The sequence below is a fragment of the Lynx rufus genome, unplaced genomic scaffold (genome assembly GCF_022079265.1).
Source record: "Lynx rufus isolate CCGP_SWC_20201006 ecotype Redwood Valley unplaced genomic scaffold, mLynRuf1.p SCAF_27, whole genome shotgun sequence".
Lineage (NCBI taxonomy): Eukaryota > Metazoa > Chordata > Mammalia > Carnivora > Felidae > Lynx > Lynx rufus.
In genome coordinates, this window is record NW_025814842.1 from 6869210 (window position 1) to 7012931 (window position 143722).

General features: G+C 43.6%; 5 protein-coding genes and 1 non-coding gene across 7 annotated transcripts; 3 read left to right on the forward strand and 3 right to left on the reverse strand.

Annotated features, from left to right (window-relative positions):
• Positions 1–6437: 6437 nt before the first annotated feature.
• On the reverse strand, positions 6438–7397 carry LOC124519172 (olfactory receptor 2AE1). Its single transcript, XM_047089224.1, has one exon. The coding sequence runs from the start codon at positions 7395–7397 to the stop codon at positions 6438–6440; it is 960 nt and encodes a 319-aa protein (XP_046945180.1).
• A 19879-nt stretch (positions 7398–27276) lies between these two features.
• TRIM4 (tripartite motif containing 4) lies at positions 27277–44499 on the reverse strand. The gene is made up of 6 exons (XM_047089390.1): positions 43939–44499; positions 38871–38966; positions 37973–38203; positions 33608–33630; positions 33247–33344; positions 27277–29882 (listed from the first exon to the last, which is right to left on the reverse strand). Exons 1-6 carry the CDS (start codon positions 44329–44331, stop codon positions 29296–29298), a joined length of 1428 nt encoding a protein of 475 aa, XP_046945346.1. The 5' UTR covers positions 44332–44499; the 3' UTR covers positions 27277–29295.
• Positions 44500–44630: 131 nt separating this feature from the next.
• AZGP1 (alpha-2-glycoprotein 1, zinc-binding) lies at positions 44631–81678 on the forward strand. Its single transcript, XM_047089468.1, has 4 exons — positions 44631–44691; positions 77229–77377; positions 79899–80174; positions 80791–81678. The coding sequence occupies exons 2-4, from the start codon at positions 77269–77271 to the stop codon at positions 81054–81056; spliced, it is 651 nt and encodes a 216-aa protein (XP_046945424.1). The 5' UTR covers positions 44631–44691; positions 77229–77268; the 3' UTR covers positions 81057–81678.
• Positions 49333–50168, reverse strand: GJC3 (gap junction protein gamma 3). Its single transcript, XM_047089467.1, is given in 2 exon segments — positions 49333–49355; positions 49358–50168. Coding segments are annotated over 2 exon segments (819 nt in total). The 5' UTR covers positions 50154–50168.
• Positions 81679–119431: 37753 nt separating the features above from the next.
• On the forward strand, positions 119432–137031 carry ZKSCAN1 (zinc finger with KRAB and SCAN domains 1). 2 transcript variants are annotated; one of them, XM_047089161.1, is made up of 6 exons: positions 119432–119547; positions 129462–129974; positions 130219–130372; positions 132343–132434; positions 132711–132837; positions 135300–137031. In XM_047089161.1, exons 2-6 carry the CDS (start codon positions 129549–129551, stop codon positions 136190–136192), a joined length of 1692 nt encoding a protein of 563 aa, XP_046945117.1. In that variant the 5' UTR covers positions 119432–119547; positions 129462–129548; the 3' UTR covers positions 136193–137031. The 2 variants fall into 2 exon arrangements, with proteins under 2 accessions (XP_046945117.1, XP_046945118.1); XM_047089162.1 differs by lacking the exons at positions 132343–132434; positions 132711–132837.
• LOC124519422 (U6 spliceosomal RNA) lies at positions 125935–126036 on the forward strand. The gene has a single exon (XR_006964103.1). It is a non-coding gene; the product is annotated as a U6 spliceosomal RNA (small nuclear RNA).
• Positions 137032–143722: the final 6691 nt, after the last annotated feature.

A 143722-nucleotide genomic window follows, 5' to 3' on the forward strand; every position in this document is an offset into this window, starting at 1 on the left:
CTGTGTCACTGTAGGTTATCAATAAATGCTTGTTTCTGAGTGACTGAATCCAGGATATGTCCTACTCTCCCTATATTTAAGTGATATAGTTGGGTGTGATTTTTCTTTGTAAGAAAAAAACTTGTTTCCTTGCATATGGGAGATGAACAAAAGAGGAGATTTAGGGCTGCTTGGTCCTTGATATACCAAGAAAAAATAGACATCGCTAACCTGGAGTTTTTCTTTCTGAAACACTCCTTTATTTGGTGTATAATTATAACAGTTTGGCCAAATACGAATATGTGGGAAGCTCATAAGATACACTGAATCCAAGATTATGGCACGTTGTTTTTATTGGCAGATATGAAGCAATATATAGTGTCCAAACAATCAATACCCAAATAGTGGTCAAGATCATTGCCTCTCAGAGATTGTGACTTTCTTGTGCTATGAAGATCTTATGAGGATGATACTTGCCTGTGCAGCCCTTTGTCTGTCTGTCCTTACAGCTGTGGTTCTTGGGATTTTTATGAAATATAGAGAAACTCTCATAGTCAAAGCTAATAACTGAGCTCTTAGCTACATCCTATTCATCTCCCTCATCTTGTGCTTCTCTGCTCCTTACTCTACATTGGCCATCCCAACACTGCCAGCTGCATCCTCCAACAGATGATATTTGGAGTCATATTCACTGTGGCTATTTCCACCATTTTGGTAAACCATCACTGTAGTTCTGGCTTTCAAGATCACAATACCAGGGAGAAATGTGAGGCAGTAGTTACTATATGGGGCACCTGATTCTATCATCCCCATCTGCTTGGTGATTCAAGTGACTTTCTGTGTAGTCTGGTTGGGAACCTCTCCCCCTTTCGTTGACCTAGGTGCACATTCGAAGCCTACCTTCCTTATTGCGTGCACTAGGGCTCTATCATTATGTTCTACTTTTCCTTAGGTTATTTGGGTTCCTTGGCCCTTGCAAGCTTCACCTTGGTTTTCCTGGCCAGGAGGCTGCCTGACACTTTCAATGAAGCCAACTTCCTGACATTCAGCATGTTGGTGTTCTGTAGTGTCTGGATCACATTCTGCCCTGTGTATAATAGCACCAAAGGGAAGGTGATGGCAGCCGTGGAGATCTTTTCTATCTTGGCTCCCATTGCTGGGTTACTAGGATGCATCTTTGCCCCAAAATGCCATAATATTCTTCTAAAGCTAGATAGGAATACCTTGCCAGAATTAAGGGGTAAAAACAAACTCTAGGGGAACACAAATTTTCTAAGGCTCTACTTCATGGATTTCATAAAACATTTAGAAAGGTCGAAAATTAAGCAATACTATAGAGTCCTCTCCCCGCACCTTGCCATGGATACATAAATGTTCTAACATCATTTTCCCCTGATTTGAGACACTGTGGTTGTTATAAACTAAATTTCTGTATATAAATCTGTGTGTTTTGGGTTCACTATTCTTTCACTGATTCTTTCCCTGAATGAATACCACACTAATTTCTGGATTTCGTAGCATGTTCTGACAGCTGATAGCACCTGCTCTTCATTGTTGCTCTTTTTTTAGTTATTTTGTGCTTATTATTGCAGATTTTCTCTTTGACCTAACTTTTTGAATTGTCTTGCCAAATTTCACAATGCATACTAAGAAATTTAGATTATAATAATTTTTAATTTAAAGATTACTTTGTAAAGAACTGACCCCTTTGCAATAAAGTTTCCCACGTAGGAATGTGCTTTATCTCCATTTTCATTTTCATTTTATTTATTAATGTTTTGTTATATTTTTTGACTTGTTCTTTGAGCTAAGTAATGTATTGTTTTTTGTACATTTCTTGAGCTTACTTGTTGGTTCCAATTAATTGTAAGTTGATTCTCTTGGATGTCTGTGGTATGAAAATTAATATAATAAAATGTTTCTGCTCATTTTATTATTTCTTATTATATTGGCAAGATTATATAATGCTTAATAGTAGTAGCAATTATGGGCTTTGTATTGTTCTTGGCTTTAGTGGGAATGTTTCTGGTATTTTTTAGATTAAAATTTACATTGTGGTAGGTTTTAGGATCATACTTTTTAAAATCCAAATAAATATTTCATTAATGATGAAAGTGCTCTGTATTCAACCTAACCTAATTTTTTACATAATTTTTAAAAATTATATGGAAATGCACATAACAGAATTTACTACCTTAACCATTTTTAAATGTTCAGTTCAATGGTGTTAAGTATCTTCATATTGTGTGCAATGTATCTCCATAATTAATGGACATAATGCCGGCCAGGTCCAACCACATTGCTGCAAATGGCAGGGTTTCCTTCTTTTTATGGCTGAATACTATTCCATTGTGTGTGTGTGTGTGTGTGTGTGTGTGTGTGTACGTGTGTACATTTTCTTGATCCATTAATCCATGGATGGACTTTTAGGTTTTTTCTATGTCTTGGCTATTATAAATAATCTGCAATGAACATGGGGATACAGATATCTTTTTGTGATAGTGATTTCACTTCCTTTGGATATATACCCAGAAGTGGAATTGCTGGATTATATTGTAGTTCTATTTTTAAGTTTTTTAGGAAACTCCATACTGTTTTCAATTGTAGCTATTCCACTTTACGTTCCCACCAACAGTGCACAAGTGTTCCCTTTTCTCATTTTCTCCACATCCTCACCAGCACTTATCTCTTATCTTTTTGGTAACAGCCATTGTAACAGTATGAGGGAGTATCTCATTGTGGTTTTGATTTGCGTTTACCTGATGCTTAAGGATGTTGAGCACCTTTTCATGTACCTGTTGGTCATTCATATATCTTCTTTGGAAACTGTTTAGTTCTTCTGCCCATTTTTATTTTCATTTATTTTTTTAACTTACATCCAAGTTAGTTAGCATATAGTGCAACAATGATTTCAGGAGTAGATTCACTAATGCCCCGTACCCATTTAGCCCATCCCCCCTCCCACAATCCTCCTCTGCCCATTTTTAAATCAGATTGTTTGTTTTCTTGCTATTGACTTATAGGAGTTCCTTACAAATTTTGGATGTTAACCTCTTATCAGATATATGATTTCCAAATATTTCCTCCCACTCTGTAGGTTGCCTTTTCATTTTGTTGATAATTTTCCTTGCTGTGCAGAAGTTTTCTGGTTTAATATAGTCCCACTTGTTTGTTTTGCTTCTGTTGCCTTTACTTTTGTTACCAAATCCAAAAACCCATTACCAAAACTGATGTCAAGGAGACCACCCCCTATGTTTTCTTCTAGTAGTTTTATGGTTTCAGGTCTGACTTCCAAGTCTTTAATCCAATTTGTGTTGATTTCTTTCCTAATCATATCCCTAATGATTAGTGATGTTGAGCATCTTTTCATGTGCTTATTGTCTATTTGCATAACTTGTTTGGAGAAATGTCTATCCAAGTCCTTTACTCATTTTTTAACCTGGTTATTTTGTTGTTGTTGTTGTTGTTGTTGTTGTTGTTGTTGAGTTGTAGTCATTCTTTATACATTCTGAATATTAACTCCCTTCAGATGTATGGTTTATAAATATTTTCCCTTATTTCATAGGTTGCCTTTTCACTCTGTTGATTGTGTCCTTAGGTGAATAGAAGTTTTAAATTTTGGTGTAGTCCCATTTACCTATGTTTACTTTTGTTGTTTGTGCTTCTTGTGTCATATCCAAAATATCATTGGTAAATCCAATGCCATGAAGCTTTCCCCCTATGTCTATTCTACGAGTTTTATAATTTTAACTCTTAGATTAGGTTTTTGATACATTTTTAGTTAATTTTTGTATACGGTGTAACTTAAAGGTCCAACTTCATTCTGATTACAATAGCAATCAAAAATAATACTTCAGAATGGACTTAAACAAGAAAATGAAAGATTTGTACACTGAAAAATACAAACCACTCCTGAAAGAAATTAAAAAGACAAATAAATAAAAAGATACCTTGTGTTCATGAATTTGAAGACTTGATATTTTAAGACATCCATACTACCCAAAATGATCTACAGAGTCAATGTCATCGGTATCAAAATCCTAATGACATTTTTTTTCAGAAATAGAAAAATCTATCCTAAAATTCATATGGAATCAAGGGACCCCAAATAGCCAAAACAATCCTGAAAAGGAATAAAACTGGAGAAATCACACTTCCTGATTTCAAAAGTTACTACAAAGTTATAGTTATCACAAAAGTGTGATACTGGCATAAAGATAGACATATAGACCAATGGGACAGAATACAGAGCACAAGAAGCAACCCTCAGATACATGGCCAAATGATTTTCAACAAGGATGCCAAGATCCTTCAATGGTGAAAAGACAGTCTTTTCAATAAGTGATGCCAGGAAAACTGATATTCACATGCAAAAGAATGAAGTTGAACCTTTACCTTACACCATATACAAAATTTAACTGAAAATGTATCAAAATTCTAATGTAGAGACTTAAGACAATAAACATAAGGGGAAAGCTTCATGATATTTGCCAATAATTTCTTGGATATTACACACAAAGTACATGCAACAAAGGTAAAAATAGGTAAGTTGGAATACCTCAAAATTTAAAACTTCCGTTCATCAAAGGACACAATTAACAGAGTGAAAATGCAACCTATGGAATGAGAGAAAATATTTATAAGCCACATATCTGAAAAGGGGTTAATATCTGGAATATATAGTGATGATAATAATGTAGTGTTAAATCTCTTCTCAAGGGGAACCTATATAAAACTATGTTATTTACTTTTGACAGGTGCTAGCATTGCATGAATACCCTCCATAGAGTTGGCCTAAATTGTTTCATTCCCAAATAATCTTACAGCATCCCTGACAAGGCCATAGTTGTATGTGTAGAAAGAGAGGTAGCAGAACAACCACCTCTATCTAATTGGGATTGTGAACTCACTGTTTGTGCAAAACCCTTGAGCCTTCAGAAACAACCCAGGCACGGTTTCTATAAAAATGAATTCCACTTGGGGTGCCTGGGTGGCTCAGTCGGTTAAGCATCCAACTCTTGGTTTCAGCTCAGGTCATGATCTCATGGATCGTGAGTTCGAGCCCCATGTCAGGCTCTGTCCTGACAGTACAGAAACTGCTTGAGATCCTCTCTCTCTCTCTCTCTCTCTCTCTCTCTCTCTCTCTCTGCCTCTTCCCTGCTCTTTCTTTCTCTCAAAATAAATAAATAAACTTAAAAAAATCATTTCCACTTGATACTGGAATGTTACAAAGTAAATCCAGTCTTAGGGCTAGATGGATAAGAAGGCACCCAACTGGTGGCTCATCTTATAGAATGCCAAAAAGCTGTTTCTGAAAAGGAAAATACTTTCTTGTGAAAAAAAGGCATAACTTTGCTCTCAAAGTGTTATTCTTCTTGAAGATGGTCCCAGGGCTTCACGACTTTTTTTTAACTAATAGGGAAGTAAGATATAGAAATTTTCCTCACTTTGGAATCCCTCAGATCATTAGATCTCAGAAAAATTCACTGAGATGTCAGATCTCTTTGCATTTGCATGAGATTAACATCTGGCTGTCTGAAACAAATGAGTCTTGCCAAGCCATCTACTGTATTATTCATTTTTATAATCTCTTCCCCTTTCTGAGTTAAATATCATTAATGTCATGTGAGATAGTTAAAACAATCTACATTCTTTTCATTTATTAATTTATGCAACAAATAGCTGTTGCACACTTACTTCATGTCAGGCTCTTTTCTTGGCTCTACTGAGACAATAGTAAACAAAGTAGAGTCCTTGCCCTTGGTTTCTCATGTTCTAGTAAGAAAAACAATAAGTATAATATAATATAATATGCAAAATTATGCAAAGTAGTGTTATAAAGTTGAAGCAGGGGACAGAGGATGCAGAGTGCTGTTTTAGATATGGTAGTCAGGGAAGCACATTTTGGCAAGGCTATATTTTTAAAGAAATCAAAAGGAAATGAGGGAGCATCTAGTAATTTCAAGAGTTGATCTTGGATTTCTTAGCCTCCAGAACAATGAGAAAATAAAATGCTTGTTGTCTAAGCTGCCTAGTGTATGGTATTTTTGTTATAGCAGCCCAAATGGGCCAAGATAGTGCTCTACAGTGCTTAGGTGCCTGAGACCACAAGAATACTGGAATTATATGCTAACCACTTGATTTTGGCAATAGTCATCAGGTATCTGGAGCCTTGAAAAGTCTTAGAGGTTTACACAGATCGGCTAAGGAGTTTATCCCATTCCACTCTTTTTTTTAACATTTTATTTATATTTTAAAGCTTATTTATTTATTTTGAGAGAAAGTGTGAGAAAGAGCAAGAAGGGAGAAGGATAGAAAGAATCCCAAGCAGAGTCTGTGCTCTCTGCCCCAACACAGGGCTCAATCTCATGAACCGTGAGTTCGTGACCTAAACTGAAATCAAGAGTCAGAGGCTTAACTGACTGAGCCGCCCAGCACCCCCTATTCCACTCTTATACTCAGGATAACTGCAATTGCCATCTCTGAGTGAGAATCTCCCTCCCCATCACTCCTCTCAGAGCCTTGGCTACATCCTTATTCCGGAGAGTATAAATCAAAGGATTCAGGGTAGGAGTAATGATGCTATAGAACACAGAACCAACTTTGTCTTGCAGTGGAGTTCTCTGGGATCTGGGCCTCATATATGAGAAGATGCAGGCACCAAACCAAAAGGAAACCACAATGAGGTGAGAGCTACAAGTGGCAAAAGCATTTCTCTTACTCCCAGCTGAATGCATCTGAATGACACTGTGGAGAATGAAGGCATACGATGTAGAAATGAAGAGGATGGGGAGGAGGAGAAGTACAATGCTGATGATGTACACTATGGTCTCATATACAGTGATGTCTCCACACACCAACTTCAAAATAGCTGGAAACTCACAATAGAAGTGGTGGATTTTTCGAGACCCACAGAAAGGTAAGTGCATCAAGATCACTGTGTGAATTAGAGAGTTTATGGATGCTCCCAACCACGACATGACCACCATCATCAGTCCCACCTTTCTGTTCATGAGAACAGTATAGCGAAGTGGATGACAGATGGCAACATAGCGATCATAAGACATGAGAGCTAAGAGAAGACACTCAGCACCACCCAGAGACAAATACAGGAAGTGCTGGGTTGCACAGCCCACAAAAGAGATGGTCTTCTTGCCAGATAGGTAGTTGGTAGCCATCTTGGGGATGGTTGTGGAGACATGCATCAGATCCATGAGGGAGAGCTGGCTGAGCAGGAAGTACATGGGTGTATGAAGCCGAGCATCAGCACAGATGAGGAGAATAGTGAGCATGTTGCCACTCACCGCAATAAGGAAGACCACTATGGTTAAAGAGAAAAGGAAAAGATGGGTGAGAGAGTCATCAAAGAGCCCTTCAAGGATGAAGTCTGCCAGAGAGGTCTGATTCCTCTGCCACATGTCCCCTTTCTCAGTCCTGGGGAAAGAGGAAAGAGATGAGTGTGATATCAGAAATACCGGGGTTCAGCACACCTGACAGTAAGCACCTTTTAATCTAGCAAAGAATTTGAGAAGAGAATTTTTTTCTATTTCTGATTATTCAACAGCTCTAATTATTGAAATAAACTTTTAGAAAAAGAACTCAAATCTCTCTTCACAAACGTGATTAACTCTGAAAATCCAGAATATCTACATTCTGTTAAGTGCCATTCTTCAAAACAAGAGTCTCTCCTCATTAAGGAAGAAGTGTGTGTGTGTGTGTGTGTGTGTGTGTGTGTATACACATAAGGAAGAAATATATATATACACATACATGTGTATATACACATATATTTTTATACACATATATGATGTATATTTTATATATTTTTATATACCTCATATACGTGTATTTTTATACACATTATATATGTGTATATCTTTACACACATATGCTTTTATATGTGTATATATACTTTATGTGCACTAAATTTTATATACTTTATATAGATACTTATAAGTATGTGTACTTTTTTATAAGTATAAATATAAACATATACGTTTAGTGGATTGTACAAAAATTTGGGGGCGCCTGGGTGGCTCAGTCGGTTAAGCGTCCGACTTTGGCTCAGGTCATGATCTCGCGGTTGGTGAGTTCAAGCCCTGCGTCGGGCCCTGTGCTGACAGCTCGGAGCCTGGAGCCTGTTTCAGATTCTGTGTCTCCCTCTCTCTGACCCTCCCCCGTTCATGCTCTGTCTCTCTCCGTCTCAAAAATAAATAAACATTAAAAAAAAAATTTGGCCTTACACAGTTGTGAAAGCTGGTTAAGCTGTCTATATAAGGTTGTCACCTTTGTGTCTGATCGTGGAACTTGAGGTCTGTAGGGCAAGTGGTAAGGAAGGGAAAATGGATATAAAGGGTGGTAGATCAAGGGCAGACTGGAATATACAAGCCTAAGCTACAACCCCACAAGGGCAGACTGAAACCCATGTCAGTTCTTGTTGCCTCTGGAATTGGGGGATGTGGTTATTTGGAAGAAGCAGGGGCTCTTCCTAATGAGGCTAAACATGCACACCTGGCCCAGAAATCAGAGAGGATAAGTTAGGAGGATCCAGGGAAACGTAGAGCAATCGCGGGCCCAACAGCTGCTTTCACACCAAGAGATTAAGTCAGCAGATCAGCAACCACATATGTAAACTACAAAATGGCTACTTCCTTTATGCCCTCTAAATCTCCCTTAGAATCTCTCCTATGGCCCATCTTCACCAGAAAAGCACAAAAATGGGAATTCTGGGAAGTATAATTCACCCTAGCAAAGAGGACATATTACAAAACCACCAGAGTCCATCCTCTGTTGGCTGGACATTCATACACATTTCCTTAAAGCCAGTGAACACAACAAAGTCATTCTTCTGCCTAACATAACTATCCTGCATACAACTAAAAATGTGCAAAATATTTGTATAAAAATAGGGAAGAAATACCCATTACTATCATCCACAAAATAAGTCATCCTCTCCAAGCACCAATGCATTCTGTGGACCACAGTTAGCACTTTCAGTCACTCCTGTTCATGTCAATGGACTCACAAGCAAAGTAGCCATGGCAACAGGGATGGTGGTTACACATGGGCTCAGCAACATGGACCTCTACTCACTGAAGCTGGTCTAGCTACAACCACTGCTGGGTGCCCAGTCGGCCAACAGCAGAGACCACCACGGAGTCTCTGATAAGGCAGCATTCACCAAAGGAATCAGCCAGCTACCTGTTGGCACACTGATTATGTTGGACTGCTTCCAATGCGGAAGGGACAATACTGTGTTCTTACCGGAAGAGACAATTACTCTGGATATGGTTTCACCTTTCTTGCCTATAGTGCTACCGGCACAACTACCACCTGCAGACTTATAGAATACTTTATTCAACATGACGGTATTCCAAGAAGCATGGCTTCTGAATAAGAAATTTATTTCACAATAAATGAAGTGTGGGATTGGGGCCATGCTCATGGAATCTACTGGGCTTACCACAGTTTCCACCATCCTCAAACAACTGGCTTGATAGAATGGTAGAACAGCCTTTTGAAAACTCAGTAACAACACAATGGAGCGATGTCCTCCAGAATGTGGTATGTGCTCTAAGTCTGCATCCAGCTTAGAGTGCTGTTTCTCTTATTGCAAGGGTTCACTGGACCAGGAATCAAGAGGTAGAAATGGGAGTGAGTCCTCTTACTATAATGTCTGTAACTGTTGTCCCCCAGCAAAATGCTTGCTTCCTGTCCTTGCACTTTTAGACTTTGCTGGTTTAGAGGTCTTAGTTCCAAGGGGAAGTATTCTTCCACCAGGTGACACAACAATGATTCCATTTACTCAGAGTTGAGACTGTCACCCTGTCACTTTGGGATCCTCATATCACTGAATCAACAAGCAAAGGAGGTTACTCTACTGGCTTGGTGTGATTGATCCTGACTAGCAAGGAAAAACTGAGTTGCTACTATACCATGGGGATAAGAAGGAGCACATCAGGGATGTAGGGCATTTTCTATGGTGTCTCTCTATAGTCAAATGTCCTGTGATAACAGTCAGTGGAAAACTACAACAACCCAATTCAGACAGGACTGCTAATGGCCCAGATCCTTCAAGAATGAAGGTTTGGGTCACTCCACAGGCAAGGAAAAATGACCCTGTGGAAAAAGGAAATATGGAATGGGTAGTGAAAGAAATAGTTATAAACACCAGCATGACCATGTGACCAGCTGTAGAAACCAAAAGTGTAATAGTCATAGGCATTTCTTCCTTATTTTAATATGAACATTTTGTACATGTATATTACCCAAATATTTTTGTTTTCTTCCCCTTGGCCATCCCTTTTTCTAACAAAAGATATATTAATATAATTAATTTCATATCTCAGTATGAATTTAACTAGATTAATATAGTTAAATATTAAATATCTCAGCATTTAAGCTATAGGACATAAAAGCAGGAGTATAATCAGATAGGAGTATAATGAATTTTACCTAAAGACAAAAAGAGGATTTTGTATCCTCTTATGGGGAAATGCTTGATGTGTTTTATATTCGCCTCTTGGAAAAAGGATAACATGTTTTTTCGTTATACATGGGATAGTTGTATCATGTTAGGTGGAAGGGTAACTTGGTATTGTCTTTATTGGGAAGTTAAGTATAGTTTAAAGAGTTGTGTATAGGTGCCCAGTGAACACATAACAAAGCCACCATATTTATGTACCTGAACACAAAAAAAGATATGTTCTGGGTAGACCTGAGAGCCTTCAAATTGGGCTGATAAAACTAGGATTATGAAATTTAATCATCCACATTTCCCAATCAGCCCTTTATCTAATTTTTATGTGAATACTGACCAGAATGATAGTTTGGTCTCCATGGGAAAGCTCAACTCAGCAGAATAATAGTCCAAATTGATCCCCAGCCATCCCTCTTTATGTTTTTCCTCCTGAACATTTCCTTAGATCTTTATACATTCCAGATTATCTACTTACTTTTTAAAGCAAATAACTCAGAATTCAATGTATTCTTCAAAAGATAATTTGACCACTAAGAAAGAGGTCACATTTTCTCTCTCCAAATTAATGCAGTCTGGGATTATCTATCTGGCCATCCCCCTCACATTGCCATTTCAAACTCGCCTCTTGTGGATTAAGAGCCCAACCTTCCCCATGCTCCTTCCAGTCACTCCAACCCAGTCAAAACATCCACATATTTCCCTTTTACTTAGATATCCATACTCTTCCCCATCTCCTTCCTTCTTGGTTTCCATCTTTCTCTGTAAGTCTCCACAGTGTAAATTTTTCCATCACCTGATTCATGTCCCTTCCTCTCTTAGGCAACTTTCCTAATAATTTCGCATTTTGATTTGTGGCCCTCAAGTGACTTTTTCTTCTGCCATTTCTGGCAACTTTGTTCACAAACTGTCCAAATATCACCCTTTGACTAAAGAGATGGGGAAATAAGCTGACAATACCAGAGGATACCCTAACTTCTAATAAAGATGTCCTAGATACCTCAAGCCCCAGCATTACCTTACCCGGAATTCCTTCTGCAGAGACTTGTGGGCAGAACAAATACAGAAGTGGAATAGAGAGGGCTGGATAGGTCCACACTGACTCACACAGCGGCTACTGATCACTCAGGTCTTTTCTGAGGTACTCATCACACTTCCTTGTCTAATCCTGGAAATCGCCATTTAAATTCCAGTGGAATGGCATAAAAGATATTGTCCTACACAGTTACCATTGTTGACACTAATTATCCTAGTGACAGAGTATCATCAGGAACAACAGTAACTGTAATTCTGTAATGCTCTTGCAATCTGTCCTCAGATTTTGAACTCGGCAGTACACATCATGACAGATTAGGTAACTGAACTTCTTTAACCTCTACTAGTGGGGCCTTTGAATCATGCATATATTTCCTCTGCCTCTAAACATGTATCTGAGCCACTGCTCTATCCCAAAATGGAAATGCAAGCTTGGACAATAAAAATTTCCATTAATGTGACCTGATTAAGAAGCTGCATTTAATATTAGATTAATCTTCAATGAGTCCAGAGTCAAAAGAACATCTGTTTTGGATTTTCCCCTATTTTGAATCACCCAAGGCACTCTCTTCTTAGCTTTATACTTCCTTTTCTGCTTAACTAGAATTTTTTTTCTAGCACTGGTGTTTTTAGAATAAGCCCCTTCCTAACTGCATGAATCTTTTGTCAACAGCAATCATAGGGGTGAGAATGAGGATAGACTTGTCCTGACATGAACCAATCTTGAGGACAGAGGAGCAGCATCTGTGAGAAATAGCTAATTCAGAAGACCTATGATGTCATCTGAAGCAAACTGAGGACACTAAATATATGGCATCAGGGATCCCAACCCAGGGGACATATCCTGAATCTTTTCTGGAAACCATTACTCAAGATGCCAATTAGACTTGCCATATGAATTGAGATAAGCATTCCCAAAGGGCTTTGCTTAAAGTTTACTTGTAGGGGTCAGGGGAATGAGATATTTTGAAGAGTGTAGATCTGAAGATACATGGGAGTATCTTCTCCAAGGACCAATTAACTATGGAGACAAACAATCCCGAGAGTCCCTAGCTTGTTTTTCATCTTAGAACTAAGATCACCCTAGCCCCTTTCCATCCAACCCTTTTGAGAGCACAATCTGAGAAAGATCTAATCCCTATTGCCCACAACACACTTTAGAAGGTTTCCTCATGTGCCATATCATAGAAAAGAAGTCAAGGAATGGAGGCAGGTAATTAACCACTAAACTTTCCCACCCTGACTATGGGTCAAACTCCAATTTTACAGACTACATTAATATAATATGTGAAAAGATTTCAGATACAAAAGTTAAAAAAGAAAATGGCATATCTCTTTATCTTCTTTGTATTTACTACCATCTCATCCTCATATCCTACTCTTCCTCTCCATTATAGGGATACGTTGAACTATTCTTTGTTTCTCTATCTCAACTCAAATACTAAAATGTCTTACTTCACTGAACTTATCTTGTTTATTCTTTGAGTAGATTGAATGTATCATTACTTTCTTCAAAACCTACTGTCTAATACTTTAAGCTGGTGCTCTCTTTCTCACCAGAATATAATCTTTCTCTAATTAAAGCATATATGGTACTTATATAACTCACTAACTTATTTGACAAATATATGATAAGCATCTGCTATATCCCAAGCACAATACTGGGTGCCATGTGTACACTGATTAACATGCAAGCATAGTGTCTTCCCTCATGGGATTTACAGATACAACAAACAAACAAATATAACATATCATGTTAGGCTAAAAGTTTGTATTGATCAGTGCTCTTGTGACAATACTCAAGTGATATAAAAGAAAACTTATACTATCTTAAGGGAAAGGTGTGAAATCTCAGCAATGAATATGGTTGAACGGATCTCAGAATCAGCTAGATTCAGTAGCATGAATAATGTGTCTTCTTTTCCCATCTTTCATCTTGGCTTGGGTCTCTGTGTTGATCTTATTCTCTCAGGCATTTTTTTTTCTTTTCCAATTTTTATTTAAATTCCAGTTAGTTAACATACAGTGCAATATTGGTCCTAGGAGTACAATTGAATGATTCATCGCTTACATACAACACCCAGTGTTCATCATAACAAGAACCCACCTTAATACCCATCACCCATCTACCCCATCCTGCACCCACCTCCCTCCATCAACCCTATTGTTAAGGGTCTCTTATGGTTGGGGAGCCTGGGTGGCTCAGTCAGTTAAGGATCCAACTCTTGATTTTAGCTCAGGTCATGATCTCACTATTCATGAGTTCAAGCCCCAAGTCAGGCTCTGCACTGGCAGTGCAGAGATTCTGCTTGGGATTCTCTCTCTCACTCTCTCTGCCCCGCCTCTGCTTGCCTGCTTTCTCTCTCTCTCTCTCAAGATAAATAAATAAACTCTTTTTTAAAAAGTCTCTTATGATTTGTTTCCCTCTCTCTTTTTCCCTCTCTGATATGTTTATCTGTTTTGTTTCTTAAATTCCACATATGAGTGAAATCATATGGTATTTGTCTTTCTCTGACTGACTTATTTCACTTGGCGTAATACATTCTAGCTCCAACCATGCCATGGCAGATGTCAAGATTTCATTCTTTTTTATGGCTGAGTAATAGTCCATTGTGTGTGTGTGTGTGTGTGTGTGTGTGTGTGTGTATACCACAATCTTCTTTGTCCAGTCATCAGTCAGTGGACATTTGGGCTCTCCCATAGTTTGGCTATTGTTGATGATGCTGCTATAAACATGAGGGTGCATGTCTCCCATGGAATCTGTATTTTTGAATCCTTTGCATAAATACCTAGTAGTGAAATTTCTGGGTCATAGGTTAGTTCTATTTTTAACTTTTTGAGGAACCTCCATACTGTTCTCCAGAATGACTGCACCAGGTTGCATTCCCAGCAACAGTGCAAGAGAGTTCCCCTTTCTCCACATCCTTGCTAACACTTGTTGTTTCTTATGTTGTTAATTTTAGCCATTCAGACAGGTGTGAGGTGATATCTCACCATGGTTTTCATTTGTATTTCCTTGATGATGAGTGATGTTGAGCATCTTTTCATGTGTCTGTTAGCCATCTGAATGTCTTCTTTTTTTTTAATTTTTTAATGTTTAATTTTGAGAAAGAGAGAAACAGCATGAGCAGGGGAGGGACAGAAAGAGAGGAAGACACAGAATCTGAAGCAGGCTCCAGGCTCTGAGCTGTCAGCACAGAGCCCAATGCGGGGCTTGAACTCATGAACCACGAGATCATGACCTGAGCCAAAGTCAGACGTCTAACTGATGGAGCCACCCAGGCGCCACCATCTGGATGTCTTCTTTGGGAAAGCATCTATTCATATCTTCTGCCCATTTCTTCCCTGGATGATTTGTTTTTGGTGTTGAGTTTGATAAGTTCTTTATAGATTTTGGACACTAGCCCTTCATCAGATATGTCATTTGCAAATATCTTCTCCCATTCCATAGGCTGCCTTTTAGTTTTGTTTCTTCCTTCACTGTGCAGAAGCTTTTTATCTTGATGAAGTCTCAATAGTTCATTTTTGCTTTTGTTTCCCTTGCCTCTGGTAATGTGTCTAGTATAAAGTTGCTATGGCCAAGGTCAAAGAGGTTGCTGCCTGTGTTCTCCTGTAGGATTTTGATGGTTTTCTGTCTTACAATTAGGTCTTTCATCCATTTTGAATTTATGTTTGTATATGGTGCAAGAAAGTAGTCCATTTTCATTCTTCTGCGTGTTGCTGTCCAGTTTCCCCAGTACCATTTGTTGAAGAGACTATCTTTTTCCCATTGGATATTCTTTCCTGCTTTGTCAAAGGTGAGTTGACCATATAGTTGTGGATCCCTTCCTGGATTTTCTATTCTGTTCCAATGATCTATGTTTCTGTTTTGGGGCCAGTACCATCTTGTCTTGATGACTACAGCTTTGTGATATAGCTTGAAATCCAGAATCATGATGCCTCCAGTTTTCTCTTTTTCAGGATTGCTTTGGCTATTTGGGGTCTTTTGTGAATCCATACAAACTTTAGGATTGTTTGCTCTACATCTGTGAAAATTGCTGGTGGTTTTTTTTTAAAGTTTATTTATTTATTTTGAGAGACAGAGCATGAGCATAACATGAGTCGAGTGGTGTGTGCAGAGAGAGGGAGGAAGAGAATCCCAAGCAGGCAATGTGCTGTCAGGACGCGGGACTCTATCTCACCAACCAATATGTGATCATGACCTGAGCCAAGATCCAGTCTGAGGCTTAACTTATTGAGCAACCTGGGCGCCCCCTGGTGGCATTTTTATAGGAATTGCATTAAATGTGTACATTGCTTTGGGTAGTACAGACATTTTAACAATTTGTTCTTCCAGTACATGAGCATGGAATGTTTTTCCATTTCTTTGTGTCCTCTCAATTTCTTTCATAAGTGTTCTATAGCTTTCAGAATACAGCTCTTTTTTACCTCTTTGCTTAGATTTATTCCTAGGTATCTAATTGTCTTTGGTGTGATTACAAATAGCATCAATTCCTTGATTTCTTTTTCTGCTGCTTTGTTATTGGTGTATAGAAATGCAACAGGTTTCTGTACATTGGTTTTATATCCTTCAAACTTGCTTCCGCATTTTTTTAAGTTTATTTATCTATTTTGATAGAGAGAGAGAAAGGTAGAGAGAGGGGGAGAGAGAGAATCCCAAGCAGCTCTATGCTCAGCACAGAGCCCATCACAAGGCTCGATCTCACAACTGTGAGATCACGACCTGAGCCAAAATCAGGATCTGGCCACTCAACCAGCTGAGCTACCCATGTCCCCCTGCTCTCAGGCATTTTTATATAGAGGGTACACATACAGCTGGAAACTTTGGTGCCATATTTATGGCTTAACATCTAATACTCCATCACCTCCAATTTAAAAAACTCTGGAAAAGAATTCTGTTCAACAGTTTAGCCTGGTGGCTACTCTTTGGAGCAATCACTGTGTGCCAGGAGCCTGCAGATAAATGATGGACTTGCCTAGGACCAGTGCCTGTCTCTTGCAGGGGTTGGAGAGGTAGGGTGGTAACAGAACCACCAGAATCACATGGTTCTGGATCCAAGTAGTATCACAAAGAAACCATGGTTTGAAGGGGTGACTTTAACAGAAGTAGGGAAAGAATCCATAAAGGACAAAACAGTGCATAAACCTACTAAAGTGTGATAAAAGAAGAATTCACTATGCCAGAGTAAAACAGAGAAGTTGCTATATTAGACTGGGTCATAAGGGAAAGCCTCTTTAAAGAAGTGGCATCTAAGCTAAGATCTCTAAATTAGGGTAAGTGTTAACCAGGTAACTAAAAGCAAAAAGAGGTCCAGATAAAGGCAAAGACATGTTAAAAATCCATGAGTTGAGAAAATGTGTGGTGTACTTGAGGAGCTGAAAGGAAGCCAAAGTGACAGGAGCTACAGTGAGGAAAGAGGTAGGAGATGATGTCAGGGAAATAAGCATGAGTCCAAAAAGAGAAAAAGCAAGGCCTTGAAGGTTTCATACAGAGTCTTTAGAAAGCTTCTAAGCAAGGGTATATCCAGATAAAATGTACATGTTTTAATTTGCACTAGATGATGCAGGAGGGTGGACATATACCAGTGGTAAGGACAGAAGCAGTGTGGCCACTTATGAAGTTGCTGCTCCATTCCAAGGAGAAACAATAGTGCTTTGGACTAAGACTGTAGCAGGGAATGACTTCAAGATATTTTCAGAGGGTGTCATTAACATAACCTGAAGATTCATTTATTTATTTAATTGAATTCGAATTTTTTAGATGTTAAGATCAAAATCCTTATTGAGCATAAAGGACTGTCATGATAGAAGACTAATAAAACTGCTTTTAGAAACAGAGGTTTAAAGGTGTCATGTAAAATTAATTATGAAGGAAAATACTAGGATAAAAATATACAACTTTCTTAAATTTCAGAACTATTTAAAAGGAAAAAAATAGATATATGTATAAAGATTTTAAAAATAAGAGCAGAAAACATATGAATACAATGTGACAGAATACAGGACAAAGATAGCTGAGCTATTAATAAATGTAAATGGACTTAATCCAGTTATTCACTGAAAAATATTTTCAAATTAGGTCACAAAGAAAAATTGAACTCTATTGAAATTTTTTTAATGTAACTCTAAAAAAAGTAGTTCATAAAGCTAAGTATAAAAGGATGGGCAGAGCTAAATTAACATTTTTAAAAATAAGGATTTTTATCTTAAGCATCTAAAAAATTCAAATTCGATTCCAAAGGCATGAAAGACAAAGAAAATACTGTAATGTTAAAGGGTATTCTCTGAAGTGTATATAACATCAACATTGAAATCTATAAGAGACTGTAAAAATGGATGCAATCTATAATGAAAATATAGTAGTTATGAAATGTAAGTACCAACACAGCAACAACACTCAATTAAGCAAATTATAGGAACTACAGGAGAAACAGAGATTCACTGTTGGAAGAAAATATTAATCTACCTCTCAGTCTAAAAAAGATTAGGTGGACAAAAATACAATTCAAGACTGAAGAAAAGAAAGATTCCTAACCAACATAGTCTGCTGAGAGAACCTGCCTGGTGCAGTGATTAAGCGGAGGAATATGGGGCCCAGAGATCCTGAATTCAAATCCCAGTTCCAGTACTTACTGGCTATGTGGTCTCAGGCTAGTTACTTCAACAGCTATGCTTATTTTCTCTTTTGAAAAATGGTGGTAAAAATAATATATACTTCACAGGATTTTATGAGAATTCAATAAGTTAATATGTTTAAAACATACAGAATAGCATCATGGTGCCTGTTACATAATAAGTTCTATGTACGTGTAAGCTATTATTATCCACAAGAATGTAGCTCTACAAGGGCAGAGCTACATTCTGATTTGTGCAGAAGATGTTTTCTTCACTGATGCATTCTCATTACCTAAAACAGAATTTGAGTTTGCTGACCACAGATAATTTTATGTAATCATATTACCAAGATAGGTTTGGAAAAAAGCCAGAAATTTAACACATCTGTTTTAATTTCTCTGTTCATAAATCCACATTACTTTATAATAATGTATATTAAACATTCAAGTTATACAATTAGAATATGACAAGTATTAAGGTACTCAAGAATTCCAATTAAGTAAAACGTGTTGCCTAGTGAAAATAAAATCAGAACGAGAGGTAGAGATGGTTTGAGTGTGAGAAAAATCCTTTTTTTTTTATATGCATAATATCCTTTATTAAAAATATGTTAACCAAAATATTGAGGTTGTAAAACATTACTGAGGTATTTATTTATTTATTTATTTATTTATTTATTTATTTACATTACTGAGGTTTTTAAAAATCCTAGGTACAACCTCTACAGGCTACTTTGGTTGTAAATTTAAAATAGCACATTACATAAACCAAGTCTAGGTAGCCTTTGTGCTTCGAAAGGGCAAACTGAGGTATTTTTTAGGAAAATAAGATAACTTCCCTTTGGAAAAGAAAATCTGTGAACTAAAGAAAAATCCTTTTCTAATTGCTTAAAACATACTTGTAGGGACTTCTGGTTCTAAAGATGGAGTAACACAGGTGGGATTTTCCCTTCTGCCTGAAATTACTAAAAAAAAATGCACAAAATGTATGAAAAAAACAATTTAAGATACAAAACATCAGGTTTTTTAAAAGGACAGTGATCCCTGCTCTAAGAGTTTCCAGGTTTCAGTGCTAGAAGGAACCAGTGGAAGCAAACCAACTCCCTGAATTAAGAATATGGAGTTGATAGTCTGAAAATTCCATGCTTACTGGAATTTGTAGGTCAGAGTATGCTAGAGAGAAAAAAAGCTGCACAGAGAGAAAAATCCAGAGATGTGCAGGAGCTTTCGCTCTTGTATTTAGCAGAGTATTGACCAGCATATGCACTTGATGCAACTACCCAACGCTTGGAAAAAGAATTACCTGAAAATATTGGGGGAACAGTACCTGGATCTGGACCAGGCCAGGAGCAGTGCCTGTTACCACCACCAAACCAGAAAAACAGTTTTAGAGTATTGGCTGCAATATGCAGAAGGGTCTTGAGGAAAAATTAGACCTAAACTATACCCTGCTATGGTTCTGCCTAACAAATCCTAAAAAGCAAGATCCAAAAGGATTCAATTCACAATAATTTAACTGCATTCCAGAAAAAAAGCTCAAGAATATTTGTAGGAATACAAAAATATCCAGAACATGGCAAGGTAAAATTCATAATGTGTAGCATCCAATAAAAAATTACCAAGCATGCAAAGAAACAAGAAAACATTACCCATCATGAATAGAAAAAAATATGTGACTTGAAACCAACCCAGAACTGATACTCAATATACCAATTTAAGGTATCTTATTGATTATGTGGTTTAGAGCAGACAGAATTAGCAAAGACATTGCACGTATTACAACTGTATTCCATCTGTTCAAAATGCTAAAGGAAATATTAGGCATGTTAGTAGAGACAAGAAAGATAAAACACAAACACATATACATGTTTCTAGTGTTGAAAACTACAGTGTCTATAATGAAAAACACTCCAGAATAATTAGCAGCAAATTGGACATTGCAAAAGAAAATACCAGTATATGAAGACAGCATATAAACTATTCAGAATGAAACAAGATAGAAAAAAAAGTCTAAAAAATAATGAACAGAGCATCTGTGATCTTTAGGATAACCTCAAACAGCCTAATATACATATAACTGGAGTCCTGAAAGAGCAGAGATAGAAGGGCTAAAAAAATTTTTTTCAGGTGGGCGCCTGGGTGGCTCAGTTGGTTAAGTATCCTACTGTTGATTTTGGCTCAGGTTATGATCTCATGGTTCATGGGATAGAACCCTGCGTCAGGCTCTGTGTTGACAGTGCAGAGCCTGCTTGGGGTCCTCTCTCGCCTTCTCTCTCTGCCTCTCCCCCTCTCATGCTCTCTCAAAATAAATAAACAAACGTAAAAAAAAAAAAGAGGGGTGCCTAGGTGGTTCAGTCAGTTAAGCATCTGACTCTTGATTTCAGCTCAGGTCATGATCTTAAGGTTCATGGGTTCGAGCTCCATGTCGAGCTCTGTGCTGACAGTTCAGAGCCTGCTTGGGATTCTCTCTCTCTCTCTCTCTCTCTCTCTCTCTGCCCCTCCCCTGCTAATGCTCACTCGCTCTCTCTCTCTCTCTCAAGAATGAAAATAAATTAAAATTAAAATTAAAGTTAAAATAAATAAAAGAATGAATGAATGTTTGAGGAAATAATAAAACACTATTAGCTAAATAGACCAAATTGGGGGTACCTGGGTGGCTCAGTCAGTTAAGCTTCCGACTTTGGCTCAGGTCATGATCTCACAGTTCATGGGTTCGGCCCCGCATTGGGCTCTGTGCTGACAGCTCAGAGCCTGGAACCTGCTTCGGATTCCATATTTCCCTCTCTCTCTCTCTCTGCTCTTCTCCTGCTCACACTCTGTCTCTCGCTCTCAAAAATAAAAAAAATAAACGTTAAAAAAATAAAAATAAATAAATAGACCAAATTGACACTTGTAGAACACTCCATTCAACAAAAGAATAATACACATATTTCAAGTGCATATGGAACGTTTATTAAGATAGACTATATTCTGGGCCATAATAAAATCATCAGCAAATTTTTTTAAGTTTATTTCTTTTGAGGGGGGAGAAGGGCAGAGAGAAAGGGAGAGAGAGAGAATCCCAAGCAGGCTCCACATGAGCCCGATGAGAGGCTTGAACTCACAAACTGTGAAATCAAGAGTCAGACATTTAACCAACTGAGCCACCCAGACACCCCAAGCATCAGTAAATTTTAAAAGAATTTAAGTCATACAAACTGTTTTTCAGGTCACAATAGAATTAGAAATAATAACAGAAAGATCTCCAGAAAAATATCAAATATTTCTTAATAGCATAACTCTAAATAGTGTATATCAAAAGATAAATCAGAGGAGAAATAAGTAGGTATTTGTTTTGTTTAAACCACTTTATTGAGGTATGATTGGCATACAAAAAGCTATACATATTTAATGAATAAAACTTGATGAGTTTGGAGATAAATGTACATACATTAAACCATCACTATAATCTATGCCATCTATACCCATCACCTCCGAAATTTCCTCCTGCCTTATTATTTTTTTGTGATAAGAACACTTAACGTAGGATCTCTTACCAAAATTTTATGTATACAATACCATATTGTTAACTATAGTATGTATGTTGTACAACATATCTCTAGGACTTATTCCTCTTGTATAACTGTAACTTTATAACCATTAACTAATACTTCCCATTTCTGCCTCCCCCCTCCCCAGTCCTTTGCAACCAGCACTCTAATCTGTGCTCCTATGAGTCTGACTAGTTTAGATTACATAAATGTGTAAGTGGTATCATGTAGCATTTGTCCTTTTGGTTCTGGCTTATTTCACTTAACTGATGTCCTCCAGATTCGTCCATGTTGTCAAAAATGGCAGGACTTAAAGGCAAATAATACTTCACTGCATGTACATACCATTTTCTTTATCTATTCATCATGATGTCCATGATCTGATGGACATTTAGTTTTGCTTCCATGCCTTGGCTATTGTGAATAATGCTGCAATAAACATGAGTTTATTAATATCTCAAAGATTATTCTTTGAGATATTGATTTCAAGTCTTTGGGATATATAGTTAGAAGTGGATTTCTAGCTCATATGGTAGTTCTATTTTTAATTTTTTGAGGAACCTCCATACTACTTCCCATCTTTTGCTTTCTTGATAATAGCCATCCAAATAAATGTGATGCTATATCTGCTTGCAGATTTGCATGATTTGCATTTCCCCAATGATTAGTCATGTTGAGCACTTTTTCATGTACCTGTTGGTCATCTGTATGTCTTCTTTGGAGAGATGTCTATCCAGAGCCTTTGCCCCCCCCTTTTTTTTAATAGGGTTATTTTATTTTTGGTATTGAGTTGTAGAAATTCCTTATATACTCTGGTTATTAACTCTCTATCGGATCACGGTTTGCAACTATTTTCTCCCATTCCATAGGTTGCCTTTTCATTTTGTTGATCATTTACTTTGCTGTGCAATGTTTTAACTTGATGTAATACCATTTATTTTGCTTTTGCTGACTGTGCTTTTGGTGTCATATCTAAGAAATGATTGCCAAGGCCAACATCAAGGTTTTACAGTTTCAGGTTTTACATTTAATGCTTTAAGCCATTTCACGTTTTTTGCATAAGGATCCAATTTCTCAAAAACCACTTCTTGAAGAGCCTATAATTTCCCCATTCTGTATTCTTGACACCCTTGTTGAAGAACAGTTGACCAAAATGTCAAATTTAAAATATTTTATTTTAGGGGCGCCTGGGTGGCGCAGTCGGTTAAGCGTCCGACTTCAGCCAGGTCACGATCTCGCGGTCCGTGAGTTCGAGCCCCGCGTCGGGCTCTGGGCTGATGGCTCAGAGCCTGGAGCCTGTTTCCGATTCTGTGTCTCCCTCTCTCTCTGCCCCTCCCCCGTTCATGCTCTGTCTCTCTCTGTCCCAAAAATAAATAAACGTTGAAAATAAAATATTTTATTTTATTTAACTTATTTATTTATTTATTTATTTAGAGAGAGAGTGCATGCAAGCAGGAGAGAGGAACAGAGGGGAAGTGAGAGAGAGAGAGGAGATCTTAAGGAGGCTCCACACTCAGTGTGGGGCGCAACAGAGGGCTCAATCCCACAACCCTGAGCTCAAGACCTGAACCAAAATCAAGAGTTGGACACTCAACCAACTGAACCATCCAAGCACCCCTAAAATCTTTTATTTTTTAATAGAAGTATAGCTCTAAAGCGATCCAAAAGCTGGAATGAAATAAAACTTAATATCTTATTAACTCAAAAGAAGACAGGAAAAGAGTATTAGATTAAAAGCAGAAAGGCAAAATTTAAAACAAGTTCATAGACTTAAACTCAACTATATCAATAATTTCATTAAATATAAATGGACTAAACAGTTCAACTAAAAGCGATTCTAAAAGAGATTCTTACAATGGGCAAAGAAGAAAGACCTGAAAGTGTATGTCATGCTAAATGAGAAACCAAAAATGGGATGACATGTCAATAAGCATTCCACACATCTACACTATGACACTGATAATGGTAAAATTAAGGAAAGACAAACTGTAACCTTCAATTTTTTTCAGAGAACTCTGATCCCTTTGACTCTGGAAATCTTTTCCATTTAAGAGTTATCTATCTTTGGAGTGCCTAGGTGGCTCAGTCGGTTAAGTGTCTGACTCTTGATTTTGGCTCAGGTCATGATCTCACGGTTCATGAGATCAAGCCCTACATCAGGCTCTGCACTGACAGTGTGGACCCTGCTCGGGATTCTCCGTCTCCCTCTTTCTGCCCCTCTCCCCCTCAAAATAAACTTAAAAAAAAAAAAGGAATTATCTATCTTCTGCATTCTTTCTTTTAACCCTGAAAATAGGCCAGATCATTGAAGAACAGAAGGCTAAAGTGTCAACATCTAGATTCTGGAGCTGTGATTTTCTCTTTCCTGAGTCTCTTTGGCTGCAGGAATGTAGTCTATAAGTTATAAGTCATTTTTCCAAAATCTCTTGAGTCTTCAGTTACTTGGCTTTATTCATTGTGTCTCCTTTCCACCTTTTTGTGTTGTTGTTGTCAGTTCATACCCCCTTACACTTTCAATATACCAGAAGATGTTTAAAGCAAGTAAGTGTTTAAAACATTAAAAGTAACAATGTATTGGGTTTTTATTGCGTCCAAAAAAAGTGAAATGTATGATAACAATAGAACAAGGACTATAAGTAGAGGAGATAAAATGAATTTTATTTTTTAAATATACAATAAAACTAGAGAAAGCAGAAAAAGGAAAAAAAACTTAGAAAAAATTAAACTAATAAAAGAACTAGCAAAATAATATATTTTCATCCAACTATATCAAACAATAACTTTTTCTGTTGCAGTTTTATACGTTTATTTGACAATCAGTGGTTAGTTCTCATCCACATCTATTACCTGTAGATTTTTGAAAGTGATGATGTGTACATATGTAACCAATGTGTGAAGCCTGTTTGATGAATCTTCATCCTTGCTGTTTTTTGGACAACCACACATGGACATGGTATGAAACATTCCTTATTCCTTTGGCCCACATTGGTATCAATGTGCACATCTGAAGTTCACATCTCCTTCATGGCAAATTTCCAAATTTCTTTGACTGCCCAAAGGGCACACTTCTTGAAATCCACTCCATGGATACTTGTGAATATTGATGGTGTATTCTCTTGTCACTACCTTGATGAGAGAAGAATAGCCCTTCCTCTCACCACCCTTCTCTGTGGGAGCTATTCTGCTGGGCCATGTTGGAAAGAAACAATAACTTTAAAGGTGAATAGTTTAAGAATAACAGTTAAGAATGGAAAGACTAGATGATTTAAAACAAAAAAAAAAGCAAGGGGTCCTCCAGAAAAACAGAACCAATAAGATGGATGGATCACTGGCCACTGGCTCACGTCACCATGGAGGACAAGAAGTCCCACAATCTACTGTCTGCAAGCTGGAAACTCAGGGAAGCTGGTGCTGTAATTCAATCCAAGTCCAAAGACCTGAAAACTAGGAGAACTAATAGTGTAAGTTCCAGTTGGGGTCCAGAGGCTCAAGAATCGGGGATCAATGGTATAAGTCCCAGTCCACATCTGAAGGCCCAAGAATCAGAAGCGCCAATGTCCCCAGGGCAGATGGACGTCCCAGCTCATGCAGAGGAGAAACTTGCCTTTCTGTTCTATCCAGCTCTCCATTGATTGGACAATGTCTACCCACTTTGGTGAAAATGATCTTTTTTTTACTCAATGTATCAGTTCAAATGTTAATCTCTCCTGGAAATACCTTCACAGACACACCCAGAAATAATGTTTTACCAGCTATCTAGGCACCCTTTAGTCGAGCTGACACAATTAACCATACAGAGGTCTCACAAGAAGCCTATTTTAATATTATGATATATTATGACAGACTTGCAGTTTCAGCTCCTACATGTAAAGAATTGGGAAGTCCTAACTCACATCCTTACAAGAAAAAGATGAGAAAACTGAAAAGTAATGGCTTTTCCTGCATTATCAGAGAATTTAGGTTGCATGGCAAACTGCCACCCCAAAATCTGGATAGACAAGCAAATCCACAGAGGCAAAGCTAAGATCTCCTTACCTGAAGCAAAATCCAACAGAGCTATAAACTTATAGGAATAAATAATGGTTTCTATGAAGATTGAGTGTGAGGTTGAGTGTGGGCTAGCTTAAGGGTGAGAAACTTCTTGGAGCTGCAGGGTTGGGCAGGGGGCTGGAGAGCATATATTCATGGGTTTAACTCCAGGAACTCCACCAAATTCTCAGAATGAAAAGTTGAGAAAGATCTCCTCCTACCAGAGTCAGGAGGGGGGAGGAACAGAAATCACTGAAAAATGTGCCTAGAATGCTCTACATAACAAAAGCCCAGTCTCCAGGGGAAAAGATCTTACCAGAGCCTTATCCACTGTCACACAGTGTAGACATTGGTGCTTAGAACACCAATGCATATACCCACCAACTTTGAGGGCGAGGCAGTGCAAGTCTAGGTTGAAATCTGAGAGAGTCAAGACCATCTGGAGAAAGTGTAGGATAGTTATTGCCAAACCATCTTCTAGAAAGTCTCTGAATTAGTCCCTCAGTTAGTTTCTGTGATGAAATAAGCTTGAGAAATCCTGTGTAATAAATACCTCTTCCAATATGTCATAACATGTTAACATAGTAAAGACTCAGAAAAATCCCTAAGTAACACTGAAAACTATTACAGTCCTGTTTGTATATCAGAAGCATCATGAGTTTACTTCATTTTTAGTAAATATGATACCTGTGTCCCAGCTCATACCTGAGGGGAGCCAATATCAAGACTCACACAAGAGGCAAAAAAAAAAAAAATATATATATATATATATATGTGTGTGTGTGTGTGTGTGTATTATATACACGTGTGTGTATATATATGTATATGTGTATGTATATATGTGTATATATATATGTGTGTGTGTATATATATATATATATATTAGGTGGAGTAAGAGAAGAATATTTTTCTCTGTAAAAGATGCAAGTTCTTTAATAATAGTGAAGGAAACCAGAATGTGTCAGCCCAAAATATGCCTCTTTAGCATAAAAATTATTTTGAGCTGAAGGCAATTAAGAGCAGCAAACCCAGAAAAAGCTCCCCTTTTTCTGCCTGCAGACAAGATATACATTCTCCTTTTGCTGGAGACAACACCAAAGAGGAATCTGTAAACATTTCCTCCATTAGTTTCCTCACATGCATTTACCTTCCCACAGACTGCCGCACCTGGAAGGCTAAGACATTCCTCCTGCGTCCTCCACAAATGTATTGTTCTTTACTAAAGGTACTACGTAAACCAGAATTCTAAGCCTCCACTTTGAGTTGCTCTTCACTTTAGGTTTCTCCTGCATGGTGTGTGCTGCGTGTGTTAGTAAACTGTTTTTCTCTTGTTAATCTGATTTCTTGTCAGAGGCCCAGCCAAAAACTTAAGACAGGTAGAGGTAAAGTTTGCCTCCCCTACGGTAGTATGACAGGGCTCATGAAGCCTTGAAAGAGGAGGAAATGGTCTGGAATCACTGCCACCAAAAATGTAAAAGGAAGTCAAGGGATGAAAAAATAAAGTTTGTTCACCAAGGAGTTCAAATAGCCCACCTGAAGTCAGAGAGCAAGACTTTGTAGCAGAACCAGTCAACCTGGCTCAACAGCCCAGGAGGAGGACAGAGGAAAGGTAGTAATGAGTTTCCCAAGGACTGGAAACGAACAAGGCAGACACTGGGGGAAGTCCTGATGGGCAAGTGTATTTGCTTCCTAGGGCTCTGTGACAAGCCACAAACCAGCGGCTTAAAATAACAAAAGTTAATCATCTCACAGTTCTGGAGGCTAGAAGTCCCAAATCAAGGTGTTGGCAGGAGCACGTTCCTCCGGAAGCTTCTAGGGAACGGTTCTTCCTTGCCTTTTCCAGGTTCTAGCAGCCCTCAGCTGGATTGTGGCAGCATGACACCAATCTCTCCCACAGTCATTTTCCCTGTGTCTTCACACGGCACCTCCGTGTGCACCACAGATTATTATTACTATTATTATTAGGGTGCCAGTTACATTGGCTTAGGGCCCACCCTAATGACCGCATCTTAATTTCCAAATAAGGTCATATTCACAGGTAGGACTTCAACCTATCTTTTTAGAGGACCCAATGCAACTCCTAACAGCAAGTACTTTAGAAAGTTAAGGAGAATTCAGCAGAAATCACTGAATGAGGGGGTTGCTCAGGCTGAAGAGAAAGACAAGCCAGGATGGGCAGAGACATAGGAGGGGAGGAGGGGTTAGGGAGGGTGCTATTAAATCACTGCCAGAAAGTCTACAGAAATCTGGGAGGAAACACATTAAAATGTTAGAAGTGGTGAAGTTACCAATAACTTTCAGCTTTTTATACTTTTTGTATGTTCCGAATTTTCTACCATAAGTGGACAACTTTTACAGAGAGAAACAATCATTATTTTTAAAATAACTACCCAGTTCCTGTCACAATCCTGAGAGCTTATACTCTAGAAAACAAAGATAAAATGAGAGAAAACACATACAAATGGATAAAAATGTGTAACAAAATAAAAACCCAACACGAAGATGTTGCTGACATGCAATGTGCATTCAATAAATGTTCACAAAGAGCATTACAAAAACCAGAAGCTTACAAAGACCAGAAAAGGGCACAGGCTTTTACCTCAGACTGATCTGGATTTAATCCCAGCATTCCCATTTGCCAGCCAAACAATACCGAGTGAGTTACCCCAAAGGTCTGTTTTCTTACTTGTAAAAAGAGGATTTTAATTTCCATCTCACACCAAGCTTCTGCAGGAGTCGTACAAGAGCATTAATGAAGAGGCCAGAAGTGCAGTGTGAATACTTGGCAAGTGCCTCCCAATGTTTTAGATGTGACGTGAATACCTTGCATACACAACAGTAAGAATCTGACAGATGGAAACATAATCAACACTTGAGGGTGTAGGCATGGTCGGGTGAAAAAGAGTCATAGCCTGGGCACAGTAAGGGAAGATTCCCTCAACTTTCTGATCGGGAGGTATCAGTACTTACTGGAGAGTAGAGGAATTATGTGACTGAGCAGAAACAGTCTACAAATCTGTCAAGTTTCAGGAAAAGAGACCATCCTATACAAAAATGCAACCTGAATTGCCTTGTACACTGAGGGAGCAGTAACCTCCTCTGACAAGAAATTGGGGATTAAGGAAATTCCAACAGTTCAACAATGCTAGCAAAGCCCACGTTCCCTCTTCCTTTCCACTGTCACTGTGCTCTCCTCAGTTCCAAGACAGCTACTAACGTCAGAAGAGGGGCTGTGTCTCCTTAAACACCTCTTTTTTAAAGCTACATGATCTTTCCCCAGAAGCATCTTGGAACATTTCTCATCCCAGCTCATTGGCCAGAATTGCCTCGCATTGGGGAGAGCTGCCTCTCCTGAAGCACAGGGAGGGTGCACACCAAACAGCTCAATGAGGAAGAACCAGAAGAGGAGGAGGGACATGGGGCAAGTGGGTGCTGGAAAGGCCACCAACAGGCTCCACCATACTTTCTGTGCACAGCACACACAGGGAGCTGAACAAGACATCAAATTAGAATCTGAATGGACAGTACTGATGCGCTACCTGGACCAGTATGTACAGAGTGAAAGAAGAGGGCCAAGGGATGCATGTCCCCAGGCTAGGGTACAGGCAAAGATTCCTGGGCAGGGGAAGACTCATTTCCCACCAGTCACTGCTGGGATGACTAAAGATGCTAACGGACTCAACCAAAAAAATGGCCGGAGGCAGGAGATGTGAGGACAAGAGAAAGTGTGTAGATGAGCTCCATCCACAGCACTGTAGAAGGAGATGTCCCCAGCCTCGTGATCTAGGAAGACTCCCACCCGGTGAAGAGCAGGCTCTTGCTTGGTAGGGCTTACAGAAAAGCTTATTAGGGGCCGGTAGCCAGCAGAACTCCAACAAATAGCCCAGATTCCCACATGGGGGGACATTTTTGAACTATCAACAATCCCCATGATGTCCTCCCGACATACCCCCACGGCAATCTCCAGGCTATCTCGGCTCTCAACTTCCCAGTAATGTTTCCCTGAAGTGAAAACGTTTTTTCCCAAAACACAGGGTAAGTGCTGAAATCTTTCCACAGACTGTGTGGTCTTCGGAGGGGTCCTCCATCCACTAACATAGCCCCACGCTGAGGAAAACAATGGCCAAGAACTGGCTGATGCTCCATTTTTTACATATCTCCCTTCCTGGGAGAAGACAAGTTTGGGATGGGCCGTGTCTTCAGCTAGATTTACAGCCACTGTAGAGAAAATGAGAGCAGAGATTTATAATGCGACAACTTACCACCAAACCTCCAGAAATGCCCCTCTTTTCCAGCTTCACCCCATCCTTCTCCTAACAAGAACTGTTAGGGATGAGATACCCCACTGCCTCTCAACTGATCCTCAGCTGGGTGTAGCCTTAAGCAAAGTGAAATCTTCGTTTCCCTTCTGCTCTAAAAGAGTAAGACCTAAAAACAGGGGGCTCATTATTTCATGGCCCCAAGTCTTCACAATCAGCATAAAGTTGGGAAAACACTAACAATTCTGACTTGTTGAATCAGGACCAGACCAAGATGGCTGACAGGCTGGTTCTTTGCCCTGGGACACAGAAAAGTCATCGTTAGCAAGTTTACTCTTTCCTGGTTCCAGCTGTTCACTGGGAAGCTCCACAGGCCCCTAACAGATCACTCAAAATGGAACTCACTATTCTGTGCCTTTCCATCCTCTTGAGACGAATACCCCTTCACATGCAGACATCTTGTCTTCTGTGTTCTCTGTGGTGTAACAGCACTACCTTCACCCAGACAACTCACACTTTGAAATCTTGAGGTTATCTGACTCCTCTCTCCCTCTGACCTTTGATGGCTTATTAGTCACCAAGTCCTATCAAATCCACCTTTGGAAATACCACCCAGGTTCCTTTCCTCCTCTCTGTCTTCACTGCCACTGTCTTCACTCAGACTTTCAGCACCTCCCACTTTAACGGTGTCTCTAACTTCCTCCCTGGCCTCCCTGCCTCCCAGTTCTCTTCCCTCCCAGACTCTCCATGTCTCTAGTTTCTCAAGAGGATTTTTTTAATCAGAAATGGATGATAGGTTTTGACAAATGTTTTTTCTACATCTACTGAGGTGATCATATAGTTTTCCCTTTTTCAGTTTTCTAATGTGGTGAATTACACTGATTTTTCAAATGTTAAACCAACCCTGCTTTTCTAGAATAAAACCCATTTGGTTGTGATGCATTATCTTTCAATATGTCGTTAGGTTCGATTTGCTAAAATTTTCTTTAGAATTCTTCTGTCTGTGTTCATAAGGGACGTTGATCTATAGACCTTCTCTCTCATAATGTCTTTGTCTGATTTTGGTATCATGATAACACAGGCCTCGTAGAATTATTTTTGAGAGAGAGAGAGACACAGGGAGACACACAATCTGAAGCAGACTCCACGCTCTGAGCTGTCAGCACAGAACCCGACACGGGGCCCGAACTCACAAACCGTGAGATTATGACCTAAGCAGAAGTTGGACACTTAACGGACTGAGCCTCCCAGGTGCCCCTGGAGATTTCTTTCTTAAATGTTTGGCGAATTCAGGGAAATATGATGTCATCTTTATTTTTCTATTGTAAGTAACGTCCTTTTTCTCTTCTTGCTTTGGAAATTTTCTCTTAACACTGGTTTTGGTGTAGTTTCCATCCTATTTCTTATTCTTTAGGGCTTGCTGAGCTTATGCAATCTGTGGACTTAGGGTCTTCATCAAATTTGGAAAATTTTTGGCCATTATTTCTTCAGATATTTTTTCCTATCTCATCCCCATCCTGTTCATCTATTCAGGGACCCCAATTACCACATGTAAGGCTGCATGATATTGTCCCCCAGCTCACCAATGCTTTTTTCATTTTGTAAGGTTTTTTTCCTGAGCATTTCATTTTGTAGTTTCCACTGCTTCATCTTCAAGTTCACTCACCTATTTCTCTGTAATATCTAATCACGTATTAATCTCAACCAGTGTATTCTTTGTCTCAGTCACTGTGGTTTTATCTCCAGAGGTTTGATCTGGGATTTTTTAGATCTTCCACGTCTCCAAATGCCTCTTTACAGGATAGTTATAATAACTGTATTATAAAGTCCTTCGGAGCTTATTTTAATATCTGGATCAATCCTGGTCAGTCTCAATCGATTATTCTTATTATGGGTCATGCCTTCCTAACTTTTTGCATACCCGGTAATCTTTGATTGGATACCAGGCATTGTGAACTTAGATTGTTAGGTACTCATTTTTAAAATTCTCATGGTTTGTCTCAGGATAAAGTTACTTGGAAATAATGTGATCCTTTTGGGTCTTAAGCTCATGACTTTTAAGGTGGGCCCAAAGCAGTACTCAGTGTAGGATTAATTACTCTCTACTAATGAGGCAAGATTTTCCCAGGAATTAGGAGTTTTCCCATCTGGCTGGTAGGCACAGGCATTGTCTAGGCCCTGTGGGAGCACCAGGAACTGTTCCTTCTAATCATTTTGGAAACGGCCTTCCTCAGCCTAAGGTAGTTTTTCACAAGCATATGCTAAGCATTACTCTGCTGAATACTCAGGGGGCACCTTCATAGATCATCAGGGTTCTCTCTATAGACGGCCCTCTCCTCACCAATACTCTGCCCAGTACTCTGCAAGTTCTCACTGCTTTGTTCTCCCTGGACTCAGCCCCATTCCTCAGCCTGGCTCCACCTCCACTACCCCTCCCTGCAGTAGCCTGAAAGCTCTTTCAAGGCTAGAGGCTGGAGCCATCATAGAGCTCACCTCATTTGTTTCACATTTTTCAGGGGTCCTTGGCCTGCACTGCCTGATATCCAGGGTTGGGAAAACTGTTCTCTTCATGTACTGTATCTGTTTTCTTTTAGTTTTCTTAGTTAGCTAAGTTTTAGGCTGAGGAGTAAATCCAGTCCCCATTACTTCATTTTAGCTGGAAGTAGACACCTACCACATGGAGATGTGCACGTGAGAACCAGCTATGTAGTTCTGACAACACCTGTGTGCCTTGGTGCTTCCCTGGAGATCCAGTAAGTTTATCTTCAGACTTTCCTATGCTCATCTTCTCAACCTCAGCTCCTGCCTTTTCCCACAATGCACCTTATGGTTTAGTCACATTGGATACCCTCCCCTCCATTTCCTCCACACCTTGGCTCACACCGCTCCCTCTGGTTACATGAATATGCCTCCATTTTCTACTTGGCAAACTCCTACTCATGCCTCAAATCCCAGATCAATGTCACCTGTGTGTGAAAACCCCCCCACTTCACCCCCAACAGAGCTCTTTCTCTGTACTTCCATATTTTATTCATACCACCATAAACAGTAGATCCCACTATGTTACAGTAAGTGATATGGGTCTGCCTCTCCAGTTTGCTTAAATTCTTAGGCCTTTTTCTTTCTGTATCACTGGCACCTTATAACCCACAGTATATGTTAAGTAAATGCTTCTTGAATGAAGCACATATCCATGTATTCCTAAGTAGTTTTTACCACTTTTCATGCTAGCTGTATGCTCTGTTTCCTCTTTCCTTTCCAGGCTTTTCTCATTGCTTATTCTCTTATTTTAAAGATTTCTAGGGAGCTCCAACCTTGCTCACCTTGGAATCGCTTCAGCATTTCCTTCATCATGGGTATCTTGCACACAGTCTTCACTGTTAGAACTTCAGGGGAATAGTTCACATCCTGGTTCTCACTCCTAAGAAAAGTACAGAGGGTTGCTCTTCTTAAAGGGGACAACTCAGGCAGCCAAGACCCCCAACTCCTGCGGAAGGTTCCAAGCCCAAAGCTCACACCACCACTCTCCCATTCCCCCTTGCAAAAGTCAACAGTAAAATCCCTCCTCCATGGACTCCCAGGGTGTGCCCAGACTGTTCTATGGAGCCCAGGCCTGTTTCCCCTCTCCTCAGCGTGTATCTTTACCATTCCACTCAGGCCCCATAAGAAAGCAGCCGCTCATACCTGGTCAACACATCTTTTGGATTCTGTGAAGAGAAGAAAAACATAAGTAAGTTATGCCCCTTCCTCCTGAGATCTGGTACTCAACTTCGGAAGCAGGTATTTTTCTGTCAACCGCTTTTGTCAATGTCATGTATGCTCTCATGCTGCCAAAGCCAATGGACTGATACATGGAGTCTTTTTCTTCATGTGACCTCTCTGCACCATCTGACAATGTTAACCAATCCCTGAAACCCTATTCTTTCTCCTTTGCCACCATGACACTAACTCTCTCCTGCCTTTTTGCCTACTTCTCCATCTATTCTCTTTCAGACACGGACATTAACAAGTGTTGCTTGAGGATGTGGTAGGAACATAAAATGGTTCAGCCACTTTGGAAAACAGTTTGGCAATTTCTAAAGAATTAAATATAAATATATGACACAGCCCAACAATTCTGCTCCTACTATCTACCCAAGAGAAATGAAAATGTATGTCCACACAAAGAATGTCAGGCAAATGTTCACGGCAGCATCATTCCTAATAGTCAAAAGGTGGAAACAACCCAAATGTCCATCAACTGAAAAGAGAAACAAAACGTGGTATAGTCTATGATGAAATACTATTCAGGGATAAAAGAAAAAAGGAATATAAATACAATACTAATATATGCTATAACACGAATGAACCTCAAAGACATTATAAATGAAAGATTCCATACACAAAAGACCACATTACTATATGACTCTGTTTATATGGTATATTTCAAAAAGGGAAATCTATATAGTCAGAAAGTAAGTTGTCTAGGGGCTGGAAGCAGGAACAGAGATTAACTATAAATAAGCACAAAGTGATCTTACTGGGGTGATGGAAATGCTCTAAATCTGGACTTTGGTAAGGTTTCCACAACTAGGGAAAATTATAAAAATCACTTATTTAATGATAAAAAGTACACTTTTAAGTGTATGGGTATATGTATGGGTGAATTATAAGATATGTACATTACACCTCAAGAAAGCTTTAAAAAAAAACAACAAGTGTATCAAAATGGCTAATTACCACATGAAAAAGTGCTCAACCACATTAGTCATTTGCAAAATTCATCTACCCTTTGGAAGGAGGAAAGGGGTGCTGACTGAGGGCCTGAGCTAACATTCTATACCATTCAGCTAAAAGTAAAGAGCTGACAATTCTAAGCACTGATGATCACACAGAGCCACTGATCTCTCTCACACTGCAAGTAACAGTGTAAACGGATACAATCACTTTGGAAAACAGTTTGGAATCATCCATTTGGAACCAACAGATGCCCTGTGACTCGGAATTGCTTTCACAGGTACATAACTGACAGAAATGTGGACACATGTACACCAAAAAAGACATGTTCATAACTGCTTTTTTGTAACAATAAAAACTAGAAACAGCCCAAATTTTGCTAACAGTAGAGTGAATGGTATTTTTGGTATATTAGTACCATGGAATACTACAGAACAGGGCCTTCAACCTGGCACTATTAACATTTGGGGCTGGAAAAGTTTTTGCTGGGAGCTGGGGGGGAGGTGTCTTCTGTGCATTATAGGATGTATAGCAGCATCCGTGGCCTCTACACGCCAGACGCTGGTAGCAGCCACCCTCACGTTGTGACAACCAAAAATGTCTCCAGCACTGCCCCCTGGGGGAGCAAAATCCCTCCTGGTTGAGAAGTTGTACACAGTGATGGAAACAAATGTCTGCTGCCACCTACGACAGCCTGGGTGAACTTCACAACATAATGTGGAGCAAAAGCAGCAAATGCTGAAAGAGTTGTACTCAGAAACAGACAGAACAGTGTGAGAAGTCTGGAGGGAGAACACCCTCAGGGAGAAGGGAAGGGGTGTTGACTGGGGCACGCAGAGGACGCCTGGCAAGCTATTCATGTTCTATTACGTGACTTGGCTGGTGGTTCCGTGGGTGGGTCACTTGGTGATAATCTGTCAGGTTTATGATTTATGCATTTTTCTCTATGGATGTTATACTAAAATGTTTTTAAACATGTTTATTTTGTTATGACAGTAAAAATGATGTTGCCCGAATCCATGGACACAAACGATACTTAAAGGTGAAAGTATAGTTTAAAAACATTTACCAGCAGGGGCACCTGGGTGGCTCAACCGGTTAAGTGTTCAACTCTTGATTTCAACTCACAGCTCATGAGGAGATCAAGCCCTGCATCGGGCTCTGTACTGACGGCACGGAGCCTGCTTGGGATTCTCTTTCTCCCTCTCTCTCTGTCTCTCTGCCCCTCCCCTGCTCATACACACACACACACACACACACTCTCTCTCTCTCTCTCTCTCTCAAAATAGATTAAAATAAACTATAAAAAATATAAATAAATAAATAAATAAATTTACCAGCAAACAAAAGGGTCAATGTAGATGAGCTAGGCATGCCAGCTCCAAAGGCTGAGAAAGAACTATAGAGCAAACCCAAGAACTAATAAAAACAAAATAATAACAGAAACAATAAAAGCAGATATTAATGATTTCACTGCATTATTTGTAGTGGTAATGGTGTTGAGGCAACCTGGGTTTCCAACTTTGGAAGAAGGAACTGACAAAATGTGGTAGGTAGACACGTGGGTTCAACGTACTGTATAGATAGCAACAGGAATGGATATTAAAACATAGTACCTAAGGGGCGCCTGGGTGGCTCAGTTGGTTAAGCGTCTGACTTCGGCTCAGGTCATGGTCTCACAATTCGTGGGTTTCAGCCCCACATCAGGCTCTGTGCTGACAGCTCAGAGCCTGGAACCTGCTTCAGATTCTGTCTCGTTCTCTCTCTCTCTCTATCTCTGCCCCTCCCCCTCACACTCTGTCTCTCAAAAATGAATAAATGTTAAAAAAAAAAATTAAAAGAAAACAAAAACATAGTGCCTAAGAAGCAAGAGATGGAATGCAGCAAGATTAAATCATTGCATAAATTAAAAATACATAAACCAAAGCAATACTGTACATTGTATAAGAACACATTCAAATGAAAAGATAAAAATTAGGTACAACAGAATTTTTTTTCAATATTTCCATAGTTCTTTTTTTTAAGGTGTCTGTACAGTTCTAAGAAGAAAAGAAGTGAGTTATAGGCTAAAAATGATGAAATAAAGGAAAAATAGATGGATAAGTGAATAGATTAGTAAAATAAGTTCTCTTAGGCTGAGATTCTATAATCCAGTTCTGTCTTCTTTAATCATTTCCCTACCGTTGCACTTATATTGGCTGATATATATTTTGTAAGTATTCTGCTGGTTCATGCATATCTTTGAGGTTTCAGATTCTGAGTAGATATTAAACCTCTATTTAAAAAATTGTTCCAATGTGTTATTTCAAAGATTCTGTTGAATGTACATTTGGATATGTAACTGGAACATCGTGGCTTAAGCAAGCTGTAAAAGTTGTAGACAATTCTTGGAAATCATTACATTAACATAAGCTATAATACCCTTCCCCTAGCAATTTCTTGCTGAAAATAACTGGTGAGTGGGTCCATGTGTCTCTCTTCCTTAAAGGTAGAGCAGAATGTTGTATCCTGGTGAGGAAAAAAGAGTAATCACAGACTGAAGCGCTCTTCAACAATTCTTTCCTCCTCAGTCACATGATGTGGAAGAGAGATTCTGAGGGATCTAAGACAGTTACAAATATTGGATCCTATCCAAAAACTGAAAGAACCTATAAGGATACTTTACTTGCTGAGGATATAAAGGTAAAGATTATATAATAAACTGCCTTAAAGTCCCAAATCTAAGTGCTAATGAGTTCCTTTTTTTTTTTTTTTTAAGGAGGCTTCATGCCCAAATGGGGCTTGAACTCACAGCCCTGAGATCAAGAGTCACATTTTCTACTGACTGAGCCAGCTAGGCGCCCCTAAGTGCTACCAAATTAGAATTATAACTTTTTAACAGTTGCTAGATATTAGAAATTATTTAAATGAATATACCTATCGAAATCTGAGGCTAAGAGCAAAGTTATTATCAAGCTATGATTATAATGATTAAAAATTAGTAAGGAAGACAAATTTATCTTAAAAACTACTGATACAGTTATCTCCTTGGTGATTGTAGGTTTGCTTTATTTTACTATTTTAACAAAGAGTCATAAATGTATAAGTAACATGAATGGAAAAGTCTTAGATGTGCTTCAGACCCGAGGCAAACCAAGCGAACCTGGGTATCTCCACAGCACCTGAGCTCAGCATACCTAAATGTTGCATTAATTTCCTCTGAATGGTGAATCTTTGACTCTTTAATTGTATAGTGACAGTAGGAACACAATTATCAACAGAGAGAACACATTTCCTCTATTAAACCCACTCACCAGGAAAGACAAGAGGGAGTTCAGTGTGTGACTGTCTCACCTGCAGCAACTCCAGGGTGGGGCTCTGGCTCTTCCTCCCGACCTCTAAGATGAGCTGCTTCAAGGAAGTGATCGTCTGATGGAGCTTTAACGTGTTCTCATTCTGTTTCTTCTTCGTCTCTTCTTCTTCTTTGCTCAGTCTCTGAAGAAACAGTTGCTCTTCTTCGGCCAGGAAGTGGTGCAGCTTTGCAAACTCTGCACCGAATCTCATTCGCTGGTTCTTCATCTTCTCCTACGGCCACATGACACTTGCTCAGTCCTTGTCCTGCCCTTGCTCCTAAATTCCATGCACGTGACTCCCCAACAGTCCATGGCGCCTCCATCCCAATCACCTCCTCCAGAAAGCCCCTGCCCACCCTCCACAAATTCCCGCTAATTTATTTATACTCACTTGGTATCTTTGTACTGCCTGTATAGTATTAGTTCATCCTTTGTGACACTTGAGGCTCTACTACTGACAGCAATGCCTTGTTTGTGTACTTTTTAAACTAAAACACACTTTCACATCTATTACTTAGTTTAGCCTCCAGAATACCTACTGTTTGGTCTCATTAAGCTTTAGATGTGCTTCTGTGCGTGCGCATCATGCCTCCCAACTAGACCAGTATCTCTGGAAGCAAAGTCCATTTACTTTCCACGATGCCATGGACTCAGACCACCCATAACCTAGGGAGTATATTTAGGAAAAAGTGGGAAGGAGAGGGGTACCACCGTGGAGAAATGGGGATGAAGTATGTGGTACTCCCATCGCCCAAAGCCACAGGTCAGTAGAGACACACACTTCCTGATCTATCACCTTATCTGCAAGGGGCCTGACCACTCTTAACATCATGCAAGCTCCTCCCAACAATACCGAAAGGTTTCAGGGGCAAGAAAGGCTCAACCGATTCTGCTATTACCTTCCACTCAGTAGCATTTTTCACTTCCATGTCCTGCAAATGCATGGCTTTCTTCATCTTGGCCGTCAGACTACACTGAGTCTCAAGAAGTTTCTCCTGCCAGCAGAAACACATATCAGAAAGCATCTCCGCAAACATCTTGCTTGTTCAAGAGCTGAACAGGCAATGAGATTGAGAAAACGTTGAAGACAGCTACAGAATTAGGCATAAAAAGTATTCTGATCTGAAATCTTTGCAATACTCTATAGAGCCTGCCTATTAAGTTGGCAAAAAATGAAAACTGTTAGAGGCTTAATAAATACCTTGTACTGGTGAGGGAGGCCTCTGACACTATAATAGTAGGAGACTTTTATAAAAAGGTGCCATCCTTTTGAAGGGCAACTGACAGGATTTAAAACCATCTGAAATGTGCATAATCCTACTTCCAATAATCTGTGCAACAAGACACTAGCAAAAATAATATGTATAGGAATGTTCACTGCAGCAGTATTCATTATCCATTCATGGGGAATTATTAAATAAATTATGGTATATTGATACTCTGTGCCAATCTCAGGTAGCTCTCTCTATATATTGATGTGTTTTATTAAGTAAAAAAACTACACTGTAAAACAATAGTATTGTATAATTCTGTTTTGAAAAGAACAAATACACATGTATCTGTGCATGGATGTGTGCATTTAAATAGACGAAAAATCTGGAAGAACATACACCTAAAGATTAACACTGGTTATTTCTGGGGAATAGAAATGGCTTGGAAGTTTGGGAGGGTGGGGACTAAAACTTTTATGAATTTCGGTCTTGATTTTAGAATTTAACAACCTGAATGAGCTATTAAAAAGTAAAAGGAGTCGATCAGCATTAACAAAAATGGCTGTGGAGGGGCAGCACCTGGTAGCATAAGGTCGCCATGACCTCAGACAGAAGCACACAGGTTAGACACACATGCGCACACACACACACACACACACACACACACACACGAGGAAAACCAGCAAGAACAGATGACCAAATGGCTGTGAGAGAAAGGAGTCCAGATTTTGCCCCTGGGTTCTGGCTTGGCAACTAGGACTGTGGTCTATTTACCAAATAAGGAAATGCAGGGAAATGAGCAGTATGTAAATGGAAGGGGGGGAATTAAATTCGACTTTACTAAATTGAGTTTGGAGGGGGGGTGTCCCTGATGAGTACAGTTAACAGTTAAGGGTCAAGAGATCTGAGCTGCAGAAGTAGATTGAGGGGGGAGGGTTAGAGCACAGGCAGCAGGTGCAGCCAGGGTGTGAGTAAAATCCCCCAGTAAGAAATCCCCCAGTAAGAGTCTATCAAGAAGGGAATACAGGCTGGAACAAGGAACAACCACACTTAAGGGGTGTGCAGAGGACAAAAACCCTGCCAAGAAGCTAAGCTGAGTGGTGGTTGGTGAAAAACCCAGAGAGGATGTTTTCTCATACACCAAAGGAAGAGAAAATTTAAATAAAAACCAGTGAATACCGTCAAATGCTGAAGAGTGGCCTAGGGCAGCTTTCTGGAAGTGTGAATATGTGTCAAAATAAAAAGCTAAAAGGAAAAAAAAAATGAACAGAACTAAGAAATAAGCAGGGCAAGTTTTTTTTTTCTTCCCTAGGAGAATAATGAAAACCAGTCGGTGTCACTTTTCTTCCCACACTTACAAATGACAATGTCTACAGCAAAATGAAGTCATTGGAAAGAGCGACACCACCAAAACTGGTGAAGGTGTGGAGCTGCCAGAGCTCCCCCACGGCCACATGGTGCTGGTGGCTGTGCGAAACAGAACCACCACTCTGGGGAAAGGTCCAGCGTCAAACTAAGCATACATCAATCCCAGGCCCAGCAGTACAACTTCTAGATACGGGAAACATGAAAGTGTGCATCTATAAAAATACCTCTAGGAGAATACTCATACCAGCTTTATTCATAAAAGCCAAAAACTGGAAACAGCCCAGGTATGCAGTGATGGAAACATGGATAAGCCAACTGCGGTATGTTCATAAAATGGAATACGACTCAGCAGGAAAAAGAAACAGGCTACTGATATGCACAAAATGGGTGAATCTCAAAATCGATACGCTGCGCAAAAGGAGCCCATATAAAGGAGTACAGACTATTCTTCCCACTTTCATGTTTGCTTGGAAATTGCATAGTGAAATGTTGGAGGGGGCAGATGAAGCTAGGTTGCAAAGGGATTCCATTCACATGAAGTTCCACAACAGGCAAAAATAATCGTCAGTGCAAAAAGATCAGAACAGTAGCTGGGTTGGGAAGAGGGAGCAGATTAACTGGAAGAGAGGATGGAGGAGCTTTCTGCAGTGATGACAATGTTCTTTTTTTTTTTTTTGTCTTAAGATTTAAGTAAGCACCACACCCAATGTGCAGTTCCAATTTACAACCCTGAGATCAAGAGTTACACGCTCCCCTGACTGAGCAGCCAGGCGCCCCAGTAATCTTTATCGTCTTTATCTTAAGAAGGGCTTAGGGTGCCCAGGTGTATGCATTTGTCAAAGCTCAGCAAATGTACACTAAAGATGTGCATATTTAATTATATTAAATGTGACTTCAAAAACCACCACTAATGCTAAATGTGGTTGGTTGGCGGTAAGCTTGCTAAAGTATAGGAGGAAGTGGACTATCTGCAATTAACTTTAAATGCCTCAAAAGGAAACAAGAATTGATGGATGCAGAGAACAGACAGATGGATAGACAGGTGATAAACAGAGTAAAATGCTAATGGCAGAACCTAGATGTCGGTATACTGGTATTATAAACTTCGTCAAACATTCATGTTTGCTTGGAAATCACATAGTGAAATGTTGGGGGGGTGGATAAAATTAGGTTGCCAAGGACTTCCTATAGTTCTGTTATATGTCACAAAATCACCTGTGTTATTTTCTTTCTTACACTATGTTTTCTAATATTATATAATCTACTTATTTCCTCTAGTTGTTAAATAGGTATATAATCCTGCTATTTGGAAAGCTATTTCAAGTAATTTTATTCCTTTATCAATTATACAACTGCCACTCTGTAATCACTGTCAACTTCGATGTATATGGGAGGACTGCAATCAGATAAGTAGTTCTTTTGAATGTGATCAAGATTTTTTTTTAAGTTTTCACTTTTGTTTAATCATGAAAAAAATATTGGGGTGCCTTGGTGGCTCAGTCAGTTAAGCATCCAACTTCAGCTCAGGTCATGATCTCACGGTTCATGAGTTCAAGCCCCCTGTCAGGCTCTGTGCTGACAGCTTAGAGCCTGGAGCCTGTTTCAGATTCTGTGTCTTCCTCTCTTTGCCCCTCCCCCACTCGCACACTGTGTCTTTCTCTCTCAAAAATAAACATTTTTAAAAATGTTTAAAAATAATAATGAAAAAATATTTTAAATAGAATTTTTCAATTTTTCAAAGCCCTTAACAATTCCAGTATTTGTGAATTATCCCGTATTGCTGGTTGTATTCCAAGATTCTACCTAAGTCTTTTTGAATCCTACTACAATTGAGATCTGAAAAGGGGCCCCTGAATGAAAATAGTAATTCCAGGAAGATTAGAAAAATCCTTCCCTACAATAACAGAAACTGCCAGGAGGTGGCAGGAGGGCAACACCAAGCAGTTCTCCAAACTTAACTGCCACCTTCCTCTCTCCCTCTACCCTCCAAAATTATTAAGCAACTTCCAGTCCTCTCACATTGATCACATGCCATTCCAAGCAGCCATGCTGAATATGCTGTTCCTTTGGCCTGAATATCCTCTCCTTTACCTATCATACTCACCCTTCAAAAGTGAGTTCATGTTCAACTCCGTGAAGCCATTTCTCCTCAGACCTTCCATGTACTCGATACAAACTTGAATAACTCACTTACATACTGAACTTATTGGTCTACATGCTTATGTACCCTACAAGACAAGGCTCCTGTCCTTCTTATCCATTTATGTCCAGATTCTAGAACAATGCCTGGCCTACAGTAAGCATAAATAAAGGTTACTGAGTGAAGGGGTGGATGTATAGTTCATAGTGCTACTTTGCATATTTCCTGTTTGTAGTCAGTTGATAAAACTGTATGGCATTTTATAGTTTACAAAATACTTTAACTTGTATCATTAAACTTGTGTTTTCAACCAGTACTTACTAGATACCAATTCTGTTGGAGACCACTGGAGTTACACCATCAGTATAGAAGGGGGTAGGGCTACTCTGGAAAGGATGATGAAGGAAGGTCTTCAAGCTAAAAGCTAAAAAGATGTAAAGGATGGAAGGTGTGGGTAGAGAAAGAGAACAGACTTGAAACAAAAGAAGGCAGTGTGGCTGGAGTAAAGTAAGATAAACTGCTTTATTCAACTGAAGCGCCTTAATCCATAAAATAGGCAGGACAGAGTAATCTCCAAATTCAAACAGTAAGTGATTTTTCCCAACTGATGAAGGAAGCTAGTATCAAATCCCGGCCTCACACTTCAAGCCAGGCTTTTCCCAAATCATCAGTTGTCTATAAACCCTGTAGATATACACCTGCACTGTCCAATACACCATCCATTAGCCAGGTGAGCACCCAAACTGTGGATAGTCCGAACTGACATGTGCTGTAAACGTAAACACAGATTTCAAAGTCCTATTACGAAAAACGTAACTAAAATGTCTCACTGATAACTTTTCATAGCGATTGATGTCAAATGATAACACTTTGGAAAACTGGGTTAAATAAAACATATTATTAAAATTAACATCACCCGTTTGTTTTAACCACTAGGAAAGTTTTATTACATCGTGTTTCTATTGGGCGGCACTGGTATACACCCCCTCGGTATGACTGTCTTAAACTAGGAGATCCCAAAGGCCAATACTTTGAAAATTCTATGCAGACCCTCCCCATCTCAGTTTTAACCCCAACTCTGAGATCTGTGTGTCGCTTAATTTCTTCGCACAAGTGGTGGGGGGCGGGGAAGGTCGTACTTCCAATGGGCATTGCAGCCACCTCGTAGGTCTCTCATGACAATGGCCTACGACATGACATGACAATGGTATTCCGGGAATACCGGCAGCCCTGCTACGGCCGGCTCACCCGGTAGCTGGCGAAGGCCTCGTCGATGGGCGCCATGGTGTGCGTCTGGTGCTCCTGCGACTCCCTGCACACCAAGCACACGGGCCGCTGGTCGTCCTCGCAGAAGAGCCGCAGCGCTTCCCAGTGGCGGCCGCACAGGCCGGGGGGCACGGGGCCCTGACGCCGGCGCCGCGTCTTCTCCGTCAGCCGGGCCAAGGCCCAGTTGGGCCGCAGCGCCGCGGGCGCCGACGGCTGCCGGCACTCGGGGCAGGGGAACGCGCCGCCGCCCGGCGCCCAGCTGCGGTGCAGGCAGCCGCGGCAGAAGTTATGGCCGCACTCGATGGACACCGGGTCCTCGAAATAGTCCAGGCAGATGGAGCAGGTCAGGTCTTCCTGGAGGTCTTCGGCTTCCATGCCGATTCTCCGCCCCGGGGTCGGGGTCCGACGCGAGGCGAGGGACTGCGGGCGGCGGGGAGGGGAAAGTGCCGTCCCTCCCCCGGGGCCTCGGGACCAGTCCCGGCGCGCGCTGGCCAACCGGCGGCCCCTCTGCGCGCGCCGCGGGGCCCGAGCGCGAGCCCGGCAGCCTCGGGGTTTCGGCTACTAGAGGGCGCCGCGGGGCACGACGGGACGCGGGCTGCCCCTCGGGCCAACAATAGAGATGCGGAACTTGCTCCGGGACGCCTAGAGAGGACCGGAGGAGCCCTCGCGAGCCGAAGCTGGAGGAGCAAAGCGAGGCGGCGCTAAGGAGTTTGGCCTGTCCTTCACGTTGGAGAGGTGAGGTCAAGTTCTGGCGTCCTTGGCGAGCTGCAGTCGGGCGGGCGTTCTGGGAGTGCAGCTGGGCGTGGAGTGGAGGCGAATGAGGCGCCGGGCCAGTTTAGGCTTGCTCTCCCTGAAGTCCGTTCTTTACATTCAGCCTTCATTCTTGGCCTCCACCCTCAAGAGCTAGTCGAGTTCTTGGAAAGGCAGGATTTCCTGCTGCCCCCGCGAAGCCCACCTACTCTCCTGGTGTTGGGTGAATTGGAGAGCCAGTATTCCAGGAGGGGAGCAGGAAAGGGAGCGTTTAGCCGCCCACGAGCTAGTGGGGTGATAACTGGTCGCCCCGCCACCCTGATTTCCCTCTCTTTCTTCCCAAGCACCCGAGACAAACACCAGGTAAAGGAAGCCCATTCTTTGAGCATGGGACACGTTCACCCAGCGCAGATGGGGCTTCTAACAGTTAAGTCAGGGTAAAGAATCTCGGGTTAGATGATCTTACCCACATCGGAGACTTCCCACCGGTGTCTTCGGTGGTTCAACTCCTAGGAGATCTGTTGGTATGGGATGCGCTAAGCCATCTCGGGGTGATCCGCTGAGTGGCTGTTATCTAAGATGCTAGAAAGGAGCAGATCCTGTAGCTTCAGCCCCAGCTGCGGGAGCCTGAGGAGGTCAAGACCAGGTGCCAAAACAATGCCTGGGGAGTGGAGCTGGAGCTGTCATAAGGAGGACATTATAAAGGATCTGCTGGGACCAGAGAGTGGGTGGAAAAGAGATCAAGTTTTTTAAGTGGGAGTGATTAAGATTCAGAAGCATGGATACATCCCTTTTGGTATCCAACTTGTAGTACAGCAACCATTTTTCTACCTCAAGAAATATCCATTGAGGCTTTCAACAAGCAAAATGCTTGCATATTTCAGGGAATTGTCTGTTTCCCTTCATTGGATTTTTTATTTTATTGTTGTCTATTCCTTTTCTTATGAATGCAAGTTTAAAATTCTTCTTGCATCCCAATATCAGATACTGCCTTTCCCATAATATGCTCAGTCAGTAGTTACCAAATGTCCAATTAAATGACTTGGAAAGGGGATTCCTGTGATCCGTTTTGGGATTTTTGACAAAAGCCCAACGGAAAATCTACTTTTTTAAATGTTTAAAAATATATAAATAATAAATAAATAAATATAAATGTTTAAATTACACAACTAATGAATGCATTTTCTATGAAAATTAGAATACTTTATTGAGAAGGAATCTGAGTCTTAGTATGGACCAAGAAGAAAGAAATGCTCTCATCAGTTATTGATGTTTGCCATGAGTGTGATATAAGTGCGTATGTGTCTATATGTCTTCCTGTGTACCGAATGACAAACATAAGGTCCCATGACACCTTAAGGTTCTTATGGCTTCTATCCTGCCATATGCCTGAGATAAACTTCCTTCTTTCCTGAAAATAGTGAGCCCCGCTAACTTGCAACTTTATTCATACGGAATTTCAAGCGACCCCAAGGAGCCAAACAACCTTGAAAAGAAGGATTCACACTGCCCAATTTCAAACCTTATTACAAGGCTACAGCAATCAAAACATGTGATACCAGGATAGGGATAAACATAAAGATCAGTGAAATAGAATTGAAAGTCCAGAAATAGTGCCATACGTCGACAAGCAATGGGTTTTCAACAGGGATGCCAAAAACCATTATATGGAAGAAAAATGGGCTTTTCCATAAATGGTGCTGGGAAAACTAGATATCCATGTGCAAAAGAATGAAGTTTAACCCTTATGCCATATATAAAAATTAATTCAGAATCAATCAGACCTAAATGTAAAGCTAAAACTGTAAAACTCTTAGAAGGAAATGCTGTTGTAAACCTTCACGATCATGGATTAGGCAACGGTTTCTTAAATATGACACCAAAATCACAAGCAACAAAAGAAAAATTGATAAATTGAATTTCATCCAAATTAAAAACTTATGCCTCGAAGGAGACTAACAGTGAAGTGGAAGACAACCCACTGAATGTTGAAAATATTTGGAAATCATATGTCAGATAAGGACCTAGGAGCCAGAATATATAAAGAACTCAACAAAAAAAATACAAACAACCTAATTTAAAAATGGGCCAAGGATGAGTAGACCTTTCTCCAAAGAAAATATACAAATAGTCCATAAGCACATGAAGATGCTCAACATTGTTTGGGAAATGCAAATCAAACCACAATGGGATACCACTTTACCTCACTAGGATGGCTACAGTTTTAAAAATCAAATAAGAAAGAAAAGAAGAAAACAAAAAGAAAGAAAATACCAGGTGTCGGCGAAGATGTGGATAAATTGGAACCCATTTATACATTGCCGCTGGGAATGTAAATAGTACAGCTGCTGTGAAAACAGTTTGGTAGTTCCTTAAAAGGAGTTACCATATGCCCCAGCAATTCCACTCTTAGGTATTTACCCAAGAGAGGTGAAGACCTATTCACACAAAAACTAGTATATGAATGTTCATAGCACCATTATTCATAATAGCCAACAAGTGGAAACAATTCAAAAGTCCATCAACTAAAAATGAACAAAAAATGTGTGGTGAGCCATACAATGAAATACTAAACCATAAATGGGAATGTAGTACTGATTTGTGCAACATGGGTAAACTTCAAAAACATGGTGCTGGGGCACTTGTGGCTCAGTCAGTTAAGTGTTGACTTCAGCTCAGGTCATGATCTCACAGTTTGTAGGTTCGAGCCACACATCAGGCTCTGCGCTGACAGCACTGAGCCTGCTTCAGACTTTCTGTCTCCCTCTCTCTCTGTCCCTCCCCTGTTCACACTCTCTGTCTCTCCAAAATAAATAAATAAACATTTTTAAAATAAATATGCATATGTTTATAAAAAAACAAACAAACATGGGCTAAGTGAAAGAAGCCAGTCCCAAAGACCATATATTGTATGATTGATTCTATTTATATGAACAGTCCAGAATAGGAAAATCTATATAGAGAGAAATTATATTATTGGTTGTTTATGTTTGTTGGGGGGGGGGAAGCATGGAGGATTGTGGGTAAAAGCTAAAGATAACAGGGTTTCTTTCTGAGTTGATGAAAATGTCCTAAAATTGTATTAACAGATGTGCAATTCTGTGACTGTACTAAAAGCCATTAAATTGTATGCTTTAAATGGGTGAATTATATGGCATGTGAACTATTTCTCAATAAAGCTGTTTCAAAAGGGTTATCAAAGAGGAATTATGAATGATGACATTTGCTTTTTTCCATCCTTGGTCACTTGGCTGGACTCTGGTTACAGTAGATGAGGGATTCTTTATAAAACACTTGTATTGCAGAAAGAAAAATTATTAATTTTCTAGTTGCTGCCAAAATGTCCCCTGGGGGCCAAATAGCTTTCCTTAGCAACGAGCCTTCCTACTTTACCTAAGGATAATTTGGGATTCAGAAGGAGAAAACAAAACTAGGTAGCTGCTCTTGTTGAGAATTTGAAGGCAAGGAAGAAGGGAGGGGAAGATGTTTCTGCAGGAAGGTGACAGGCTGGAATACCCTTGGGCAGACTTGACAGAGAGACTCCAGAAAAGAGACGTTTGATATTTAGCTTTATGTTATCTGCTACCGTGATGTAAACCTCCCTTCCTGAGTCAGCAGCAAAACTCTCCTGTCTTTTCTGTGTGGAAATGAGGGGAATGGGTTTAAAAAGTAGCAATTTGATGGGGATTGAGCCTGGGTGGCTCAGTGGGTTAAGCTTCTGACTTCAGCTCAAGTCATGATCTCACAGGTTCATGAGTTCAAGCCCCACATCAGGCTATCTGCTGTCAGCACAGAGCCCACTTCGGATTCCCTGTCCCCCTCTCTCTCTGCCCCTCCACCCCAAAATAAATAAATAAAACATTAAAAAAAATAAAGGTCATTGGTTTAGATATGCGTGGAAGGCCAGTCTGAATATGGCATATGCCACGGGGCTGGGGGCATCCATAGGTTACAAGACTTCAAAGTTGGGGGGAGCAGAGAAAGTGGAAGAACAGAGGACAGGGAAGTAGAGTCACTATGACAGGAAAGTCGCATTCAGCCACAGGAATGCCAACAGCAGCGGTCAGAATTTATTGCGCAGGACAGGGGAGAAGCACAGCTTTACGGAGGCTTCTGCTGGCTGAGTCTGGAACCAAGCCCATGATCATTGTAAAGCTGACGCCAGAGGATTGTGGCAGGAAGGCACAAGGGGGAAATCTCCCAGGAAGACTTAGGCAGCGTGGCCCACCATGGCCCTTAGAGATGCTTCAACAGCCTCTCATTTGTCACAGAAGTAAATCCCCACTCACTGGATGTTCGGAAGAAGATCCAATCGCAGAGTTCCCTTCAGAGGCGAACCAGGTGGCTTCATAACTCTGCAAAGTAGAGAATCAAGCAGGAGCTGAGACTTTTTCTAAGTGGGAAGAAACCTAAAGGGAAGGGCAGGAGGTACAGCTGGCTGAGAACCCTGGTCCTGGTTCATTGGAAGGAATCGGCAAACGGAGGGGGATGAGGGTTGGGAGATGGGTCAGCAGCAGTGGTCAGAAGACGTCTGCCTCGAACCTGGTTTTCTATTTTGTAACACGTAGGAAGTGTGCCTCCCAGAGGTCCAGGGACCTGCCTTGGGAGGTCATCAGGACAGAGACCTCAGGAGCAGGAAGAAAGAGGACATCAGTGCTCTTCTCACCTGCTTCTCGGAATGGCTCTTTGGTCTCCACCACTGGGAAGTTTTCAGTCGGTTCCTTGTGTCTTCTGGTGCTCTCTGAAGTTGGGGAGTAGTTAGAAGGGGGAGATCTGTGCTTCCGGGCCCTCCACCATCGCCCCAGGCCCAGGAGCACAAGTTCCAAAAGCGTGAACAAGAGACAGAGCCCACTGACCCCAAACATGGTCTTTAGGAAGATGGTCTTCTCAAACGGGCGGGACAGGTAACAGGTTATACTACCAAGGCAAGGCTCTCGGCGACATGCAAAGGAGCTGGGCACGTTGAACCCATACACATGGTACTGTACCCCCAAGGCTGTCCCCTCAAGGACCAGCCGCACGCCCAGCTGTGCCACATAGGCCCAGAGCAGCCTGGGGCTTCCAGGACCAGAGGCATCTCTGCTCTTCTCCCCTTGGCGGATCAGAGTCTCCTCCTCCTTCCCCTTTCCTGACTCTTCCCAAAGCCAGATGACATGATACAAAGTGAGACCCATGTAGAGGGCGCTGGGCACAGCCACCAAGATGACCTGGAAGACCCAGAAGCGCAGTGGGGAGAAGGGATGGAAGGCATCGTAGCAGGCGGCCTTGCAGCCTGGCTGCTGGGTGTGACACACGAATTCACTCTGCTCGTCGCTGTAGACCCCGGCCCCGCTGGCAGCCAGCAGCACAAGGCGGAACCCCAGGAGCACAGGGAGCAGGAGGCGTCCCACGGAGGTGGAGTGCCGGCTCTCCTCAGCCACCAGCTGCCTCAGGAACCGGCCACACATCCTGTTAGGGAGCAGAGGGCAATAATGAGTGTGAGTGTACTGCTCCCTGATCTTGAGGAGGCGCATGGGGCCACCTCTTCACTGTGAATCCAAGGATAGATAAGGCAAGACTTCGCGCACCTCTCCAAGGATCTAGTTGGTTTATTACCAAGACTCTGATGGCGCCTGTTTATAGGTAATGGAGTCATCGTGGAAAATAGCGAGGGGGTGCGGGTGTGGCTGTCTCTTCTGCCCCCTTCTGTACCTGGCAGTGGAAAGCCAGGATCCATCTTTCCCTCTCTTTCCCTCCCTCCCTCTGTCCCTTTCCCAAAGGCTAAACAGCCAGAGAGTCCAGAGCCCTCTGAAAACTACTGTTTCCCCCATTGATGGCCACCAGGCCTGGCGCTACTGTCACTGGCGCCTGAACAGAATCAGTGCCGACCCCAGAAGGGAACGTGCATTCTCTTGCTCTCTGCTTTTCTCTTGCACCAGGCCTTGGCTGCTCATAGGCGTGCGGTCTGGCCTCCGCTCCCATCGCAGTGGTAAGATTGAGATTCAGTTAGCTTACGGGCCCCGGTGCGGGTCAAGTGAACAGTGAGTGGCAAGGCCCACTTCAGTCTGGTGTTCTTTAGACCTAACCAGCTTGGGAAAAGGAGAACATTTTAAAAGAAACCCAGCAGAATTTACCGATTGAATGTAATGGAGTATGGGGCCAAAGCCAGAGATGACTGGATAAAAATTGGAAATTCCTCTCTGCTTTGTAATTGTCCCTTGGGCTCATCTCTCCCACACTGTGAGAGGTGACCATGCTCAGGGACAGGCTTCAGAAAATTTCTCAGTTCTCTGGAGAGAGTAGCACCCTGCTATAAGCCTGTGTGTCATCTTTATTTATATTTTATTGAGGCAGCCTCCTCAATGCCCAGCTGCTGCTTCTCACTGCCTGTGTTTGGCCTAAACTCTGACATGCCTGCATCCCCTCATTGAAGGGTCTAGAAGACCTTGAAAACATTTTACTCCACAGGGAATATAAAGACTCTTTGCTGGGGAGCCACACAGCCCCGTCTTGTCTACATGCTGCTCCCTTCTGTAGCATCTTAAAGAAGTGGTCTAGCATTTACCCAAGGCCACCCTCCCTCCCAGACCCATGTCCTTGGGTCTCTCCAGCTGCTTCAAGGACTTGACCACCCTCATTTCCTCCCTGAACCTGCTTAGGTCTCTCCCTTTCAACTCTAGTAATAATAACCTGAATTTCTAACTCTTTGACATGGCAGCAAATGAGACATGCCCAATTTGCCTCGTATCAACTTCCCTATTATAAGACCCAGAGGGGTGCCTGGGTGGCTCAGTCATTAAGTGTCTGACTCTTGGTTTCCACTCAGGTCATGATCTCATGTCTCATGAGTTTGGGCCCCGCATCAGGCTCTGCACTGACAGCGTGGAACCTGCTTAGGATTCTCTCGTTCTCTCTCTCTCTCTCTTTCTCTCTCTCTCTCTCTCTCTCTCTCTGTCTCCCTCCCTCTCTCTTCTGCCCTTCCCTCACTTGTGCTCTCTGTCTCCAAAAATAAATAAGCTTTAAAAAAGCTACATATAATATTCAGAAAGATGCACAAAGCAATTTAAGTGGGGATTCGTGCCATAAATAAACTACAGTTGTTTGACCCTTGAACAACGTGGGGGTTAGGAGCGCTGACTCCTAGACAGTCAAAAAACCCCATATAACTTTTGGCTCCCCCACATAAAAAACACTTAACTACTTAAGCTTATTGTTGAGTGGAAGCCTTACCAATAACACAGGCAGTTAACACATGCTTGTAGGTTACTAGAAATTCATAAGGAAGAGAAAATACATTCATAATACTGCATGTATATTGAAAAAGAAACCCATGTATAGGCCAGATGGCAGGGACAGGGGCAGCTGCGGCCACTCATGAATGTGCTGGCCTCCAGGAAGCTGCCTTGAGGAGGGATCAGTACCTGGCAGGGAGGAGCCCAAGGCCCACGGCTGCCCTGGCACAGCCCCGAGACCCAGGTGTTCCACCTGACCACCCCAACAGCACACTGGACGACCTGCGGCCTGACCAGTACCCGGGCCTCTTGAGGGCTGCGGGCGTCGTCAGGCCTCCCCAGGTGCTCAGGTCAGCAGTCTCGACTGCCTGAGTAGCCTTCCGTTCAGTCCCATGGAGACAGGGTGCACAGCTGTAAATAAATGCCTTGTGGCCTTTGCCTGTCAACTCCCTTAAAATCCACTGGAGAGGCACCTGGGTGGTTCAGTCAGTTAAGCATCTGACTTTGGCTCTGGTCATGATCTCACGACTCATGGGTTCAAGCCCCATATCAGGCTCTCTGCTGTCAGCACAGAGCCTCCTTCGGATCCTCTGTCCCCCCTCCCCGCCCCTCCCCTGCTCATGCTCTCTCTCTCTCTCTCTCTCTCTCTGTCTCTCAAAAGTAAATAAACATTAAAAAAAAAAATCCACTAGGGAACCTGTCTGGCTGGGTCCATGGAGTGTGTCACTCTTGATTGCAAGGTCATGAGTTCTAGCCCCACATTGGGTATAGAGATTGCTTTTTCAAAAAATCCACATATGAGGGGGCACCTGAGGGGCTCAGTTGGTTAAGCATCCAACTTTGGCTCAGGTCACTATCTCATGGTTCATGAGATGGAGCCCCAGATCAGGCTCTGTACTGACAGCTCAGAGCCTGGAGCCTGCTTCTGATTCTGTGTCTCCCTCTCTCTCTGCCCCTCCCCTGCTTGTACTCATGCTCGCTCTCTCTCTCTCTCTCACTCAAAAATAAAAATAAATAAACAAAAAATAAATAAACATTAAAAAATAATGAAAAATAAAAATTCACATATAAGTGGACCAGCAGGGCTCAAACCTGTGTTGTTCAAGGGTCACCTGTATAGATAAGAACAGGCCATAGCACCAAAGCTGAGGTGGAATGGTCACTTCTGTGCAGTCAGAACAGATGGATTGAGATGCTTCCAAGGGACTGTTGTAAAGGGCTTAATTGACCAGAGAACCATGTCACCACCCATCAACTGTGAGAGACCATGTTTTGAGTCACTAACGATCAGAATTTGAACCTCTACCTGCCTGTCTGTCCCTATCTTTCTGCCTCCCTCATAGACTGTGAAGACTCCGAAGTCTGTCAGGCCACTGAAAATTATTCTCCATAAAATTGGGTTCAAATTTTTAGAAGAAATCCATTCTCCGTCCTTAGAAAGATGTGAAATCGGTCTCATGATTAAAAGATGGCAGATTGAAGATGGAGATTTACCCCCTCTCATTCCTGAGACTCCTCCAAAATGAGAGTAAATGGATCTTTAAGTGTATAAACCCACTACACATGGAAGGGAAAGATCACTGGTAGCACAACTAAAAATCCACTTTGAAAGCAAGAGGATAGACAAGAAATTCAGATTGTGGTGCTGGCGAGCACACTGGGTAATTCTTCCAGAATTCAGAGAAAGAAGATAAATCCTTGAAAATAATAAAAGGTGACTAGATAAGGGAAATCTATATCCTAATTTGAAAATCAAAGACCACAATAAAGCAAAATCCCTTGTCTGTTTATTGGATGAGAAAATACTTAGTGAAGTGCCTGGGAAAAAGAGCAGTTTCTCCATAAGTGTTTAACCAAGTTTTGTTTGGAGAGATACTGAGTTCCATAGAGGACCAGAAGGAAGGTCAGCTTCCAGTGCTGGCCCTAGGTTTCTCAGCCTTGGCACCATTGATATTCGGGGACTGATCGATCATTTGTTTTGGGGGCAGGGAAGGCTGTCGTGTGCGTTGTGAGATGTTTGGCGGCATTCCTGGCCTTCATCCACCAGATGCCAGTAGCACGCTTCTCCCCTCCACCCCCAGAAGCCCCCAGACACTGCTGAATGTCCCCTGGGGTCAGATTCACCCCTGGTTGAGAACCACCACCTGAGGGTCACACCTGTCCATCACCTCTCCACCCATGGCTTCAGTCACCAGCTCTGTAAAGCAAGACATTCGTGCTGGAGCATCTCAAAGGGTTTTAATTTGGTGGGATGTGATGATCGGCCCATTTCCAAGCTGCCTTGCGCATCCTCCCCCTCAACAAGCTCCATCTGTGAGGAAGCCTGCAGGCCCTATGGGGTCCTTGCACTTAGGGGAGGCACCCCAGGTTCGGTTGTTGGGGGGGGGGGTTCCGCCCTGGTTGTCCTGGAGCATTGAGAGACTAGAGACTGATTTGGTAAATTCACAAGTCTGGTTCTCAGCCTCATCTTGTTTCAGAGTGGAGGCCCAGCACACTCTAAACACATTTCCAGCACATTCCCAGCAGACCTGGAATTTAACCCAGAGCAGGCTTGGCATATTCCAATGTTGGGAATTTGAGGAATTCTGAGAGGCCCTATAACTGGTTCTTCTCTCTCTCCTGCCCACCCCAGACCTGTAGCCAGATACCCAGTGTCCTCTCAGAGGCTCTAGGAACTGAACTGGGGTCTCCAGAGCTCACCACAGAGCTTTGGAGATTTGGGAGAGAGCGTGGAAAAAGCAGGATGAAAGGACTTGCCCAAGAACCCCTTGGTTTGGAGCTCCCATATTAAATTCTGAGTACCCTTCTGTGTCCTCTGCCCTGTGGCTGTTACAACCAAAACAACACTAATTCTGGGACTTCCTGAAAGATTCACACAAAATCATACTCCATCTCCTAAAGTCTGCAGACCAAAGGCAATTTCTTATACAAGTGGGGCCTCAACACAGGCAGATCTTTCCTCCTCCCTCCTCCCCTGCTTTCATGTGGTCTCCCCCATCTCTTCTAGCTGTCCCCAGCCCTCCAGGCTTACTCTCTGAGACCAGCATCCCACAAACATCTGCAGCTTTGCACAAGGGCACCAGAGCCCCCAAGCTAGAGTCAGACCAGGGAAGTTGAGAACTCAGCATTGTTTTCAAAGCTCAAACTCCAGGGAAACCACTCTGCTCCCGGAGTGGAGAAGTCATTTGCAAATAAATCTTTTGGGAAGGAGTTGGTGGAATCTGAGCCCTGTCAAGATTTTCACTGGTGAAGCAATACCTGTGAGCTCAAGATTTGGGGGAGGGATGGGGTGCCTGGGTGGCTCAGTTGGTTAAGCATCTAACTTCAGCTCAGGTCATGATCTCTTGGTTCACAAGTTCAAGCCCAGCATTGGGCTCTGTGCTGACTGTTCAGAGCCTTGAGCCTGCTTTGGATTCTGTGTCTCCTTCTCTCTCTGCCCCTCCCCTGCTTGCATCCTCTCTCTCAAAAATAAATAAGTATTTTAAAAAAAGATTTGGGGGAGGGAGGAAAGCCCAGCATGTGAGGGGATTTTTCAAATATGTAAATAGATTTTTGTTTAATTTCATCATGATTTTGGTAAGAATCTTTCTAAGCATCTCTATTCTATGGGAGAAAAATTTCAAGATTCCATGGGTGGCAGAACTCATCTCAGCCAGTGAAGGCACAAGGGAGGGATGTCCACCAAGGGCAGTTCTGGACCCGGCTTTCTGCTCCCGTCTCAGCCCACCTGGCCTGGGAAACGTTCTAGATTCTTTTACCTAAAGTGTGATCCCTGGATGCACTGGCAGCACCAGGAAGGCAGAACCTCAGGCTGTATCCCAGGGTTAGCAACTCAAATCTGAATTGTAATAATACCCCTAGCTCACTGGTGTGTGCAGCCCTGAAGCCCACTGTCTCTCACCCTCCCAACCCTGCACCCTGCCCCAGCCCAGCCACTCTCCTTCCCGGCACTCACCTGGCAGCGCCTAACAGAAGCACCAACAACACGGGGGAAGAGTCAGGGAAGAGTCCTCAGGCTGCAGCCAGCAGGGTCCCAGCTCTCTCTCCCCCAGGCCCTGCCTCCTGCCACCACCCACGTCTTCTCCCCTCCCCTCTTCATTCCTGGCAGCCTTAGCGAAGGGTGAGAGAATGGCAGCTGGAGGAGCCTGTAGCCCTGCTATTAAAGAATGGGGTCTGGAGAATAACCCTCTGTTGTTGAGGGCGAGGGGTGCCTCTTCTAAGTGAACTGAAACAGAGGTTTTGAAATCAGCTGAAAGGAGAGCAATGGCCTCTGCATGTTTCCAAGTGGGGGGTGGAGGCAGCACTCACAGGCAACAACAGACAGAATTTCTGTAAGTTTACATCTCTGTTAAGCCCCCCACTCTCCTGGCCAAAGTACCCAAAGCACAAGTTTACCCACAAGAGTGTGAGTGTGTGTGTGTGTGTGTGTGTGTGTGTGTTTGTGTGTGTGTGTGCGCGCGCGCACGCGTGCGCTTTGCTGGGAGAAATAGCACAGGCTTCCCCTCATCTGTTCCCTGTCCCTCAGCATCCCTGGGAGCCCAGCGCCTCTCCACCAGGCCCGGTGAGAACTGTGACACCTGCCTATACCCATTCCTGTCCCCATGGCTCAAGCCAGGATCCCCTCCAGAGGAAGGAAGGGGTGAGGCTGGGTGAGCGGGTGGTGGGTGAGAGCGCAACTCACCACTGCAGAGTTTTGACCAGAGTCAACCCTGCACTCTCAAGGAGGAGAGCTGGAGGGACCCTGGGTTCCAGATGCTGCCCCTGTGGGTCTTAGCGCATCATTCCACTGTCTTCTAGCACGTTGCATTGTCAGGGAGACATTTAAGTCCAGCTTGATAGTCTTCGAAGCTTAAGTTATTTGACCTTCTTGACAGTTGCCAACTGGATTTTTTTTTTTTTAATGATCCTTGGAGCCTGTTCACTCCTACAGGGGATTCCATCAAGCAAGGCATGAGATAAGCTGGCACTGCCTCTCTCCTTGGCATGTTCGCATCTGATCCACAGGCCAGTTCCAATGCAGCCATATGTCCATCCATTCATCTGCTGGCTCGCCCATCACTTGCCTTTTTGATTTTTCAGGCAGGAGTCAATAGACCTGTTTGAGTCCCTCTCTCTAGGCTTGAGATTAAGAAGGCGGCACCCTCACCTCTTGCCCTTGAGAACTAATAGCATATCTCTTTCCAAAGAAATCCTCTCTCCCTCTAATTTCCAACAACTCTGCCAATTGTATACAATTCTTTTTTTTTTTTATTTTTTTTTTCAACGTTTATTTGTTTTTGGGACAGAGAGAGACAGAGCATGAACCAGGCGAGGGGCAGAGAGAGAGGGAGACACAGAATCGGAAACAGGCTCCAGGCTCTGAGCCATCAGCCCAGAGCCCGACGCGGGGCTCGAACTCACGGACCGCAAGATCGTGACCTGGCTGAAGTCGGACGCTTAACCGACTGCGCCACCCAGGCGCCCCAATTGTATACAGTTCTGATGTGGGCATAGAGTTTAAGAATGATATGCCCATGGGGCACCTGGGTGGCTCAGTCGGTTGGACATCCGGCTTCAGCTCAGGTCATGATCTCACAGTTTGTGAGCTCGAGCCCTGCGTCGGGCTCTGTGCTGACAGACAGCTCAGAGCCTGGAACCTGCTTCGGATTCTGTGTCTCCCTCTCTCTCTGCCCTTCTCTCTCTCTCTCTCAAAAGTAAATAAACATTTTCAAAAAATTTTAAAGAATAATATGCCCGTTATTTATTGATTTGGCACTTTTTTTTCCTTTGAAGTATTTCTTTTTTTTTTTTTTTTCAACGTTTATTTATTTTCGGGACAGAGAGAGACAGAGCATGAACGGGGGAGGGGCAGAGAGAGAGGGAGACACAGAATCGGAAACAGGCTCCAGGCTCTGAGCCATCAGCCCAGAGCCTGACGCGGGGCTCGAACTCAGGGACCGCGATCCTTTGAAGTATTTCATCTCAGATTAGCAAATCACTTTAGAATGTCCTATGTGTTGTATTTTCTAAAACATGATATCTTGAAATCCTAGTCAGATTTTCCGATTTAATATCCTGTTACACTAGCGCTTATTCAGTACTTAATCAGTGACAAATATTCTAAGTGCTAGAGGACTACTAACTTGCTTATCCCCCATAGCAACCTCATGATGTAAGTCTATTATCATCCTCTGTTACAGAGGAGAGAGATGAAGAATAAGGCGGTTAAGTAATTTATTCGGGGGTGAACAGCTAGTGAGTGGAGAAGCTGGGATTTGAACAAGCATCGTGGCAGCAGGTGGCGGACCCTTAAATGCCACAACATGGCTAGCTTCCCCATTATTCAGATTATCAGCCTTTAAAGAACTTTTGATTGTAAACCCATTGTAATTTCATACCCGCAAGAAAATAAAAATCCTCTGCTTACATGTTACACTTCTTAATGACTAACTTCATTATCCACCCTGGATCCCAACCAAAACCTTGGGTGTCCCCATGGAGAACCCTTCCTTCATTGACCACGTCTTCCCCGCTGACCAGTGGCACAGATTCTGCCCCTTGAACTAAGATGGTGTTTTAGTTCAAGAGTGAATGACCACCCTCATGGCCCTGCTCCTAGATGTGTCTCACTTCTAACCCATTCTGTGCATTGCAAACAGAATGTTTAACTCAATTCTGATTTAGATTTAACAAAAAACATGTTTCACTGTTTCTTGGCTCAGTGTTGCTTTTTGAATCCCGTACCTTCCTTCTGCATTAAATTGTCTTCTTGTTTTTTAACTTCTTAATCATTTTAAGTGTGCAGTTTAGTAGTGTTAAGTGTACTCATGTTGTTGTGCAGCACACCTCCAGAATTCTTTCATCTTGCAAAACTGAAACCTCATACCCATTTATCCCTCCCTTCAGCCCCTGGCGACACCATTCTACCTTCTGTTACCACGAATTGGACTACCTCATTGGATTCACTGGAATCATACAGCATTTGTCTTTTTTTTCTTTAATTATTTATCCTGAGAAGAGAGAGAGAGAGAGAGAGAGAGAGAGAGAGAGAGAGAGAGAGAGAATCCCAAGCAGGTACCACACTGACAGTGCAAAGCCCAGTGTGGGACACAAACCCATGAACTGCGAGATCATGACCTGAGCCAAAATCAAGAGTCAGATGCTTAACCAACTGAGCCACCCAGAGGCCCCACAGCATTTGTCTTTTTGTGATTGGCTTAGCTTAATGTCTTCAGCGTTCATCCATATTATAGTTATCTATCAGAAATGTATTCCTCTTTAAGGGCAAATAATATTCCTTGTGTGTATATATGTATATACCAAATTTTGTTCATTCATTCATCCACTGATGGACATTTGGATTGCTTCCACCACTTGGCAATCATGAATGGTGCTGTTGTGAACACAGTGTGCCAAATTTTCTTCTTAAAACACAACCTTCAGTAGTTTTTCTACTGGGGAACTGTTGGGGGTAAACTCTTTTGATCCTCTTTGGTCTCAAAGTGCTTTCATTTTATCCTCAATCTTGAATTGTTATTTAGTTGGCTAGAGAATTCTTGGTTGATGATTATTTTCTTTCAGAACTTTAAAGGTATTATTTAATTGCCTTCTACTATCTAGTGGGTTTATAAGTCTTTTATGTAAAATGCCTATAGTAGATCACATAATGCCACCTGAGGTATCCACGTCGTCATCCTCAGAAGCTTGAATGTTGCCTTATATCAGAAATGGGACTTTGCAGGGGCACCTGGGTGGCTTAGTCGGTTAAGCGTCTGACTTCAGCCCAGGTCATGATCTTGTGCTTCGTGGGTTCGAGCCCTGCGTCGGGCTCTGTGCTGACAGCTTGGAGCCTGGAGCCTGCTTCAGATTCTGTGTCTCTCTCTCACTCTCTGCCCCTCCCCTGCTTGCACTCTGTCTCTCTGTCTCCCCAAAATAAATAAATATTTTTTAAAAATTTAGAAATGGGACTTTGCAGATGTGATCAAGTTGAGGATCTTGAGATGGGGACACACATGGTCTTAGTGGGCCTGATGACATCACAGGGTTCCTTATAAGGAGAGAGGATGTCAAAGGGTACGATAAGAGATGTGATGACTGAGGCAAGACTCTGGAGCCGTATGTGGAAGAGGCCACGAGCCAAAGAACACAAATGGCTGGGAAAGGCAAGGAAATTGATTGTCCCTGAAGTTTTCGCAAGGAATACAGCCAAAACCTTGATTTTAGACTTCTGTGTTGTTGGGTTTTTAAAATTTTTTTTAATGTTTATTTATTTTTGACGGAGAGAGACAGAGCATGAGCTGGGGAGGGGCAGAGCAAGAGGGAGACACAGAATCCGAAGCAGGCTCCAGGCTCTGAGCGGTCAGCACAGAGCTCCACATGGGGCTCCAACTCATGAACCACAAGATCGTGACCTGAGCTAGAGTCGAACGCTCAACCACCTGAGCCACCCAGGCACTCCTATATGTGTTGTTTTAAGCCGCTAATTCTATGGCAACTTGTTACAGCAGCAATTGGAAAAAAGTACAATGCCTGTTCTTGACTTCTGCCCAAATTTTTATTGGGTTGTTTTCCTTAGGGATTTGTAGGAGGCTTTTGTATTTTGAATGTGTTATTTTTTGGTCAGTTATATATTTTGCAAATATCTTCTCCCAGTTAGTGATTTCCTTTTTCACTCTTGTCATGGAGGCTTTTGATAACAGATTTCTTCACACAGTCAAATCTTCCCATTCTTTTTATCAATAGTGTGTACTTTTTGTCTTAAGATATTCTTCCCTACCCAGATACGATACTTTTGATTTGTAGAATTTTTGTCATCCAGCTTAAAGTATTTTTTAATTTTCCATCATTATTTCTTCTCAACTGCATGGATGGAATGTTTCGAAGTATGTTTTTAAATTTCTAAATGTATGGGAATTCTCTGCTAATCTTCTTGATGTTAATTGCATCGTGGTCTGAAAGAACATAATTTCTGTAATACCAGCCCTTTAATTTTCTTGAGACTTACTCTGTGACTTAACATGTGCTCAGTTTTCTTTAATACTCTATATACATGCTTAAAAATATTGTTTTCCTCTGATTACTGAGTACAGTGTCCCTATAAGATCACTAGATTAGTGTTGTATTTTGTTCTGTGTCTATACTACCCAATATGGTAACCATAAGCCACATGGGGCTGTTGAGCATCTGAAATATAGCTGGGACAACTGAAGGACTGGAATTTTTAAGTTTTGCTTATTTAAGTGATCTCTGCACCCAAAGTGGGGCTTGAACTCATGACCCCAAGATCAAGAGATCATAAATAAAATGTTTATTTATTTTGAGAGAAAGAGAAAGCAGGGGAGGGGCAGAGAGAGAACGAGAGAGAATCCCAAGCAGGCTCCATGCCATCAGCTCAGAGCCTGATGGAGGGCTTGAACCCATGAACCACGAGATCATGACCAGAGCTGAAATCAAGAATCAGATGCTTAACTGACTGAGTCACCCAAGCACCCCTGGAAATGTATTTTTAAGTTCATCTAAGTATAATTAATTTATTTAAATTTAAAAACTGAAACCCCATAAAATACTTTTCTGTTAAATACCGCTTTGTTGTTTTAGTAGGACAACATTGCCTTTAACCATGCATTGCATAAGATATTATTGTTATATTGTTGTGCAAATATCAGGAATGTGCATTGTTTCTGGTAATTCACATAAACATATCACTGATATGCCAATAGATTAATTCAGTTCAATGATTCAATTTAATTTTCTACTTACCAATGTAACACATTGTATTTATTAAATATTTTATGCAGACAGCATGAGTTACAGTTATACTTATGTAAATTATAGTGGTAGTTAAGTTGAAGTACTTTATTTTATACATATATATATATAGTATTTAATTATAATATAATTAAATTATTTTACAAGTTTTAAAAAAAATAGATGGGGCAACATGCATGTGACTCTTGATCTCCGGGTTGTGAGTTCAAGCCACACACTGGGTGTAGAGATTACTTAAAAATCAATCAAGGGCCGCCTGGATGGCTCAGTTGGTTGAGCATCTGACTCTTGATTTTCCTCAGGCCATGATCTCACAGGTTCTTGAGTTCGAGCCCCACATCAGGCTCTGTGCTGATGGCATGGAGCCTGCTCAGGATTTTCTGTTTCCCTCTCTCTGCCCTTACCCCACTCACTCTCACTCTCTCTCTCTCTCTCTCAAAAATAAATAGACATTCAAAAAATAAAAATAAATAAAGTCAATCAATAAAAATAGGGATCAATTTTTAAATTTAAAATGAAGGCACACTACTGATATAGAATCAAGTGGAGATAAAGAACTTAGCATTTTACTTAATTGTAGAGAATAATCTGATGATGTCTGACTCTTGATTTGGTTTGGGTCATGATCTCATGGTTTGTGAGATCAAGCCCTCCATTGGGTTCTGTGTTAACAGTGTGGAGCCTGCTTGGGATTCTCTCTCCCTCTCTGTCTCTCTATCCCTCCCCTGCAAACACACCTGTGCTCTCTCTCTCTCTTTCTCTCTCTCTCTCAAAATAAATCAGATGAATCATGTGATAAAAAGAGACACTACCCAATTAATATTTTGGGTACATTTCATCTCAGTATACTTCCAAATTCATGAAAAAATATTGTCAAGTCATGGCCTAAAAAAAAAATCAAACTTTCAGCATAGATATTTTATAGTCTTTTACAACTATCAAAGAAAAATTTCAGCTAGAAATTAAAAAAATATATATTTACTATCACAATGGACAGTTCTCTAGATGTTTCCCTTGTGTTTTGTTTCACCGTGTGATACATATTGAAAATATTTGTGTTCAGTTTTCCGAAGCAGACTCTAAGAAAATCATCATGAATACAGTTGATAAATCCACTGAATATAAGTGCAAATACTGTATGTAAGTCATCACTGGTTTGTGGAACGGCTGTAATAAATAGAGAAAATGAATTCAATGATCTTGTACTCTTTGCTAATGCTTATTGGTTGAGCCGTGGAAGAGTTTTGCAAAGATTTACCATATTGATAATGCTAATGTAAGGTTTTCTTGAAACAAAAGAAATGCTTGCCAAAGATTCAATAATCAAAGACCAAAATAATGGCAATGTGATTCATGCTTCCCCACTGATATCATACCACAGATGAACAAACTAATTTTGAAGCTCCAAATAAAAGAAAAACATATTTGTGAAATAGCCAGAGATATGAGAATTTATGTCAGTTTAAACTTTTTGAAATACAAATCAATAATAATGATTTTACACATCATATATATACATATGTATATATATGTGTATATTTGTGTGTGTGTGTGTGTGTGTGTGTGTGTATATATATATATATATATATATATATATATATATATATATATAATTTTAATTCCAGGACAGTTAACATACAATGCTAATATTAGTTTCAAGTGTACAATACAGGGATTCAACAATTCTATACATTACTCAGTGCTCATTGTGATAAGTATTTTACACATTTTTCTAACATTGAATCAGTATGGACACTAATCAGATCAATAGCTATTTACCACATAAGAGAAGCTGTGTTATTTTGCTCCACTAAATATACTACGTCTGGCCCAGTGGCTAAAATCTGGAACTCCTACTTAGTTAATTCTCCAGTATACATTTGACCCTTGAACAACACAATGGTTAGGGACACTGACCCCTGCACAGTCAAAAAATCCATGTATGACTCTCCAAAAACTTAACTACTATTAGAACTGCAAGAGGTCGCTTTTTATTGCAATATACAATGTTCTGGAGAGACAAACTGCTCCCTGGGAGATGCTTAGCACCCCACGTTTTAAGCAGATGCTCACACTTGAGCTCACTGCAGTAGCAACAGGAAGTGGCTGTGAAATCACTACAGAACAACATGTACTACAGTTAATTTTATGCAGTTAGGATTTAATACTACACCTTTACATTTATTTACATTTCTTTCAACGGCAAATAGTACCATTTACAGTCTGTAAGTGTGTGCATATGTTTTGATAAATTTTAACTTTTTAAAATAAGATTTGTGGGGGCACCTTGCTGGCTCCATCAGTAAAGCATGTGACTCTTGATCTTGGGGTTGTGAGTTCGAGCCCCACATTGGGTGTAGAGATTACTTAAAAATAAAATCTTTTGGGGCGCCTGGGTGGCGCAGTCGGTTAAGCGTCCAACTTCAGCCAGGTCACGATCTCGCGGTCCGTGAGTTCGAGCCCCGCGTCAGGCTCTGGGCTGATGGCTCAGAGCCTGGAGCCCGTTTCCGATTCTGTGTCTCCCTCTCTCTCTGCCCCTCGCCTGGTTCATGCTCTGTCTCTCTCTGTCCCAAAAATAAATAAACGTTGAAAAAAAAATTTTTTTTAAATAAAAAAAATAAATAAAATCTTTTAAAAAAATAATAAAATAGGGGCACCTGGCTGGCTCAGTCCGTAGAGCACGGGACTGTCAATCCTCAGGGACTTGAGTTCAAGCCCCACAATGGGCATGGAGATTTATCTTTAAAATAAAATTTAAAAAATAATAATAATGAAATAAAAGATAAAATAGATTCATGTATTTTTATGGTGATAAATGATAAAGTATATTTGTATCTACACATATTTTATGCATCCCTTTTTATTTAATTTTTTCAATGTTTCTAGGCTACATGGTTTTTCTGTGGCTTTTTTCAAATTGTTGCAAATCTCCAAAAAATTTTTCCAGTATATTTATTGAAAAAAAGCCACATAGAAGTGGACTCACACAGTTCAAACCCAAACAACATGGGTTTCAGGGGTTTCCTTCCTTTTTATAGCTGAAAAATATTCCAGTGTGTGTGTGTGTGTGTGTGTGTGTGTGTGTGTGTGTGTATCACATCTTCTTTATTCATTCACCAAGATGGACATTTAAGTTGTTCCCACACCAATGGCTATTGTAAATAATGCTGCAGTGAACATGGGAGTGCAGATATTACACTGAGATCCTGATTTCATTTTCTTTGGATATATACCCAGATGTGGAATTGCAAGATAATAATGTACTTCTATTTTTAATTTTTTTGAGAAACTGCCATACTTTTTTCCATAGTGGCTGTACCAATTTAAATTCCCACCAACAGTGCACCAGGGTTCTCTTTTCTCCACATCCAAACCAACATTTATTATCTCTTGTCTTTTTCATAATAGCCATTCTGACAGGTGTGAAGTGATATCTCACTGTGGTTTTTATTTGCAGTTCCCTGATGATTAGTAATGTTGAGCACCTTTTTAAAAAAATGTTTACTTATTTATTTTTGAGAGAGACAGAGAGATCACAAGCAGGGGAGGGGCAGAGAAAGAGGAAGAGAGAGAATCTCAAGCAGGCTCCACACTATCAGTGCAGAGCCTGTCACAGGGCTTGAACTCACGAACTGTGAGATCCTGACCTGGGCTGAAACCAAGAGTCAGACGTTGAACCAACTGAGCCACTCAGGCACCCTGAGCACCTTTTGATATATTTGTTGGCCATTTGTATATCTTCTCTGGGAAGAAAAAAGTCTATTCAAGTCCTCTGAACTGTTTTAAGTTTATTTGTTTTGTTTTGTTTTGTTTTTTTTAGTAACCTCTATACCCAACGTGAGGCTTGAACTTACAACCCCGAGATCAAGAGTCGCATGCTCTTTCAACTGAGTTGGCCAGGCACCCCACCCCTGCACATTTTTAAATTGGATTGTTTGGGGGCGGTGGGGGGCTTGTTCTAAGTTACATGACTTCCTTGTATATTTTGGATATTAACCCATTATCAGATAGATTGGGTTTGCAAATATTTCTTCCCATTCCATAGGCTACCTTTTCATTTTGTTGATTATTTCTTTTGCTGTACAGAAACCTTTAAGTTTGATGTAGTCCCACTTATTTATTTTACTTTTGTTACTGGTGCTTTTGGTGTCACATCCAAAAAATCATTGCCAAGATAAACATCAAGAAGATGGTGCTCTATGTTTTCTCCTGGGAGTTCTATAATTTCAGGTCTTATGTTTAAGTCCTTAATTCATTTTCAGTTAATTTTTGTGAGTGATGTAGTAAGGTAAGGAAAGGTCCAGTCTCATTCTTTTGCAAGTGAATATTCAGTTTTCCCAACACCATTTATTAAAGAAACTATCCTTTCCTCATTGAGTATGCTTGGCTCTCTTGTCAAATATTAGGTGGCCATAGATGCATGGGTTTATGTCTGGGCTCTTGATTCTGTTCCATTGGTCAATGTGTCTGTTTTTAATGTCAGTACTATATCTTTTGATTACTATAGCCTTGTGATATAGCTTGAAATCAGGAAGTGGGAGGCCTCAAGCTTTGTTCTTTCTCAAGATTGCTTTAGCTATTTGAGGTCTATTGTGGTTCCATACAAATTGTAGCTTTGTTTTTTTCTATTTCTTTGAAAAATGCCATTAGAAGTTTGATAGGGATTGCATTGACTGTATAGACAGATTTGGGTAGTATGGACATTTTAACAATATTAACTCTTCCAATCCATGAACGTGGGGTATATTTCCAATTATTTGTGTCTTCAGTTTTATTTATCAAAGTCTTACAGTTTTTGATATATAGACCTTTCACTTCCTTAGTTAAATTTGTTCATAAGTATCTTATTGTTTTTTATGTTATTGTAAATGGAATTGTTCCTTTATTTCTTTCTCATCTAGCTTGTTGTTAGAATCTGGAAACACACTGATTTTTGTATGTTGATTTTGTATCCTGCAACTTTACTGAACTCAAGGATTAATTCTAACAGTTTTTTGGTGGAGTCTTTAGGATTTTCTATACACAAGATCATGTTAGCAGCAAACAGAAACAGTTTTACTTCTACCTTTCCAATTTGGATGCCTTTTATTTCTTTTTCTTGCCTAATTGCACTAACTAGGATTTCCACTACTGTGTTGAATAGGAGTAGTGAGATGACATCTTTTTCTTGTTCCTGGTGTTAGGGGGAAAGCACTCAACCCTATCACTGTTGAGTATGATGTTAGCTATGAGTTTATCATATATGGCCTTTATTATGTTGAGATGTGTTCCTTCTATGCCCAATTTGTTGAGAATTTTTATCATGAAAGGACATTGAATTTTGCCAAATGTTTTTTTCTTTATCTTTTGAGATGATCATATGATTTTTGTCTTTCATTCTATTAGTGTGGTTTTATCACGTTTATTGAGTTGCATATGGTGCATGAGCCTTGCATCCCAGGGATAAATCCCACTTGGTCTTGGTGTGCAATCCTTTTAATTTGCTGTTGAATTCGGTTTGCTAGTATTTTGTTGAGAATGTTTGTATCTATTTTCATCAGAGATATTGGTCTATAGTTTTTTCTTGTAATACCCTTACCTGGTTTTGGTATCCAGGTAATGCTGACCTTGTAAAATGAGTTTGGAAGTACTTCCTCCTTTTCTATTTTTGGAAGAGTTTGAGAAGAACTGACATTAATTTTTTTTTTTTTTAATTTTTGGTAGAATTCACCCATGAGGCCATCTGGTCCTGGGCTTTTTCTTTTTTTTTTTAATGTTTATTTATTTTGAGAGAGAGACAGAGAACATGAGCAGAGGAGAAACAGAGAGAGAAACACAGAATCCAAAGCAGACTCCAGGCTCTAAGCTGTCAGCACAGAGCTTGATGCAGGGCTCGAACTCACAAACCATGAGATTATGACCTGAGCCAAAGTCAGATGCTCATCAGACTGAGTCACCCAGGTGCCCCATCCTGGGCTTTTTATTGTTGGGGGTGGGGTTTCTGATCACTGATTTAATCTCCTTACTTATCTCCTTATGTATCTTACTTATTAGTCTGTTCAGATTTTCTATTCATGATTCAGACTTGGTAGGCTGTCTGTTTCTAGGAATTTATCCATTTCTTCTAGGTTATCCAATTTGTTGATGTATAATTGTTCATTCTAGTCTCATATACTCCTTTGTATTTTTGTGGTATCAGTTGTAGTATCCCCACTTTCATTTGTAATTTTATTTGAGTTCTGTCTCTTTTTTTCTTGGTAAGACTAGCTAAAGGTTTGTTAATTTTGTTTATCCTTTTTTTAAAAAAAAAGCTCTTAGTTTTCATTCATCTTTTCTATTGTGTTTCTCGTCCCTGTTTCATTTATTTCTACTCTGGAAGAGGCAGGATGGGAACTAAGGGTGGCTCTGGGGCAGACTCTTAGTCCTCGGCCAAACCACTTCTCAAGGAGGAGGAGCTACTGAGTCAGGTGCCTTTTGCACATCTTTGCATATGGCTTGTAATCATCTCCTTGGAAACCAAGAGCCGTGACCCCACATTCAGGGTTATGCAGATGGTCCGCCAGAGTGACCAAAGTCCTTGTTTAAATGTCCGAAGCGGGGGTGGAAAGTGGGGAGGTGCACAGAGCCTGGGGAATAGGGACACTTTTCAAAGTTGCATGAATTTCTCCAGATTCTTCAATGGCTCCATTTATAAATGTCCCCAGTGCCCGGGTCAGTGTGGGTATCAAGGGAGGAGGCTAAGTTTGGTGCAGGACGGGGGGGAGTAGTAGGGGAATGGGGTTTTTGCCTAGTTATTTCTAAACTTCTGACAAGACCCTAAAGCACCAAGACAAACTTCTCTTTCACAATAAGTTTCTGAGGGTTGGTGCCAAGAAAGAAGCCCCTGAGGGTCGAGAGAGCTCTCCTCCCACTTCTTTATTCCACCAAACAATGCCCTCTTTGTCTCTCCTCTTCCCACCAAAAGAGACCAGCCTCCTCCCACAGCCATATGTTGATGACATGTGCCATGACCTGCAGCAGCAGGGTGCAGGGATCACCTAAGGGTAGGGAGTAAAAAGAAGTTTGGAGGCCTGGCATCTCTGTAACCTACCTCTATGGGAGGAGAAACCTTTCTTCTCTCCCTCCCTCCTTCGTTTTCACAGTTGGATATATCTATCTGGTTTGGAGGAGTATGAGAGGTCACCAGGAACAAGGGTTGAGAAGGGGTCAGCAGAAGTAAAGTATCAGAACAAGAAGGAAAACATCTCCCACAGAGGATTGAATACAGCAGCACTGGACCTAAGAGACCTGGAAAGAAGAGAGCTAAGCTAGTCCTGGGCCCATCATCACAATGAAAATCTGGAGGAAACAAAAATATAAACCAACAATTTCTTAAGATTGTGAAGGTTTAAGATCTGTAACATTTACAAATAGTCAACAAATGTATTTCTCACCATTATGGAAAGAACTCAACTTAGCAACAAGTTTAACTCAAGAACTGATGATATAGAGGCAGCATCCTGGTTTTATTCCATGCTGATCCCATCTGGCTCATTTCTAGAATTTCTAGAAAATCCTCCTTCCTGCACTTTGTACTATGTAAAGTCAAGCTCTTGCCCATGCAAGAATGCAATGCTGAGAGATGGACAGGAAGGAAAGCCTGGAGACCAGAGGCCATGGTCAGCTGTTGATCCCGATGACCAAGTTTTTTCCTCCTTGATCTTCTGCTACCTCACAAAGGGACTCACAGTTGACCCATACCTCAAAATCCTCTCCACCTTGGTAGCTCCTTAGTTTGTGACTTTCTCTATGCCAGATTTTCCAGGCCTAGTGAAGTCTTTCCCAGGTTTTAGGTCACTGCCTGCTCCAACAATCAGGCCTTCTTTCTCCATGATTATAAAAGCAGAAATCCCCTGGGACTCTAGTGCCAAGTGGTAGGGATGGAGAACGAGAGGAAGGCCAAGTTCAGAAGACTAGAAAAGACATCTTTGAAAGACATCATGGACTATTCCAAGGTCAGAGAAGGCCAGTGGAATGAATGCGATGCTGTTTTCACAGCTCAAGGGATAATCCCTCGTAGGCATGAAGAGGGAAGTTAGCAAGAAGGCAGTTTCAGAGCCCCAAAAACCAACAAAAGACACAGTAGAAATACGCAGACACAACTCATCTACTTTCCTCCTCCCCATCCTCACCCCCAGGCCTTAGCTCTCACACAAGAAGTGGTGTCAGAGCCAACTTTCATCCATGCACATCTGACTACACCCCTACCCATCTGAGGATGATTCCACTTTAGAAAGCATCAGACTCACCCCTGCCCAGGGTTGTTGACTGGAAAATGAGCTGACTTTGGGGTCATTCTGACCAAGGTTCACATAGTGGCTCTTCTAGTCACTAGATATTTCACAGTGGCTTCATCAGGTGACTTAATCATCTGGGCTGCTTTGTATCAACAACTCCTCTCATGGTTATTGTGAGAATTCCATTTTTAAAAACTAGCCTATGTAAGCTGCATGGGGACAAGGGATAGTGTCTCTTGATCTGCCCTGTTCCCCCGTTACCAAGGACATTACTCGGCATTTAGAACTTACTCATTAAATATGGTCCATAGGGGCGCCTGGGTGGCGCAGTCGGTTAAGCGTCCGACTTCAGCCAGGTCACGATCTCGCAGTCCGTGAGTTCGAGCCCCGCGTCGGGCTCTGGGCTGATGGCTCAGAGCCTGGAGCCTGTTTCCCATTCTGTGTCTCCCTCTCTCTCTGGCCCTCCCCTGTTCATGCTCTGTCTCTCTCTGTCCCAAAAATAAAATAAACGTTGAAAAAAAAAATTTAAAAAAAAAATTAAAAAAAATATGGTCCATAGTTCATAGTCCATTTGGGGTTTTTACTGAATGTCTTCCTTGCCATTGACTGTTACAGCCACGTGGAACCCTAAGGATCCTCCAGGCCATTTTACATAAGAGGAAGCAGACCCAGAATAAATCATTTCTGTGGGTCATACAGATTGCAAGATGCAAAGCAAGAGGCCAGTTCCTCAGACCCAGTAAACTATTGATACCGAGCACAGAATTAGAGACTAAGAGTGGGAGTAGAGAACAAAATGCCCCAAAAGCTGCAGGGAATCTGGAATCTCCAGGAGGATGAAACAGAAAAAGAGCCTGGATCATAAGTAGGAGTGATTAGGGCATAGAGGACTGGAAAGACATTACCTGGAACAGAAAACTTGTGGTCAGAAGTCATGAGTAATGGATGATAAATAGAGGAAGAGGGGGCCCCAAGGTAATTATAATAGATGGCATTTATTGAGCAAGTGCTATGTACCAAGTACCTGTGATCTTATTTAATCCTCACCAAAAAACACATCAGAGATAAAACTATTACTATTAATATCCATTTTAGCAATGAGGAAATTGAAGCAGAGAAGAATTAAGTAATTTCCTCAAGGTCACAAATGTAGCAGGTGATGGTGGCACTGGGGATCAAACCCAGACATAATTTCTGTAAAACCTGGATCATTAACCAAAACTGTCACCATATTAGGAGTTACTGTTTTGAGTAATCAGAAGGAGGGAGGAGGAAGCCCTAGGTAGGGATTATATTGATCCCAGAGACTGGCTACTCAGAGAGGATAAAACAAAGGGGCATTGTTGAAAATGGGTGGGGGAGATGGGGACATTCGGAATTTGGGATAGGGCCAGTAAAAAAATAAAGGAGCAGACATAATCACTGCACAACCATAAAACTGAACAGTTGAAATCTTACGTTGAATGGAAAGAAAAATTGCAAATAATATAAAGACTAAAAATAATTTTTATTTGGTTCTGGAATACCTACAAATGTTGTTGTGTCTGGTGCTCTCAGCAGTCACAAGATATCCAAAGAAATAAATTCTGTTCAACTGACTCAAGAGCATCCTCAGATCTGATTTTCCTCTCCCAGCCCACCAATAAGCTCTCTCTTGTGGCAAATGGGAGATTACCTTTAAGACTCGAGAAACACCAACCCAAGTGGAAATGTCTGACTTGGACCTTAATGATGTGGGGATATTAGGTTTATAGGTCTACTGCAGTTCCAGAAGGCCAGCAGTGAGGACTGGATCATCCTGTTTGCCCTGCAGTGGTAGACCAGCTTTCCCAAAATTGCACCAGCATATCTACGCAAAGGGAGCCTTCCCTGCTCAACCCCCCTCCGCCAAGACTGGAGCACACAGGCGGGTTGATCACCTTGGCACACAAAATCCCCTCTGCCAGTGGGAATCCACACGCAGACAGGAGGGGTGTGGGACCATCCCTGAGGCAGGTGCTTGTCAGAGTCTGGAATTTAGCCCTACTTGCAAGCCCATAAATTAACTGTTACTATTTCTTGGGATGCTGGCAGAAGACAGGAGAACCTTCGGACACAGACAAAGGACTGTTGGTCATCGCACATCAGGCAGTATGAACATCACGGCCAGGGTTACCCTGTGCCCCTAAATCCCAGGCAGTATCTCTGAAGGACCCAAATGGATGCTATATAAGCAGTAGGCTCGTGTACGTTACAGTCAAGGAACACTGAACTTGGGAAAGGCATGCTTTTCTCATGAACTGTCTTGAGCCTGATCTTTTTCCAAAGGGCATCTCTTGAGGTTGCTCACTGCAAACACTACCCTGAGAAATGGCCCAGGTGGTGACCACACAGGGCTTGGCATTCTTGACATGCCCAGTAAGAACATGCAAGAACTCAAGCTCAAGACCCATGGCAGATTGCCCTGCCCAGCAGACACCCCTGACCCCCCCTACCTCTGCACTGAGTTGACCAGTTGTCCCCATGAGCTCTGCAACTCACAAAATGATTGCTCTGCTGGCAAGGCAGGATTGTATCCCAAAGGTACTGACACACTGATCTTTGGTAACTCTCTGCATGTGTTGCAATGATTGGTGAGGAGTTTGCAGTTGAATAAGAACATAGAACAGTAATGACTTAGCAGCTCCATTGAAAACAAAAGTTTATGTGGAAAAGTAAAATAATTATAGTTGATTGTATAACAGAGCTGTAAAGGTATTACCTAGTCATAATAATGAAAACAATGAATATAGATCTAACCTAAGTTCTCATATATAATATTTATATTAGGGGGATGGATGATGGGAAGTGGGTGTGTGTGGTGGAGGCTGGCAAAGGAAAGAAGGTAAATCATCTCTTCCAGAATATCTAGGATATCTATATACATCTATATAATGCCTGACACTGAAATATCAAGGAAGCATTTTATTCAAAAACATGGAGGTATACATCTCCAAAATAGCCAACTAAAAAGATATGAAAATCATTGAATGAAAAATAAAGAAAAAATATTTTGGAAGTCATTTTACTTTGCATAAACCAGGCATTGAAAAAATACTTATTGTCCTTAAGTAAAGAATTTTCACTGGGAATGGTTGACAGAAAAGAGAAGAACTGCAGAAAGATCATGCAATTGGAAGTAACAATGTGGAAATTTCATTTCTAAGTAATCTCTGTACCCAACGTGGAGCTTGAACTTAACCCCAAGCTCAAGAGTTGAGCACTCCACAAACTAAGCCAACCAGGCACCCCTGGAAATTTATTTTGAACAAAAAACTTGACTCAATCCTCAACTGCTTTTATAGCTTTATAGGATAAAATCATTAATAAAAACTAAACCAAACTAAAATAATAAAATAAAAAAAATAAAATAAAATAAAATAAAATAAAATAAAATAAAATAAAATATAAAATAAAAAAATATGAAGCCAGACTAGCTGGCTGTGTATGGAGACCCCACCTTCAGGGCCTCACACCTTCCAGGGAATGTTGGTTTGAAAGCTCTAGAGTAAAAACAAAGAAAAAAAGACATCAAATTCAACAAAGAAATCCCAGCCTGAGCACCCTTGGACCCTGTAGCCCTGGACAGCAGTCAAAAATGGGAATCAGAGAACATCCCAGTGAAGTGGCTGAGGTCTACCTGGAGGCGGAGTACTCTGACCTATTCAGAGTGAGCGCCTACTACCTGGACTAAGCATTCACTGCTTCTTATGTTCTACTCGCCAGCAATGAGCATGAGAAGGACCAAGGAACCTCGAGAAGAGAGGACACAGCAGGCAGAAGACCCTGCAGAATAGAAAGAGGGCTTAGAAGTATGCAATGGTGTTCCTCAGAATCCTACTTTAGCCACTATACGTATTCTCAAAAGCTCTGGGTTCAGGACGAGAATGGGGACAGGGAGAGACATTGCCAGCCAGCACACTCGTGAGACTCAAGGAAGGTGCCTAAGTTCAGATTCTGTCCTCATCCTGAGCTCCCTAGGGAGAAACTGGCCTGGATAAGCCAGATCCTTCAGATCTCTTGCTCAATAGTACTTTCTCTTACACCGAATTGGGTGAGCCATATGCAAAAATACTGTCTCTGATATTTAGTCATGGAAGAAAACCCAAATAACTCAGAAGGAAATAACTCAGTCAGTGATATGTCAAAGCAACTTTGGGCTCTTTGAACAAATTAAAAGAACACATGACAAAGAAAAATTTCAGATCAATAAGGAAACCCAAAGTCCACAGAACAGGCCAGGGCTAAGGCAGACTGAAATGTGAGACCCCGCCCCACCCAGGACAGGAGACATAGGCTGGGGGTCGGCCAGGAAAGGGAACCTTGGAAGACCCCAGTCCTGGCCAGCTGTGGGGGAAGGGGAGAGGGACACAGAGCAACTCAGAGACCCAGAGAAACTTCCTGCAGGGGTTCAGGTTTCAGAGGAGGTGTGAAAGCCAAGACAGCTGGCCAAGAAGAGGTAAAAAGATTGTTCCTGACCAGTCAGGCATGAGACGGCTGAGTGGAGGGTCACAGGGACCTGACAAGGGACATGACTGAGAGTGGAGCTGGGCCATGGGCACCCCCAGGCTCACCAGGGAGGATAAAGGGCCCAGAGGACCAAATGTGTGTCCTTCCCTGAGCACCTCCCACCTGCCCAACAGAGAACCAGCAACAGATCCTCCTGCAGGCAGAACCAAGTTCAAGCGCACTTTAAAGATGCCCCACCCCAGGAGGGCCTCACTGCCACATGCTGTCTCCTTCTTGGCAGTTCCTCAGTCCCTTAGTACTCCCTTGTCTCTTTGGCAGATTCCCCTGGGGACAGAGAGATAGGGAGGGAGTCAGGGATGTGAATGTCCTCCAGACAACTCTGGGATGCTGGGTGTGAGAGAGAGAGAGTCATACCCTAGATGCGCTCTGCCAGGGGCCCAGGCTCTGGCCAGGTGCAGAGCTTTTCCAGAGGTGGTCTGACAACACCCAAGTCCCCTCCCCGCACCCACAGTGAGCCTAGGGTGGGTCATGATAGACTGCAGAGGCATTTGCTACCTGAAACCCCCAGCCATTGGCGTTCTTTCACCTGGGGGATACACAGACTTTCAGCCTGCAGATCAGCCGTCTCAGCTCTCGATTCGCACACTGTCTCTGAGCTCACTGAGTGCAGCCTCTGCCCAGGGTGGCTTGTGCATCCTTCTCTCTCACTGTCAGGGGAGGAGCCTGTCCTGCACTCTCATTGGCCTGCAAAGTTGCCTTCCCTGGGCCGGGCTCAAAGCCCAACCATTCCCATAACTACACCTGGCTTTATCTCCAAGTAGTCTGCTCCGAGCTCCAGGACCCAAGACAGTCCAGAACCTTCCAGTCAGGCACAATGGGCACGATGGTGTCTGTCCTGCTGTCCCTGCTGCTCCTTCTGGGTCCTGCAGTCCCTCAGGAGACCCAAGCTGGTGAGTGAGGAAGTAAGGGTGGCTCTGGAGAAGAACGGAGGGGAAGTAATAAATGGAACAGGTGGGCTGGAGAAGGGCCTCTCCTACAGCTGTGATCCACAAGTAGACTGTGTGAATGTGAGGCCAAGGCTGTCAGCTAACTCAGCTCAGAAACTTCTAGAAGCACTGAGGGAGCCTCTGGACCCATGCTAAATGAGGCCGTAAAGATCTGAAACCCCTTAGTTTACAAATGAACAAAACTAAGACCAGAGAGGTGAAGTGACCTGGCCAGAGTCATACAGCCAGGACGGGGCAGGAGCCACACAGGTAGAACTTCTTGTTCTTTTCTTTCTTTCAAGGGCTGGAGGAATCTGTCTGACTCTCAGGGAAGAGAGAGCAACCCCAAGGGGCAGATATGAAGGCAGGTTAACTGGAGGGTTCTAGAAAGAAATCTGTCCCCTCCCCCCACAGTGCCACTGTTAACCCTGAAGGCAAGTTACTGGGAGAGAGGCCAGCTGGAACCTTGAAAGAACCAAAGTCAACTCTAGAACAGGAAAATGAGGCTGTTTCTCAGCCAAAAATCTCAGGGGGAAGAAATATAAGCCAAAGTGTGCATGTTTTAAGTTTGCTACATTTACAAACTATGAGAACATAGGTGTTATTTGAGAATGTTAATCACACCCTACTCCAAAATTTGTATTAGCCAGGGTTCTCCAGAGAAACAGAACTAATAGGATGCATATCCAGACAGAGATTGATTTTAAGGAATTGGCTTGTACAATTGAAATCCACAGGCTAGTTCAGCAGGTAGAGACCCAGAGAAGAGTCAGTGTTGCTGTCCTGAGACCAAAGGAAGTCTGGAGGCAGAATTACTTCTTCTTTGGGGGACCAGGCTTTTTTCTTGTGGCCTTCAACTGATTGGGTGAGGCCCACCCACATTATGAAGGGTAATATGCTTTACTTGAGGTCTACTGAATTAATAATGTTGGTAGTCATGTGGCAGATTCCTAGTCCAAGTACTGACATTATTCTTGCTAATTAGTTTCTAAATGTGATTAACATTTAACACCCCTGTGAGTTGTATCATGAATTAATTATGGCGATGTCCTCCTCTCCAAGTCCCTGCCTTATACCAAAACATAAGGCACAGCCCTGGGAATTCTGAGCTCTAGATCCATTCTAGGTCATTTCCTGAGTTTGCTGGTAAATTCTTCCTACACATTGGAACTATATGTATTAGATTAGGTTAGACTAGGTTGTGCTCCAGTAACAAAGTTGTTAGTGGCTTAACCCAACACATTGTTTATTTCTTACTCATGTAAAGTGAATACAGATAAGGCAACTTTCCTGTCTTCTGTGGGGTGACTCGGGAATCCAGGGATTCTGTTTTCTCCTGAGGCCTCCACAGTCATCACCTAAATAAGAGACAGAGACAACAAACCAACTAATAGGGCCTGAGACCAGAAGAAAGACATCACTACAATTCACATCCCCTTTCGGCAGAACTCAGTCTCATGATCCCAATATACCTACAAGGGGGCTGAGAAGTATTGTGTTGTCTCGTGCCAAGACAAGACAGTGTAGTGAAGCTACAGAATGGTCTCTGAAATACCATCCCTAGAATTGGGAGGGCCCTTTCACTCGAGCGAGCCTCCAGTGGGGTGAGGCTGTGGGCTGCAGAGGCCAAGGCGCAGTGACCACATCCCCCTTCCTGGCCCTCTGCTGCCCCACGTTGGGCCTGCATGGACCCCACACTTCAAAGTCTCTTCCTCTTTTTCAGGGTCTTACCGTCTGAGCTTCCTCTACACCGGGGTGTCCAGGCCCACTGACAGCCTCCCTAGCTTCCAGGCCACTGCCTACCTCAATGACCAGGTCTTCTTTCACTATGACAGTAAAAGCAGGAAGGCCATACCCCTGGACCCATGGAGCCAGATGGAAGGAATAGAGGACTGGGAGAAGGAGAGTGAACTTCAGCAGGCCAGGGAGAGCATCTTCATGGAGACTCTGCAGGACATCATGGACTATTACAAGGACAGAGAAGGTCAGTGGACCAAGGAGGGTGGGGTGGAGGGTCTTAGCCCTGCAGGTGTGAGTGGAAAGGGATCAGCAGGATGGAACTAATCCCCATCCCTAACAAGGAACAGACATTCTGCATCTCCCCACCCCCACCCCACAACGCAGCTGCTCTCCGCCTGCCCTGTCATGTCCCCATCCTCACTCCCAGACCTCAGCTCTCACAGGAAGTGATGTCAGAGTCAACTCTCACCCAGGCACATGTGACCTCTCAGCTCCACACCCCAATCCGTCTGGGGCTGCTGGCTGGCACTTTAGAAGGCATCAGACTCCCCTGCCCAGGGATGTCGAGCAGAGAGTGAGCTCACCCTGGGGTCGGTCAGACGTGGGTTCACATCGCAGCCCAGCCAGTCACTAGCCATTTCACAGTGAATGCTCTTAATGCCTGGTCTGAATCGGCAAAACTGGAATCTCCAAGAGATTCCATCAAACTTACCTATGTGAATTCCACAAAGGCTAGAACTTCATCTGTCTTGATCACCCCTCTAGTCCCATCCCCTAGGACAGCCAGTAACACCTGCTCAAATGAAATGTGTTACATGATTGAGAGAAAGTGCCTGGCAACAACCATGGCCCGTACCGGGAGCTGGTGGGGACTGAATTCAAAGCCACATGCTGTTAGAGGTACAGGGAATCCTAAAGGCCCTCCTCTCCATGAGGGCTCATCTGGACTTGTGGTAGGAGGCATTTGAGGAGCCAGGACAGTGCAGGGCACCAGGACTGGCTCCCATGTGTCCAGCCCAGCACGCAGTCCTGCACACTGCCCGCTCCCCAAGTCAGCCAGTCACAGGCTGGCAAACTGTTGATGCTAAGTCATCGTAGGGCGGGCGTCGAAAGATGGGTTTCTGAGTACAAAAATGCCTAAGAAGCTACACGGAACCTGAAAGTTTCCTAAAGGAGGCCAGAGTTTTGCAGAAATCTGAAGGATAAGGAATGGGAAGCCCGGGTAAGGAAAACAGCCCAGTGAGTGTGTCAGAAGTAGGACAGGGTGATTGATGCACAGTGCCCAGAGACACCAGCAGACATTTCACCAGCTGGAATAAAAATGTTGACACGAGTAATTATGAGGAAAGAGGGTAAAGAGATGAACACAGGGTGGCAGAAAAAGGATGGGAGCGAACACTTATTGAGCACTTGCTAGGCACCAGGCACGGGTGTTAACACTTGTCATGCTCGCGCTCACCCTCTAAAGTAGTACTGTCAACATGGCTGTCTCCAAGATGAGAAAACAGAGGCCCAGAGAGGTTAAAGGCCCAAGTTGGTGCACAAGCCAGGTGGGGGTGGGGAGAGAGCTGCCAGTTGAGGCCAGGGAGCTTGAGAGGAGAACCTGTGCCCTCGGCGCTAATCAGTATTGGGTAAACACCTCCCTTTATCACCAAAATGAAGACATGTGTCCCCTTCCCTAAGGAGGCTGATTTCCAAGGCTTGTGGCTCGCTGGGAAGAGAGGGGGCCTCCGAGATTTGTAATGTAGATATCAAACTCTGGAGAAGAGGAAAGCAGAGATCACATCACATGAGTAAATGTGGAGTAACAGTGGTGACATCAGCTCCACTTAGAAATGAGAGGGGGGAATGGGGGACATTTCATAATCTGCATAAAACTCTAAATATGAAATTCTATTTCACTCAGAGATAGCACTTCAGTGTGGTTGTGTCAGGTTTCTAAGAGCTTCCGATGGGGCACCTGGGTGGCTCAGAGGGTTAAGCGTCCAACTTCAACTCAGGTCATGATCTCGCGGTTCATGAGTCAGAGCCCTGTGTCAGGCTCTGTGCTGACAGCTGGGATCCTGGAGCCTGCTTTGGATTCTGTGTCTCCCTCTCTCTCTCTCTGCCCCCTCCCCACTCCAACTCTGTCTCTCTCTCTGTCTCTCTCTCTCAAAAATAAGTAAAACATAGGAGCGCCTGGGTGGCTCAGTCGGTTAAGTGTCTGACTTCAGCTTAGATCACGATCTCGTGGTTCATGAGTTTGAGCCTCACATCTGGCTTTGCGCTGACAGCTCAGTGCCTGGAGCCTGCTTCAGATTTTGTGTCTCCCTCTCTCTCTGCCCCTCCCCCACTCTCTGTCTCTGTCTCTTTCTCTCTCAAAAATAAACATTTTAAAAAAATTAAATAAATAAAACATTAAAAAATGTTTAATAAAAGAATTTATAAGATATAAAAAGAGCTCCCAGTGCATTCACAGTTCACTAAATGAGATGATGCACAGGGACTAGACATCCTGTGCCTAGTCTCTAGCTCCCTGATACTCCCCGGCTGGGAAGAATGTTTCTCTGCTCAGACGGGCCTAAAACCCAAAGCAAAGCAACTTTCCCTGTCTCTGTCTGCTATATGTCTGGCTCATAACCCATTTGTCAAGATAAAGGGACCGTGTGCTTAGGTTTCCAAAACCACTCTTCCTGCTGTTTTTGCAAACTGTGTAGGAATAGCAGTTGTTAAGACGGAGTTGATGCCAGGCTGACTGACTTCCTGGGGGCCCGGGGAGGGTACAGGGTCTCACACCTTTCAGGGAAGGTTTGGCTGTGAGCTCCTGAATAACAAAAGCAGTGGAGCGTTCTGGAAGTATGCCTACGATGGACAGAACTTCATCGAGTTCAACAGAGAAATCCCAGGCTGGGTCCCCCAGGACCCAGCAGCTCTGAACACCAAGCGGAAGTGGGAGGCAGAAGAGGTCTACGTGCAGCGGGCCAAGGCCTATCTGGAAGAGGAGTGCCCGGCGATGCTGCGGAGGTACCTGCAATATGGCAAGGCCTTCCTGGACCGACAAGGTACCCCCCACTTCCTGTGCCCTGCTCCTCCCGAGCTGAGCTGACAAGGACCAAGGTGATCTCAGGCTGGGAACCCAGGGAATATCTCAGGCACATCCCATGGTGGTGTCTCTATGCTGATGCCTCCTGGCTTGGCACTGGATGGAGGCAGGCATGTAAAATGCCTGCCTGCGACAGGACTGGTCGGCACAAGCTAACACGTTGGTTTGGGAGGCGATGAGAACGAGGGTCCTACAGGATACAGCAGGGAAGGATCTGATGGACAGAGCTGCAGGCAGAACTGAGGCCTAGAGCTGAGCCTGGGAGAGGAGAGAGCCCCAAAGCCCACTCAGAAGTTTGGGAAAAAATAAAAACTGTATGGAGGCATTCACAATTTCTTGCCATCAGATGTCAGTACATGGTGGAGGGACAGGGGAGCAGGAGGGTGGCCACAGTCATTCCATGATCCAACATGGGAACCCTCAGCCTTCCCTGATCTTTGTAAAGCTTCCCTGGGGAGGCAGACACAAAACTTGGAGTTCTGCTCATCACCAACACCCAGAGAGTGGAGGGAAGGGACACGAGCAGGGAGTCATCTAGGGCACACCCTCCATGTCCACGCTCTGTCCCCCCGCAGATCCCCCATCTATGTCCATCACCAGGACCCCAGGAGAAGATACAATCAAGTGCTGGGCCAGTGACTTCTACCCACAAGATATTGATCTGCACTGGATTCAGGGGGGCAATACAGTAGAGACTGAGGTGAGGGGAGACCTTCTCCCCAGTGGAAACGGCACTTACCTGTCCTGGGTGTCGTTGACAGTTTCCCCTTGGAGAACTAAGAACACAGTCTTCTGTCGCATAGTGCACAGCAGCCTGGACCAGCCCCTCACTGGGCTGTAGGACAAGAGGCAGAGAACCAGGGCTGACAGCCGCAAGGGGACTCAGGTGCAGCAGTCACCCTTCCTGCGGAACGCCAGAAGATGAGCTCTAGAAATCACCGTCAGCATCACCAGTGGGGCCCAGGGAACAGTGCGAGAAGTCAGGGGACAGAAGATTTGAATGCCGGCCACTGAGCTGACTCACTGCTAAATTCTCTTGCAAAACCCCATTATCTAATCTATAGAATCAAATCAACAGTAATCACCTTGCCTAGCACACAGTGTAGGAAGAGATTTTTCAACCCTAATGGAGTAAAAATAATGAGTACATGTTACCATTCGTCCTGTGCTCCTAAGCCTCTGATTCATCTGAAATTCTCGGCATCGACTCAAAGCAGCATTTCTGGGCATCATGACCTGGGGTGTCAACTGTAGCGTGGCATGGACCACCTGGTCCGTTGGACCTTGTTTAGGAGCCCACTGTGGATGTCCCATCTGTTGTGAGGTTGGAGAACCTCTTTAATACAAACCCAAGCCTCCTCTGTGCCTCAGTTGCCCCAGACCTCCCTCCTCCCTGTGAAACACTGCCCTCCATTCCAGTGCTCCATCATTCCCACACCATTTTGCCTTGGAGCCACACACCATAGCTCATTCGAGAGGCTTCCTCTCTCCGGGACATACTCCCAGGAAAGCAGGAATCTGATGTTCACTTGTATGCGTGTGTGTGTGTGTGTGTGTGTGTGTGTTTAACCAAGTTACCCACCACCATCCACAGGTTTAAACCCCAAAAGACAGAGCAGAGCTCACACTTGACCTTTTCATTAAGCTAATCTCTATGACGAGACCTTCCTTTCCTTCCCAGCCTCAGCCTCTACACTGGATTTCTCCAAGTGAAATGAGCTGAGCTGAGCTCATTAAGCATTCAGAATTCTAAGCTGACTCTTTTATTTTTCTTGAAACTCTAAATTTTAAGATTATACTTTTTATTTTTGATACTTTGACCAAGTTTGGAAATCAAAGCTGAGAAATAGCTTCTTCAGTCTATGTGAAATCCATATTCCTCTCCTCCGAGACAAAAACACAAACAAACAGTATAGGGCTACAGGTGGGGATATCCCAATAGTCAAGAGGGAAAAATATAGCCATTGACATTTCAAACCACATGACACTGAACAAATAAAGAAAACCACGTGATGGGAGAATTTCAGATCAATAAGGAAACCCAAAGTCCACAGGAACAGGCCAGGGCTAAGGCAGACTGAAATGTGAGACCCCACCTCACCTAGGACAGGGGACATGGCTTGGGAGTGGGTCAGGAAAGGGAACCTCAGAAGACCCCAGTCCTGGCCAGGTGTGGGGGAAGGGGAGAGGGACACAGAGCAACTCAGAGACCCAGAGAAACTTCCTGGAGGGGTTCAGGTTTCAGAGGAGGTGTGAAGGCCAAGACAGCTGGCCAAGAAGAGGTAAAAAGATCGTTCCTGAGCAGTCGGGCATGAGATGGCTGAGTGGAGGGCCACAGGGACCTGACAAGGGATGTGACTGAGAGTGGGGCTAGGCCGTGGGCATGCCCAGGCCCACCAGGGAGGATAAAGGGCCCAGAGGACCAAATGTGTGTCCTTCCCTGAGCACCTCCCACCTGCCCAACAGAGAACCAGCAACAGATCCTAAGTTCAAGGGCACTTTAAAGATGCCCCACCCCAGGAGGGCCTCACTGCCACAAACTATCTCCTTGGCAGTTCCTCAGTCCCTTAGTACTACCTCGTCTCTCTGGAAGACTCCTCTGGGAACAGTTCACCAGCTAGACTGCAGGGATGGGCAGGAGATGCCAAAGGGCTACAAGACTTAACCCTAGTCTCTGTTAAGGTCCTCTTCAGTTTGGCTGAACGCTGCCTTTTCAGCCTAGCGTGCTACTAGGTCTTGCTGTGCCAGCCAAGTAGACCTGATTGTCAGATATGTTTAGTGTTTTCTCCTGTTTCTTTTGTTTACTTATTGGTGCATTCACTCAAGTATTCTATACTGAGTATCGATTTTCTGCTTGGTACTCTAATAAGCATTGGAGACCAAGCAGGACAAGTAGGTACCACCCTTTCCTGCCTGGAGCTTGCCCCAATTCTGTTTATTGAAACAATACCCTCTATCAAGGTTCAACCCAAAGCTTACCTCTTCCCATGACCGCTACCATGATCACTAATTCCAACACATACTCCTTCTATGCTATCTCTCAGATAGAAAAATCAGGGAAGATTTCCAGAAAGCCACTGAGGGAAGCTAATTTCCACACTAAGCATCCCACACCACCCCATCACCTCATCTCTTTTTTGTCCCTTTCCAAGTGAAAGGAAAGGAATCAAAGATGGGAATAACCGGGGGGAAGAGCATTTGGGGCAGAGGGCACAGCAAAGGCCAAGTCCCCAGGGCAGGAACAATCATGGTGCTTGAAAGGCAGAATAAAGACCAGTGGACTCCAGCATCATGAACAAGAGCAGAGTCATAAGAGAAGATGTTGAAAAGGCAGATAGCAGCCAGATTGTATAAGAGCTTTGTCAGCCTTGGGAAGGAGTTTCTACTGCAAATGGCACTGCCTGGTAGGTTTTAACAAAGATGGTGATATGATTTGATTTAGGTTTTTAAAATATCCCTTTGGGGTGCCTGGGTGGCTCAGTGGGTTGAACCTCGGACCCTTGATTTCAACTCAGGTCATGATCTCGCAATTCATGGGTTGGAGCCGCGCATCTGGCTCCACGCTGACGGTGCGGAGCCTGCTTGGAATTCTCTTTCCCTACCCCCCTCTCAAAATAAATAAATAAACTTCAAAAATAAAATATCCCTTTGGCTGTTATGTGAAGAACAGACCACGGCGACGGAAGAGTGGAAACAGGGAGACTAGATACAAGGCCGGGGGAAGGACTTGGATCACAGTCGTAGTAGCTGTCAAGATAGGCAGCCAGAGTCAGGATATATTCTGGGGATCAAGCCTACGGGGACTTGCGGATGGACCCGATGAGCACTGAATTTGCTGAGAGGTTGGCTATGAGCTGTGGGGTAGTCTGATCTGAATCACTTCTGGCAGCACGCTCCTCCCTAGGCTGTCATGTCCCACACAGGCCTCCTGCCTCAGTCCCCTTGATTGCTCACTCCACCTGATCCCTGCTGCTGGAGCATCTGGAAGCTTCCTGCTTCTCATCCAAGGAAGAATTTTCAAGATGATCCACCTCCAATACTATTGCGTGCACTCCCAGGGTAGCTGCTCCGAAGACCAGCCTCCAAACTGATCCGTGCTGTTCCTTTCTGCGTCTTTCCTCGCTCTTACAGCTCAGACCTCATTCGTCTCTCCCTCTAGCCTCCTTACACGGCCCCACCCTGCCTGCGTACCCTGGGTGAAGAGCCTCCTCCCAGACCTTCCTCTCAAGCTCTCCAGACGCATCTCCAGCGTTGCTCGCGCGCCCCCTCGTGGTCTAAAGGCAAAGGTGCAGGCTGGCCGCGCGCACCTGGGCCGGGTCTCCTCCTGCCTAAGTACCAGGAAATGGAACCTAGGAAGCCAAGGTGGCTGGATGTAGATCCCCGACAGCAGGAGAGCTCCAGGAAGTGGAAATGCTTTCTACCTGAGAGGTGAATAATTGCTATCGACCATTCCTAAACTAAGAGCTGGCAGAGAGAAGAAGGAACCCCGGGTGGCCCAAACTGAAAAGACCCGACTGAATGCTTCTCCTAAGCCCCGCGGGATCTGCTTCTCCCCCGTGGCTGCCCCAGAATTTCTTCATTGCTGACCCGATACTCCTAGCTCTCACCTGCTCTGGCTCAAGGGCTTGCATTTGGCTTTGAACTGCAACTCCCAGTGCCTACTTTAGGCAAAAACTCAGAATAAGATAGTGACAGAAGGAGGCTTCCTGCACAAATGTGTCATTTAGGAATGCCCCTCAGCTGCAAGGAATATCGTATTTGACTGCAGATGGCTCAAACGAGGGATTTTTCTCAGGGCACAACAGCCCCCCTTCTCTATGGGTTTGGGGTCGCCCCCTACTGGTCACAATAATAACTGCAGCAGGTGTTAGGAGACAGAAGCCTTCTTCAGCTCAAAGTCAGGACTCACGCCTTGAGATAATGGCCTAAATTCTTCCTCCCACAATTCCTGCCTTTTATCACCGAGGAAAACCTTCCTAGGAAGACAGACTCACCCACCCCCAGCCGACCTCCCTTTACATCTCACCAACCAAAGTCAGTTTCATGCCACAGGCTGAGCCCCTGAGATTAAGAGTTTTCTGTCAATTTTTGTCAAAATCAGAGAGCATTTTTTAGCACAGAAGAAGGAGGAAGATTATTTGGAGGTAAGCGCCAACAGTTTCTGTTACCCTGGAAAAATATATACAACGTTAAAAAAAAAAAAAACCAGCTCCCATACTTCTACGAAACATTAGCACATTCCCATTCATGTCAGGAATATCACGAATGCCTATTTCCACAATTATTCAATATTTTTCTAGAACTTCTAAGTTAATTCCTTAAGACAAGAGGAAGTGAGAAGTTCAAATATTGACAGTCATGAAATGAATGACACTTATTAGCAGATGCTACGTCTTCCTACCTAGAAAACTCAAGAAAATCAATGGCCACTTCACTAAAATAGAGTTCAAAAATGTGGGTGACAAGCAAATACAGGAGATCAATAGATTTCCTACACACCAACAACAAATAGTGGGAAATAAAAAAGAAACCCAGCCACATTAGCTTTAAACAGAATAAAAACAAAATAGCCAGGAATGAATACGTGTTTTCCTGGGGGTTGAGCAGGATGTCCCAATTTATATAGCTTATTGTTTGCAGCAGTTTCCCATCTTTGACCTTGAATCTGGTATTTGCCACTCCTCTTTAGGAACTCTCCCAGCCCTTCTGTCTCCAGCTTTCAGGCATATCCCACATCCCATCCACACTTCCTCTCTACCCAGGCTGTGTAAGGGGTCTGGAGAACCAAACACAGGCCAGGCTGCAGTGGCCAGAGAACAATTTGTCTTTAGATATGGGAATAAGTTACTAACATAATACTAAATACCCCTCCAAAAATATATATAGACAAAACAGAGTACACTGAGTTAGTATGGCTTACTGGTTAAGCAAGCAGATTCTGGAATACAATTGAATGGTTTTGACTGGAATTTATAACTGCCATTTATAACTGTATAATCTCTCTGTTTGCTTGTCTGTGAAATAGCACCAGTGTGGAAAATGTCCCACTTGAAGAGGGTCAAGTGGGCTAACACAGGTAACGCTCTTTAGTAGCAGGTACATAGGAAGCATTCAAACATTATTAGCTATGTTAAGTATTACTATCATGGTTGTTATTGAAAGAAAGGCATTCTTAAGCCAAGTGCTGTTCAAAACTCTATTAATTTATTCACTCCTCAAGACAACAGAAGTGTTCCATGCACTTCCCAGGTCAGGCCCTTACAGGGCAGGGGTGAGCCGTCCTCCCCCCTTTGGTCTTCCTCTTCCTGCTCCTTGGGAATGGATGTGATACCTGGAGTTCAATCTTGGACTGTGACATTGAGAACCACACCCTGGGGATAGGAGAGCAGAAAGCTGGAAGGGATCAGGGTACCAGGTGCCAGTGGAACCACCAATCCAGCCCTGAACTGCCTAAACCCAGACCTTACAAACGTGACAAAAATAATCCTCTGTCTTGCTTAAGCCGCTCTCATTTGGAATCTCATTCACTATAGTCAAACCTCATCCTGATACAGCCTACCACCAGGAGGTCTCTGCCATTTGGGACATTCTGGGTGTAGTATGAAATAAATGTGCAGGGGCGCCTGGGTGGCTCCGTCAGTTAAGCGGCCAACTTCGGCTCAGGTCGTGATCTCGTGGTCCGTGAGTTCGAACCCCGTGTCGGGCTCTGTGCTGACAGCTCAGAGCCGGGAGCCTGTTTCAGATTCTGTGTCTCCCTCTTTCTCTGACCGTCCCCTGTTCATGTTCTCTCTCTGTCCCAAAAATAAATAAATGTTAAAAAAATTAAAAAAAAAAAAAAGAAATGTGCAGACTTCTGAAATGACCTTTCCCTAACTGTGACAGGGCCAGTTAGAAGGAGATAAGAAGCACAAAGCAAGGGGTTCCAGGCTGCCTCAGTCAGTGGAGCACACAGCTTTTGATCTCAGGGTTGTGAGTTCTAGCCTCACATTGGGTGTGGAGTGTACTAAAAACAAAATTAAAAAAATTAAAAAAACAAGAAAGAAAGAAAGAAAGAAAGAAAGATTAAAAAAAGAAAGAACCCCAAAGCAAAATGTTTTCCAGGCAGTTCTGTTTCTTAGGGACCACCCAGGCGGATAATTTATTCAAACTAAAGCTGCCTGGCTGGAAAATTGAATATTGATTGTTGTACATTAATAGTTGAAAGTAGGAGCACCTGGGTGGCTCAGTTAGTTGCGTCTGACTTAGACTCAGGTCATGATCTCACAGCTCGTGAGTTCAAGCCTGGCATCGGCATGGGCCTCTCTGCTGACAGCTGAGAGCCTGGAACTTGCTTCTGATTCTGTGTCTCCCTCTTTCTCTGCCCCTCTCCTGCTCACACTCTGTCTCTCTCCCTCAAAAATAAACATTAAAATTTTTTTCGTAAAATAGTTGAAAGGAAATGTGGAACCATGAGGGTGACCCCACAATAATTTCAATATACACACTGTTCTCATTTAACTACACCCCTTTGACCTTGCCTTTCTCCTCCATCTGTCCACGAACCATTCCTACTGTGCTCACAGGTGCCTCCTAGGCTCACAGCACTTGCTGAGGGAGCAGTCAGCTTCCCTGGACCCTTGAGCACCCAGTGTTTACATGAGGATCTTAAAACACAGTGTGTGAGTCAGTGTCAGATTTCCTTCAGCTAAGGGACAGAACTGCCGCCTTCAGGATTCAGAAAAACATTTCCTCCCTAGCTTGTAGGCTCAGCTGCAGTTGCACCTTATTGTCACGAGAGGGCACTATGTACCATGCTAACGGATTTGGAGAGGTTCTCCCAGCAGCTTTAGGAAGTTGTAGGGGCTGGGGTAGCCTGAGTGGCTTAGTCAGTTAAGCCTCCCCACCCTTGGCTTATGCTCAGGTCATGATCTCAGAGTTCGTGAGTTCATGAGTTAGAAAGCCAGCTTGGAATTCTTTCTCTGCCCCTTCCCCGCAAGTGTGGGTGCACTCTCTCTCTCAAAATAAAAAACTGTAGGGCTGCCAGGAATCCTAGGTGGCATTTCCTTTCAACTGTGTTTGCTGATCCCTCTTATAATTATTGTGTCATCTCACACCGCTTTCACACCTGTCCCCCAGCATTTCCACCTGAATGTCCTGAAGACCCCTCAGAATCAAGAGTTCAGATTCCAGCTTGATCCCCCCCCAACCCCATCCCCAAAGAAAACCAAAACAACCTCTCTTCCCTCCACCTCCTCTCCTTCCTTCAGATTTTTCTTTATCCTCCCAACCATCCAAAGCTAAATTATGCTCTCACTCTGGTCCTTTTCTCCACCCAGATTGCTCCTGTCTAAATGTGCCTGCATCCAGTAGTGCACAGTCCTCCCAGGTCACCTGTCTTTCCAGTCATCCCTGATGCTCTGACAACACAGGTGAGATTATGCCATTTCCTTCTTTAAAGGTCAAGAAAAGTGAAATCAACCCAAGTGTTCATCCAAGCGTGAATAGATAAACAAAGTGTGGTCTATCCACACAATGCAATATTATTCAACCTTAAAAAGTAGGAAATTCTTTTTCTTTTTCTTTCTTTTTTTTTTTTTTTTTTTTTTTTTTGTAGGTAGGCTCTATGCCCAATGTGGGGCTTGAACTCACAACCTTGAAATCAAGAGTCACATGCTTTACTAAGCCAGCCAGGCACCCCAGAAAGGAATGCTACAACACATGCTACAACACAGATGAAACTTGAGGTTATTATGCTAAGGGACAGGAGGGCTTGGATTAATCCAGAACTGACTGTTGGATCCAGATACTTGTATCAATAGGCCTGGCTTTTGAGACAAAATCCCAACACGTGGCAAATGGTATGACAGAGGGATCTACTTCTAACATATGAAGTAAACCTTTAAATCAGCTATTTCTTCAGTCTCTAATTTCTTTTTTTTTTTTTAAGTTTATTTTGAGAGAGAGAGAGAGAGAGAGAGAGAGAGAGAGAGAGAGGAGTGGGGGAGGGGCAGAGAGCAAGGGAGAGAGAATCCCAAGCAGGCCCCAAGCTGTCAGCACAGAGCCTGACATGGGGCTCAAACCCACAAACCATGAGATCTCTTGAAATCAAGAGTCAGATGCTTAACTTACTGAGCCACCCAGGCACCCCTCCAGAGCAGCCTTTCTAATATTTCTTTTGGCTTGAGTTAAACTGGAAGCATTTCCACCTTTGCTAGGATTTCTGACCAACGTAAATTCTGAGATGTAAAAGAAATCCTAATAAATGCCTTGGAGTTTGGCCACACTTACTACTTCCCAGAGGGTCCTGATTTGAGTGCCTCTTGTGAGACTAAACAAGATTTGGGCATTGCCTAAAATTTTTTCCAAATTAATTCCTGTCTTAGGGTTTTCCTCTAATGTGATTTTTTTTTTCTAATGTGATTATTTTTTATAGGCTCCACACCCAACATAGGGCTTGAACTCATGACTCTGAGATCAAGTGTCCCAGGCTCTACCAACTGAGCCTGACAGGCATCCCTTTTGTGTGATTTTTTTTAATAGAATAGATTCCCCTCTTTCATTGAGGTATAATTAACATATAATACAATGTAAGTTTAAGGTGTACAGTGTGACCATTTGATACAATTACATATTGTAAAAGATTACCATAGTAGGATCAGTGTCGAACTTTCCCTTCCTTTTTAAGGTTGAATAATATTCCATAGTATGTATGTACTGTGTTTTGTTCATCCATTCATCAACAGACACTTGGCTTGCTTCTACTTTGGGGCTATCCTGAACAATGTCGCTAGGAACAAACCCATACAATATCTCTTCAGGTCCCTGCTTTAAATTCTCTGGGGTCTATACCCAGGAGTGAAATTGCTTGGATAACATGGTAATTTTCCTTTAAATTTTTTGAGGAGCTGCCATACTGTTTTCCACAGTGGCTGCACAGATTTTACATCCCCACCAGCCATGCTGGTGGACAAAGGTTCCAATTTCTCCACATCCTTTCCACCACTTGTTGTTTGTTTTGTTTTTTGTTTTGTTAGTAGCCATTTTAATGGGTATGAGACGGTCTTCTCTGAACTCTTGCACACTCCACTTGATCGGTTTTTGACACTGTTTGAGGTTTCCTGCCATTTTGAACTCGTAGGTTTTAATTTTCAGTGTTCATTTCAGATGAGAGGGAGCCCCGGGCAATGGCAAGTGCACAGGCCACGGTGGCACAAGTCCTGGGTTCTGCCTTAAATCTGTCACCGGGAGACCCTGAGCAGGAGAGAACCTTTTCTAGGCCTCATTTCCTCCCCATCCTGCTCCCCCTTCCCTTCCCCCTTCCCCTTCCCCTTCCCCTCCCCCTCCCCCTCCGCCTGGGGCAGTCACCATGATAAAGAATACACTGTGCTCCGACCCCTCAGCTGAAACTCAGGCCTGGATCCATTTTAAGGCGACATTCTCTCTCACGAGTTGCTGGATTCGGTCTCCAGGTTTTGGTTTTTGTTGTCGTTGTTTTGTTTTGTTTTGTTTTTCTTTTAACTCATTTTGCCGCCCCCGGAGTTGGGTACACGCCCTGGGAGTCCGGGTCTAGGGTATGGCGCTAACGGTACGCGTCCCGCTGGCCTAGAGAACCACCGAGAACTGGGGCCTCCTGAGTCCTAGAGAGGTCGCCTCCACAGGCCAGCTCGGGCGCACTTCCGGCCTTTGTGTGGCTGCGGGAGACAGGAGACTGCAGCCCGGGAGACTGCGGCCCGGGGCCGGCCGGAGCGTCAGTGCGCTCTTTACGTGACTCGGTGTTCCCCACCCCCACCCCAGGGCAGAGGCAGGGGTCACCCAGACCGCAGCGCGGCCTGTGGGGTCCGGAGAAGGCCCGGCAGTCCCCTGCGGGCACCGCGTCTCCACCTGTGCGCGCATTCGGGTCTCGCCTTCCCTTTGTGCCCCGGGCAGGGGAGGAACTTAACAAAGACTTGCGCGGGGGGGCGGTGTCCACGGTTACCCACGCACACACACCCGTTCCGCCTGGCTGCAGAATTCAGGCCGACCGCGCTGCCTCCCAAATCCGTGCTGCTCCACAGGGAAAGTCCTTTTGAAAATGAAGTGGTTGTTGAACTGCGAAATGCGCCCTGGATCCGTCAGCTTTGCGTTTTCTTCTTCAGCGCACACAGTAACCCGAGCGCTGGGCTAGCAGTAGGGGGAGGGAGGACTCAGGCCAGATTCTCGCCTGCCCCACACGGGGACACTCGAGCAAGGGAGCTGACGGGTGTGCTCCTGACACAACGTGAGATACCCGAAGCACAGGTGAAGACCCCACCCCTCCCCCCTCCCCGCCGGGCCCCGACACTTGGCAGGGATCCGAACAGGGAAGACTTTGCAAGGGGGCTGCTACTGCAAGGAGGGGTAGGAGCTGGGTCTGGGGAAATGCCTACCAGCCTGGAACGTTCCAGATAGAGCTGGAGCAAAAGCACAAAGGTGAAAAGGTGGGGAGAGCTGCCGGGAGCGTGGTAAATATTTCAACACCATCCTGATAAATGTTTATTCTGTGCCGGGGTTGTGGAGATTAAAGAATTGTGTGTGACCACAGATCCCTGCCCTGGAGATTGTTTAACCCCTTCTGCAAGAAATAGCCAAGCCCCTTTAAAAAAAAAAAAAAAAAGTACAAAAACCCTGGGTTTGTTTTCTAGAGATAATATAGCAAAATGATATCTGAATGCCACTTACCAGCTGTGTGACCTTGGGCAATTTTCTTAACCTTTCTGACCCTCAGATTCTTTGTTTCTAAAGGAGGGATAATAGTAAGATTTTAAAAGGGACAAGTGAATGAGGTAAAAGCACCCACCTCAATGTGTGTGGCAGGTACCACTGAGTTAGTCCTCTGAGGATGGGGTGGAATAGGTTATAGGATAGGTTAGGATGTGCAGGTATAGGATAGCGAAGTGTAGGATAGTATAGTCCCCCTGTATCTTTCTGCGCTTGATTTGAAGTGGTGTCACTCGTTACTTTTTTTTTTCTTTTGTATCGGCTCAGACATCTGGCACTTTTCTTGGTGTCTTCACTTGTCCTCAGTTTCCTCAGTTTAGATTTGTTTCTATTCTGCTTTTTTTTTTTTTTAACATTTATTTATTTTTTTTGAGACAGAGAGAGAGAGAGCATGAACAGGGGAGGGTCAGAGAAAGTGGGAGACACAGAATCTGAAACAGGCTCCAGGCTCTGAGGTGTCAGCACAGAGCCCGACGGGGGGCTCGAACCCATGGACCGCGAGATCATGACCTGAGCTGAAGTCGGACGCTTAACCGACTGAGCCACCCAGGCGCCCCTCTATTCTGCTTTTTAAGATTTTTGTTTGTTCCTGGGGCACCTGACTGGCTCAGTTGGTGGAACATGCGACTCTAAATCGTGGGGATGTAAGTTCAGCCCCACGTTTGGTGTAGAGATTACTTAAAAATAAAATCTTTACAAAATAAAATAAAACAAAATAATAGGGGGCCCCTGGCTGGCTCAGTTGGTGGAGCGTGTGACTCGTGCTATCAGGGTCATGAGTTCAAGCCCCACATTGGGCATAGAGATTACTTTTAAAAAAAAACAAAAACTATAAGTAAATAAAAGGATAGACATACAAATGACCAACAGGTACGTGAAACGATGTTCAACAGCACTAATCATCAGGAAATGCAAATCAAAACGACAATGGGATGTCACCTCACACCTGTTAGAACGGCTGTCCTCAGAAACGTAAGCAATAACAGATGCTGGTGAGGATGCGGAGAAAAGGGAGCCCTTGTGCAATGTTAGTGGGAGTGTAAATCAGTGCAGCCACTGTGAAGGACAGAGAAGTATGAGGGTTTTCTCAAAAGACTTAAAATAGCTACCTACTTTTACTATATGATTCAGCAATTCCACTTGTGGATATTTATCTGAAGGCAATGAAATCACTATCTCAAAAAGATACCTACACCCATATGTCCATCACAACATTATTTACAATAGCCAAGACGTGGAAACAACCCAGTGTCCATCTGTAGATGAATGGATGAAGAAAATGTGAGATATATAGATAATATATTTAAAATGGTGGGGCGCCCGGGTGGCGCAGTTGGTTAAGCGTCCGACTTCAGCCAGGTCACGATCTCGCGGTCCGTGAGTTCGAGCCCCGCGTCAGGCTCTGGACTGATGGCTCAGAGCCTGGAGCCTGCTTCCCATTCTGTGTCCCCCTCTCTCTCTGCCCCCTCCCCCATTCATGCTCTGTCTCTCTCTGTCCCAAAAATAAAAATAAACGTTGAAAAAAAATTTTTTTAATAAAAAAATAATAATAAAAATAAAATGGAATATCAATCAGGCATTAAAAAAGAAAAGGAAATCCTGCCATTGGCAATAACATAGATGGACCTAGATAGAGGCATTATGCTAAATAAATCATACACAGAAAGGCAAATACCATATGATCTCACTTATATGTAAAACCCCCAAAAATCTCATAGAAACAGAGAACAGATTGGTGGTTGCCAGAGGCTTGGGATTGGGGGAAATGGGTCAAAGGTACAAACTTTCAGGTATAAGGTTAATTTCTGGGAATGTGATGTATATATATAGTATGGTGCCTATGGTATTGTATATTTGAAAGTTGCTGAGAGAGTCAATCTTAAAAGTTCTTATCACAGTAAAAAAAACTTGGGGGGCACCTGGGTGGCTCAGTCGGTTAAGCGTCTGACTCTTGCTTTTGCCTCAGGTCGTGATCTCACTATTCATGGGTTCAGATCTCTGTGCTAACAGTGCAAAGACTGCTTGGGGTTCTCTCTCCCTCTTTCTCTGTCCCTCCCTGGCTTATTCTCTCTCTTGCATTTGCTCTTGCTCTCTCGCTTTCAAAATAAATTTAAAAATTTTTTAAAAGAAAAGAAAAAAACTTGTTACTATGTATGGTGATGGATGTTAACTTATTGTGGTGACTATTTTGCAATATACACTATATCAAATCATTATGTTGTACACCTTAAACTAATACAATATGTCAATTATATACCAATAAAACTGGGAAGACCATTTAAAGTAAAAGGAGCAGGTAGGGGATTCCTGGATGGCTGAATTGATAGACCATGTGACTCTTGATCTTGGGGTCGTGCGTTCAAGCCCACGATGGGCACGGAGCCTACTTAAAAAAAATTTTCTTTAAGTGTAAAATAAAAGGAGCAGGTAGCTGAGATGAAAGAGGGAGGCCTTTGAATTAGGGAAATATGGGCAAAGCACAAAGAGGCAAGCCCACCGCGCAATAGCCTTTCCAAAGCCTGTAGGGGCGCCTGGGTGGCTCAGTCGGTTGAGCATCCGACTTCAGCTCAGGTCACGATCTCGCGGTCCGTGAGTTCGAGCCCCGCGTCAGGCTCTGGGCTGATGGCTCAGAGCCTGGAGCCTGCTTCGGATTCTGTGTCTCCCTCTCTCTCTCTGCCATTCCCCCACTCACGCTCTGTCTCTCAAAATTAAATAAACATTAAAAATTTTAAAAAGAAGAAGAAGAGACAAGGCACACCTGGGTGGCTCAGCGGTTAAGTGTCCGACTTCAGCACAGGTCATGATCTTGGAGTCCATGAGTTCAAGCCCCACGTCAGGCTGTGTGCTGACAGCTTGGAGCCTGGAGCCTGCTTCGGGTTCTGTGTCTCCCTCTCTCTCTGCCCCTCCCCCACTCATGCTCTGTGTGTGTGTCTCTCTCTCTCAAAAATAAATAAACACTAAAAAATTAAAAAAAGAAAAAAGAGAGACCATATAACTCCCAAGTGAAATGACACGGGTGCTCACTCAGAACCTCTCCAGTTGTCTTGTTCGACTCCTCCAATACTAGACCCAAAATGAATACTGTTTCTAACCCAGCTGTATTGTTTTCCCTTTGTACTTAGATGCTAGAACTGCAATAACATCTTCTGCTATTTTCCACCGCAGGTATATGGCATTTTGGCTACATTCTGTTTTGACTAAGCTTTTGTGAGAACATAACTGATGCTTACAGCACTGTTTCATTGGAAAAATAAGCTCCAAATTCCCAAGAGCCAATCTATAAATGGACTATTGGAATGTATTTGTGTTGTTTATTAGAGATAACCATTTATATGTTAGTATTTTACTCTTGTAATATTTTACAGTTGTAAATAATTTTTCTGTTTCCAACCCTCATTTCTTGGCTTCTTGCTAATGTTTTGAGAAATAATACTTCTTTTTTTTAATGTTTATTTATTTATTTTGAGAGAGAGAGAGCACGCACAAACAGGAGAGAGGCAGAGAGAAGGAGAGACAGAATCCCAAGCAGGCTCCATGCCGTAAGCACAGAGCCCAACACGGGGCTGGAACTCACAAACTGTGAGACCAAGACCTGAGCTGAGATCAAGAGTCAGACTCTTAGCCAACCCAGCCACTCAGGTGCCCCCGAGAAATAACACTTCTAATCACTCTGCATGGAAATCTTTCTAAAATGTATGACACTTGGGGCGCCTGGGTGGCTCAGTTGGTTGAGCATCTGACTCGTTATCGCTGCTGAGGTAATGATCTCACAGTTCATAGGCTCAAGCCCCACCCCAGGCTCTGCACTAACAGCTCAGAGCTTGCTTGGGATTGTCTCTCTCTCTCTCTCTCTCTCTCTCTCTCTCTCTCTCTCTAAAAATAAATACATTGGGGCGCCTGGGTGGCGCAGTCGGTTAAGCGTCCGACTTCAGCCAGGTCACGATCTCGCGGTCCGTGAGTTCGAGCCCCGCGTCAGGCTCCGGGCTGATGGCTCAGAGCCTGGAGCCTGTTTCCGATTCTGTGTCTCCCTCTCTCTCTGCCCCTCCCCTGTTCATGCTCTGTCTCTCTCTGTCTCAAAAATAAATAAACGTTGAAAAAAAAATTTTTTTTAATAAATACATTAAAAAATGTTTTAAAAAATAAAATGTATGACACTTTCCTATGGGGATATGATTTAACTCATTTTTCCTGACTTGGTCAACATAATGAACATCCTTTACACAATGAAATGATCCTACCTAAGAAACCTCTCTTAGGTTTTCTGTACATTTCTTTTTCAAAGAAAAAGTAAACAGAAGCCTCATATACACCGATAATTTGCTCAATTAATGACATGAATCTTGCTTTCATGTCAGTTATTATAACAGTCTCTGAGGTTTTTAACATGATTTCTAAGTGACTCAAGTCTGAATTTGTTTAAAATTCCATCCTTGGCACAACCCATTCCATAGGCCATTTTAAAAACACGGTTTGACACAAATATTTACTTTGTAATGTTTAAAGAGGAACTCTAAGCCTCTTTAAAAATAAAAACAAACAAAATCTGTCCTTTGCTTGGACTAAGTCCTTATTTCTCAAACCTTATTGCAGACTACTACCCTGACATTTCTTACCCCATTTATGTAGTGATTTACAAGACTGAAGTGATTCATACACACTCGTTTTCCAATTTCTTTCTGGGCGATGGTTATACAAACATTATTTCATGGATCCACTCTGTCTCCTGTCATCACTTATCCCTCTGGTCCCACCTGGAACATTAAAATGCCCTCTTTCTGGGACCAGGTCCATAATCACAGTCTGTTTTCAACCACATGGTTTGCTGCTGTAAAGGCGGAACTGGAGGTAAAGCCACTGGCAGATGATTGCTCTTTCAAGGAAGTTCACTTCCTAAGGGCTCTTTCTGTGTTAGAGCATTGCGCAATAATGCTATGCCCCAAAGGAGCCACCCCATAATACTAGCCTGTTGCTGAGCTTTGGTTTGTCTGTTTTTATTATTTAAAAAAAAAACATTTTTTAACGTTTATTTATTTTTGAGACAGAAAGAGACAGAGCATGAACGGGGGAGGGTCAGAGAGAGAGGGAGACACAGAATCGGAAACAGGCTCCAGGCTCTGAGCTGTCAGCACAGAGCCCGACGCAGGGCTCGAACTCACGGACCGCGAGATCATGACCTGAGCTGAAGTCGGCCGCCCAACCGACTGAGCCACCCAGGCGCCCCAATTATTTTGTTAATGTTTATTTATTTTTGAGAGGTAGAGAACATGAGCAGGGAAGGTGCAGAGAGAGAGGGACAGAGGATCCAAAGAGCGCAGAGTGTAACAAGGGGCTCCAACTCATGAACCATGAGATCATGACCTGAGCCACCCAGGCACCCCTGTCTGTCCTTAAGTAGGACATAATACTTGAAGGATCACTGAGCCAGGACAGAGGAAAGCCCTGGGAAACTGTGGAACAGTAACACGTGTAACAGCCACAAAGTGTCAAGCACCTGCTGGCAACAGGAAATGCTACTAGATATTTTGTATCCACGATGCCATCAATTTTTAAACTCCTATCAGCTCCCCAAGCTTGGAATTACCATGCCTGAAACCTTAAGGAGGAAACAGAGGTAGAGACAGTTGCCAACGTTGGGCAGCCTCAGAATGGCAGAGTCGAGTCCACTCAGGTTCAAAGCTCAGGCTCTTTTCACTAAAATCCTTCTCCAGATAGAGACTCTGCTTTTCCTCTCTGGAATGAAGACAACAGCTGTGTTTCAAGTTCTTAACCACCAATGGATGGGACGACAGGACTAATTGGGCTTCAGCATGGCTGGCTAGAAGCACCCCAGCTCTCCCAGGCCTGCGCTTTGCATTTTATAACAGGCCCCAGGCCGACTGGAAAGCCCAGGAGCTCTGTGCATTTGGGGGAGTTTCACTACATAGTGTAAAAAAGGGAAAATAGAGTGTTTAAGACAAAGTAGTGTGATCTTGCATTCAGGGATAGCCAGAGATGACAGAATATTCTTTACAGGAAGTTCTGTCTTCTTCCTATTACCAAATAGGTGCACGGATGACAAATGACATGGGAAACCATCAGGACTTGATTGCTTTTCCAAAACAGCCTCTTCAATCACCGCCTCTGCAAATGAACTAAACTGGCCTATCGTCAGGACCAAGACTTGCTCAAGGAGACCAACTATTTGCCAGCTCAACTTGTAACATGTGGAAGTTTCAGGAAAGTTCCAGATGGAGGAGTTGAAGGGGTGCAGGATGAGACACCCCAAAATGTGCCACTTTGGCATAAAGATTATTCCAAGTTAAAATTAATAAAAACCCAGCAGATGCAGAAAAAGCACTTTGCCTCCCCCATAACCGTGTAAATTCACATTGGAAAGGAAAACCTGCACTGGGCAGAGTATTAACAGCCACCCTCCCAACCTTTACCAATGGAGCTCATGTGCCCAAAAGAGCCATCTAGTTTTTCCAAACATCTCCTTTCACCTTCTTGCTGTTGACTTTTCTCCCCTTTGTGTCCTCAGACCCCTACCTCTTTCCTGAGCTCATATAAGCTTCATGTGGCCTCCCTGTCTTCAGAATTTCCTATCTGTGTGGATTCCCCATAAGTATACCTATTAAATTTGATTTTGTCTTGTTTTAAAAAAAAAATAAAACCGCCAAACAACAACAAAACAAAAAAAGAAATGCAAAAGAGTCCTTTTCCATAGGGGCTAAAATGTCTTTTTTAGGTTTTGAGAACAGTTTGATCTGTAACCTGAGTACAGCCATGTATGTTCCTCTTTAGAAAAATCCTGGAGCCCTTTTGGGGCACCTGGCTGGCTCAGTCAGCAGAGCATGTGACTCTTGATCTGGGGGTTGTAAGTTCAAGCATGCTGGGTGTAGAGATTATCTAAAACTAAAATCTTTTTTTTTAATGTTTATTTATTTGGGGGGGGGCAGAGAGAGAGGGAGACAAAGGATCTGAAGTGGGCTCTGTGCTGAAAGCAGAGAGCCCAACACGGGGCTCAAATTCACAGACCATGAGATCATGACCTGAAACTAAGTCAGACAGTTAACCGATTGAGCCACCCAGGCACCCCAAAAATAAAATATTTTTAAGGTTTTTTTTAAGTTTCTGTATTTATTTTGAAGGAGAGGGAGTACAAGTGGGGGAGGAAAAGAGAGAGAGAGAGAGAGAGAGAGAGAGAATCCCAATCAGGCTCTGCACTGTCAGCACAGAGCCCCATGCAGGGCTCGAACCCATGAACTGTGAGGTCATGACCTGAGCTGAAATCAAAAGTCGGACGCTCAACTGATTGAGCCACCTGGATGCCCCATAAAATATTTTTTTAAAAATAGGAAAAAGATAAATCCTGGAGCTCTTTCTTCTTGCTCCACAATGACCTGGCTGCTGTCCCAGCTGCCACACACCTGTCACCTCAGGACACCTGTCTCCCATCAGCAGCACCCCAGGGAGCCCTGGACCCAGACTCAGCCCCACCCCATGCTGGGTCTCCTACTGCTGCCAGATCCCATTTCTCTCTCTCTTTCTCTCTCTCTTTTAATGTTTGTTTAATTTTGAGAGATAGAGACAGAGCACAAGCAGGGGAGGAGCAGAGAGAGGGGGAGACACAGAATCCGAGGCAGGCTCCAGGTTCTGAGCTGTCAGCACAGAGCCCAATGTGGGGCTCGAACTCTGGACCAGCAAGATCATGGCTCAAGCCGAAGTCATTTAACTGACTGAGACACCCAGGCGCCCCCCTCCCCCACCCCGGCAGTTTCTCTCTTGAGTACACCTTCTTTGGCTGACACACATCCTTCCATAAACTTCCTGAGACAGTGTGCCCATAGAGTAAATATTTTGAGACTTTGCATAACTGAAACTTCCCTTTTGCTGTCCTCGTTACTCTTTCTTTAGTTTGGGTATAAAATTCTAGTTTTGATATTATTCTTCCTTGGAATTTTGTCTTCTAATTTTCAGTGTTGCCGTTAAGAAATCAGGAGCAGGGGCACCTGGTTGGCTCACTCGGTTAATCAGACTCTTGATTTTGGCTCGGGTCGTAAGATCAAACTCTGCATGGGGCTCTGTGCTGGGTGCCTAGTTGGGATTCTGAGTCTTAGTCCTTTAGATGAGACCTCTTTTGTTTGTTTCTGGATACTTTGGGGTAGTAAATTTCACATCGATGAGGTTTTGTTTCTTTCTTTCCCAAATCCCTTCTTGCTAAGCATTCAGCAGGCTGTACGTGTTCTGTATTTCTGTGACATTTCCCTACACTCTTTTGTTGATGATTCCCCCCACTTCACTTTATTCTCTCTCCAAAATTCCTGAAATTCAGCTGTGGAACCTCCTGGGTTGACTTTCTAATTTCCACATGTTTTTCACTCACATTCTCAGTATATGTGCTGAAGAGAGCACTCACTCACGTTTTCAATCTCTTTGTCATTTTGTTCTATTTGCTGGCATATTTCCTTAACCTTCTCCCTGTCTCTTTCTTTAAGATTTTATTTTTTTATTAAAAATTCTTAATGTTTATTTATTTTTGAGAGAGACAAAGACACAGAGCGTGAGCAGGGGAGGGGCAGAGAGAGGGAGACGCAGAATCTGAAGCAGGCTCTAGGCTCCAAGCTGTCAGCACAGAGCCCAACATGGGGCTCAAACTCATGGACCATGAGATCGTGACCTGAGCCGAAGTCGGAGGCTTAACCAACTGAGCCACCCAGGTACCCCTTAAGATTTTACTTAAGATTTTACTTGTAAGTAATTTCTACATACAACCTAGGGCTCAAACTCACAACCCCGAGATCAAGAGCCGCACACTCCACCGCCTGAGCTAGCCAGGCGTCCCCTTAACCTTCTCTTCTAATGAACTTTTCATTTTTGCACTAACGTTATTTCCAAGATACTCTTTCTGTTTTCTGACTGTTCCTTTTTTAGAGCATCTTGCAATTTCTTTTTTTTTTAATTTTTTTTAACGTTTATTTTATTTTTGAGACAGAGAGAGACAGAGCATGAACGGGGGAGGGGCAGAGAGAGAGGGAGACACAGAATCGGAAGCAGGCTCCAGGCTCCGAGCCATCAGCCCAGAGCCCGACGCGGGGCTCAAACTCACGGACCGCGAGATCGTGACCTGAGCTGAAGTCGGACGCTTAACCGACTGCGCCACCCAGGCGCCCCGGCATCCTGCAATTTCCTCTCGTATCTCTGCAGACATTAACCGCAGAGGTTGTTTGATTCAATGTTTCCTTCTGCTCCCTCATTATCACGGTTTCCTGGTCTTTGTCTTGCTGTGCCAGCTGTTACATCAATAAGCTAAACATGGCCCCTGTGTTGTTTACTTCACAGCAGGCTCAAAGCCCACCGGTGCTAAACTCAAATTCTTACACATCCTATTGCTTTAAATATAGCCTGCACAAGCATATTTTTAGCCATGTAGGGCCTGCCTGCTTTGTAAAACTGCACCCAACATCAGCTAGCCACGGAGAAGACAAACCCAGGGGCTATAAAAAGCCACCAGGTCAATGCTGCTCTTAGGGGATTCTGACCCAGAATCTCCCCACCGTGCTGCTGAGCAATGTCACCTAGACATGCAAGTCCTCTGTCCTAGACCCCTCTCTCCTGAGTGGTCCTTTGCCTTACTCCCCCTCCGGGGGCTGTCACTGTCTCTGTAAGGCCCCTTTCATGCAATCCTGTGCGAGCTCCACCCAGTAAAACATGTGGTGCAACATTGCCATGTCTCTGTCCTGTGTTCCTTGATGGGTCCCAAAACCTGGACCTCACCACACCTAGCCTTAAGATAGGGCTTTCCTGGGGTACCTGGCTGGCTCAGTTGGAAGAGCATGCGACTCTTGATCTCAGGGTTGTGAGTTGAGCCCCGTGTTGGGTGTGGAGTTTACTTAAAAATTAAATCTTTAAAAAAAGATGATAAGGGCTTCCCTCGAACATCTTGGCTCTCCATTCACACGTCAGTGCAGGACTCTGGGAAGCTCCGTGGAAGGCTCTGCACGTGGTCAGGATTTGTCCACAACGAGCTTCCCTTAGAGGGCCTGGTGGGAACTAGACTCGACTGTCAGCGTCTAGATCTTGTCTCTTGGTTAGTGTCTCCAGGGGAAGACCCTCCAGCCTCCCTCCTGAGGAGCCCAAGCCTGACTACCAGCACTCTGGAGGGGGAGGAAAGGACTTGACTTTTGAAGGGTTCGGCAGAGGAGGCCAGGTCTGACTACTCCTTCACTGACCACAACCTACCTCCTCCGGTCTGAGAGCCCACACCCCTCGGGCTACCAACCAGACCTAACTGGCCCTGGGGACCCCAGGCACAACTGAGATGAGAGAGTCAATAAGTATGTACCTCCAGAATGGTGATGCCCTCCCCCCAAGCACATGCTTTTTCCTAGAAGAGGAGATAGCAAACTTCTCTTTTTTTTTTTTTTTTTTCTTTTTTGGAAAGGGCCAGATGGTAAATATTTTAGGCTTTTCGGGACACATGGTTGATGTCACAACTACTCAACTCTGCCACCGTAGCACAGAAGCAACCACAGACTCTATGTAAATGAAGGCATGTGGCTGCATTCCAAAATCACTTTATTTATGGACACTCAAATTTGAATTTAACGTAATTTTCACATGTCACAAACAATTCTTCTTTTTATTTTTTTTCCCAACAGTGTAAACACATAAAATTCTTAGATCTCTGGCTGTACAAAAGCAAGTGGCAAGCGGCGTTTGACCCAGCGGCAGAAGCGTATGAATCCCCTTCCTGGAATATGATGTTCTAGAGATGCCTGTCAAAATCCTCTGAAGCTGTCTTCCCCTTCCCCTTAGCAAAGCCTCCCAGCGCTCATTTTTGCCTGTAGGTATAAGGGCTGCAGGTCCTCTCCCTCCCTCATGCAGCCTCCAAAATGTGCCACGGAAATTTAGACACTTAGGAATTGCCTTGGAACAGAACTGGTGGTAACAGCGACTCTAGGATTTGCCGCCAGTTTCTCCCCCCGCCCCGCGGGTGGAACAAGTTGTTGATTGTTCTCTTTCCCTGGATTTTAACCAAGGTGACAAATGAGTCCCTGAGGAAGAGATCTCGGGGAAAGGTGGGTGCTCGGAGCCAGAGCCCTGACTCCCAGGCCTTGCGCTCATCTACGTCAGAACCTCTGTTTCCAGCAATAAAGGCTGTTCTAAGTGGTCCAGGACCCGCCTAGTCTCCGCTTTCACATCAAGGAAAGAAGTCCTGCCTTTCTTAGTTGCAGGGGCTGAATGGGGGGTTGGCAAAGAGAAGACCTACTTCCCCCACGTCACATGCGTCTTGGCGCGTCAGCTCTGCCAGCCGGTCTCGCTTTCTTTATCTCTAAAGTGGCGACAGTCGTTCCCACCTCACTGGGTAGTTGGGTGGACTGATAAATTTAACATTACCAAAGTCTCTGTCACATCGAGGGGCTCCACATATGGCAATTAGTATAATTCTAATTTATCCAGGCAGGAAACTCAAGAGAGGTTAAGGTATCACCATCCAGAGGGCACACAGCTCATTCATTAGGGGTGGAGACAGGAGTAGTTTGTTTTTCAACTCCCAAACTAATATTCTTTCTTCTATCCTGCGCTTCTTTTTTCTTTAAAGTTTACTTATTTTGGAGGGGGGTGCGGGGAGATCCGGGGAGAGAATCCCAGTGCAGAGTTCGAACTCATGAACCATGAGAACCTCTGAGCTGAAATCAAGAGTCAAAGGCTCAATCCACTGAGGCACCCCCATCCTGCACTGCTTTAAGAGGGGGGCTTAGTCCTTTTTATTTTTTTTTTTTTAATTTTTTTTTTTCAACGTTTATTTATTTTTGGGACAGAGAGAGACAGAGCATGAACGGGGGAGGGGCAGAGAGAGAGGGAGACACAGAATCAGAAACAGGCTCCGGGCTCTGAGCCATCAGCCCAGAGCCCGACGCGGGGCTCGAACTCCCGGACCGCGAGATCGTGACCTGGCTGAAGTCGGACGCTTAACCGACTGCGCCACCCAGGCGCCCCCTTTTGATTTTTTTTTAAGTTATTTATTTATTTATTTATTTTGAGAGAGCAAGAGCGAGTACAAGAGGGGCAGAGAGAGAAAGAGAAAGAAAATCCCAAGCAGGCCCTGCACTGTCAGTGTGGTGCCCAATGAGGGGCTTGAACTCACCAACTGTGAGATCATGACCTGAATTGAAATCAAGACTGAACCGCCCAGGCTCAGTCCTTTTTTTTTTTTTTTTTTTTTTTTTAACCACACCTGAAATGCTACAGTAGGGAAGGTGTGGGGGCTGGGGGATATTAGCTCTGTTGCCTCCCTTAATTTCAGCCCCCGGGGTTTGTGCTGCAGGTGACAGACCCTCTCCTCTGGGGGTTAGACACAGCAAAGCTGCGCCATCAAATGGCACAGGGGATGTTGTGGGCACCGCCCCTTGGCCGCCCCCAGCACCCCCAGCTCCACCCTGGCCCCCTCCCAGCGCAGGCTCCCTTCCTCTGGGCTGAGCCACTCCACTGGACAGTTACAAAGATTCTTTGTAATTTGTTTGCACCGGGAGGAGTGAGAGGAGGGCCCTGGCTATACTCAAACCACATGGGCTGCCAGGCCTGTTTACACAGGGAAGGAGCCAAGACAGATGACCCTGTGGCTTGGGGGCCCTGACTGAAAACACAGCCCAAGCCTGTGGATCAGCCTCCCTGTTTCTGGGCTACACCACACAGAAGCAGCATGGAGGCACCTCTTTACCCAGGGAGGCCTGTTTACTCGGCTGGGTGAGAGGTGTTTGCACAGAAAGGGAGGTGGCAATAGCCATCTGGCTGTTCTCTGGCTGAGCAGGAGAGCATTTGCAGGTCAGGCACTGTCTGTGTTTCAGGGCCTCTGGGGAGGCAGCCCCTGACAGTGGGCTTGCTGGGATGAGTGTCTCTTCTTTCAGAGTGAATGTGGACAATTTGGAAAAAACTGTTTGAAAAAAAATACTGTTATTTTTTTTTTTTTTTCCTTTAATCCAGACCCACACCAAATTAATTGTCCAGGATCTTTCCCCCAGCTGTAGTTTGCAAGGTAGGGAGAAATGCAGTTTTCAGCATTTAAAGAATGGTGAGGTTTGCCACTTATTAGGTACATTGTGGTTTAAAAAGCATTGCCGGGGTGCCTCAGTTGGTACAGCATGCAACTCTTAATCTTGGGGTTGTGAGTTTGAGCCCTACGTTGGGTGTAGAGATCACTTAAAAAATAAATTTAAAAAAATAATTGAGGGGCGCCTGGGTGGCTCAGTCGGTTAAGCGTCCGACTTCAGCTCAGGTCATGATCTCGCGGTCCGTGAGTTTGAGCCCCGCGTCAGGCCCTGTGCTGACCGATCGGAGCCTGGAGCCTGTTTCGGATTCTGTGTCTGCCTCTCTCTCTGACCCTCCCCCATTCATGCTCTGTCTCAAAAATAAATAAATGTTAAAAAATTTAAAAAAAATAGGGGCGCCTGGGTGGCTCAGTCGGTTAAGTGTCCAACTTTGGCTCAGGTCATGATCTCACAGTCTGTGAGTTTGAGCCCCGCGTCAGGCTCTGTGCTGACGGCTCAGGGCCTGGAGCCCGCTTCCGATTCTGTGTCTCCCTCTCTCTCTGCCCCTCCCCTGCTCATGCTCAGTCTCTCTCTGTCTCAAAAATATATAATAACATTAAAAAAAATTTTTTTTAATAATAATAATTGATAGGGGCGCCTGGGTGGCGCAGTCGGTTAAGCGTCCGACTTCAGCCGGGTCACGATCTCGCGGTCCGTGATTTCGAGCCCCGCGTCGGGCTCTGGGCTGATGGCTCAGAGCCTGGAGCCTGTTTCCGACTCTGTGTCTCCCTCTCTCTCTGCCCCTCCCCCGTTCATGTTCTGTCTCTCTCTGTCCCAAAAATAAATAAACGTTGAAAAAAAAATTTTTTTAAATAATAATAATTGATAAAGCTTGTCATATCTACCAGTCTGCATGATCCTCAAGACAGCGGAGTGGGTAGCCATGGCCAGAATCATCCCTATTTCACAGATAAGGAGTAGACGGTTTGAAAGGTCAAGTTGCTTGCACAAAACCACACACCCAGTAAGAGGCAGAAGCCAAGTGACTCCAGTTTGCATGTTCTTTTTTCATGGAGTCCCCTTACATCCCCATCTGGCTGTAAAGAGAGATACACAGAGAGCTTATTCCAACATGTAACCACCTCACCACAGTGGCTTCTGGGAGACAGCCTTGCACCTCAGTGACGTGGTGGAAACCACAGGGGATGAGGCACTGAGCCTCAAGGGTACTATGCAGGGACCATGGACCCGTCCCTGGGTATCACCGATGGGGCATTCACTGGGCTCCAGTGAATGGAGAGGCTGGGGACCAACTGCGTGAAGTCATGTGTAACATACACACTGTACTGCCACCAGTGAAGTCATGGAGGCAAGGGAGGGAGTTACAGAATCACTGAAACTTTCCTCCAAGCTCCTTCACCGCCGTCTCCTCTTGGGCTGTGGCTTGCTGCATCCAAACGGGCAATGTGTCTCCCTGAAGCCACTGCCTGGGTTCCACCTACCATCCTCGATGCTTCTTCCTAGCTCATTAGCCTCCCTTTGATAACCCCAAACACCAACCACCCAAGTGGGCGTCATGCTCAGCTTCCCCTTTTCTCTCTTCACCTCTGTCCCTTAAGTCCTGCCCAATGCAAATTGCTGTGACCTGTGTGACTGATTAAAACTTCTCAGCTCTGTTTCCACCACCCTTAGCCCAGCCCCTGCAACTGACCGGGCCACCACGTTCAACTCCTGGTCTTTTCTTTTCCTGCCACGGTCAAATCCTGGCTCTTCTCTCTTCTTGCCGATCTATCCTTCAGTGACCACCCTTCTATAATGACCAATGTGTTGCTGTGTCTTGCAGCAAAGTACTCTTGCGTACGTACATGCTGACATACTTTCACACAGAGCCCCATTCTGAAGTTAGCTCCCCCTCCCCACCAGATCTCCGTTCATCTCCTGCCTAAACTGCATAAAATGTTTGGTTTTCTTTTGGTCTTCGTGTCCAAGGCATCTGAAATCTGCCTGCCATCATTCTTTCAACCAACCTGCCTTTCCTTACTTTCCTGATAAAATGCTATTTGTAAGTTTTCAAGTGTTCTTCCTATTGCAAAGTCCTCTAGAAATTCCAGTTAGCCCTCTACTGTGTCCTTCCTTATTCTCTCTTGACATTCATTGCCTGTCATCGATTGTTGAAATCAGACTGTGACTCCTGGAACTGGAAGCTTTAAGGACCACGTGGTCATGAATGACAGTTCACTCCATGGCCAGCCACCCGTGCTGCCTGGACGTGTCTATACATCCACAACGTGTTTCTTTTTTAAATTTTTTTTTTCAACGTTTATTTATTTTTGGGACAGAGAGAGACAGAGCATGAACGGGGGAGGGGCAGAGAGAGAGGGAGACACAGAATCGGAAACAGGCTCCAGGCTCTGAGCCGTCAGCCCAGAGCCCGACGTGGGGCTCGAACTCACGGACCGCGAGATCGTGACCTGGCTGAAGTCGGACGCTTAACCGACTGTGCCACCCAGGCGCCCCCACAACGTGTTTCTTTACGCTGCAATTCTCTTGCAGCGATGAGGATCCTCCTCCTTTACACACTACTCAGATGTTTAGAGGAAGCTCTGGGGTTAGTTCAGCTGCTCCCCAGGTTCTGGCCCAGCTCTGAGAGCCATCTCTGTGCCATATATCTCTCTCCTCTGCCATTTGGCCTTTACCAAAGGCAATCTGGGGGAGGCACTGCTATAAATGGCTCTCAATTTGCCAGTGATTGACACTCCAATGATCAGAGAAGGCTTAGTAACATGCTGTAAGGTTGAGTCCCAGAATTTCAAAGAAGGTCATGCAAAATTTGCATATGAATTGGGCGAATGAAAGCAAGACCTGGGAACACAGCCCAGTGGTATCACTGTCTTCTTGACTTTGGTTCTTAAAGGGTGAGGAAGGCCACCCTGTCCTGGCTGGATGCCTGTCAGAGCCACTGGAGTTGTACCGAGCTCTCCTATATATCCCTGGCACCTTTGTGTGCTGTATGTAGACAGAGATGCCTGGGCACTGACATACAGGCAGGAAAGAGCTGGCAGATGGGCCTACACGTGCAGCCTAAGTCCAAGGATCATTCAACAGCCCAGAGCCCTGAACTCATCCTGTGTCCCATGTGAGTGAGTCCAAATATATAAGCACCATAACAATGGCATTACTAGTTAACCACAATAGTTCACGGCATGCCAGGCACCTCACCAGTGGCTTTATACCAGTCAACTCAACTAGAGCCTCATGACCACCTGATGGAGTAGATGCTGTTATAATCCCAGTTTTACAGAGAAACTGAAGCCCCAAGAGGTTACATAACTAGACTGAGAGTGCATAGTACACACAAGGTTAGAACCAAGGCCATCTGAATCCTATAGTGACCTTCCAGAGTGATCTCTGCTGAAATCCAGTGACCATATCCTTCCCTGATATGAATAGGCCTGTAAACAGAGGGGGAGTTCACTTGTAGGAGGATCATCATGGTCCCAGCTGAGCAGAACCAAGCTGGACTTGACTTCCTCCTCCCTCTGGTCACCTTGCTACAATTCAACCACTGTTTTAAGCATAAAGACAAGAATCCCTATGTTTAAAATTTAAAACTAACTCTAGAAGATATCTACACCCCCATATTCATTTCAACATTATTTACAATAACCAAGACATGGAAATAACTTAAGTGTCCACAGGTGGATGAATGGATAAAGAAAATGTGATGAGAGAGAGACAGACAGACAGATAGATACAGTGGAATACTATTCAGGCATTAAAAAGAATGAAATCTTGCCATTTGGGACAACATGGATGAACCTCGGGGGCGTTATGCTAAGTGAAATAAATCAGACAGAGAAAGACAAGTAGCATATGTATGATCTCACTTCTGTGTGGAATCTAGGGGGTGGGAAGTTCATAAGTACAGAGAACAGATTGGTGGTTGCCAGAGAGGGGCAAAGCAGGGGGTTGAGCAAAATGGGTGAAGGGGATCAATGGTACAGGCTTCGAGTTATAAATAAGTCATGGGGACATGATGGACAGCATGGCAACTATAATTGCACTAGACTGACTATTTCAAAGTTGCTGAGAAAGTAGATCTTAAAAGTTCTCATCACAAGAAAAAAAAATTGTAACTATGGTGACAGATGTTAGACAGGCTTATTAGTGTGATCACATTGCAATATATACCTATATCAAATCATTACGTTGCACACCTGAAACTAATGTCCTATGTCAATTATATCTCAAAGATTACTTAAGGACAGGGGCTGGCTCAGTTGGTGGAGTGTGTGACTCTTGGTGTTGGGGTTGTAAGTTTGAGATTACTTTTTTTTAAGTTTATTTATTTAGTTTGAGAGAGAGAGAGAGAGAGAACCAGCAGGGGAGGGGCAGAGAAAGAAGGGACAGACGATCTGAAGCATGAAGCAGGCTCTGTGCTGAAAGCAGTGAGCCTGATGCGGGGCTTGATTCACAAGCCATGAGATCATGACCTGAGCTGAAGTTGGACACTTAACCGACTGGGCTACCCAGGTGCCCCTGGGTGTAGACATTAGTTAAAAATAAAATCTAAAAAAAAAAAAAAAAAAAAAAAAAATCACTGGGTGAGCCCTAATGCAATAGGACTGGGCTCCTTAAAAGAAGAGGACATTAGGGGGTGCCTGGGTGGCTCAGTCATTTGAGCATCTGACTTCAGCTCAGGTCGTGATCTCATGGTTCGTGGGTTTGAGCCCTGCTTCAGGCTCTGTGCTGAACGCTTCCTCAGAGCCTGGAGCCTGCCTCGGATTCTGTGTCTCCCTCTCTCTCTGCCCCTCTCCCGCTCTCTCCCTCTCAGAAATAAATAAACATTAAAAAATTAAAAAAGAAAGAAAGAAAGAAGAGGACATTGGGACACAGACACACAAGGGAAGGCCATGTGAAGACAGATGGACAGGAAAGACAGAAGACAGGCATCTATAAGCCAAGGAATGAATCCTGTTGACACCTTGATCTTGGATTTCTAGTCTCCAGACTTTATACGATGCATGTCTGTTGTTGAAGCTGCCCAGTTCATGGTACTTTGTGGTGTTTTGTTTTGTCTTGTTTACTGTTTATTTATTTTTGAGAAAGAGAGAGACAGAGCACAAGTGGGGGAGGGGCAGAGAGAGAGGGAGACACAGAATCCGAAGCAGGTTCCAGACTCCGAGCTGTCAGCACAGAGCCTGATGTGGGGCTCGAACCCATAGAACCGTGAGATCACGACCTGAGCCAAAGTTGGATGCTTAACCGACTGAGACCCAGACACCCCCACACCTACCCATGGTACTTTGTCATGGCACCCCAGCAGACTAACACAGTCTCCCTCAGAGACTCCCCATTCAGCCTAAGCCAACCTTGAACTTCTGGCAGAACCCTAGGGGAGAAGCTTCCATTGCCCCTTTCCCGTGTTGCTAACCCTCCTGCCCTGCACTCTGGCTTGTTCTGGTGCCCAGAAGGCAAGGCCCTGCACCCAGGTAGCCTGACCATTGTGGAGGTAGGTCACTTCATGGTCCACTTCATGTGGACCTCTCACTTCATGTTCGGATTCTGTGCTGCTGTCCACGGAGCCCAAGAGCTGCTCAACTGTTACTGAACCACATTCTTGGCTCATTTGGAGTTTACAGTCTATGGAGAGCCCCGAGACTTGTTCACCACTATTGCTGTCAAAAAGCCACATCTTCCACATCCAGTCCTTTCTGACTTATTTTTTCCAGGCTGATGTTCCATCTCGGATGGTGGCCACAGGGGTGTGTTGTAGACTTTTCCATCTGGATGCAGAACATTTGGCTCTGTTAGATTTTAACTCACCCATTCCCTATTTGGGGTGTGGGTGTAGGGCTTGCTTTTCCACCTTCAACACGCAAGTTAACACTGTTAGCCTTGGTCGTACACAAATCTAACTTTCTGTCACCAACATTCCTATATATAACATTGGTAAAACAGGAAACAGTTCGTATAAAGCATATGTAAGAGGATCCCGTTGAATAGGAAACAGGGCGGAACCCAGTAGTAGCTGCTCTGGAGGGTGCATTCAAAGTTGCTGTGAATTTGTAAGGGGCGCCTGGGTGGCTCAGTCGGTTAAGCATCCAGCTTCAGTTCGGGTCATGATCTCATGGTTCACAAGTTTGAGCCCCGTGTCAGGCTCTGTGCTGCTGGCTCAGAGTCTGGAGCCTGCTTCAGATTCTGGGCCCCCCTCGCCTTCTTCCCCTCCCCCACTAGTGCTCTGTCTCTCTCTCTCGAAAAGAAATAAAACATTAATTTCTTTTTAAGTTGCTGTGGATTTGCCAATATAACTTGGGTGTGGTTATTCAACCAACTAAAAACCCCATCCGATTCTGCCCTTACCTGCCTCCCGTTCATTTTGCAAGCACTCACGGAGGGCTTGTCCCCTTGGAATAAGATCCATAAACACACTATCTTCTCTATAAAAGCAGAATCTCCAGGTATTTTTCCTTTATACCCTGCTCGAGCCTCTTCATTTTAGTGTTCCGAGACGTAATCATCAAGCCTGTTTTACTCCAGGCACGCCATCTATAATTTTTCAGACTTGCAAGTCTTAAATATACATCCTCCTGGACTTCCCCTTCTGGCCATATGGCAGCCAAGATGAGCAGAGAAACCCTCCCCATATAGCACACCGACAAATGATGGGTTCCATGCAAAAAAGCATCTTCTACTAACGTGTGAATGGGCTGGTGGGAAAGTAAGGGAATCCCTTGGAGGCCAGAAAAAAATGACGGAAAGCAGCAATCCAGAGGGATAAGCACGCTGTAGAGTGACTTTTCCCTAGAGTGTCTGCTCATCTCTGGTGCCCAGAACATGGGTTTTAACAGGTGACACACCAGGGGGATAGGAGACAAAACCAGGGACCTGAGCCTTCTGCCTAAAGCTAGGAACCTCTAAGGACAACACCCTGAAAGGTGAATCGAGGCACCTGGGTGGCTCAGTCGGTTGAGCATCTGACTTCAGCTCAGGTCATGATCTCCTGGTTCGTGGGTTCCAGCCCCGCATCAGGCTCTGTACTGACGGCTCGGAGCCTGGAGCCTGCTTTGGATTCTGTGTCTCCCTCTCTCTCTGCCCCTTCCCTGCTCATGCTCTGTCTCTTTCTGTCTCTCAAAAAGTAAAATAAAATGTTAAAAAAAAAAAAAAGAGTAAAATCCACACCAAAGAAGAAAACCATGGGGATATGTGGCTATTTGGGCCTTGGAAAATTCCTCAACACAATGCCACCCTCACAAAGATTTGGTACCTGAAATCACACTGTCTGGGTGACCCAAAAGATCTCTAGCTAAAAATTTTTTAATCTTTTTTTTTAAGATTTTATTTTTAAGTAATCTTCACACCCAGTGTGGGGCTCAAACTTACAACCCCAAGATCAAGAGTTGGGTGCTCCACCAACTGAGCCAGCCAGGCATCCCACTAGCTAAATCTAGTTTATAGTGACCCCAATGTATTAATATTCCTGGGTATAAAACTGAATCAAACAGATTCTCACTATAAACCCAGGGCACACCTGGCTCCCACAGGGACAACCCTGAGGAGCTCACGACAGGATGTCACTAGACTTTCATTTGAGGAAACACCCCCAAGGGCCCTAGTGCCTAGTGTCAGCGGCCTGTTAGGGATGCCCCCCATTAGTCTTAACCCCACCAGCTTTCACATCACAGAAGTCAACCTTGGGAGCCCACAGTTTCTGGAATGCTCTTCAGAAACTTTTATTTGTTCAGGGCAGCCTGCCAGGCCTTAGGTACGGTATTGCTTTGTAATAGTAAATCATTACATTTAGTGGTACTTGGAGTTCTTTCAAAACCCTTGTACGGGGGCGCCTGGGTGGCGCAGTCGGTTAGGCGTCCGACTTCAGCCAGGTCACGATCTCGTGGTCCGTGAGTTCGAGCCCCGCGTCGGGCTCTGGGCTGATGGCTCAGAGCCTGGAGCCTGTTTCCGATTCTGTGTCTCCCTCTCTCTCTGCCCCTCCCCCGTTCATGCTCTGTCTCTCTCTGTCCCAAAAATATAATAAACGTTGAAAAAAAAAAATTTAAAAAAAAAAAAAAAAAAAAAAAAAAAAAACCCTTGTACGGATGTCATCTGATCTCATGAGCTGAGCTCACTTGCCAACAGCAAACTTAGGGTCACCAGCACTATTTCATGTAGACCCTCTGACTATTTGTGGGCCCGGCAATCCTCATTTCTTGGAATCTGTCCTTAGGAAATAGAGAGGTCTTCAATGATCATGAACAAAGATGTTTTGCCTTTCCCATAGTGCCACTGGGAAAGGGTCTTCTTGGATTATTTACTTGTCTCTTTTCCCCCATACTGATGTAAGTGCCATCATTCCCTCTTCCAGTTAAGATTATGATTAAAAGAACAATATGGGGTGCTTGGGTGGCTTAGTCGGTTAAGGGTCCGACCTTGGCTCAGGTCATGATCTCATGGTTTGTGGGTTTGAACCCCGCATTGGGCTCTGATAGCTCAGAGCCTGGAGCCTGCTTCAGATTCTGTGTCTCCCTCTCTCCCTCTGCCTTCCCCCACTCATGCTCTGTCTGTCTGTCTCTCTCTCAAAAATAAAAATAAAAAAAAGATAAAAATAACAGTAATCAGGATAAGCAACATGCATTGAGTGTTCACTGTGTGCCAAATGCTTTGCTATCAGACACTTACCTCCCACAGAGACGTTGTGAGGTCATTATCACCATTATCAGCTACCAGTTATTATCAATCAATAATTATCAGTTATTAACTATCATCATTTTACAGATGAAGAAACTGAAAGCTTAGAGATAGGTTATTAAGAAGCCCCAAACACATAACTAGTTAATGGTGGAGTTGAAACTTGAACTCAGCTCCACTTGACTCTAATTTGTACACTTGGAATAAGTACACTATGCCTGGTATCTGGTGAAGCTTAAGAGGAATTCAGCAGATTCTTTTTTTTTTTTTTAATGTTTATTTCTGAGAGAGAGCGAGAGAGAGAGAATGAACAGGGGAGAGGCAGACAGAGAGAGAGACAAAGCAGGCTCCAGGCTCTGAGCTGTCAGCACAGAGCCTGACGTGGGACTCCAACCCACGAACCACGAGATCATGACCTGAGCCGAAGTCAGACACTTAACCCACTGAGCCACCCAGGTGCCCTGGCGTTCACCAGATTCTTCAGTCATCCCATGGATTAAACAATGTCTCAGAGAAGAGTGTCCTAGATATTTAAGCTTCATGTCCAGTGGGGCAGAACCTGTTGGTCAGTACTCAAATTTCTGCCCATTCTGCCCTAAGGAGCTCAGCTGTCCTATTTTTCTCCCTGTTGGCTACTTTTGCTCAGGTTCTTACCTTCCATACAGCTCACCATGCCCCAGGTAGTGAATCTTCATACATCTTAGCCAATCATGGTTGGCTGGTTCCATCCTCTAAGCTCTGATGGTTCTTGGCGTGGCTATGTGATTCTCTTTCTAGCTGAAGAGATGTGAAAGTCTGCTGAATGGGGGTGGGGGCAGAATTATGAGATTTTCTAACACAAGAGAGAAGGTAGCCCAGTCTCTTTTGCATCTCTGACATCTCAATTCTGTGTGGCTTCTGGGAAATGTTTTCCATATCTTTGGGAAGGAGAAAGGTTTTTCTCTCATCCACAAACCTGTCTGCATCACTCCCATAATCACACACATCTGACAGGTGCTTCTGGAAGGTTTCTCTCAGTGAAACCTGCATTCTCACAGTGCAATCCATTATTTGAATAGCAAATATTTATCAGGAGTACTTGTGGGCACTAGGGGTGGGGTTGAGGTGGGGAGGATTGACATACATAAAGAGAAGTCGATGCTCAACGGAATAAAAACTCTGAGAGATTGTTAGGATCCTAGAAGAAAGGGGATGAAAAGAAGATTCCGGACAAAGCAGAGAACTTCAAGTGGGGATAAGCATTAGAGAGCTGGCTGGGGAATAATCCCTAATGGCTGAGATGACTGAAAATGTTAAATATTCACCTTGAGTTGATTCCAGTCTGCACTGTTATAATCTCCTTCATTTATTCAGAAACTGAAGGTTAAATCTATTGTGCACAACGATTTTATGTGTCATGGACCTTTCGTAGGTCTGGAAACTGAAGACGAGGCTGTTCCAGGCCAGAGGACCCAGCAGGCAGTGGCACTTAGGGGCAGGAAGAGGTGGGGGGGGGGGCAACAGAGCTGACCTCAGAGCAGGTTTGAGACAACTCCCTCTTCTACTAGCAGAGAGGGACCTCTCTGCAGAAGAGGGACCCCACACAACCCTTCCTGCTTCCCTGAGAAACCTGCAATCAGGCCAGAAAAATGTGTTTATGTGCCTCTGGATTTATGCACCTTTTCACTTTGTATTTTGGTGACCCACACCTTAGTCTAGTGTCTCCTACCGGACTTCTTGAAAAATTCTTGAAGACCAGCTCAATGTCACTTTTATATCCTCCAAAATCAAGCATAATACTTGATACATAATAGGTGATAAATGGCTATAAATAAAGTCTGCCATAAGTCTGTGGTGCGGCCCAATAAATTAAGTATGGTCAATAGAAGGGCATTTGTCACCCTTCTGGTGTAAGTAACTTAGCTGCAGAACGAAGATAAGAATTAAATCTCTTTGGGGAAAAAATATGGTAATAGATATATTTTTAAAGTTCATACCTATTAACTCAGTAAACCCACTTGTAAGAGCCCGTCGTAATTAAATAATTCAAAAGACATTTGCATAAAAATCTTCATTCAGGGGCGCCTGGGTGGCGCAGTCGGTTAAGCGTCCGACTTCAGCCAGGTCACGATCTCGCGGTCCGGGAGTTCGAGCCCCGCGTCGGGCTCTGGGCTGATGGCTCAGAGCCTGGAGCCTGTTTCCGGTCCTGTGTCTCCCTCTCTCTCTGCCCCTCCCCCATTCATGCTCTGTCTCTCTCTGTCCCAAAAATAAATAAACGTTGAAAAAAAAAATTAAAAAAAAAAATCTTCATTCAAATGTTTCTTCGACTAGCAAGACATTAGAAGTATTCTACGTGTCTAGAAATAGAGAAATTCTTTTTTTTTAATTTTTTATTATCTCTTTAAAGTTTATTTTGAGAGAGAGAGAGATAGAGAGCAAGCCAGGGAGGGGCAGAGAGAGAGGGAGACAGAATCCCAAGCAGGCTTCGCACCCTCAGCACAGAGCACGACACAGGGCTCAAACTCGCTAACCATGAGAGCATGACCTGAGCCGAACTCAAGAGTTGGACACTTAACAGACTGAGCCACCCAGGTGCCCCATTTTTTTTTTAATTTTTTTTTCAACGTTTATTTATTTTTGGGACAGAGAGAGACAGAGCATGAACGGGGGAGGGGCAGAGAGAGAGGGAGACACAGAATCGGAAACAGGCTCCAGGCTCCGAGCCATCAGCCCAGAGCCTGACGCGGGGCTCGAACTCACGGACCACGAGATCGTGACCTGGCTGAAGTCGGACGCTCAACCGACTGCGCCACCCAGGCGCCCCGCCCCATTTTTTTTTAAAGTAAGCCCTACACCCAAGATCAAGAGTTACAGGTTCTACTGACTAAGCCAGTCAGACGCCCCTAGAAATAGAGGAATTCTAAATAATTAATGGTACAGTTGCTCAATGGAATACTATATAGCTATTAAATGATAATTATCCATTCTGTGAGGCAAAATGTGAAATGTTAATGATATGATATTAAGTGTTTTTAAATAGTACACATGAGGGGCGCCTAGCTGGCTCAGTTGGTAGAACATGGCAACTCTTGATCTCCAGCTTGTGAGTTTAAGCCCCATGTTGGGCATAGAGATTACTTAATAAAAAAGATTTTAAAAAAGTAAATGGTACACATGATTTCACATCAAACAGACTGGGCTATTCCAGGTGGCAAGAAACAAAGTTGGGTTCTTTTGTTGGCAAAGGATTTATTGTAAGGACACATGGAGACATAGGGCCACCGGGTGCACTGACCTCTGCAGCAAAGTCGAGCAATCTCAAAGACAAAATGTTGTTTGGGGCCTGAAAGTTACTCAGATTGTCACCTCATTCTGCTGTGGGCCCTCAGCACCAGATGGCCCTCCTCTGTGAGCTCTGCCATGTGGTGAACCAGCCCCTCATTGTCTTTGTTTCCATGACTCAGTTTTTCTCTCTATTCAAACCTCTGTTTACTCATGTCTTCTATGCTTCTATCACCTAATGGTTTCGGCTTACTGATTTCTTCTTGTGCTGATTTTTTTGTTTAAGTGAACACTGTGCTACACTCACAGCATTTTTTTAAGTTTATTTTTTTTAGTAATCTCTACATCCAACATAGGACTCGAACATATGACCCTGAGATCAAGAGTCACATGCTGTTTCGACTGAGCCAGTCAGGTACCCCTTGCCCTCCTTTCTGATTGTTTCAATATGTATCTCCCATTTATTTATTTATTTATTTTTTAAAAATTTTTTTTTTCAACATTTATTTATTTTTGGGACAGACAGAGACAGAGCATGAACGGGGGAGGGGCAGAGAGAGAGGGAGACACAGAATCGGAAACAGGCTCCAGGCTCTGAGCCATCAGCCCAGAGCCCGACGCGGGGCTCGAACTCACGGACCACGAGATCGTGACCTGGCTGAAGTTGGATGCTTAACCGACTGCGCCACCCAGGCGCCCCTGTATCTCCCATTTAAACTCCCCCAAGAAAGGGAATCCAATGCTTTACTTCCCTACTGTTCCATTAGAACTCTGAGGCCGGGCTGCCTCCATAGTTCCAGTGGTCAGAGTATATCCAAGCTCAGCTTCCATCACATGCCCAGACCTGATCCATTCAACTCTGGTGCAAAAAGTGGTTACACAGCATTAATGTGGCAGGTACTTCAGGCTTCCCAGCCACCTATCCAATACAACTGTAGTTTTGAACGATGTTTAAAATAATAAATGAAAAAGGTGTACCTGGGTGGTTTAGTCGATTAAACATCCAGCTCTTGATTTCGGTTCAGGTCATGATCCCAGAGTCATGAGATGGAGTCCCAAGTCAGGATCTGTGCTGACAGCACAGGGCCTGCTTAGGATTCTCCCTCTCTCTCTCTCTCTGTCACTCCCCCATGCACGAGCTCTCTCTCTCTCTCTCTCTCTCTCTCTGTCACTCCCCCATGCACGAGCTCTCTCTCTCTCTCTCTGTCACTCCCCCATGCACGAGCTCTCTCTCTCTCTCTCTGTCACTTCCCCATGCATGAGCTCATTCTCTCTCTCTCTCAAAATAAATCAATAAACTTTAAAAATAATAATAAATAAAAAAGATATATGTATGAAAGCAGAGAGGAAAGGGATAAATTAAAGCCATCACATTCTTGTTAGGGTAGAGGGATTACAAGTGATTTTTTTTTCCTCCACTTTGCAATTTTCATTTAATGATACTGTAATTACCTCTTAGTTTTCACGGGTTTTGTTTTGTTTTGTTTTGTTGAGACAGAGAGAGAATGAGTGGAGGAGGGGCAGAGAGAGGAGAGAGAGAGAATCCTAAGCAGGCTCCATGCTGAGGTGGGAGCTGAAGACTGGGCTGGATCTCACCTCACCACCATGAAATCACGACCTGAGCCAAAATCAAGAATTAGATGCTTAATCCACTCAGCCACCCAGGCGCCCGATCAAGTTTTTTTGTTTTTGTTTTTTGTTTGTTTTTCTTTTAAGTAATCTCTCCCAAGGAATAGGAGTCGTGCAACCACTACTAAGTCCAGTCTCTCTCATGAACCTGACTTGGAATATAGAGCAAAGTTACAACCATTAAAGCCTGTGGTCACCCTTACACAGAAGGCAGAGCAAGGTTGACTTTCCCAGCTAAAGGTGAAGTGAGAATTATTGTAGGTTGTGAAAGTGCCCTGAAGGCAAAAGTGTCTGTTATTACTCTGAAAACTCCCCTTAAACTGCTGTAATACAATATGCAACATGAGCAAAACACAGAATCTTGTAACTACTTTAGTTATGGAAATACGTCCTTTGTGCACAGGCCAAATATTGGAAAACCCCACGCACTTCATTGACTGTCATCTCCAGCTCCAGAGAAGCTACCATGGCAGTTTTATGAAACCAGCCACCCCTGGCTTCACTTTGATCTTCCTCTGTTTACATACCCCTGTTTCAATTCGTTGGCCACAGACATACAATTACTAAGAATTATTATTGCTTGATAAGAACTATAATTACTACAATGACTGCCAGAAATGGAAAGGGCAGGAGAGAAATCGAATTATCATATGGACTGGTGTCTGAGCTGGGCCGTTTGTGTCTCGTAAGCCTGAACCCCGCCTCCGGTCCATTCCCCGAATTAACTCTCGGCGCACCCGCCGAGCGCGGTAACCTTAAGACTGGAGGCTTGAGCACCGAAAGCAGGAGCAGGATCCAGCGATTCGGGAATCGAGATGCAAATTCCTCCTGCGCTCCTAGAGAGGACCCGGAAGCACAGCGCAGTCCCGGAAGGCGAGATGCTGACACACTTCCTGTCTTTGTGACTCATTGTGTCTGTGTCGAGGCGTCGGGAGGGCCTAGGTCCGTGTGCAGCGCCGTTCTGCCGGCCTGAGCCCCAGAGTCAGCTCCCCTTTCTCGCCCAGCGCCCCCAGGCTGCTCCCGGGGCTCACGGTGAGACTTGGGGCCGGCCTCTGGGGAGGGCGGGCGGCGCCGCAGGGTGTGTGCGTGAGGGTGGGCTCTGCAGCTGCGGCCCCGGGGTCCCTCCAGGCGGCCCGGGGGAGTGTGGAGAAAGTCCAAGCCCCTGGCCCGACGGTTGGAAGCGCCGTCCCCCGGGAGACGTCCCGCCCCGCCCCCGGGTCCAGGCGGGGAGGGGGTGAGGGTCTAGTGGCCGGGGGTACCCGGAGCCCTGGGGAGAAGCCGTCTGCGGGCCCCTTCCGGGCCCCTAGTCCGCAGTGTCGTCATCGTCCTTTGACGTTTCTGAGAACCGGGTCGCGAGCGAGCCGACCCCTGTCTGATTTTACTGCCCGTCCTTCGTCGCCATTTGCTTTGATTCCAGTGAGAGACTTTTTTTTCGGGGTCCTTCAGGACCTCGAGGTGAAAAATGAGGAAGGCCGAGTAATGGACACGTTTTGAGGTGCCGCTTACGTGTTTCCAGATCACCTGCTTCTCATCCCACCTCCACCCGCTAGCGGTGATTAAAGGATATTGGAAGCTTAGAGTGGATAAAGACGTGGTTCGGATCTAGTAGAGATTTTGTACATCCCACTTTCTCTTTCTGCCTTATGGAATATTTTGAAGACTTTTAAAAATGATCTGTCCGGAAGATTACGTGGTTCCCCCAACCCCCTCGGTTCTGGGTAGTTAACTCTTGCTTGTCTTCGAGTGGGTGAAGAGTGAAGGGAATTTGTGGAAATTGCACCAGGCCATCGGGGAGACTGGTTGCCCGAGTGACCTTGTATTAGTGACCTAATACAGGACTCTTCTCCAGCTCTCAGTTTTGTCATCAGTAAAATTAACTCGATTTTCTCAAAAGGCCTTCCCACTTTGAAATTACTTGATTTGGCCAGTGCAATCGGAAAAAAATTGAGCTACAGTTTAGCCTGAAGCTGTGCCCCTCCCTTCTCTTTCCTGCTGTGCCTCCAGGACACAATAAGATACTTTCATTTTAGAGAGTGGCTGTTACATGGCCTGGGACCAAAGAAAGCATTTATTGTACAGGCCAGTGCTGGGCGGATTGGAGGTGGTCAGTAAATACTTGTTGAATTGAATTGTGGAGAATTCATCGTAACCAGATCAACAAAGTACTGTTAGTATATATGCTGGCCATATGTGGAGAAATAGCTTTATTACAAAGGGAACCATAAGGATAATTTGCCCCAGAACATATCTCCAAGTTTATATTGTCTCTGAATCACTGTGCAAGATACCCATTCATTATTTCAGGCAGTTTTCCCCAGTCTTAAAGTACCAACAAGGAAGCTAGCTACTTAATACACATAGTCTTTTGTTGATTCTCTACTTGATCTAAACATTAATTTTTTTTCTAACTTTATATTGCATCTAAATACAGGTGAGTGCTATATTAAATTTTACCTTTTCATTCTGGAGTAGTATTGGTATTCTTTGGGTAGCTGGCTGTCTTTTAAAGGGAGCTTTTTCATGTTAAAAAAAAATTATAGGCACCTGGGTAGCTCAGTCGGTTAAGCATCTGACTTCGGCTCAGGTCATGATCTTGCATTTGTGAGTTCGAGTCCCATGTCGGGCTCTGTGCTGACAGCTCAGAGCCTGGAGCCCGCTTTGGATTCTGTGTCTCTCTTTCTGCCCCTCTCCTGCTCGTGCTCTGTCTCTCAAAAATAAATAAATGTTAAAAAAAAAATTAAAAAATTTAGGGCGCCTGGGTGGCTCGGTTGAACAGCTGACTCTTGATTTTAGCTCAGGTCATGACCCGAGGGTCGCGCGATCGAGCCCTGCATTGCGCCCCGTATCAGGCTCCAGGCTGAGCGTGGAGCCTGCTTAAGATTCCCCTCCACCGTGCAGACGCATTTTCTTACCCTGTGTCTCTAAAAAATAAAAAAAAATATGGAGTGCCTGTGTGGCTCAGTCGGTTAAGCATCTGATTTCGGCTCAGGTCATGATCTTGAGCTTCCTGAGTTCAAGCCCCGCGTTGGGCTCTTTGATGTCAGCACAGAGCCCACTTCAGATCCTCTGTCTCCCTCTCTATCTGTCCCTCCTCTGCGTGTGTGCTCTCTCTCTCAAAAATAAACATTAAAAAAAATTAAAATAAAATAATAATAAAGTAAAATAATTTTTTAAAAAGCTTAACAAAACTTAAAAAAAATTTAAAGCTCTGTTCAAAAAAGGGAAGAGAGGGTGCCATTTGTTTAAACTTTCAAGACTATGCTCTGGAAAAGATACTGACCTGCTTAGAAAATAGCCTTTGGAATAAACCGAGCTTGTAACTCCAAGCCCTTTTTGTAAGAAAATCGTTGGTATTTGTCCTTGGTGACAACCGGTGGCTGGGGGTAATCTTATCTAAATCGGATAGGGTGTCAGAATGTTTTTCAGCTCAGAGGGACCCCAGAGGTAGTTTTCTACTCCCCTCCCCCATTTGACAGATAAGGATACTGAGTGCCAGAGAGGTTGAATAATTCACTCAGGGATGTGTAACTTATTTGTGGGAGACTAGAGTTTAGGTATTCCAACCTGTGCTGCTTTCACTGTTACAGGAATTCTGTTGCTTAATGTTTTAAGCAGGCTGAAAATTGGAAAGTACAGTCATAGCTCTTAAGTTTGTGGAAAACAAGGTACTCCTCTACCGCTTACTGAATGCCAGACGCTGTTTAAAGAGCTTCATATATGTTAACTCACGTAATCATCACGACAACTCTGTGAGGAAAATTTTTTTTATTCCCATTGCACAAATGCAGAGAGATATTAACTTACTGAAAATGATCAGCTGGTAAGTGGTAGGGTAGCTTATTGAAGCTTCTCCAAATAGCCCCTGGGGCTAATTTGAGGGCAGTACTGAGTGCTGTATGAGTGGGCAGAAAAATACCACACTGTAAATTCAGCAAGTATTTCTTTAAAACTAGGTGTTTGCAAGGAATCATACCAAGTGGTCTAAGAGGTACAAAGAAACATTCCCTTGGGTGCCTGGCTGGCTCAGTTGGTGGAGCCTGCAACTCTTGATCTCTAGGTGGTGGGTTCGAGCTCCACGTTGGGCATAGAACTTACTTTAAAAAATAACAATTAAAAAAAAGGAAGAAACCTACTTTAGCAATTAGTCCAGTTGAGGAGGAAGGCGTGAGCAATTACATTACAGAGAAAGAAATACAACTTCCATGGCAGATGCTTGGCAGAGAGCATTTGGGCCAGAAGTTTAGAGAGAGGAGAAGAGGTGGTTTGCTCAGATCATTTGAGAAACCCAAAATAAACCCAGCCCTTCCCACTGCTGTTGTGACTTTTCTCTTTGCCTAAGTAGGAGCAGAAATGTTGAGGGATGGGGGAGAGGGCCTCATAACTGGGGGAAGAGGGAATGTGCCTATGCCCTCATCTCTGCCCCTTTGGGTCTCACTTCCTCCTCAGAGTCTCTTCCTGTTGAGTCCCACTGACCCAATAAATATCCCACCTTCCCCCCACCCCCCAAGCAAGCTCTGTGCCCAACGGGCCTTTGAACTCAACAACTCCGACGTCAGGAGTCACATGCTCCACCAACTGAGCCAGTCAGGCACCCCAGGAAGTATCCCAGTCTTTAAAACTCTGGCCTAGGTGTGGGCCCAAATCAAGATTCCTTTCCTTTAGTCTCCTTCGTATAGCTGAGACAGGATAAAATTTTCATGAAACTATGAACATTTTTCTGATGCTAGACTAATTTCTACACCAGTCCTGTTCAGTTGCCCCTGGTTAGATTTGAGGTGATTCCTACTTGTGTCTCCTGCTGTGTCTCCTTAGCCACACAGCTCCCTGGTGAAAACAGATGGCAAATGAGGCCCATTCCTGGGTGGTGATCCTTCACAGGCACCTTCAGAAGCCTTTCCTCTGGGAAAGAACCTGTGTGCACACAGAAGCTCTTCCTAACCCCACGTGTTGGGACAGAAGGAGTTTGGCATGATGCCTAGAGCTTCAACTGAGGGTTCCTAATACCAAATCCTACCTCTGCCCTTTAATTGCTGTATGACCTTGGGTGTGTTATTTAACGTCAGTAAGCCTTAGTTTTGTCATTGTAAAGTGATATGATCATCATAGCTCCCTGCTAAGATTGTTCTGTGAAATACTTAATATCTGGTCCGTGGAAAGCACTCAACGAATATGAGTTCTTATGCCCCTGAATGAATGTTCTTGAACAGTGATGAGGGGCAAGTGGCATTTTAGCTAAGCTCTAAAGGATAAGTAGGATTTGAAAAGGCCAGAAGACTGGGAGAGGAAATCCCAGACATCGACTGTGATGTGAGAATAGGATGGTGATCAGAATCCAAGGCATATTTAGGAGCTACTCCTTTTGTGGATGGAAAAGGTTCATGCCGGAGAGGGAAAGAAATTGATGCCGATGGTGAACTTGAGAGGAAACTGGGACCAGGTACTGGGGACTGGTGACTGGAAAGCTATAGAGGTTTAGGGGTTCCTTCGGTGGCTCAGTGGCCAAGCGTCCGACTTCAGCTCAGGTCATGATCTCACAGTCTGTGGGTTCGAGCCCCATGTTGGGCTCTGTGCTGATAACTCGGAGCCTGGAGCCCGCTTGGGATTCTGTGTCTTCCTCCGTCTCTCTCTCTGCCCCTCCCCCGCTTGCCCCTCATTGGGCTCTGTGCTGACAGTGGAGAGCCCACTTTGGAACTTCTGTCTCCCTCTCTGCCTCCTCCTGTCACACTCTCACTGTCTGTCTCTCAAAAACAAACAAACATTTTTTAAAGAGAGAAGAAAGAAAGAAATCTATAGAGGTTTATGAAGTAGGGGGGAAGGGGAATAAAGGCAGGAAACCAAAGAGCGGAAGCCAGACCTGACAGAACTAGGTAATTGCTTCTTCCTGGTGCTTGGAGACTGAATGCGTGTAAGGAGAGGAATCCAGAAAGGTGAGATTCTGAGCTTTAGTGAATGAGGTATCAGTAGAATATCTGATCCCTAATTGCCACTAAAGGGAAACAAGAAGCGGCAGGGGAAACGGCAATATTTTGAGTAGCTCCTCTTTCTCCTCAGTTTAGCAGAAATAAACTGCCAGGTTCTCTAGCAGATAAGTACAAAGAAGTCAAGAGTCTTTGTCTTTCAGGGGCTTAAATTTTAGTTGGGAGGTGATGGGAACTGCAACCGAAATAACGATAATGCAAGGAGAATATATGTGGCATAAACAGGAACAGAGAAGGTATTGAGGGTGTTCAGAAGAGGAAGGTATCTGAGTTAATCTGGAACGGCAGACGTTTTACATCTGGAAGAGTACGTAAAAATTTGACCAACAAGGTTGACGTGGTCGAAACTGTTCACGGCGAAAGTGTGACGATGGGATATCACACCCTGTGCTTGGGGAACATGAATGGCCAGAGAGGCTGAAACACAGGGCATCAAGACGAAGAGCGGCGGGGGCGGGGAGAAGACTGGAAAAGTAAAGTAGGGTGTGTTCTTTGAACACTAAATTGGCAGCAAAAATTCACGGGCGCTAATTGAGGAGAAAGAGATGCCCGGAAACGTACTTTGGCAATACGGCAGTGACCTCGCTTGGTTCCTACTGGACCTGGGAGAGATGGAAGGTACTGAGACTATGGCACTGTGGCACAGATAGGGAGCCGGCCTTAGGGTGGTGGGAAATAATTGTGGGGGGCACAGCAGGACAAGGTAGTCTTTCTTCTGACTTTTCAGAATGAAATTGAAGAAACTAAGGCTTTTAGGAATTATTTAGCCTTGGTTGGGAAGACGCTAGCCAAAGGAGCGATCTGTTGGACTGCCTGTCCCACTGCCTCTTCCTGTGGGGGCAGCTTTCCTAACGAGGTCTTGGCTGTTCTGATGCCCAGACTTCAGGGCTGTCTCTTCCCAGACACGGTCTTGTTGACACACCAGTTACTTCCCTGGCTCCTCTAGCGCTGATGTTGAAACTTCCTTAGAACAGTTGGCACCTTCTGCTTTGTACTGAAATTATTTGGGTAAAAATGGGAATCCTGCTTCACATCTTTGTATCCCCCTCCGTTCTAGGAAGGCACTTGGCATATTGTAGCCTTGGAGAGGGAGATGTTTAAGAATTTAGTCGTAAGGACTTTACCAAGGCTGCTCTGAAGTTGTAAAACGTATTTACTGCAGCAGGGAGGGTGGGGTGCAAAACCGTTCTGAAGGAGATCAGCGGGAAGGGCTGGGGGGTGGTTTGCACTGGACTTGACCAGCTTAAAATCGCAGAAAAAAAATGACTGAATTCCCACATTTCTGTTTATTTCTATGTAGAAAGCCTTTTTGAATATAACGTTCTTTGTTGTTCCTAGAGTCCGCTACTTTAATAAGGATTTTGATTTTACTAAGGACAAAAAAAGTTAAGATAGGAAAACCAACCCTGTGAGAAATCTCAGATTAAAACAGCCATCGCCAGTGCTCGCTTTGGCAGCACGTGTGGTCAAATTGGAACGATGCAGAGATCAGCATGGCCCCTGCACAGGGACAACGCAAGATGCCGAAGCGTTCGATTAAAAAAAAAAAAAAAAAAAAAAAATCACCTCCCAGCTTTTTTTTGGACACATTCCTATCTGTAAAAATTATTTATAAAAGTTGTATACGTGTAGTATTATACCAGTATTTTATGTAACAAAACAAGGATACATTTAATTGTGCTATTCAGAAAATACTTTTGTGTTTTAATTGTACATGATCCCTTTTCTACCAAAATTACCAAAAAAATTTTTAATGAGAGCCATGTAATTAAAAATGCTTTCTAGCTTTAAAGTTCTTGGCTTTGGATGATAGAGCAGTTGAATGCTCTGTCTCTAAAACTTGAATTTGATGCTGTTGAGATGAAAAAGATACCTCACAAAGATTTGCCAGTTCAGATGGAAGAAACACATTGTCAGCTCTGCTTAGTAACTATTGGTCCTATCCACCATGCAAAATTTTTGTTGTTGAAATTCAGCTAGTACATTTCCGTTTTTCAGACCCTTAAATCATCTGTTCTTTTTTTTTTTTAATTTTTTTTTTTCAACGTTTATTTATTTTTGGGACAGCGAGAGACAGAGCATGAACGGGGGAGGGGCAGAGAGAGAGGGAGACACAGAATCGGAAACAGGCTCCAGGCTCTGAGCCATCAGCCCAGAGCCCGACGCGGGGCTCGAACTCACGGACCGCGAGATCGTGACCTGGCTGAAGTCGGACGCTTAACCGACTGCGCCACCCAGGCGCCCCTTAAATCATCTGTTCTTAAAAACTAATCAAAAGGTGGCATGCCTAGCTGGTTCAGTCAGCAGAGCATGATCTCGGGGGTTGTGAGTTCAGGCCCCATGTTGTGCATAGAATCTACTTTTAAAAAAATCAAGGGGTTCCTGGGTACCTCATTCAGTTAAGCATCGGACTCAATTTCGGCTTAGGTCATGATCTCACAGTTGATGGGATTGAGCCCATGTCGGGCTTGGTGCCACTGTTAGCGTGGAGGCTCCTTGGGATTCGGTCTCTCCCACACCGCCTCTGTCTTTCTCAAAATAAATAAATTTTAAAAAAGAATCAAAGGTGTTTTAAGTGGTTTTTTTTTTTTTTTAATTTATTTTGAGAACAAGCGCATGCACGTATGCAAGCAGGGAGACAATGGCGGGGGGTGGGGGGGTGGATTATCCCAAGCAGGCTCTCCACGCTGACGGTGTTGTAGGCATCGACTTGAGGTTCAATCCCACGAACCGTAAGATCATGACCTGAGCCGAAATCAAGAGTCCGATGCTTAACGGACTGAGCCACGCAGGCACCCCTGTTTTAAGTTTTTAAAAAACAGACTTTTGGGGGCACCGGGGTGGCTCAGTCCATTAAGCATCGGACTCTTGATTTCGGCTCAGGTCATGATATCATGATGGGATTGAGCCCTGCACTCACAGCATGGAGCCTGCTTCAGATTCTCTCCCTGTCTCTCTGTCCCTCTCCCTCTTGTGCACTCACTTGTTTGCTCTCCTCAAAGTAAATAAACATTAAAAAAAGAAAAATCTTCTTTAAAACACAAAAACAGACTTTTAAGATCTTAAAATTCTTCATTTGGAAGATTTTATACAGTGTAGAAAGTATAGGGGCGCCTGGGTGGCGCAGTCGGTTGAGCGTCCGACTTCAGCCAGGTCACGATCTCGCTGTCCGGGAGTTCGAGCCCCGCGTCAGGCTCTGGGCTGACGGCTCAGAGCCTGGAGCCTGTTTCCGATTCTGTGTCTCCCTCTCTCTCTGCCCCTCCCCCGTTCATGCTCTGTCTCTCTCTGTCCCAAAAATAAATAAACGTTGAAAAAAAATTTAAAAAAAAAGAAAGTATAAATATTAACAGATGATTAGGTTTGTCCAGGATACTTAGTATCATCTCTAGAAGTTACAATTACATAACAATGTCCGCCCCCCCATACACTTTTTTTTTTTTAAGCAGCTGCCGTGTCACTTATTGGTTGATTTCTTGTTGAATTAGTTTGACATTCGTTCTTACCCACTAATCTGCGTGAGTGAAACCTCGCTGTAGGTAGAAGCTTCATCTGTGCCACTTTCTTAACGTGTGTTTCCACTGTTTGCATTTCTTCGAATTGTGCTTTTTCTGTTGGAGTCTTTAAGCTGCTGGTCTTTTTTCTTCTTTTCTTTTTTCCAGATGTAATTGACATATAACATCATATTCCAGGTGTACAACATAATGGTTTGATATTTGGGCAAAACGATCACAATAAATCTAGTTAACATCTGTCACCACAATTACAATTTTTTTTTCTTGTGATGAGGGTTTTTAAGGGCACTTAGCAACTTTCAAGTATGCAATACAGTGTTATTCACTGTAGTCCCCTTGTTGTACATTATGTTCCTATGACTTCTTTAAGACCTGGAAGGCTATCATTTGAGCCCTGTCACCCAGTTTGCCTGCCCCTGTACTTGTCTCTTTTATGAAGACAAGATTAGTTCAAGCTGGATAAAATAATCCATTATTCCACATAACTGGTCTCAGGTAAACTGGGAGATATCACAGTACCTAAAAGTGAACAAGTGAAATGAGGAAATTTTGGCAGCCCTCTGTGTGGGGGAGGGAGGTTCCTGCTTTTTCCTTGGGACGTACCCTGTAACGTGCCGGTTCGACATTTAACCAAGGGCGGGTGTTAATGTCAGTTTGTAACATGCCGTCTGTAGAATGGCACTGGTGGTCGTGCCTCCCTGCTAGTGCTGTTGTGTCCGGAAATAAGATGACGTGTGTACTGCTTGAAGCCTGGTACCTGGTGCCCTGCTGACACTCAGCTCTCTCTGGGACGAGCACTTAGAAGCATGGCGTCGTAACCTGCTGTCCTGGAGGTTAGGTGTTCAGACTCAGGCACACACCCTAAGGGTGTTATTGGCCTGTTGGACGTTTCTCTCTGCACGCTTTTTTTTTTTTTTTTTTTAAGGGGCACCTGGGTGGCTCAGTCGGTTAAGTGCCTAACTCTTGATTTCAGAGTTAACTCTTAACTCAGTCAGTTAAGTGCCTAACTCGTGCAGGTCTGATCTCTCGGTTCATTTGTTCAAGCCCCACCTTGGGTTCTGCATTGACAGTGTGGAGCCTGCTTGGGATTCTCTCTCTTCTCTCTCCTCTCTCCTCTCTCTCTCTCTCTCTCTCTCTCTGTCTCTCAATAAACAAACAAACAAAAAAACTTAAAAAGAATTTATTTTTAAGTAATCTCTACACTCAACATGGGGCTCAAACTCACAACCCCGAGATCGAGAGTGTGCCACATGCTCTACCAACTGAGCCAGCCAGGCACCCCCTCTCTGTAAGCCTTATCATATAAAATGATGGTGAAAACAGTGTGACTCTGGAGATTTTGTTTTTTCTTTTGCTTTTCAGAGGCATTTTCAGTGCTTTGATGTGCAGCCTTGTGTGAAGTGTTGACACAGGTCACTTTTCATAAAGGTACTAATAGTTATGTTTACTATGTCAGGAACGATACCGAAACATATCAGAAAACATCTAGAACAGAAAGGAGAGCACAGACCCTGTTTGGATCAAGTCAGCTCCCTGAGCCTGAATGATGACTGCAGAATCCAGGGAAGCCACAGGTCTGTCCCCCCAGGCTGCCCAGGAGAAGGATGGTATCGTAATAGTGAAGGTAGAAGAGGAAGATGAAGAAGACCACATGTGGGGGCAGGATTCCAGCCTGCAGGAGACGCCGCCTCCCGACCCAGAGATTTTCCGCCAACGTTTCAGGCACTTCTGTTACCAGAACACTTTTGGGCCTCGAGAGGCTCTGAGTCGACTGAAGGAACTTTGTCACCAGTGGCTCCGACCAGAGATAAACACTAAGGAGCAGATCCTGGAGCTGCTGGTACTGGAGCAGTTCCTCTCCATCCTGCCCAAGGAGCTCCAAGTCTGGCTGCAGGAATACCGTCCTGATAGTGGGGAGGAGGCCGTGACCCTTCTGGAAGATTTAGAGCTTGATTTGTCAGGACAGCAGGTAAGAAGAAGGTGAAACCTATTCTGTATAAGCAGCACTTGGGCTGTAAGCCTGGAGCAAAGAGAGAGTTGCAGTTTGAAGCTGGCACTGGTAGTCTTTGTGGCGGTTATTCTTCTCCGCTCAGATGCTAAGAGGTGCTCTGGCCTCCTTTGCCTGCATCCACTCATTATACGTACCCTCTTTCTGTTCATTTAAACTCCGGTGTAAAAAATGATTTACCCATAAACCCACCATTTGTCCTCAGGTCCCAGGTCAAGTTCATGGGCCTGAGATGCTTGCCAGGGGGATGGTGCCTCTGGATCCAATGCAGGAGTCCTCAAGCTTTGACCTTCATCATGAGGCCACCCAGTCCCATTTCAAGCATTCATCTCGGAAGCCTCGCCTCTTGCAGTCACGGGGTAAGAAAGAGGCAAGATTTCACGTGGGGGAAAGCAAACTGTCCGGGGTGGGAGTGCCCTCTCTGTGTTGCTGAGGGCCTGTAATAAAAAAATTTTTAAGCATGCTTGTTTTTTTTTTTTAATCATTACACTTTATTGTCATTATTAATAAATAAATATTGGGGGAAGTGAAACTTACAGCTCAACCTCAGGAGTTAACGTTACTGAGATGGTAAATAAAATGTGCATCATGAACTGGGGTGGACATTACATTATTCTTGGAATGATTAGCATTTTGGATGTCCAGATTTTTTTTTACAGGAAAGTGCTAGGAAGTGGTAATATATTTCCGGTCTGGGTTTTAAGACACTCTTGTTAATGTCCTAAGTTGCCTTGAAAAGGATCAGTTTTTAAAATTCATTTTATTTCAGATGTGTCAGAATGTTGTAGAACGTCTTTTTCTAGCTTCCAAAAATTTCAAACAGTGTGGAAAGGATGGGAAAAATATTTTGGTTTTTTGTGAGGAACATGAGGAAAAAAATCATTTCAGGGTCATGTAAATGAAAATCAGTTTGTTTTTTTTCCTTTGAGGGAAATATTAATGTCTTTATCCAGTATAAAAATCAAAGTAGGTATGTAGACATCTCTAAAAACAATAACATACTAAAAGTCTAGTTGTTCGAGAGGAGTTGATAAAGGAATGTTCCTTATCCAATGTGTTTATTTGTGATGTCATTTAAGGCGTGAATATTAGAGCTGCAGGAAACGTTCTCTGCGTGTTGGAGAAATCCATGTAAATCAGTGCATTGTGATGTTTGATTCACCACTGTGCATGCAGTCCCAGCCATGTCCTATCTAGGACTTGCGAGGTCTCTCTACCCTTCACGTGGGGGAAGCCAGAAAATTGAAGAGGGTATTTTTAGTTTTAAGTGCCAGATTAAGAGCTTTTTGTCCCCAGAGTTAGCAGTTTTAGAGACCCTGACACCTACCCTTGATGCTTACTAAATAGATCTCCAGGGAATTCAGCCATTTGCGTTTATCCTCAGTTCCCTCTTGGCACTACCCCTCTTCCAGAGTCTTTCCTAATTCTCAGAAGGTTAAAATGCTAGATACTGGGTCTTTTTTGCACATTTTGCTTTAGCTTCTCTTTTAACCACCTGGTCTGAAATAGTTACAGGGTTTAGTAATTCAGTTTCAAGTTCGTTTCTCTTCTGTCTTTGCAGCTCAGTAACATCATCTGTTTATCCAGTAATACTTCCAAATGTCACATTACTTGGCAAGGGAAGATTTTAATTTTGCGGTTTAGAAATTTGTGCAGTTGTTCTTACACGTTGCAGTTAGTGTGATCATCTGATCGATGTCTTGTATTAGATCCGTGTCAACCCATGCTTTTATATACTTGTGAATGTCTTGTCGACATTTGAAGCATGTATGCATTTTATCAGAAAACTGTGGCTAAGTGAGGGAGAAAAGTAGAAGCACAAAAAATGGCCAGAATAGATTCCCTTGTTACTCTGAGTAATGTCTCTGTTCTGAGACATTACTACGGAAGATTGTTAGCACTCATGTTTTATTGTTCATAACTCAATGAAATTCTGATGCTCTGGCTCTTTGGACTGCGGAAAATTAAGTTGTGAGCCAAACTTGAATCATGGACTGAATTAACCCATATCTGTAGCTGAGAATAGGAAGCTGGCTCTGCCATTCTTAACTGTGTGACATTAGACAAGTCATTTACCCTCTCAGGGCTTGGATTCCCCCTCATTAAACTAAAGGGATTGGACCAGGTGATTTTAAGGACCCTTTTATGACACCTTGTGACTCCCACCTAAAAGTCTTTTCTTTGTTAAATTCTCCGTAGTTAACTATTCTGTAGTTAAGCACTGAACATCGAACATGCTGGTGCAGGAAAGAGAGTGCCCCAGGCCCTTCTTGGAGGGGAGGCCCAGCACACAGCTGGTTTCACTCACAGCTCCTTTCTCCTCCCTCAGCTCTCCCTGCCACCCACGTTCCTGCCCCTCATCACGAGGGGAGTCCCAGAGACCAGGCGATGGCATCTGCACTATTCACAGCAGATTCCCAGGTGAGCTGTGGGCCCCTCTGCCCTCCTGAGACCCTCGTGTCTGCCTCTCTTCCTGGAGCTCTTTTAGCTCTCTCCACCCAGGACACAATCTTGATGCCCCAACCCACAGAGTAGCCCCACTCCTCCTGATCCCATTCACCAGAGCCTTATGGTCACCTTTTCTTTCCCGGCATCCTGTAGGTTTGCAGTCAATTCTGTCCCTGACTCCAGGTTTGGGTAATGGGGTTGTCCCTGAGCTTTGGGAGAACTGAGTGTGGGGCTCTCATATTATTTCAGGCAATGGTGAAGATCGAGGACATGGCCGTGTCCCTCATCCTGGAGGAATGGGGATGTCAGAACCTGGCTCGGAGGAATCTCAATAGGGACAACAGGCAGGAGAATTATGGGAACGTGTTTTCCCAGGGTAAGACTAATGCAGGATTGTTGTCTGAGATTGTTTTGCATCTTTTTTTGTTAGTTGTGGAATTTCTGATGTGGTCAGCTGAGAGTTGACAAGGATTGAGAGACTACTGAGCGCCCCCCCCCTTTTTTTTTTTCAGACCAATTAGAGAAGGAGCACAATTCCATTTACTTAGCCCCCAAAGCCTGATACTGTGATTCCCTGATTCCAAGTGGATTTTTTACCTTTCAGTAGTTTTTGCTGTTAGAAATCAGAAATACTCTTGTGTTCTGAGTCCTCACCTCTTCAACCAGTCTGATCCTAGGATTCTTCTCCGGTCCCCTTGGGTTGCAGTGTAGGTGCCTCTGTCGAGGGGGTAGAATCTGTATTTCCTATTAGGTCCATGTGAGACCTGATCATTGGTCTAGTCCTAACCTAGGACCACATTCCTGGAGTTACCAAGCATCCTCCCCTGGGCTTTCTGTCTTTTTCCATCCTGCGAGCACAGCTCCACAACAGCTTTATTTAATTCATGAACTTGCGCCTGTTACCTCCCTTGTGATTAGGATTCCCAGTTTCCAAACCCAGTGCTGGTCTTCTGTGGAGAGGTCTGTTCCTGAATGAGTAGTAGGAACAAAAAGTTTTAAGAGACATCATCCCGATAAGACAAGGTGACACAATTGACAAACATTCCCATTTGTCCCTGCAAGACCTCAAGCCTTGGAAGACAATACTGGACAGCAGCTCCCAAACAAATAGTATCATGGGGGGTTCACAGTGAGACTTCTGCCGGGGGGGTGGGGGGGGGGATAGGGAGGAGGGTCACTGAAGGGGACTGAAGAAGGAACCTCAGGTTTTGTCTTGAACCATAGATATAACCGGGTGATAGTTTCCTGGTTAAGCCAAGGAACTGATCTGTGTTTATGAGCTGGGTATTACCTATCCCATGATAACTTCAAAAAGCAAACAAACAAAGACAGTACAGTCTGGGAACTATCCAGATAACCAAGGACTTTGGCTTGGAATTCAAAAGAAGTGGACTGATGTCCTCAGTATTTATGGCGATTTCATCACTAAAATCAGAAGTTAGATACCGTTCAACTCTCTGTAATTTCTTTCGGAGGTCTGTTTGGGATAGTGCAGACCCACTTGGAAAGGGTTCTTAAAGCCCAAGTAAATAAAGAATAGGGTTGAGATATCTTGGGTCTCTCCCTAGATGATTGTAGAGATAGATAGATAGATAGATAGATAGATAGATAGATAGATAGATAATCTCTACATACATATATATATATATATATATATATATATATATATATGTAGATATAAATAATACTGCATGGTTTTTGAACAATTTTCAATCTCTATTTAAAAATAACGACATGCAGAATTTAGCAGTCTACAATAAAGGTGTATTCCAGTGTTTTACCAGTGCGCTGGTTGCTACACGAGAGCGTCAGCTTTGTGTTTGTAAAATTTGGGATTTTTACATTCTCTCTGTCATGGGCCATATACAGAATTGTTTTCAGTTTTTTTTCTGTTCTCCGTTATTCTCAGTGGTCTGTCAGTGAAGGTTCTAGTTACGTTTATTAATGCTCCAGCCAGCTGCTTCCCCCTTGTCTCTGATACCTGAGCACTGTCAGCTCTGTGCTGCTCTCACTGGAGGAGATAATCTCCTGTGTCTCAAAGGCCTATGTAACCTGCCAAGTCCAGAGCTCCTTGTTTTGTCCGTTAACCGTGGACTTGTAAAAAGCTCACAGAATTGGAGGAGTATTCACTTTTCATTAACTATGTATATGCCTTTCTTTGTGCTAATACCACTTACTGTTTTCTAGGAGAGACCTGTCCATTCTTTTTTCAAACTCATACTTTATTAGAAATGGAAAGTGATTTTTTTTTTTATGTTTATTTATTTTTGAGAGAGAGACAGAGTGTGAGCTGGGGAGGGACAAGAGAGACAGGGAGACACAGAATCCGAAGCAGGCTCTGTCCAGGCTCTGAGCTGTCAGCACAGAGCCTGACACAGGGCTCGAACTCACAAACCGTGAGATCATGACCTGAGCCGAAGTCGGACGCTCAACTGACTGAGCCACCCAGGCACCCCTGGAACGTGATTTTTTTAAACATATATTCCTTCAAATTAATTAGGGGGTGACCAGTCATACAACTGTGAATGATGACCTTCTGCATTCCTCATTCCTTCCTTCCCTAACTGGTCCTGCTCCCTCTGCTCTTCCCAGGTGCACGCTCCCATGCTGTCAGCACGCTGCCCCTGCTGTCCTCCTGCTCTGTCTGCCCTCTCCTCCCCCAACTCTGCTCCCTGTTATCTCCATTCTCTTCCCCTGTTTTTCTCATATTTCATCCCTGTGGATACTGTGATGCCACTTTACAGGCATGTAGAAGCTTCCTGGAGAACAGTGTCACTTGATTGATGATCCCACAGGTTGAAAAGAAAATGTTGCTATTTGTATTTTCTGTTGTGTCAGGTTGTGAAAACAGGAATGAGAATGAGGAGTCAGCCTCAAAGGCTGAAAACGCAGAAGACTCAGCATCGCGTGGGGAGACAACAGGAAGATTCCAGAAAGATTTTGCAGAGAAACGTGAACAGCAGGGCAGAATAGTAGAAAGGCAGCAAAGAAACCCTGAGGAAAAAACCGGAAGAGAAAAAAGAGATTCGGGGCCAGCTACAGTCAAGGAAAAAAAACCCACCACGGGAGAGAGAGGTCCAAGGGAGAAGGGTAAAGGATTGGGAAGAAGCTTTAGTCTGAGTTCAAACTTTAACACCCCCGAAGAGGTGCCGACGGGAACGAAGTCCCACAGATGTGATGAATGTGGAAAATGCTTCACGAGGAGTTCAAGCCTTATTCGCCATAAAATAATCCACACTGGAGAAAAGCCCTATGAATGTAGTGAGTGTGGGAAAGCCTTCAGTCTTAACTCAAACCTTGTCCTGCATCAGAGAATCCACACCGGAGAGAAGCCTCATGAATGTAACGAGTGTGGCAAAGCCTTCAGTCACAGTTCAAATCTCATTCTCCATCAGCGGATCCACTCTGGAGAGAAACCTTATGAATGTAATGAGTGTGGGAAGGCCTTCAGCCAGAGCTCAGACCTTACTAAACATCAGCGGATCCACACGGGGGAGAAACCCTATGAATGTAGTGAGTGCGGAAAAGCTTTCAACCGAAACTCATACCTTATCTTGCACCGGAGAATTCACACACGAGAAAAGCCGTACAAATGCACCAAGTGCGGCAAGGCCTTCACCCGGAGCTCGACCCTCACTCTGCACCACAGAATCCACACGAGAGAGCGAGCCCCCGAGTACAGCCCCGCCTCCCTTGATGCCTTTGGAGCATTCCTGAAAAGCTGTGTGTAAGGCAAGGAGTTGTCCACAAGCCATTTCCCCCTTCTGTTTCCAAAATTACCTTAGAGACGTGTGCCCACGGAGGGGAAAAAAGGCAGCCTCAACAGATTATAAAAGTCACGCTTAAGGATCCTTGTAGCTACATCAGCAGTGTTCTGCCTTTGCATAGTCTGTGGGCATGTAATCCCTCCACACAGCCCCTGCAGGGGAAAGCTAGTCACATGGAGAATCCTCACGATACTTCCGTACAAGACGAAAGCACACATCACGGCAAAACGTCAAGCTTTTCAGTAATGAGGATACCTTTTAAGGTGCTCTTGGCCCAAAAAAACACAGTACAAAATTGAAAGATTTGAAAGATTAAGATTGGCCCCGTGAAAACGATACTGAGGTTTAAAGCTGCTTGCTGCAAACAAATCCCACTTGGCCAGCATCTTGCTATCCCGTATTTCTCGAAAAGAGGAACAGTTGAAACAAAAACTGCATTGGGACATGCTGCTCAAACTAGTTCTAGAGATGATAAGTTATATATGTGATCACTGGTAGCCTGCCAAAGCTATAGAAATCTAGGACTGTGCTGATCAGTATCAAACCAAAGATTTCTGGCTCTTCCTGAACGAGGGTACGTGCACCAGTCTACAGTTCCAAAGGACTGCAACAAATGTAGATGGCTCTATCCTCATCACTGAGATAAATCCTACTGAAATGGCAACAATGATTCAAAACCTTCTCTTCCTTCTCGAAATCCCTAAAGCACTATGGCACTCCTAAATGCATTTCTCCACAAGCTAGCACTTGATTGTATACTGTCTTTTAATCCACCATTGTTTCGTGTATGAAAGTTTTCGTCCTGCCCCCTGCCACACCCCAGCAAAGAGATGCTTCGATCGTCAGGGGATATATTTACATCCCCGTCAGCACTGGACACAGTGCTGAACACCTAAGACGCACTCATTATACCTGACTTCTAACAGGACTTTCTATGCTTATGATAAAGTCCTGTGTGAATCATGAGTACCTGAAGTATGGTAGCCTGGCCCAACTTTTGAAGAGGACCTTCGGAATCCGAGGCATGCTAAAGCTCTGGGGTCTGATGCTGTTTTTATCCTGAATATAAAAGAAAGGTGCTGGCCAGCTGCCTGCATAGACTCTTCCTAAACACAGATCTGTGAGTAAGTACCATGGAATGTCAGAAGTGACTTTATTGTCATCATCTTAAGAAAAATAGGAACATTTACTAAGGCCAGTTTTTAACATCTTTCTGTTCCAAAAGATCTTAGAATTCTCTTCAGTCAGCTGTTGAACGTGATCATTTAGGCACTTTCTGAGTCATTTGTAACTAAATATAGTTCAGAAGCTATAATTTGTGTTGCTTTTCAGAAAAAGGAAACCTGTAGAGTGCATCCCCCCCCCCCCCCACACACACACTTTTCCAGAAGCTTTGCAAAAGCATTTGATATCGTTAGCTGGCAATTACCAAACAAGTTTGTTGCTCTGAGGAGTTCACCAACAAGCTGAGACGTGGTTGGGTGTATCATAGTTGAACTGCACAGCATCTCTTCTGTTTCTCACCCCTGAAGACTGAGGGGAGGTTCTGAAACTCATCTTTTCCATCGTCTGTGCAGGAGGAAGCAATTGGCTGCCTAGAAACTAATGGCAGACGTTTTTCAGATACACATACGGGAGACGCAGGTAGCATGGGGCTACATAGGCAGTCCTCAGGGACTTGGGTGGAGATGACTCTGCTCCTGAGAGTGTGCAAATGATGGTGGACAGCCCTGCACGAACTTAGAAACAGACTAAGAGCAGACCCGAAGACTCCCCTTCCTGGGGGAACCCCACATAGAGTTTGAGGTTTTCCATCAAGAAACAAAACTATCATTGACCAGTTGTTCAGTGACCCGGCAGCTCAAGCCTGGGAGACAGCATGGCTGTATGGGGAACCAGTAAGGTGGGGACAACTGTGGCCTCAGTTTCAGACCAAACTAGAAGTTCTGCACAGCAGTAATTCTGTGGCCTCTCTTTAGAGCTGGGATCGACCACAGCTCCCCTGTAGCTTCTAAACGGTCCTGTCAGTGTTGGCTGAGGAAACTTCAAGGAAGTCTGCAGGTGACCAGACTATTTCTGTCCGTCCAGTTTCAGACCAACAGAAGAGATAGTCCAGAAGAATATGCCTACATAGCTTTTTATAGTCCGTGAAGGTGGAAGAAGTGCTTTTAAGGTTTTTTTCAGAGAGGACGCCACGGTGGAGGCTTCACGGCTGGTGCTCATCAGCAAAGACTTGCCACTGGGGAGCACCAGGAGCAGCAGGCCGCTTAACCCCAGGCACTGATCAAAGCACTGACTGTTCTGGAGAGGGAACGAACTTGGGTTGGTTCCACATTGGTCCTTTTTTGTTGTTGTTGTTGTTTTTAGCCGTAACTCCATGCTGACATTAATTCAGCCATCGTTTTGGGGTTTTTTGTTTTGTTTTTGTTTTTGTTTTTTTGTTTTGAAAAGGAAAGTTCAGTCCAGCCTGTGCCCTCCTATTTCTCTTCCTTGCCGACCACGGGGGAGCCACAGCGGTTGCCTCAGATCTTCAGCAGATGCACTTCTGAAAGCAGCCATTTGAAAATGCGTTTTCTGGGGGCCGGGGGGGACAGGCTATGGCTGTTCACGAAAACCTTTCATGTTGGTCCATTTATCAGCTGCTCAGTGTAGAGTGTAATTGGGTCACGGTCAGAAAGGCTCACCACATCTCATTAGTGTGTCAGGACACTCAGAAGTTAGTTCTTGACTGGCCGAAGTCTATTAACAAACAGTTTAAGTACTCCATAGTTAACCATTAGCATGCTAGTTGACCTGATGGAAGTTTTTGAAGGGTTTTTAAAGGATATACCTTAAATACACCTGCCAGGAAGAGAAGTAAAATTCTTCAGATTGTGGGGGGGATTTGTCTGTATTCCAGCCTGGCAGGCAAGGCTCCAGCCTGAAAAGACAGATCTCTGAGGCATCTTGATATGTAAGACACTTCGTGTTTGATCAAAGGCATAAAAGTGAAACTGTGCTAAATGTGTACAGACAGCTCGCTGCATTTGATACGTGTGACCATTGACATCTTACATACATCAGAAAACTCATTCCAGGAAAGAACCTCGAGAATGCGATAAATATGGCAAAGCCTTTCATCACATCTCAGCCCTTGGCATCCAAAAGCTTACACTGTAAATAAACTTTATTAATATTGTATGTGAGGAAAACTTTCACGTATACCACTCGTTGCTTTGGACAGAAAATGAATTCCGTCAGTATGTTCCAATCATGTAATGAATTTCAGAAACACTGCAGAGGAAGCCTGATCCACTCCAGAGGATCCACAGAAGAAAAAAAATGTGGGGAAATGCTAAAAAGAAGGCAAAAATTGTTAAAAAATTGTTCATGTTGGGTACTTCTATATATTTTGTATGACCCACAATGTCAATGTCTGTGTTTTGTACCTTCAACCCCGGTTGTGATTCTGTGTATTCCCTGTAAACAGATAATGTATTTTATTTTAATCTATTTGACAGAACACATCACTCCAAAAGAGCAAAACTTCTGGAGTGAGTAGTGAAGGAGTTGATGTGGGTATAGACAAAAAGTCGGTTTACAGAACGGAGGAGGGGGAAGAGGAGAGAAAACCTTTAGAGTTTGGTGCTCACCAAATCAGAAGAGATTAGTAGATTCCTTAGGAGAGACAGGTCAATAGGCCTCTAAAATGGAACAGTTCCTATAAACATCTGCAGCTTCCTGCACATTTTCTCTTCAAAGCCAGGAAGTGGACCTCTTAGCTGCCAGCTCACCATTTCAGGCAAAGAAAATGGGTTCTCTGAGCTTGCGAGGTGGGGGGAAGAGGGGCTTCTCCAGGAATCAAGAGTAGGGAGTGCACTGGAAAGGCCCATTGGGACCCATTAACCTGACCAGGTCATATAAACTATGGCCCTGCTTCCCCCACTAACTCTGTTCTTTATGCTTAGGCAATTTGGGTTAGCAGAACGCCAGGACGGGCCCTTTCCTGGAAAACCGGCATCCAGTTCCTGGCATGGCAGGAAGTTTTTCTGATAAGGCTTGAGAAGCGTTTTGCAGTATTTGCTTTGGCTGTGCTCCTGTGTAGCTTCCCTGCTCCCACTTACTTCCCGTGATTATTAGAAGGCTTGTGAAGATTCATAGCTGTGAAGGAATTTTTTTCTTCCTTTTTATCCTAGAGTTGATCACCTTTTATTCCAGGGTCTGGTCACCCTGATGTCCTCATCTGAAGCTAGCTAACCAGGTTCATCCTACCATCCTCATGGAAGATTCGTTATGTGAATTGGAGTAACAGTATTAAAATGTAGTCAAACGGTGACAGCAATACTTGCCAGAGGAGCCATATTTTTGTGTGTCCAACTCTGAGCAACTTCTCAGAAATATTTATGAGGGGGCTGGGTTCCCCATCTGGGAAACCAAATGAAGGTCTGCAGGTTGTGAAATGAAATGTAGAGTCAGAAGAAGAAACTAAGTGGTATAAATAGATCTTTTCATAGAAGTTAGAGTAGATTTTTATTTCAACTACTACTGGAGAGTTTAATAAAAAGCATTATTTGCAGAGTTTTCCTAACCTAGGTTTAGATTTTGTTTTTAGAATGGACACACTACTGTACATTTAAAAGCAGTTACTTATTTTGCTATTCAAATTAATTTTTTATTATATCTGAAGATGAAATTATCTGTTTTACTTTTCAAAGCTTTGTAAAACAAACTTGAAGTTATAGGGAGGCTAAGCCATCTCCAATTCTGCAGGTCAAATAAAAGTTGGAGAAATAACTTTGGACATATCATACAACAGAATGTGTCAATGTGAGAACTTAGTTTCATATTGTTCTGTTTGACGGTGGATGGCACAAACCTCATGTTTTCCTCTTATCCTGAAACAGTGGAAGGTAAGGAGAGGCATGAGGTTTGGCTTCTAAACACTGTTATTTTAACAGCTTTTTTTTTTTTTTTAATGTTTTGAGATTTCTCCCCTCCGTTTACTTAAAGAATTATGGCCCACTTAGAATTACATGGTAATTAGCAAAGCTAATTGGTCTTCAAGTTCAACTTTCTCCCTTCAGCAAGCACTCATGAAGCAGTGAGGCCGAGTGTCTTAAGACATAAAAAAAAATGAGACCTGCAAGTGATTGAAAGGTGGTAATAAAACTCAGATTTCATTCCAGTTTCAGATTTGGGTTTTAAGTTTCTTGAGTCCAGGGAAGGGACTAGGCAAGCGCAGTCGCCCCGACTCAGGTGTGTGTGTTACTGCTTGCTCGCCTTCCTCCTCACCTCAACCGCTGACCAGTGTAAGTAAGGTTTCTTTCTGCCCTAGCAAGGACAAAGCATGTTAGGCTCAGACCAGCTTCTGCCAGTAGCAGGGGTTACATGAAAACGAATAATTGGGGGGAGGGGGGATGGGGGGGGGAGAAGGCGGATGGTGATTGTGCAGAAAAATCTTGTTCTAAAACAATACGAGTGTGAGGGTAAGGGTGGGGAGGGTTACAAGCAAAATCAGCAATTATTTTAAAATGAACATATTGTATTTTTATTAACTTGTAGTTAAATATAGGTTATTACAACCAGGTCAACATGATAAGCCTAAATCTATATAGAGAGCTAACTCAGGCATTGTCTTGTTTATCTGTAGACTGGATAAGACAAACCTTTCCTGTTCTGTCAGTCCCTAGTTTCTTAGTTTAGAATAAGTTAGATCGAAAGAAGAAAATGTGTCTTTGTAATACCCGCAGAATTAAGTTCTTGCTGTTGAAACCTGGCTTCTCATTTCACTAGTCTTAGGAGAGTCCAGACGCTTGGTAGATGTTCAAAAAGTGATTTTTAAATTGCATTTGTTCCTTTAAAATCCTCATTAACCTTTCTAGGAAGGCTTCTTTGAATAAATAATGGGATCTTAGAGGAAAAGTGGTTTGTTTTTTTAAAAGCTAGGGAACTCCTCTATTGAAAATCATTTGAAAACTTGATTGAGGACTAAAGTTTCCATTATGAGAAATGGCAGCAAAATGACACTTACATGCATTTATAGTCAGTGGTCCATTGTAGGCGGCCGGTGGTGTCTGATGAATGTTAGAGCAGTGAGGTTGGGGAAGGAGATTGTGGGGAATTGTAATAAATATCTCTATGTTGTTTCTCTTCTGGGTCATGGTAAAACAATAAATTCTCACCTCTAGGTGGCAGTGTTGGTGGCGTTTGCTTTTTGTCCTCCTTCGTTGCATAAATACACATTTTGGGTGAAGGAAAAAGTATAATTTCAAAGTTAAAAACAACTGCACCCCTGCAGACCATCTTCGCAGCCACGAACGTGCTGTAAGTAACTTCACAGGAGCACGTTCCAGGCGGCCTTTCGAAGGCAACCAATGAAAACCTGTGGTGTGAAGTAGCTCTTCCTGATACCCCAAAACACGATTTTCTCAGAAGACGGAACCATTAAAACAACCTTTGACCAATTTATGACACTCCAAAAAAAACTGAACATCCTAACGGTTGGTGCAGCAGGTGATCTGTTCAGATCTTCACACTGTGACTTCTCCCCTGATAACCTGGTTCTGTTATTGTGCAATGTAGTGAAACAGACTCCATTTGATTTTTTTTCTTACTTTTTCTCATTTAAATGCTTTATACACCCTATTTAGAAACCAGAATGGAGGCGTGAAACATTCTATCTGCTTCCGTTTCAGGGTTCTTAAGGACTACTAACTCCTGCCCTACCTGCTCTAGTGGAACATGCAAACTCTTTTTAAAGTAAATAAAAGAAGTAAAAGGTGGCACATGTGAAAAAAAAAAAACAAGTTTTTTATGCATTGATCTTCACAATAAAATCCCCATTCAGGGGAACTTTGCCCTGTCCAAGGGTCTTAGCACCCCGCACCCCCCACTGCCCAGAGAGCAGAACCTGAGCTGAGGGCTTATGTGCAGATGATTTATTTGGGGAAGTGATTCCAAAGAACTGAAGTGAGGGACGGGGTAGGCCGAAATGGGAAGAAATCCAATCCGTTATTGAACTTGGTCACTGCCGTGGAGGATGAACCCTGTGGCAAATTCTGGCCCTGAGCTAATAAAATCAGCCTTGGGTAAGCAGAGGACGGGAACCTTACCGCACCCCGCACCCCCCCCCCCCAGGGCAAACTGGAGCTCCAAGAGCCAAGGGTCAGGGTTTCTTCCGGAACCTTCTCAACTTTTTACTCTGCAGTCCAGTTCAAACCCTGGTGGCTGCCTTGCCTTCCTCTCTTCACAGCTGCAGGAGGGAAAGGTGGATGAGGCCACCTTCCTTCCACCCTTATCTTGGTGGACAACCCTATTCGCTGCCAGAGTCTTGGGTTCCCAGTGTAGGTGTCTTCTGCTCTCCAGTCCCCTGTGCTAGTCACAGCTTCACTTCACCCTTTCTCAGCAGATGTCCCTCAGTATTCTTTCCCAAGGGCCCAAGTCCACCAGGACGTGCCTCACTGTCTGGTCCTTCCTGCTCCCTGGAGCCCCTGGCCTTGCTCTCTGGTGCTTCCA

Bases quoted from the DNA above. Each gene is read 5' to 3' on its own strand.
- LOC124519172 (XM_047089224.1), bottom strand. From the start codon at position 7,397: ATGTGGCAGAGGAATCAGACCTCTCTGGCAGACTTCATCCTTGAAGGG.
- TRIM4 (XM_047089390.1), bottom strand. From the start codon at position 44,331: ATGGAAGCCGAAGACCTCCAGGAAGACCTGACCTGCTCCATCTGCCTG. The intron at 38,967-43,938 runs GTGAGCCGGCCG...TTCTGCTGGCAG, and splicing joins AGGCCTTCGCCAGCTACCGG to GAGAAACTTCTTGAGACTCA. The intron at 33,345-33,607 runs GTATGAGCGGCT...TACTTTTCTTAG, and splicing joins CCAAAAGATGTGTTGACCAG to GAGTGAGAACCAGGATGTGA.
- AZGP1 (XM_047089468.1), top strand. From the start codon at position 77,269: ATGGAAGGAATAGAGGACTGGGAGAAGGAGAGTGAACTTCAGCAGGCC. The intron at 77,378-79,898 runs GTCAGTGGACCA...GGGAGGGTACAG, and splicing joins CTATTACAAGGACAGAGAAG to GGTCTCACACCTTTCAGGGA. The intron at 80,175-80,790 runs GTACCCCCCACT...GTCCCCCCGCAG, and splicing joins GGCCTTCCTGGACCGACAAG to ATCCCCCATCTATGTCCATC.
- ZKSCAN1 (XM_047089161.1), top strand. From the start codon at position 129,549: ATGATGACTGCAGAATCCAGGGAAGCCACAGGTCTGTCCCCCCAGGCT. The intron at 129,975-130,218 runs GTAAGAAGAAGG...ATTTGTCCTCAG, and splicing joins TTGATTTGTCAGGACAGCAG to GTCCCAGGTCAAGTTCATGG. The intron at 130,373-132,342 runs GTAAGAAAGAGG...CTCCTCCCTCAG, and splicing joins TCGCCTCTTGCAGTCACGGG to CTCTCCCTGCCACCCACGTT.